Genomic DNA, 101,312 nt, shown 5'->3' with positions numbered 1-101,312 from the left:
TATGCTTTTTTTTTAATTTTTTATTTTTTTTTTTTTTTGGGTATCATTAAATATTTTATTTTTTGTTCTTTATAACGATTGTTTTTTTTATTTGTAGTTGTTAATAAGTGTAGAAAATCTAGCAGAAGTAACCATAATAAAAATCAATAAAAGCTAAAGACAAAAATCGATTCCAATTAGTTTTAAAGTTGATATCGTTCTAAGAACACTAGAAATTATCATACTATATACTAAATAATAAATATAAAAAATAAAAAAAAATTAATATATTAAAAATATAAATTTATTTGTATAATATTTGCATATCTAAAAAATTCTTTTAAATGATTTTTATTAATCAAATGAAAAATTACCATTTAAAAAATTATTATTTAATTCAATATTATTACAAATTAATTAGTATTACATAATATTGCTGGAAACATAGTTAATAACAAATTTAATAAAGAGAACAATTTAAATTATATAATTTCATAATTCAATTGAAATTAAAAGAAAAAAAAAGTGTTTAGCATTTCGCGCTTACGAAAATTTTTTAAAAAAAAAAATATTCAAAGTATAAAAAAATTTAGAGAAATTTTTTCGGATTTAATTCTTTTGTTATCAAAATACTTGATATTTAGAAAGAATTTAACAATTTTCTTTTTTGTGATAATGCCAACAAAGGGTATAAAATCATCAAAAATTCCCTCAGCAATTGGAAAAACAACCGATAATAAGAACCGTGAACAATTTCAACAAAAATCATCACAATTAGTTACTGATGATGACAATGAAATTACCCCAACAATTCATATGAATGGTGCAATTAAAAAACATGGTAAATCTCAGCGTACACAATGGAATGTTCAAGCAACTGAATATGCTAAAAAAACAAAAAATCATATTAGGCATGTTGTACAGGAATTAAAATTGGAACCGAATCCAGATAAACCAATGATACCATTATCCATTGGTAATATATTTTATTTATGTTCTATAATTATTATTATGTTATCAGTGATCAATTAGAAAGGATATTAATAAAATGTTTTATATATGAGACAAATAAATTAAAATTCTAATAATTAGAAAATTTTCATATAAACCAATAAGTTATTCGTGCTACTTCAACTTCAAAATTCGGACTTATTCAAGATGTTCATAATTTCGTTTAGAGTTCAAAATTTTTAAAATAATTTTAGAATGTTCTATTGCATTCTTAACTCGAATAAGGGAAAATTCAAGTTTTGTCATTTTTTACTAAATATATTTTTAACATAAATTTTTTACTATTTAAATTAAACTATGTATAACACGTTTGATAATACTCCTTATTGTACGCTCAGATGTAAAAATATTGACCAAATTAATTTTATAAATTTTCTCTTGATTATAAATTTTATATAATTTCTTATTGTTTAAGCATAAAACTCGAATATTTTCAAAGCCTTTTTTATGCACGACTCCTGTTTGTTTCTGTCATAGTTTTCTTTGAATTTTATATAAATAAATAACAGTCTTTTATATACTCTTATCTAGTTAACCACACTTATGTATACCATACAGCTTATGTATTTTACTACTACGTAACTCACAAAATATAATAAACTAATATAGAATATATTGATGTGTAATAAAATATTTAGTTTCTACATGTCAAAATTATTTATTAAAAAAATTCATAAAAATTTTAAATAAAATTATAAGGCGTTTTTAAATTTAAGAAAATTTTTAAGCCTAATCTTGCTTCTAAATTGTTATAGGAATTTTTAAATATTTATTGCATATAATTTCATTTACGTATAATTAAAAATTTTACATTCAGTATTTTTTATATATAAAAAATTGCAATTAGAGAGTAAAAAATTCTGAAAAAAATAATGCAGAAATTAATTAAAAGTAGTTTTTAGGATGTTAACAAAAAGATATAACATTTTTCATTTTGCTTGTATGTACAAATATTGTGTATTATTAAAATGCTTCTAACTTGGTATTTCGGAAACTGCTATAAAACACAAAATAATAAACAAATACAAGCTTATTTTAATTATAAATGCAATAGAAAATAAAAAATTAATATTAAAATTTCAGAAACATCCTAATAAATAAAAAAAAAATTAATTAAATGCAAAATTAATTAAAAAAGAATGCCAAGCAAAATAAAAAAAAATACAAAAAAATATAAAAATGAAGAAATGATAATCAGAAATCGAACCAGTTTTCTTGTTTTTCAAATAATCTAATATATTTTACTAAACATATTCATTATGTACACACACTTATTTCAATATACAAGTCTACATGCAAATATGTATGCAAATAACTATATCAATTGTATATATGTAATTAAATGTATATTATGAATTTTAATATACAAAATTTTATATAATACAGAAAACAGATAAATATTTAATTCTAATTTGAATATTTAATAAAATAAAAACAAAAAATAAAAAATAAAAACACAAGTTATTTCAAATGACGACGTTATAAACGGAATTAAAGCCCGAACCTGAAAACAAAAAAAAAAATGAAAAAATAAAAATGCGAATTTTTACTTGATATTTTTTTATTTTTAATATTTTTAAATTTTATTTTAAATTTATTCATAATCAAGAATTTTGATGGTCAAAAGCTCTAAAAAATTTTAATCTTTTTTTTTTCTTTCGTTATATAGGAAAAAAAGAAAGAAGTTAAGCAACTTTAATAAAAAAAAATTTCACATGCTAAAAACTAGATTAGCACTCACAAATTTGAAAATTCACTTATCACGAGCAATTTTTGAATAATTATGTTAATGACATTAAAATTTTTCGTTCTTAAACTATTTATAAAATTACTGTAATTTAAAATCGTGAAAAATAGAGAAAATTATTTTAAAATAGAAGAGCAAAACAAAAAATTCGTTAGGTATGCATTTTATTAAAGTGTGAAAAATTTCCTTTACCTAAAAGTATGCAATTGTAGAACTAGAATATTAATTACATATTATTCTTCAGCGTCTTCAAATTATAAATTTACTTTATATTAAGGGGAGTTTCCATAACTAAGGTCTTGATATAAAACACGTTCAGTAAATCCAAACTAGAAAATCTGCCAAAATAGCTTTTTCGAAAATGGAAGTTGTGCTTAAAGTTCTAAGGTATTTTTAAGTTTTTTCTTCATAACTACTGCAAAAATATTATAAATTACTAGAAGAGCCTAATAGAAAAATGTTGGATATTGAAGAATTACTAGAGTTTGCATTATATAAATCTGCAAAGTAAAATATTCAGTTTCTGCAGATTTGTAAAATATGTGTGAAAAAACTTTTAAAATTTAATTTAGAACTTTCTGTGCATGTCTGAATATTATCGAAAATCCTCTACTACAATTTCTTTCATCCCACAGTTCAATTAATTTTTCTGAATTAAAACATCATATATGTGTGTAGGCATTTGGAATGAAATTTAAATTTCTTTTATACAATCCTGATGATGCAAAATTTTACAAAATTCTAAAATATTTTTATTTTTATTTGAAAAACAACAATGATTGCTACCATACATTTTTTACTTGTGTTTTAAGAAAATATGCGACATATTTTTTTTATTATGTTGTTTTTTTGGATTTCAATTTTTAAGTTTGTAATGGACGAGTTTTAAAATGTCGTCATAGAAAAAAACTCACGCCTTTACATTAAGCCAATCAAAATCTTTTTACAACACCGATAAAAAATTTATTGAAATTCATAATGTAAATTTCTTTATTTATTAATTTTTGGATTTTATTCTGGAAAAAAAATAATGAAAATAACTGCTAATTTGCAAAAGGTCAATTGGTTTTGTTTTTTGTAATAGTATAAAATCATTTTACTATGCATTAGATATTAAAAAAAACAGTAATTAATGTAGAACTATTTGTCAGTATTTTAGTTTACTTTTAATTTTAAGAATATTAGCGCAATTTCATTTAATTTGTTTTTACCTCATTGCATACATATGTATATACTTATATTAGAAAACAAAACAAGGTCAATCATCGTATTGTAAATAATGCGAAAATTTACAAATGAAAACTATAAATTTGTTTTTTTTCTAAATCTCCTGTTTTATATTTGATAAAATGAGAAAGATATTTTCAATACTGTTGAAAAACTCTTACTTTTTAAATATATATACTATTTTATTTACATTATCGTTTAATATTTTTCAGGTGATCCTACTACATTTGGAAATCTTCAAGCATCTGATGAAACAATAAATGCTGTTAAAAAAGCTATGGAAAATTCTAAAGCTAATGGTTATGGACATTGTGCTGGTTTTGAAGAAGCTAGAGCTGCTGTTGCAAAATATTGTGAACATCAAGGAAAAGTAACAGCTGAAGATGTTATATTATGTTCTGGTTGTTCATCTTCATTAGATTTATGTATTACTGCATTAGCTGAAAAGGGACAAAATATTTTAATGCCTAGACCTGGTTTTTGTTTATACAAAACATTAGCTGAGGGTATTTCAGTTGAAGTTCGTTTGTATGATCTTTTACCAGAACATCAGTGGGAAGCTGATATTAATCAATTGGAAAGTTTAATTGATGATAAAACTGCTGCTATTATTGTTAATAATCCAAGTAATCCATGCGGGAGTGTGTTCAGTAAAAAAAATTTACAAGCTATAATTAAGGTTGCTGAAAGAAATTTCGTTCCGATTATTGCTGATGAAATTTATGAACATTTTGTATTTCCTGGATCAGAACACATTGCTGTAAGCACACTATCACAAAATGTACCGGTATTATCGTGTGGAGGTTTAACCAAAAGATTTTTAGTACCAGGATGGCGTTTAGGATGGATTGTCATACACGACAGACATGATATATTAAAAGATGCTACCCGTGGTTTAAAAAATTTAACTGGAAGAATTCTGGGACCAAATACATTAATACAAACAGCACTACCAGATATTTTAGAAAAAACTACTCAAAAATTTTTTGATGACACTATATCTGTTATTTATGTACGTTATAGTAATTTATTTTCATAACTTCCAAATATTAAAATTTTATACTTACCTAGTTATACTATATAGTAAAAATTCAATCAAGTATGTATTTAAAATATAATTACTTTTTTTTCCTTTTTTAGAAAAATGCATTTTTAGCTTTTGAGATGTTAAATAAGGTACCTGGTTTGAAACCGATAATGCCTGCTGGTGCCATGTATATGATGATAGGAATAGAAATTGATAAATTTCCAGAATTTCCAGATGATTTGGAATTCGTTCAACGTCTTGTAGGAGAACAAAGTGTATTTTGTTTACCAGGTGCTTGCTTCGATTATCCTAATTATATGAGAATAGTATTAACAGTACCTGGAGAAATGATCAAAGAAGCGGCAGATCGAATTGCTGAATTTTGTGAGAAGCACTATGAATCAGATAGCAATATTATTGAAAATAACTCCTTAGAATTAGCTAAGTGTTAATATACGTGTGTATTTCCTGTTGAAGCAAATTTTTACTTTTCAGTGTATGTTCTTTTTCTGCATTTTTTTCTGCTTCTTGATGTACTATTTCATTTTAATTAATATTTTTCAATGTTAAATTAGATTCTAAGTATGTTATGATTGTTAACCTGACTTATTAAAGTGTATAACGTTTTAATTTATAAGATAACATTCAAATAAAGATAGAAAATATTTTTTTTAAATTCGTATCTATTTACGTGCAATGATAATGATTTTGATTTTTAATATAAAAAGCTTTTCATTCAGATAAAATTCATTTTCGGCAATTTAAAATTATTATATTGTCACTAATGCGAAGAAAACAAATGAAACAAGATTATTAATTAATTTTGTATCCTATTGTATTTCATCTTCAAAAGTTTTTGTTGGAAATTACTACACAGTTATTATTTAAGTCTAAGAAATATTTGGTTAAAAAGGTCTCTCAATAAATGTATATTTGTACATAAAACTTATTGCAAAAAGTGACAATCGTTTTGGAAAACCTCTACACTTTTAAATTTACTTATTTAGCTTTAGTTGAATATAATTACCAAATTATGAAAGCTCACAATTTTTATCAATTTTTGAAAATTTTTTACGCTTTGAAATTTATTTACTTCAATTTTGGTTTAAAATTTACGCTTTCCAAATGAAAACGAGAATTTCTAATTTATTTATTTATTTATAATCATGCACTCCTTAAAATTTATACAATTTATACATATTGTTTATGATAAATAATTATGTAAAAAATCTGAAACAATTTTCTTTTATATAATTTTCTCGCTTTTAATTGAAGTAGACCTTAACTGAACTTATCCATATCTTATTTAAATAAATATTTAAGTACAAACAAAATAAAAACTGTATATTAAAAAGTCATATAACAGTTTAAAATATGGTTAAAAATTTTAAAGACTACACTTTATTTCTTTCGAAAAATATTGCTGATTGATCGTCTTTTTGGTGGTGTGTTCTGGAAATAAAAAAAAATAAAAGAAAAACATATTTTTAATACAAAAAATTAGTTTAGCTTTAATAAATGAATTATAGTTAGCTAAGTAAAAGATCTTTGGAGAAGAAGAAGTACCTTTGATAAAAGAAAAATAACTTATACCCCTAGTAACCCTCATAACGCTTTAGAATTAATACAGCTCATATTTTCATATAAAACATAAATACTGATTATAAACGTTTTCTGAGATTATGCTTACAGGTCTCAAATGCAGTTAAAAAAAAAGATTTACGATCTCGCAAATTCAATATTGATGTTTGTAATAACAACAGACACTAGTTTCATAATTACGTTATTTAAAAATATTGGCGTTTACACTACAATATTTAAAAGCAAAACCAAATCCTGAATATTCAACTAAGTACAATTTATTTTAAAAACTTCTCTTATTTACATTGAAAGTAAAAAAAAAATGTTTAAAAAAAAATTACACAGATCATACCGTAATATAATATATTATAACAGAAATAATGAATAAAAAAATTAAACAAAAATTGTATGTTCTTGTGTTCTTTAATGTTGTTAATTCATCCGTTTGTCTAAACCATAATTTTATAGCATCAAAAAATGTAAATGGTTCATTCGCAATTAAAATGCATTTTCCATTTTTAAAATAAAATGAACTTTTGCGTGATACATTTGTTGAATTTATCTGAGGAATTTTGCGGCTGACAATGTTACTGCTAGCGTATAATGTTCTATTACTTCCAGTCATTTGTGTAACATTGCTAACAGATGATGAATTTATATTTTCATCATCTTTTCGAAAAGCAGATAAACTCGAAACACCAGATTCATTTATTTCTTTACTAATTTCAGAAGATTTATTTATTTTTGAACCGACACCGATATCAGATAACTTTGGATTATCATAAAATTCAGTGATTTTTTGTTCAAATAAATCCATATTTATATTATTATCATCTTGATTATAATTTACTGATAATTTTTGATTTAAACGATCTAAGTTTTCAGATTCTACATTTTCAGTTAAATGATTTTTGATATCAGGATGTGCTTCAATAGAATCGTTGCTATTGTTGTTGTGTTTAGAATTATTTTTTAAATTCAATATAGGTTGCCTTAACCGTATTTCATTTAATGATTTTCTGCATTTGTTAAATATTTTTATTCTTTCAGATCTTGCTTTTGCTCTTATTTGTTCTCTAAGTGTACTGCTTGGCAATTTTGAACGTGCATAAACATTTCCACGATGATATATTGACACCCTTCGCTTCGATTTTATTGTTTTATTTAACATGTTCTTGTCTTCGTATTCTTCTTCATCATTTTCATCAATTTTATTTTTGCCAACTTTAGTTTCTAATAAGATATTACTTTTTCTATTTCTTATAGGATGCGTTTGCAAAAAAGGTGAATTTGAATCGGATGTTCCACTTTCAGAACTATAAATTTTTTTGCCCGAACGCCACTTTGAGAAATTCGATGACTTTGTTATGGCATCTCGAAACAAATCTGGTTTTTTCCCTTCATTTTTCTTTTCTTCGTGATCAATGTGGTTGGCATTAATATTTTTATCTTCTCCCGTGTTACAGCTGCCATTGAGCAGTTTAGTATTATTTTTACTTTCATTGATAATTTTATCAAGTTCTCGCCGATTGTCAAAATGAATTTTACTTTTTCGGGGGGTTGAAGAAAAATTTTTAGCCAATGAACGATGTTTTCTTGAAATTGATTGACGGTTTTGTGAAATTAAAAATGTAAAACTTTTCGAATTTTGTTGCTTTTTGTTTTATATTTTTTTATGAAAAAGTTTGTGGATTTAATGATTAAAATTATTTTGATGATTTATTGATGAGATTAATTTGCAAAATTTATATTGTATCGGATGAAATAACCAAAACAAAAAAAAATGAAAAGAAAAAAAGAGTGAGTAAATGTTTGTGTTTTATTAAAAAATAAATTATTAAATTGTATTTTTATCAAGTTTTACAGCTCTATATGTAATTTTGCCTTAAAATTAAATTATCTGTAAAATCTAATTAACTATGTTAATTGGGCAATGAATGTGTTTTGCAAATATTTAATTTTTATCATTACAATATTTAATCCTATTTAATAATAACTACTTTTATTTTATAAAACTATAGCACGTTGAATAAATACAATTTCTTACTATCTCTTTCAAACCCCATTTCCTTAGACTTTAATAACAAATTATAATTTATTCACAAACATCAAACAATCACCCTCATGAGAAAAATTAAAGAGCAATTCACATCTTTTTAAATTTAAAATGATTATTTATAAATAATTGTTGTAAATTTTGTTAAATTATATATGATGAAAAATTTTTTAATCCACAATATACATTTCTATACACATAATATCATTTGCTTAATAAATGTTTTTAATATTAGCAAAAAATTTTTTAATTTTATAATATCTAAACGAAGTAATTTTAAAAAATACTTATCATCGTATAACAGCACAAGTAATATAGACCTAATAAGGAGTTACTAAATATATTTATAAAATCATTCACAAAAACTCACCTCATCTTTAGCACTACTTCTAGACGAAAATAACTTGAATTTAGCTGGCGTTTTCTTCTGCTCATTTTCGTTGTATTCCTTAAGTATTGATGCATGTACTTCTGAATTACCGCCAAATGACAATCGTCCACCACTTTTACTTGGTGTTGGTGGCCCAGGTTTTTTATATGATGTTGTACCAGCTAATTTCTTACGATGTCCAGACATTAAAGAAGTTAAGCTATCATCCAGATTAATAGGCGGCAATCCATCCTAATTAAAAATTAAAATATTATGCAATATGAATAGAATACTAGCTCGCTTCAAAATCTTCGAAATTAAATATAATATACATACAAATTTCAATTTCAAAATTACCAATTTTTTTTCCATATGCTTATATTAAAGGAAATTAAATTGTTTTTCATATTAACTATTTGCTTTGTAGATTTTCGATATTTAAAAATAAAATTTTGTTACTAATCTGTTTGAACCGATAAAATTTAAATGTTTTTAATAAGTTTATAACAAGCTAAACAAAAAGTTACTAATGAATAGATGACTGAAAACATTTTTACAACAAATTTAAATTAACAGATAAACAAATAAGGACAATACAAATTATTCTACAAAATTAAATTTTCTTTTATAATAAATTGACTAATATAATAGAAAAATTCAAGAATTTTTTATTATAGTAATTTTTTATTTCCATTAATATTTTTAACATTCCTTGATTTTGTAAGTTTTGTAAAAATAGTATTGTTTTTAAAATTCAAAATAATATTGTAATCGAAAATTTTGTTACATATGTAATTGTAAAATACAGCTGATAGTAAAAAATTTAAAAAAAGTTTAAGACATCATATTTGTATTAAAATTCTGTTTTTCTTATCAAAAATTTTCTTAAATAATTTAAACTACAATTTCAGAATGAAATATTCTTAAATTTGTTTTCATGCATACTCGCTTGAATATATATAATTTATCTATATCAAAATAAAATTAATTTAAGCTTACTTTAACATCTTCCTCAGTTAATTGAGTATCTCCATACTGTGCTAAATAAGCACTTCTTAAATGTGGTGGAGCTAAAGAATTACGAAATTGTAACTCTTGCGTACTGAAAATAAAAATATTATGTAATTGTGAAATTTTTTAGCAATTAGATTCCAATAAATATTTTATATTTATATATATTTTGTAAATTCAAATATAGCTCCGGATGTACATTGAGCATATTGAAAACAATTTCAATAACAAAAGTCTAGTTTTACCTTATAGAATCTCGTCCTCCAAAGTCAATATCAGCTAAATATGTATTATTGAGAATTTCACCTTCTTCATCTTCAATTCGAAAATTTCCATCGAAAAGATTTTTAAGAGGTGGTGCTGTCAACGTTGAGCTGTGTGGTCTGTATGGTCTCAATAAATTTCTATTATTCGATTCATAATTTTTTAATTTAGATTCCATAAATTGATTATCTCTTTCAAGTTCACACACTCTTTCAGTTAATGTCATAACATTTTTCGATAATGATTTTATATGTTGATCATATTTTTGACACTAAAAGCAAAAATTTGATTAAGTTACGTTGTATAGCCGAAAAATAATACTACTATAGTAAAAGCAAAAGCATGAAAAAAGCAAGAAAATGAAAATATTTTTTATTGGTATTTAAGTTTGGTCACATTTTTTTGGGAAGATCATTAAATATTTAAAACTTTTAAAATTTGCTGTCAAATACTTAAAATATTTTTTGATATTTTATTGGCGATAAAGTTAACCCTGAAAATTTTATTTTAAAAACATAGAACTATCAAAATGGTAATTAAGACATATTAGCCAAATAAATTAAATCACTAAATCACTAAGTTAATGATTTAAATACAATAATTTTTGTTTTTTTAATGTCATTATTTTATACCTTTCATTATAATTAATATTACTATACCTTTCCTTGCAGCACTTGATTTTCAGCTTTACAATCAAAAATTTCAGCTTCATTTTTCTTCTTCAATTTTGTTACTTCTTCGTTATATAAACTTTTCTTCAATTTTTGAATAATTTTTTGTTAATCCGCAAAAATTTTAATGATAAATCATAGATTGATGGTTTACCGCGAATAGTAATGATATATAAAATGAGTTTTATAGATTAATAATGAAAGAAAATTAGAAAATTAGTTAAAAAATTTATGTGAAAACAAAAAGTTCTAATACTACAACAGAAAACAGAAAAAAAATGTTCAAACATTTTCCTAATAGACATATGTATAATAAAATTATTTACAATATTTACAATTCTTCTAAAATTCATATCTTAATATTATTCGTAATTCAAATCTTAATATTTCAATAATATTAATGGAATTTGATAAAGTCATTAACTCAAATCATAAATAACACATGAACACTGTGTCATAATCTCTTGTCAAAGATTGCATTTCAAATTTGTGTTGCAAGTTATCTTTTTAAAATATTGCAAAATTAATTTAAAATTATTAATTCTTGTTCATGGATTTATTTGTTCATAAATCTTTGGGCACTATGAAACCTTTTGAAAATATCATGTTAAAAAAACATAAATTAAAATAAATGATATTTTTCAATGTTTGATAAGTATGCAAATTCGAACTCATATAAATAAAATTAATATGATTAATTTTTTATTAATATTTATTTACAAAATAAATTCAATTTTAAATTATTAACAATTTTGTCAATTATAAATTATATGTATTTGAAATTACTATCATTTTAATTTTGAATTAGAAATTCATTTCAATTATTTTACATACATTCATTTAATATAAGTTTCTTACTATTTACAACATTTTAACAATTGCATTATTAAAATATTGTTGGTGAGTTTTTTTCAATATGAACTCTTAAGTCGTGTTTTCTCAACACATAACTAATTGTAATACCCAAAAATAAATAGGATAGAAATATTATTGTTGAATATTTGAAAAAGCTTTGTCGGAATTTGTTAATTGTTGATTTTCTGTTTTTAGTATTGTTCGTTTCATTGATATCCAGTTGTGCTTCGAATATTTCAGTGGTTGATTTTGCTAAATTGTATTGTTTTTTAGACTTATTCCCCTTTATTTTATAAAATAAGTTAAATTATAAATTAACTTTTATAAAGAAGATTATGTATTGGAAAATTCAAAAGGGCAAAAAAAAATTATATAATATGAGTAATTCAAAGTACACAAATATCAAACTCTTTTTAAAATTTTCACAGAAGTTAAGCTATTAAAATTTTTAGTAAATTCACTTTATCAGTATTACAAAAAAAAATTAAAACTTTTAACCTTTCGAGTAATTAATTAAAAAAAATAATAATAATAATATTAATATTTAGACTTTTGAAAACTGTTAGAGTAAAGAAAGATTTTTTAAACCTTTTTCTAGATCAGTTTATGCAAATATATTTAGAAATGTGCATAGTTCATACTTTTAAAATTATTTCTTTAACTTACCATTCTGTTTTTCATCTTTTCTAATTTTCCTTCCAATTCGATTCGATTCTCTTTAATCTTTTCTTCAGATTGCTTTTCCAAATGTCTCTTCTCTTCTAACCATTTCTTTTCATTTTCATCATTCAATTGTCGGCTTTTTAATAATTTTGCATGAAATATTTCTAAATCTTTTCTTAGTTTTTTCGTCTCAGCTTGTTCATTTTTTAATGTAAGCTCTAAAAGTTCGTATTTTTTATTGATATTTTCAGTTTCCCCATATTTATTTAATTTCAGAATTTCTATTTTTTCTTCATATTGTTTTAGTTTATACTTATTCTGCTCAAGTAACTCTTCCGTTTCATTTAATTTTTCTTTTAATCTTATTTCCTCTTTTTCGTGAATAGCAATCAATTCGTCTTTCTGTTTTTGTAATTCTTCAATTTGAGATGTATAATCTTTCTCTAGTTTTTTTTAAACATGAAAAAGAAAGAAAGTAAAATAAATCAGAATAAGTTTTAACATGCTTTTAAATAGAACATGTTTGTTAAATGAAATTGTAATTAAATAAGATTTATCATTGATAAAACAAGGAAAATAGGAAATAAACCATAATCCTGCCAACTCAAGTTGAACAAGGAAAATACTTCTTTAATCTTTTCAGTTTTTGTAATAATTCTACAAAAATTCTTTCAAAAATTTAAACATGAACAATTAATGTTAAAAATTTAGAGTTGATAGAGCTTACCTATATTTTTGGTTTCATTTTGAAAATAAGTCAATTCATCCTTGCATTTATGTAGCTCAGATTTTGTGTCCTCCAATGATGTGTTGGTAATATCAACTTGAATTGATATTTTTGATAACTTATCATTTAAAGTGCCGTTTTCTTCATAAGCAATTTCTAGTTTCTTCTGTAAATCAATTATTATTTCATTGGTTAAATCATTATTGAAATTCTTAATTTGCTCGTTTAAACCAATTATGTTGGTTTCTAATTCAATATTGCGTTTTTCCAAAATCTCTTTATCAGATTTTATTTTCTCATAAGCGTCTTTCAATTCTGACAAAGCGGATGTAGTATCGTTCAAACTAATACTTTTTGCATTCTCCGTTGCTTGTAAATTTGAAAATAACTTTTTCAAATCAGTTTCGGAATCTGTCTTCGCTTTCAAATTAGTTGTCAAAATTTCCTTTTCTTTGGCTAAAAGTTCATTTTCAGCTTTGAGCGTGTCTATATTTTTTTCTTGATCTAAAAGTTTTATTTGTAAAGATTTACAATCAGATTGCAGTTTCAGATAATCTTTTTGCAAGTTCTCTAAGTGCAATTTAATATCATCTTTATTTTTTTTCAATTGTTCAACTTCTTTCATTAATTTTGAAGTTCTTCCTTGTTCTTCTCCCAAACGGAAACTTTTTATTTCCAGATTTTTATTAATTTTTTCTAAATTTTCTTCATTTTTTTGTTGACTTTCAATTAATATTTGTTTTTCAGTAAGAATTGACTGCAGCTCCGCTGTTACTTTATTATATTTTTCGTTCATTTCATTTAATTCCTCTGTCAAATTCGACACATTGTTATTTAACTTATTTAGTAACTCCAATTTATCATTGAGTGCTATATTTTCTTTTTCTAAAAGGCAACAATGTTCTTTTAATTTTACAAGTTTTGCATTTAATTCTTCATTTTCTTTTGTTGATTTATCAATTAAGCTTTCTTTGGAATCAATTTCTCGTCTTAATTTTGAGTTCTCCAAATTTAAAGCACTACATTCTTCCGAGAGTTTATTTATCTCAATACTATTTTCTTCAAATTTTTTCATATAATTGTCGCAATTTAATTTCAATGTATTTAGTTCGTTTTGATATTTTTCATTCAATTCGCGGATGTATTCTTTGTTTTCACTAATTAACTGTTCCAAGGTTTCTTTCCCCAGTTCGTTTTTATTTTCTAATATTGCATTTGTTTCTTCTATAGCTTTTAACTTCGCTTTGAAATCCAAAATTTCTTCCGCATGCTCCGAACATATGGATTTTATCTGCTGTGTTAGTTCTTGAACCTGAAGAGACAATTTAAGGTTTGTGTTTTCTTTTGTTTCTAATTCAACATTTTGTTCGCATTTATTTTCTAATAATTCTCTTATTTCGTTTTGCAATTCTTCGATTTTAATCTTCAAAGATTCTCTTAATTCTTCCACTTCCAAAGCTTTTATTTTTAATTTTTGAACTAAGTCATCTCGCTCACACTTCAATTCCCAGTTTTCTGTCGTTATTTTAAAACACTCATTTTTAATTTCTTCTAATTCTTTGGCCTTTCCATCAAAGTGGTGTTGTAATGTTTCATATACTTCCTTACTTCTATCCAACTCTAACTTCATTGATTTATATTTTTCATCTAATATCAAATTATGATCAAAAATACTTTTTTTTTCTTTATTTGCTAAATCAATCTGATTCTGTAAATTATGAATTTTTTGTTGGAATTCTATATTTTCTGTGATCTTTTCAAGCAGCTCTTTCGATTTAAGTTCTTTTTCTGCAGTTATATTTTTGATGTTATGCAACAAATTTTCAGCATCAATTTGAAATTTTTCGATCTCATTGTTAAGAATGTTTGACTCTCTCTTAATTTGATTTATTTTTTCGCTTTTCTCGTCAAGTTCTTTTAACATTAATTCATTTTCTTCCTTGTAACTGGCACATTTTTTTACTAAGTCTGCATTTTCTCTAGCCATCGAATCGTTTTCACTTTTTAAATTGAAAATTTCAGTTTGAACTGTACACATTGACTGTTTCAAATCCAAAATTTCATTTAAAAACTGTTGCTTTTCGTTATTTTTTATAGAAACTTGATTGATTAAACTATTAATTTGCTGTAGTTGCTGGTTTTTAATGTCATCATATTCACGTGTTTTTTTTAAGTGATAGTTTTTCGAAACAAAATCCTTTTCGAATTCCACTCTTCCTTTTTTCAATTTTTCGATAATAATTGAAATTTGTTTTGAAAATTCTATGCTTCTTGAGCTTACTAACTGATTTGTTTCCGCAACTTGATTTTCTAATTCAATTTTTAATTTCTCGTATTGCTTTAAACGATCCTCCATGTTTTCAAAATTTTTTATCGAATTTTTTATATCTATATTCAACGTTTGTATTTCTTGTTCTAAACTTTCCTTTTTGTATAATAAACATTTATTGTTATTTAACAGCGTATTTATTGCTTTACGAAGCCTAACTAAGGCCAGATCAGAACTTAATCCAGACTCTAAAAAACTAACTATAATCTCAGGCTCAAGGAAATTTTCGACATTATTTTCAATATATTGAACTATTTCCCCTAATTCGTTCTCAAATTTTGTGTTAAGTTCTACTAATTCAAAATCCTTGGCGTCTAGTTTCAATTTGAGATCTTCAACTTCGTCTTCAGCATTCAATTTACAAATTGTTAGGGACTCAATTGTATTCGAAAATTCTAAATTTTCTTTTTCAGTTACTAGTAAACTTTTTTTCAATTTTTCTATTTCAAATTCATTGTTGCTAATTTTAGATTTTTGTTCATTTATTTGATTTAATAAATCCTTAATTTTAAAATTTTTTTTGTCACATTCTAGTTTAATTTCATCATGTTTAGATTGCAAAGAGGAAAGCTCATCAACTTTTTGCTTCAAAAGGGAATCTAGATCTTCTTTTCTAGATAAATGTTTTTGAATTTCTAAGCTTTGAATTTCACATCTTTCTTTAAAACTTTCATTTTCAATTTTTAAATCATCAATTTTTTTGAGATTTTCTTTCAAGCTTTGAGTTAATTCTATATTCCTGGAATTTAAAGAACGTTCCTTTTCTTCAATGGAATCTATTTTCTTTTGTAAAGTTTGATTTTTTATTACGAGTTCGTTTCTTTTTATTTCGATATTTTCTAGAGTCTCTTGATTTGTTGTAATTTTATTTTTCAGCACAATGATTTGGCTTTTTAGCATTGCAATATTATTTATACTTTCATCATATTTACCAGCAAGTTGCTCATTTTTCGTTGTCAAAGACGTAATTTGATTTTGAGTTTCCTGTAATTGTTTAGTTAATTTTTTTGCATTTTCAATCAAATTATCGTTATCTTTTTCAAACGCTTCCCTCATTTTGGTTGTTTCCAAACAATTTAACTCTAATTTTTCTAATTCATTTCTTAAGTTTGAAACAGTAGTTTCTAAATTTTTGGTGGTTAGAAGCAGATTATTATTGTGCTCTTTCAAAGATTTTATTTCAATATTTTTCTCGTTTACGGTTTCCAAAAGCTTTTCAACCTCTTTGGAACTTTCTGAAGTTATTTGTACAATTTTGTCATTTAAAATTTCGATTTGCAAGAAAAGGTCTTCTTTGCATTTGAAGAGCTTCAAATATTCATTATTTAAGTTTTCATACTCTGTTTGTTTATTCCTTGAATCATTCAAATTTTCTTGGAATTTTTTATGGTACTCATCAATTTGATTTCTTAGATTAAGAGACTCTGCAATTAATTTTTCATTTTCACATACTACACTTTCAAATTTTCCAGTCATTTTGTCCAATCTTCTTTCTTGATTTTGAAATTTTTCTTTTAAATTTTGTTTTTCCGAAATTAAATTTTTTTTTTCTGATTTCATATTTATGCACATCTTTATGAACTTTTCTATGCTGTTTTGATGAAAAGGCGCATCGAATTTTAACAGTTCGGTTTGCTCTGCTAACCCTATATTTGTTTTCAAAATTTCAATAATTTTTATCCATTTGTTTGTAAGGGTCTTACTTATTTCATTCACTGTTTCTGAATATTGATTTTCTGACTCAAAAATTTCTAGATATACTTTTGGAAGATTGAAGTAATTTTCACTTATGATTCGAATGATAATATTTCTATCTGACAATTCTTTTTTAATTTTCTTGATATAATTTTCCAACTTTGTTTTATAATTCATACTAGTTTGATTTATGACATTTTGGTCTATTAAACTTTCAGATGTTAATAGTTCTGAGATGCTTATTACTACTTTATCCAGTTCGACCATTTCTTCATTCAAATTTTTTAGCTGCAGCTCAAGTGCTGATTTTTCATCACAAAATTGTTTAGCTTTAAGATTTGTTTGTTTGTAATTTTCAACAAGTTTCTTGAAGTAGTTTTCGAATATCATAAAATTATGATTGATATTCCCACTACTTTCATCGGTTATCAAATTTTCTTGACAAATATCGAAAATATCGTAGTTTACTTTTATTAGTCCTGAAATGTGCCTCGATAAACTAGAATTGTCATTTTGCAATTTTTCGATTTCACTTTGTAAAAGCATATTTTCATTTTCCTTTTCGCGCAATTGAATATCAACTACAGTACGCCCTAAATTTTCACCACAACCCAAGCTATTGGATGAGTTTGAGTTATGTGAAGACGATAAATCAAGATAATCAAGAGAACTGCTTTGATCAAGAACGCATCTATTTTGTGACTGCAATTCATTTACAATATCTTCTAATTCATTTTTTGCATCACTTAATATTCTTAGTGTCTCATCCTTTTTCTAAATCAAATTTTAATAATTATGTTAATTGCTAGTATGATAAATTTTATCGAAATTTTATTAATTATTTCAAATAAATCAGGTATATACCAACCTCTATGTCCTCCAAAAGTTTTGTACGCTCGAATTCCATTTCAGAAATTTTCGAAAAATAAATACTCATTTCGTTTTGTGCATACTTAAGCTTCAAATAAAATTAAGTTTTCAATAAAAGAAAAAAAAAAGAGGTAAAAACCCTCACCTTTTCTTTTATTAGATCTTTTTCTTCACTCAAAGAATCCAAATTTTGTTTTAAATCAAATATTAGTTCTTCTTTATCGTAAAGTAGTTTTTGTAATCGGTTTTTTTCCTAAAAAATTTTCAAAAATATTTATCGGAAAGGCAAAATAAAAAAAGTTATAAGAATTTATTTGTTTTCATGTTTTAAAATCCGAAAAAACACTTAAATAAAAAAAGTCACCTGAATATTTACGCTATTTTTGCATGATGAACTATTACTTGAATTATCGTCAGAACTAAACCGTCCTCTCAAATCTTGTAATTCACTTAAATAATGTTTGCGTTCATTTTCTAAAAAAAAAGTTAAATTAAAAATGTGAATGAGAGACATGGACGTTTCGACTATTCACCTAATTTTTTAATTTTTTCTTCATATTGCTTGTTTTGAATCTCTAAGTAACCTCTCTCATATTTTTCCGTTTCTAAAGAAGCCTAAAAAATAAAAAAACAAATATTGAATCTGTTTTTTTTTTAAATATTTTTTGCGCATTCAAAAATTTTCTCACTTTTAATATATGAAGTTCCTTATTTTTTTCTTCTAGCATGTGAGTTTTAGGAGTTGGAGGTGAAATTTTGTAATTTTGCTGAGATTTGGCTGGGCTCTCCACAGGTATACTACATATATTTTGCAGCGAAGCTTCTGCTATTAGTTTCCTTAATAAAACTTTGTCAATTACATCTTTTTCGAGCAAGCCTTTAAAAAATATTGCGATAGCTTGTTGATGTGCTTCATGAAAATTTTGACAAATATTTTGAAAAAATTCAGTAGGGTATTTAACACAACAAAAATGTAAAAATACAGAATAAATATACATATAATCAGATGAACTTAATTGTTGATTATCATCCGTATGAAGCTCGATCGCTGGATAATGTTCTAAAACATACAAAAATATAAGTAGGTAGATACCTAGTTCTATAATTTGCAATTTAATGTATTTTAAAGTTAAAAGAAAAAATAAGACCCTAAACTTTTAAAAAGCTGTTTCTAAATGTTAACTACCTTTCAAAAATGCTGATAGATCAACTTGATTTGTAGACCAATTTGAAATTTGTTCCCGAAATTTTCCAAAAAATTCGTATATATTTGTCTGTTCAATGTTGTAATAGTTTCGACCAAGGAATCCGCAATGATTTATCTACATCAAACATACATAGATACATTAAAAAATTTTCACTATTCCAATTTTAAACCGAATGAACTTCACTTACCCATGTAAGTAACACACGCTTCCAGCTTGAACCATCTTTCTTATTAATTTTAAATAGGCATTTAACCTGAGTAGACATTTTTAAAATATATGTGTTATTTTTTAATATATATTTTTTTATTCATATAGAAAAATAATCTGAGTCTGCAAATTTTTAATACAAAAAACCCGCTTCAATTAACAACTAGTTTTATATTTCCAAACAAATTTAATTTTCAGTTTAATTACAAAATTTTTAAACTGACAACTGACAAACGGTTGGTTGCGCTATCTAGCGTAAATTATGTAAAGCAGATAGTTACAAATGGTAGCACTGAAATTGTAGCTGTCAGCAGTGCCAGCTGCCAATAAAATTATTTAAATTTATTTTGCTTGGTGTTTCCATCGCTCGAGAATTTAAAAATTTTATGTCTGGCAAATTTATTTTTCGACAAGAAATGGTTAAATTTACAATTTAACGCATAACTCAAAAAAACCTGGTATTGAATATTTTTATAAGGTTTTCTCAAAAACATTTGAATTTTGAAAATTGTATGTAGTGCACTCACCGTTGTTTTACAATTGTTTTTTTTATAAAACAATATTAAAGAACTTCTTTAAAAACGAAAATTTTTTTCGTGCAACTTAAAACCGCATATAAACGCAGTAAATATAAATAAATAAAACCGTACCTGGTTTGGAGTGAACGCGAACATTTGTATATTTTCCGCTAATGTCAAACCAAATTCATTTTCAACTACATAGTATTATTTCAAGCTTTACAGTACATGCGCTGTTTAAAATATAAAATCACGTACTCTATCTGGCGTATAAACGATGCATATATTTATAAAGTTCAGAGCGTTTTTATCTTCATACCGGGCCACATTTAAATTTGTCAAAAATAAATTCGTGTAAGCTTTTTACTTGAGAACGTTCTAAGCTAAAAATTCGTGTTCTTTTTTGCAATCAGAAAAAGCTTAAATCGAAAAACTCGAAAAAAAATTTCAGATTTTACTGAGCTCCTATACTATTTAACAATTGAGAATGAGCAATTAACAATGAAAAATTTGTTCATTTTTAAAGTTAGGGTTTTCATTTCACAAAATTCTAGCCTTTGATTAGAGCCTATTCTGACAACTCTGAATCGAGTTCTCTCTTACCCAGCATTTACACGTACAAGTTACTTGCAAGAAAGTTGCAATACATACAAAAATTTTACTAACACATTGAAATATTTCTACTTGCTTCTTTACTTGCAGTTCAACTTGCAAGAAAATTTTGCTGCCAGTAATTTGAGCAAGTAATTTGACATATTGAGAAATTCACAAAAAAAAATTTGTTGTTTTGATTTTTTTTTTTTTTAATTTAAAATTTTTGAATTTTGTTTTGAAAAAATTAAACTTAGCAAACTTATGGTTTCTAAAATTTAAAAACAATTATATATATTGCTAGTTGTTTTCTTCTCAAAGACATTTTCAAAAATTAACTTGCTAAACGCCTACGTCATAATAGCAAGTAATTTGACATTTCGAAAAACTAATTGACAATTAATATTATACAAACTTGCATGCAAGTAACTTGTATGTGTAAATGCTGGGTAAATGTTGGGTTAAAAGAACGAAAAGGAAAATGGCTTAAAATGTACCCCCACTCAACCCTATCAGTTTGAATGGAAATTGAAATATTTCATGACATTTAAGAGTTATTTCAAAGTGTCAAATTGACTTTTCCTTTCTTTTCCGGTAGCCGTAACAATAAAGTATACAAAGTACGTAAAAATTGAAAAAATCTTGAAATATTTGTATCATCTTAACTAAAAAAAATATTTTCAACTTTGCAAAATATTAAGCAAATCTTTTTGTTCCTATTACAAAGAATGATTTTGTTAAAAGATGATCCATTTACAAAAACAATGCAAAATTAAAGCAAAATATTAATAGGGTAAAATGTTTAAAATTTTTAGATGTTTATGCCGAAATCGCATCGTGCTGCTATATATGAATACCTTTTCAAAGAAGGAGTCATTGTTGCAAAAAAGGATTTCCATGCACCAAAACATCCAGATCTAGTAAATATTCCAAATCTACATGTTATTAAGACTCTGCAATCATTGCATTCTAGAGGTTTAGTCCAAGAACAATTCGCTTGGCGTCATTATTATTGGCATTTAACTAATGATGGCATTCAATATTTGAGAACGTATTTACATCTTCCACCAGAAATTGTACCAGCAACACTTAAAAGACCTCAAAGGTCCGAAACTTCTAGACCTAGACCAACAGCTGCCCCAAGATCAGATTCAACTAAAACAGGGGAAGATAGATCACAATATAGACGAGCTCCTGCTGGCGGAGATAAAAAAGGAGATGTGGGTGCTGGTACCGGTGACGTTGAATTCCGCGGGGGTTTCGGTAGAGGTGCCAGACCACAATAAGTTTTATATGTAAAAAAACTTCTAAAAATATATTTAAAGTGAAATTTAAAACTGCGATATTAGTTTCATTGTGATTAGATAAATTTAAATCATTCGAAAATTATGTTAAATTAAAATTTCAAATTTATTATTCAGTTATTTATGGTAAAGTGCCTACCCACTATTTTATTAACAATTTTCTTGTAGAACAACGCTGATTTTATTTTAAATTGACATTATGGGTTTTTTGATCTGCTTCGTTATCAGTGGATTATACTAATTTCATGCGACACAATTAGCAGATTATCTCAGATTTTTGTGCCCATAATATTCAACTATGTAATTGCCTTTCTTTTTAAAGTTCTAAATCTTACTTACAATTTTTACATATATACATGGGTATTTTGGTTTTAGAAAACAAGTAAAAAGCGGCTTTAATGACGTTTTGGGTAAAAAATTGCATTTTTAAAACTGCACTCAAGTGCACTTTTGCCAAAATTTTGGAAACAAAGGATAACATAGCAATAAGTACGTGGTTATATTAAATTAACAAGTCTAATTTTTTATTAAAAGATCAAATTTATTCATCTTCTCTAATGACAACTTTATTTTTAACAGGAACAAATGGAACCGTGCCTGGTTTAGAGTGAGCGCGAACATTTGCTTCTTTCCGTTTCTGCTTGTTTTTGATAGCTTGAAGGGTTTTTTGAGCGTTGTAAATATTTTTGGGTACATGTCTATGTCTTGCTATGCGCTTAATTTGTGGATGGGCTGCATATTTTTCTTTTATAGCGTTTTGATAATTAAAGTTGGCTACTTCTCTTGGTGCCTTGACTCCCAACTTTTCTGAAGCCCTTGCCTTCCATAAACGAATGTTCATTTCATCTGAGCCTGAATAAATGTATTTATTATCGAAGCTCCAACCAACGCAGACTACATGTTGCATTCTTTTTGTATAGTATACCTCTCGCGAATGAGATTTATGAACTTCATATATTCTAATAGTTCTGTCGTAACTTCCTGAGACAAACTCCCTACCTGTTGGTGAATAATCTATGTCAGTTACTGCGGAAACGTGATCATAATGAATTTTAATCGGATTTTTCAACTGTCTTGTATCAAATGTGTAGAGACTAAAAGAAAAAAGGAAATTTTACACATTTTCATTGCGAGATTGCTGAAGGTTATGTATACTTATAATCTTCATTTGCGACTGTAAAATTGAAGGCTTCCATTGGATTCCATGCTAATTTGTTTGACCTCATAGATAAAATTATTTTTCTTAATGGTTTTGATTGTCTTGTGTCATAAAAAATTATACTTCTATCACTAGCGCATGTTGCTAAAAGTGATTTTTCAACTTGGTTAAATGATATCGCATGTAATGTATCTACACCCCACTTCAATGTTTTTAAGGGATCATTTCTTGTTGCGTCCCAAATATAACAAACTTCGCCACAAGTGGCAAATAATTGATCTTCTCTATGATGCGAAATGCCTGTTATTATGGTTTTGCTTAAAATTGTATTTACTGGTTGCTCGTCCTCTCCAATATCAGGATTTTCAGAGTTCCAAAACTTTATTGTTTTATCATCTCCAACCGTTAAAAACTTCTCACCCGACGGTAGGTATGATATTCCTCTGATAAACCCTGCGTGAGCAACAAAGTTTCTTACACATTTCCTTGATGTTAAATCCCAAATTCGTAACTCTCCGTCATATCCACCGCTGTTTAAAATAGATAACCGTTTAGGATGCTTGCCGAAACAATAAATACCATCCCTGTGACCATCTAAATTTCCAACAAATGGTTTCGCAAACACTTTATCTAGCTTAGTAGCATTTAATGCTCTTACATATTCTCTTGCAGATTCGAGTGGATGAAGTGCTGGATCATAATTTCTCTTGACTAAATTAAAAATTTTAATTTCAACTCACTAAACATTTATAACAAAAATTACTTTTGTGTAAATCCAGCTTTGTTTCGCGTACATAGTCGTCGGGATTTCGGCTAATTACTTTAACTTTCATTGTAAATCAAAATATTAAATATTTATTACATAGATATACCTGACACATGTAAACTTGCGAACCATTAATATTTAAGAAAGACTGTTATTGAATATAATATAAAGCACTAACAAAGAGTATTGACTATTGAGCCCAGCTGACAGATATATTTTTGTTATGGCAAGGTATTGAGTTAAATATCAAGAGTTGAATTCAGGGCTGCCGTTTCACTTATTAGAAGAGGAACAAACTGTTACCTAACAGGAAACACTCATGCAACAAAAATATCAAAAATTTCTTTTGTTAAAATGCATTTAGAATTTTTCATAAAGCTTAAATAACAGTGTTCAATGAAATATATGTTATTTACAGTTTATTGGGTAAAAATTATATTTGTACGAAAATTCTAATCTGTCCTCAACATTGATAAATTTTTAGTACAAAGAAATTATTATTTTCCAAAATAATTTTACACAAGCTCTTTACTATGTTTTTAATCGCCCCATTATCTCCAATAAACTCTTTTGTATTAAGCATTGTTCTTGCAATCATTTCAATAAGGAAATTTCCTAGTTAAAAGCTCATATTTAAATTGGACGTTTACTTAGACATTTATTTAAAATTGGAGACATTTATTTAAAATGAGTTGGGTTGCAACAGGAAGCAAAAAGAAATTACCATTTTCGAATTAAAAAGTATCGAAACAACAAGATTTTACGCAGACAAAACAAGAACCAAATCTGATGAACTACATAACCGACGTAAAGCGTATTTCGATTTGGTGAAAGTGTTCCACTAGATTAGGAAAATGTCCTTGAAAACGTTATTTCAAATTTTAAGAAAGTTAGTATGTAATTAGTTAAAATACCTATCAAAATGCTAATTAGTCTCATAGTTCAGGTCCACTTTATGCGATTGGATTTCTTTCAAAAGTTCGTTAGATTCATTAATAAGTTTAGCTAAAAGTTTCAGCATTTTAAAATTGAGACCGTTGGACCGAAATCTCATTAAAAAGGTTTATAACTGGTAATAAATACTATTTCTCAGCCGTAGAGGAATTTGTTTTGACAAAAGAAATTTACCATACATAATTTTCCAAGGTCGCTTATCACATAAACAATATTTATTGTTAATCACGTTCTTACCGTTTAAATTTTGAAATTATAGGAATTCAATGACATTTTTCCAACCATATAGATACTACAAAATGTGTTAAATATTTGCACTTACTCTTTATATAGGTATTTTGCATTTTCTTCTAAATTTTGACACATACATTTTTTTGCCGATAGGGCTATTGAAAAAATTGTTTTAAGGGTTTTTTAATTCAGGAATAATTGGGTTTCAGAAATAATATACAAACGCTAACCACGCTTTCGACAAATTGGTATTCATATCGTGTCGCCTGCGTTAATCTTATGTTTTTTTTGTGTCGAATATCCGAAGTCGATCTATACAACTTTAATGAAATTCTAATAGACTAGTTGGTTTAGTTTTTGTGTTGAAAAATTACTATAATTACTAAATTAGATCACTTAAAAATTATAAATCTGGATCCCAAAAATTGGAATGTTGGTGGGTCTCGCAACCCACCTTTTCTTATTGGGGAGAAGGGTTCGAAATATCCAAGCCCAAAAATGGTAAGACATTTTATCAATTTGAAATATTTTTAATATACCTCACAAATTTTAAGTCGCACATTAAAAACTTTTACCCTGAAAATTATCCAAAAATGGACTTATCTGAGACAATGAAGGCTGCATTAAAAGGCGGACCTATGCAAAATCAAGTTGGGAACAATCCTGCGGGTGCATCACTAAGTGGAGCAGATTTGCAACCACCAAATATCCCTCAACAACCAGGTTATGTCACGGAAAAACTTTATATGCTTTTGCAACTTTACTTGCAAAATAAAGGTTGGAACCCAAGTGTTGAACTTCTGCAATGCTTCTCCGAATTAAAAGATAGTGCAATGCTACCAAGTGCAGCCTATTTACAGTACTTATAGTTTATTTAATTTTTAATTATTTTTTTTAACAACATTATTTTAGGGTGTTAGCCAATCGTTTGACACTTGATTCACAAGGGCGTTTAATTTTAAGAGAAAATGGAAAAATTGTATTACCTTTTGAACATTTTGCCAATGCAGTTATGTTGAAACATATGTCTGGACCACATGGTTTGCATTTGAGTGTGGAAGCAACAGTTAGAGCTGTTGTTGAATCGTACACAATAGGTAGAGAAAATTTTGGTATGGAAAAGGATTTCATTGTAGAGGTAGTCCAGTCTTGTCCAAGTCCAGCTTGTCGGTATTACAAAAATCATTTGGGGATACCTCCAATGACCTTTTTAGAGCAATACCCAAATATATCTCCAGAATTTCTACAACATTTACCACCACCGCCGTCAGTTCTTACAGGACAACCTCCGCAATCGATTCCGCCAATGAACTCTGGATCTGGGACCGAAATTGACTTAAGTAAAGGTCATAGTAGCTCAAATTCGAAAGTTCCTCAAATGCATTTACCACCCCCGGCTCCTTTGCCACCAACAAAATCATCACAAAGCAGTCATTCAAATTCTGTACAACAACAACAGCATCACCAATCTCAACATCAACAACAAGCTGTAGCAGCGGCCGCTAAAGCAGCGGCTGCTGCTGCAGCGGTGGCACAACAACAGCATCAAATTACGGCCGCAATTATTCAACAGCAAAATCGTGCAATGGCTCAACAGAGTTTAGAAAAGTTTGGAACATTAACTGCTATGGAACAGCAACGAGTATTACAACAATTTGACAAAAAACATTTTGAGACACAAAACGCAGTTGCTGTTGCCGCAGCGGCAAATGCGGTTGGGTTGGGTGTTCAAAGTCTTATACCGAATTCGGCTCACCAACCAAATCCTATGCATAATATCGGAAATACAGTTGGAAACAACAATAACTCAATAAGTAATTCTATTATTCCCAGCAATCACCAAACACCCCCAAGCCCATCACCGCATTTACCGCCGTCGCAATCACAATCATCCACGCCATCGCCAATGCATATTTCCCAAGGAGGACAACAGCAACAACAACAACAACAGCAACAACATCAACAGCAGCAACAACAACATCAACAGCAGCAACAACAACAGCAGCAGCAACAGATACAACAGCAACAACAATATAATCAACAACCAGATGTGCAATTACAGAAAAATGATGTTATTGAATCAAATAAAGATCTTTTAGCATTACATAATGGAGCTTGGACTTGTCGTGACGATAATCGCGAAGTAAGTGTTGTTGGTCAAGAAAAAATTGTGCGAGCATTTTCGGAATTGATGAAAAACATGGCGCGAATGAAAACTTTTATTCGACCATCAATGTGTAAGCCATATGGAAAACAAAGTGAAAGCCTACAAAAAAGTAAGAATCAATTTTAATTATAAGACAAAAGTTCAAAACTGAAATAGGTTTAAATATGAAAAGTTTCTAAAATTTATTTGAGTAGATATACATATATTCCTCTTAAAGGAGACTTTTGAAGCTTTCCATATTCAAATATTTCAGTATTAATATCTATAAATAAAATGTTTATTTAAATAAATATTTTTTTTACATTTTCAACAAAGCTTTACTGGATACAATTCAACTGGTACAAACCTTAAGGAATTGTTTGCCTGCTCCACATATACCAGTTAGTTCTTGGAAGAGTGAAGATCGCCAAAGTAGACCTGAAGAAAATTCTGTTGCAAATAATTAATATGCCGACATTAAGGTATTCCGTGCGTAATAATATATGTGTGTTTTTCTTACATAATATATGTGTTCGTTTACACATCCATATATTCATATGCTATGAGATTGGATTTAAGTAAATCAGTATTTTTGAGTAATTTTTTCATACAAAATATTCTTTAAAGACTTCAGCATAATATTTATTTAAAAATTCATATATAATGTATAATTAGCAATTATATCTACATAACTACTAGAATAGGATTTTTTTTAGAATCCCAAGTAAGTTCCTCCTTAAATTGAAAAAGTTTTAAGATTTTATGAAATTATGCTAAATATATTTAGACATAAAGGAAAATATCTGATTTTCGGGTAATTTGAAGCATTTTTAATAAACGTTTTCAATATACGTTTTCGAAAATTTAGCAAGATTTCATATAAAAAATGCTTAATTAGTATAAAATTGTTTTAACAATAAAATTTAAGTCTTAAAATTAAAAAACTTTTTTTAAAATTCACATAATCTTCTTGTGGGCAAGAATAGAAAGAGTAGTTTTTTGTTTTTTTTTTAGAATTCTTTATATTTCAGTATTGCAAAATTTCTAGGAAACGCTGCTTTTTTAAAAGTTTTTGAAAAAACAATTAGAAAATTAAATGATTGGAAATATTTTTGCTTAAAAATTCTTAAATATGAAGTTTTTTAAGAATCCTTAAAGATCAAGAACAGAAGTCAAAAACATAAAATTATTTCTTCTATTGGGAAAAATATTTCATTTGCCAATATGTAATTCTTGCCAGTTTGTTGAAAATTTTAACTCAAAAAAATTATTGACTCTGAAATAATTGTATCGGTTATATCGATTTTCAATATTATCTTGTGAATTGGAAAATATATGGAATTATAAGATGATTAATTTAAAGCTACTTTTTCTTTAAATTTCCGGATCACATCAATTTGATATTATTTCAATAATAAAATATCCTTTTAGAAAAAATTACGTTATTGACAAAAGTGAATTTAAAACATATTTAAAGTAATTCTTCACTAGCTCTTTCATTGAAGCTTGTTTTCCATTTTGAACAATTTTTAATAGTTTCGCATTTGGAGATTAAATATGAATTAAAATGATATAATATTAATGAATATGTACTCAAAAAAATGCAATTTATTTTATAAATCCACATTGAATCATAACTGAAATTTTAAATAATATAGTGCTTATTTTATAAGTTGAAAATGAAGGTTGTTTTTTATACTATTATCAATATAGAAAAAAATCAAAAATTTTATCAAAATAATTTGGTAATAATTATTTATAATACTTCCAAAATGTGCAATTATGTACATAAATATGTACATGTATTTATATACATTTTTAATTTTTTATTTAGTTTTCAACTTATTAATTAATAATTTTAGGAATTTGTTAAGAAAATTTATTAAAACTTAAGGCAAAAAACACCTTTTAAAAATTAAAAAAATAGGTATCTTAATGATGCAAGAAAAAAGAAAACCATTTCTATATGAAAATAATGGTTTTTGCAATTTAGTTTGATCTTAGAAGCTATCTTATCAACTTTTCGATTGATTAATCGAAAAATATTATGAAGTTTAGAAACTGTTTCACATTCTTTTTACAAAAAATTCACTTTTTATAACTGGTTTTTTGTTGAATCTTTTTTAGTTTTTCTTGTTGCTTCAATAGATATAAAATAAAAAGGGCATGTCGTAAAATTAATATGAAGAACATTGAGTATATTTGATTATGTATATTTTTGCAATATATTTCAGGTATAAATGAAGCTTTTAGTATTCAAAGATATTATTTTTACTTGAATGTTCTATGAAAATGTGAATTTGAAATGAAATAATTTATTCTATTAAAACATATGGGATCATCAAAGAAATTTAAAACTTAAATCTTAAAACTAAAACTATAATTTGTTTAATTTGAAATTGGTTTATTGTACACTTCGCAGTGTGTATTTTGATATTTAAAAAAAGTATGTAAAATTTGAAATTACATGCAAATTAACAAAATTTTAAGAATAACATTTTAGGACATGAGAAAGTGTTTTTTTTTTTTTTTAAATTACTCATAACACATTCAAATATAATGTGAACAATTTTATATTTTTAAATTAATACCGTATGATTAAAAAATTATTTAAAAATAAAAATTCTAGCTATATTATAAAATTTATATACTATTTTAATCTTATATAATATTTATATGAATATAGTTTTAAATGTGCCATTTTTCATGATAATTTGCACTATTGTTTTAAAAATTATAGTTTTTTTCAAAATTTTAAATATTTACTCTTAAAAAGTAATAAATTCTTTTTCATTATCTGGAAATTGATGGAATTTATAAACTTAAAAAAGAAAAAAATGAGTTTCATAGAAAAAATAAATTGGCAATAAATCTGTGATAAATTTCGGAAGAGTATTTTTGAAATCTAAATCAAAAAAATTAAATAATTATAAATTAAAACAAAATTTTCTGTTCGACAAGAAAAGGGTAAATTTATCTAAGTATTTAAATTAAATTAAGTGTAAAGAAAGGAAAGTGTCGAAGAGAAATGGTAATAATGTTAAACCTGTATATTTATACCTTAATGTAATAATTTTTAATTTATTTGTATTAGAGTGGATTCGTGGTTTTTATTATTTCTCATGCAAAAATATCACAGTTCTTATAATTGTTATAATTTATATATTATAATAAGTCTTTCTTACGCAACAGTAAGGTAAATTTAGGGTAAAAATTGGATCTAAGGTAATTCTATTTTATTTAATTTACGTAAATTTATATTTTTTGTGAAAAAATTCTTTGTATTATAAAAAATTTTTAAATTTAAATGAAAAAAAATTTGTATTTTATATGCTTTTGGCTGTATTAAATGTAATAAAAAAAGGGCAACTTATACAGAATTTTTAAATGTTTTCTGTGCTTTTCTTAGCCTACATTGGAAAAACATTGATGCATAATTTAAATTATAATATAATTATTGAAGTATTAAAAAACAAGAAAGACCTAAATATAAGAAATCTTTTTTGTTTTATTAAATCGCATTTTAACTGTTTTAAACAAGCTTTAATTAAAAAACAATGCTTTTGTTTAGAATACAGCAAATTAATTATATTTATAGAAATTTGAAAATTATTTAAATTGCATTTTAAAGTATTACTTTAAAATAAAATTTGTGTATATTAAGAAAACATTTCGAAATTAAAAAATAAGATTAAATTTAGGTATTTTGCAAGCGCACAGATTTGATTAATCGATGCTGGTTTGTTCTAAGACTTTTTTTTTATAAACTTAGACTATTTATTTTCTTTATAGTTTTTGGCAATCATATTATATACTCTTAATTATATGACAATAAAACATTTAAATTTGATTCCTATTTTTCATTTAAATCTTAAGCATAATTTTATATTAAGCTATAAAATTAAGTTATAAACAAATACTGAATCAAATTATATTGATTTAATAAAGTAAATGTGTATGCTAAATGACGATTTGTAGAATAATGATATTGTCATTCTATAATTATTATTTTATTGTTTGTAAGGTGTTAACCTATTTCTATATCCTGTTTTTATAAGATAAGAGTAAATTCTTTTGAAAAATCAAGAATAATCTTTATTCGTGGGAAAAATTATGTTTTAAAATAATATTTAAAATTTTAATATAAACAAATTGCACAATGACTCATTTATTCACCACAATTCTATTACGACCTTTAATAAATTATATACTATGTCTAAAGCAAAAACACAATATGCATACTGAAAAATAAATGTTAAAATATTTTTTGTCCTTAAATTTTCTAGTGTCCTTATTTTGATAATACATAATATAATTTAGGTAATGTTTTTAAACATTTTTTTATTATTGTGACTGCATTTAGTAAACTCATCTAATTGTTTTTAAATTAGTTATAAATTATTTTAGTAAACTTTTTAATACTCCCAAAATCATAAATAAAATATAAGGAAAAACTATTAAATATTGTATTTGTAAACCCACCAAAATTAAAAAAAAAAGTGAAAGAATCAATATCAAATAATTCATATGACATAAATAACATAAAGAGTATTATTGAAAATTAATTTAATTTATATTTTAAAATATTGATAATTAGAAATTTATTAAAAAAATGTAACAACCGCCTTTATAATTTTGTAAACTTTTATTTTTTGAAGAATTTAAAATTTTGTTCATCTCAATAAGAGAATCAAATCGTGATGATATGTAGAAAATCCAAACTATTTACAATTATTTTTTATTGTAAAAAACATCTTTTTTGTTTCTTATTCTATACATATGGTACGTTGAAAGAGTGTATCAAACATGGTTGTTAATTTTTTTTTATGATATAGTTTTTCTATTTTCAGTTGTTATTGTTAGTTTTAACAAAAAGTTTCATCGCTTTAAAAAGAATAAAGAAAACTATTAAAACATAAAATAATAATTTAATTGGACAAAATTTTATCAATTGTATTTAAATATAATTAAAAAAAGAAGTAATAATATGTGTACTTATATATATATTTATATACATACATATAAAATTATTAAAATGAAATATATTGTATTATTATCTCAGTTTAGAGTTAAAGCTTAAAAATGCACATTTTCAAGATATGCTATGCGAATAAATAATATAAAATTGATTATATAAATTAAATAAATGTAGATTTTCAATAAAATTAAATTAAAATATGTGAAAATCATTCACGGCAATTTTAGTAATAAAAATATACAATTGTAGACTTAAGACTGTTCTAGATTGAAAAAAAAGAAAGGAAATTTCTAAATTTAAGAAAAAGAGAGGAAAATCTGTTTTTCGTCGTTTAGTGTTTAGGCTGATTGTTGCACAGTGTATTCAACATTTTCTGATAATTTTCTTTTTTATTTTATATTTCAATTTTGAAGTTTTTCGGAAACTTTGAATACTTTCTTTGTTGAAATCTGAACGAAATAATCAACAGGTAATTTGATAACTTGAGATTATATAAATATAAACTTAAAGAAAATTTAGGAAATTGGTAATTTTCAAAGCAATTGCACTCTATTTTGAAAAATTTATTCAAAATATAATGTAATATAAAACGGAGAAAAGATTGTCATTCCATATTTATTTTTCAATTTTTATTTTATTCTTTCCCATTTTACAATTTCAACAGTCAAAATGTTTAGTTTTTTTAAAGTATATATATTTAATATTACTTAACAGGAATATACTCGTATGTATATGCCTGTTAAGTAATATTAAATATATATCATATTCTAAGTTTTCGAGCATTTAAAAAGATTCTTGACCTTAGTAGTAAGAATTGAATTTTGTGTTTACTTTTTTTTTTGTAAACTATATGAGTGCAACTTGAAAAATAATTAATTGTGATAATTTTCTTATCCATTCAAATTACATATTATAATTTCATTTTCAAAATATTCCGAGCTTGTTTCGGAATCTATTTGTTTTTTTTTTTTTAATTTAATGAATAAAATGTAATATTATTAGGCTAATTAAAAAAATCAATAATCAAAATTTAAAACATATCTTAAATGTTGGAACATTAGCAACACTATTTAATCAATAAGTTAAATTTTAAATAATAAAATTATAAAACAATTACGTATAATAAAAAATCTGCAGTATTATATTGTATAATAAGATCATCATTATTTGAAATGAATACATGATGTGAAAAAGAAACAAAATATTGATTACTCAAAACTTACATACAAATTTAATTATTTAAAATTAAATTCGAATTTTTTATTTTGAATTTATTTAATAAAAAAAAGCAAATATTAGCAGAAAAAAATTAAAACGCATAAATGTGGTAACTGCTGTTGCAGCAACTAATTTTTAAAAATTATTTTTATCGATTATTATTTCAAATTTTTTTTTATTTTAGAAATATAATTAATAATAACATTAAAAATAAAGAAAACATAAATACTCTGTTCCTTTTATTTAAAAGTAAATATATAATTAAGGTTTAAACAAAATTAAGTAGTGTATTTAAACATGAAAGTTTTTCAACGCTATAGTTATAAATTGAAAATTGAAAGAGGAATAAAAAATTATTAATTATTAATTATTATATAAACAATTTTTAAATGTAATTGCTTCAATAAATATCATAAAATAAAATATCTTAATACAGTAAAAATGTTTAGTTTTACTTTACTACTCAATTTTCTTTATTTCATTTTTCACATTAGTAAATATTTTTAAGATTCAATAAAAGAATGCAGATATATGCCAATAAAAAAATGTTATGGAGGAAGAATATTTCAATTAAATTTTGCAATTGACAACTTACGTTGAACTTTAGATTAATCCTCTATTCTAGATTAAGTATAGTTACAGATATAGGCAAGAGTTTTTACACAATATCCAAGCCTTCATATATTGGCATAGAGTGATTTTTATTTTTAAATACTTATTATACAAATACTTATAAGTACTTATACTTAAATACTTTTACGGTGGGATTAAAACATTTGGTTTTTTGTATGTCGTTATTGTATTTGAAAGAATATTATTTTCATTCAGTTACCATTAAAATGAATTTTTTGGTGACTTTTATACGGTATGCTTTTTTAGTAGAAACTGAACAACTTATTTCAAAAAAGTTCTTTTAAATTTGCAAATATTGTGTGTACTGTTTTAAACACCGATTATTTACGATTTTAGATTATTAGCTGAATTGTTTAATTAGTGTTAATATAATAATCTAAGTAATCGAATAGATACTTAGATTATTATTAGATAAGTACCACTTATATGCATGTCGATTTATTCAAATTGAAATAGGAAAAGAAGTATAATTTGTCGTTCTTTTTAAAATAAATTTTAGTTTAGTTAAGTTTGAGCTTCGGTATTCTTTTATACGCTTTTTTTATTAAACAGAAATGAGGAAAATACATAAAATATTTAAGTTAATAATTTTTATTTTCGGCTTTTCGCTTTTAAAGCTTTCGAGTGCAGATAAGGAAATTACTTTCAAAGACCTTATAAGTTTTGAATTTTATCAAAATGTTAATTTTGAGCCAAATGAAATTTGTTCACAACATTTAAATGCTGTTAAAGAAGGATTAAATAAAAGGGAAGAGTGGGCTTTACAACGTAAGATTGAAAAAATTCTTATTTACATTTCAACGGAAGTATTTATATGAATTTATTTTGTGAATTTATTTGAGATTTTTTGTTATGTAGTTACAAATATTTTAATAACATACGCGTATTATATGAGATTTTTTGTAAAGTAAATGTTGGAATTTCAATTTTATGTTCGAAGTGGTTTCATTTGCATATCACATACAAAAAACCATGTGTATTCTTTGTAAATATTATGAAATATTATTATAAAAATTTTTTTTTATTTTACAATTTTTGTTAATAAGTTTTCATTTTGGTGATATTTTAATTTTTGCAGTAATTGATTCATGGGGTAAAATACCTTCCGGTATTATGAAGGGTAATTTTATAAATTTTGGAAATTTCGATCAATGTTTGCAGGTTATTAGCGATGAAAAAATTGAAAATGATTATTTAAAAGGCAAATATTGCACTGCAGTTTTACCATTAAAAAATTTTATTCCTGTATCACAATCTCTTAATGAAATAAATTTATTAAGAGAAGTACCAGTTATGGTCTTAGGTATAAATAACAAATTAAAACAAAATGAATCAGCTTCTAAAAATATTTCCGAAATTGTTAATAACATAAAATTACAAATTGGAGTGTGTCTTCCAAAAGTATGTGAACCTGAATTTGTGGATGGAGTGATGAAAAAATTTTTGAAAGATACACTCGGTATCGATTTGAATGAAACTGAGGTAGTTCTTGACTCTGCGAATTGTGGAAAGCATCCTGATGATATTCAATATGAACAAATTGATTACATTGCCATGTAAGGACATAGTCCAAAATTATTTATTATGTACATAGAATATTTTTTTATGCATTGATATAACGAATATAAAATTGTTCTTGCTTCAGAACATTTTTCTCACTTATCGCTGCTATGATGATATTTAGCTCAATTTATGATCTAGTAATGCAACATTTAAATAGTAAGTATATTTTTTGATTTTTGTATTAAAAATTCACAAAATAAATACATATGTATATATTTTTCACATAGAGAAGGGACAAATTTTATTAACATCATTTTCAATTTTATCAAATGGAAAAAAATTATTTGCACCATCACTACCAAATTCGGATAATATTATCGGATGTTTGAATGGAATTCGTTGTTTATCAATGTTGTGGGTAATATTTGGTCATTCTTATGCATTTGGTGCTGCTTTACCTTTTATCAATATGTTTGATATTGTTGAGGTAGGTTTTTAAAGTACATATTTATTATATAGCATAAAGCAAATTTATTTAATTAGAATATGTTGATAATAAAACTTTTTGCCACAGTACGTAGAAATATTTCCTTCTAACCACATGTTGTTCTTCTCTTTTAATGCCATCTTAAATTTTATATAACCGCTGACACACGTTTTATATTGATCAAATAAGTTTGATTAAAGTGTAAAGGATGAAGACGAAATGTTCATTAAGAGTAATAACATAAACATAATCTGTAGTCTAGTTCAATTTTTTAAATGTGTTCTGCAATGCCCACGCTCCAAGTTTTTTGTTCTTCCAAATTTACGACTGTTTGCCTATGAATTTTCTAATTTTTTCACAAATTACTATTTTCCATACATTATGGTATTATATCATGATAATTCTAGATAGGATACTCCATCTTTTAATGGATTTCTGCGTCACACTATTAATTGTAAAGTATTCATTGGCGGTAAATATTGTTACCAATTAACCTACATACATATGTATATGCCCATCTTCTTACAGTTTTAAACTAAATTTAATTTAAACTATGTTTTTGTTATTAATTTTTGTTCGTTTGTAGTGGAAATCTTCAGTATTTGCTCAAGTAATTTTTAATGCTAATATCTGTGTTGATTCATTTTTCTTTTTGAGTGGATTCCTAGTAGCTTGGATGGGTTTCAAAGAGCTTCATAAAAGGTGTAGTACAATTGTGTATTTAAATATTTATAAATCTTACATTTATTTTTCAGTAAAGGAAAATTAAATATTCCTCTAATGTACTTTCATCGATATATTCGTTTAACACCTGTTATTGGAGCTACAATCCTGTTCTTGTTAAGCGTATTTAAATTTTTTGGTAATGGACCATATTGGCATTTAATTTCTACATATTCACACGATCATTGTACTAAATATTGGTGGACAACATTACTTTATATTTTTAATTATGTGAATCCTCATGAACCAGTATGCAAAAAAAAAACAAAATAGAACTTATTGGATTTTATCAATTAAATTGTATTTAACTTAATTATATTATATTTTTATGATATTGTAGTGTTTATTACATACATGGTATTTGGATGTAGATACGCAACTGTATTTGTTGTCACCATTGCTTTTAATTCCAACTTATAGATGGGGACGCAAATTTTTATACCCTGTAGGTGCAGTAGTATGTATATTGTCAATTGGATGTTGTTTTGCGACACACGTGATATATAATTTTCCAATGATTCGAGTTGAAGGCACTGGGTAAAACTGAGTTGATTATGGTTGAAATATTATATTAAATTTAGTTTTGAATTTTTAACAGAGAAAAAGACTTGTATACATCAAAAATTTATTATGCAACTCATACGAGAGCATCACCATGGGTAATAGGATTTGTTCTTGGATACTTCATGTTTACACATAAATCAAAGCGGTTCGTAATCCCTAAGGTATGTTGTGTACAATATAAATATAGTTGTACATTCTCATAAATGCACTTTTATTCATACTATTTAAAGTTATACATTTCTAGATTTTTAATTTTGCTGCATGGTTGATGTCAGTGTCTATAATTTTAGCAATTGTTTTTGGACCGTATTCACGGTATCAAAATGGTGATGTAGCGACAACACTAGAAGCAGCATTTTATGAATCGTTTAAACGTTTTAGTTGGGCTGTAGCTTTGTCATGGATTGTTTTTTCATGTCAGAAAGGATATGGTGGAATTATAAATTCATTTTTATCCTATTCTTTTTGGACAGTTCTTGGAAGATTAACATATTGTATGTACATATGTCATATGTTCGTTTTAATGCTTAATTTCGGACGATTAAAAACCAATATGTATTTCAAAGATTATGACTATGTATGTAAATAAATTTAAACTCAGTTTATAAAATTAAGTTAAGACTATTGATATATTCTACATTTAATTAAAATATTTTTTATTTTAGCAATTAACAATATGGGGCCATTTTGGTTTAACCGTGTTTGTTTCAATTATAGCTACTTTAGCATTTGAACTTCCAATTTTACAGATGGAAAAAGTTATATTTGGTACAAAGAGAAAAAATGCAGATAGCAAGAAATCAGAATCAAACACAGATTTATATGGTTTAAAAAAGAATAATGTAGAGTAAAGATGCATCTCATACTGTAACAGAACTAAATTTAAATTATTTTAGAGAAAAATGTTATGTCTTAAATTATACTAAATAGAAAAATGTTGTCTTAAGTTTAATTTTTAATTGTAATTTCTGCAATCCTTTTATTTCTTCTTTTGTAATATTGAAAAATAAAATTGTGAAATATAGTATAATTATATGTATGTATTTAAGAAATATTAAAGTCAGAGTCCTTAAATTTTACAAACACCGGTTTGTTGATAATTTTTCATTCAAAAAAGTAATAATAAGTTCTTAAGATACTGGGCTGGAATCAGAGTAATTTCAGAACAATGAAAAGATCTGTGAATCGTATGAGTATAGCCATTTAAAAGATGTACAAATAATTGTTGTTTGATCCTAAATTAGAAATTAAGATATTAAATTTAAATTTGTTTCATTCACTTTCATCTGAAATTGATTAACAATAAAAATATAATGTGTGTGTACATACATTGTTACAATTAGGTTTATTTTTTTATAATTTTATTGAAATTTTACTTTAGATAACATATTGTGAATGTAGCTCAGGGAAATTCGAATTTATTTATTATTGACCATTTAATGAATTAAACGTTATATATATAATTTTATATTCTAAAATTGTATAGAAATAATCTATATTACATGCATATTTATTATCGTAAACCAGATTAAATTGAATTTTGATTAATAACTTTAATTTATAGGGACTACTGAATACAATAAAATAATCAAAAATGATCAATTATTTTAATGTTTACATAAGATAACTTTATCTTAAATATTTATTGGATAATCTTCCAATAATTATTTAATGACTAAAAATAATTAAACTGGACTTGTATTGTTTTTTATTATCTAAAAGGTAATTATGATTAAGCTCTGTAATTACGTTTAATAATAACATTTTTGGATTTCACATCATAAAAAATGTCTCGTCATGAAAAAGTTGGAATATAGTAAAATATGACTATAACAATTTTCTGTGCGTCAGATATTTACATACATATAAAATTTTTGTCCCAAATAGCTGTAAATATGCAAGAAATAAGTGTGTGCTACAAAATATAATAATATCTGTGTATATTGAGTGTATCGTTATTTTAAAATGTTCAAGATCTTTTAATAAATTCTATCAAGTTAATTATTTTTTCTAGTAAATCATTTTTTACTAGAAATGACAAAAAGGTGTTCGAAAGTTTAGGAATCAATATACTTTAACTCAGAACCTTTTTTATTTTTAAATAGTATTAAGTTTATATGGACTTTTGCTATTAAATTGCAAAGGAATATGATGTATTTAAGCTACTTAAGAATTGTAGAACTTTTAAGTTAAAAATTGGCTGCATGTTAATTTTTGTCAGTTATTCTACCACCCATCTTCTATTCCACTAAAGTTATGCTGCTTCGTTTTAAATAATGATCTTATAATGGAGTATGTTACATAGGTATTTAACTGTTACATGTCAAACAACTGACCCAGCAAAATTTTCATGATTCCTTTAATGAATTAAACCGTTAGATTATACTATTGTCAGACATGGCCAAAAACATTGTTTAGGTCGATTCTTTCTTTGTATATATAAAAAGACAATCTTGGAATTCAGTGGTAATCTATTAATTGAAGTGCATCGAATTACTAAAAAATTCTTCACATGTGATAAAACTAAAGTGTCAGTGGTGTTATCGAAACTTCATTGCTAATGTAACTGCGTTTTTTATACCCATCATTAAATGATTATAAATAATAATTACAAATTTATTATCTATATTAAAGTACTCTTAAAACTATAATTCAATACTTAAAACTATAAAAACTTAATTCTTTATTTTCAATCAGTTTTACAGAAGTAAAGCAAAAATCAGTTTGTTATTAAATTAAATTAACTATTATAATTATTAAATGCTGTTAAAAACTTTTCCAATTTTTAGTAAATTTTTTTAATTAACTAAAATAATTAGATATCTCTATTTTATGATATAAACACATATTTACATATTTAGAAAAAATTTAAAATGTTTTCAGTGCAAAAAGTATCAAAATTTTGTGTATTAATTTTAATTTTTTTTGAGTTTTATGCACAAAATATATTATGTCAACAGTTACTTTTTCCGGGACAGAGCCTCGATTTAAGCTTACTTAGTTCTATTGAACAATATTTGATAAAATCGAAAAATTTAATTAGAAATCATAATAAACATGATTATAATAATGCTTTTATTGAAAATAATTTTAATAATATTGAAGAAAGTCTTGTGCTATTCTATAATAAAACATTATGTGATTTGCATTTAAAAGAAATTGAAAATCAAGTGAGGAATTCAATTGTGAATGGCCAAATTCCAGAATTTTGGATTTTGCAATGTAAGTAAATATGACGAAAAACTTTATTCAATACACCATAATAATTAAAAAAAATTCAAAACATTTTCTATGTTTTGTATTTTCTATTCATGTTAATCTCAAAAAATCTATAAATTTAGTAATTCACTTTAGCTACATTTTTCTATAGTATTCGATTCATGGGGTAAACTGCCAGCTGGATTATTATCTGGTCATATGCGTGAGCTAGGTCAATTTGATCAATGTCTTAAAATAGAACATATATTTAAAGAAAAGAATTTAGGAATGTTCAAAGGACAATACTGTACTGGCTCAATACCATTAGAGCTTATAAAAGAGGCTCTCAATATTGATTTAGAGATGGCATCAAAAACAGGATTACAAGTAGGATTTTGTCTTCCAAGTACTTGTGAACCACAAATTTTAAATGATTTATGGATATCAATTTTGAAATTAATAACTGGAAAACAGAATATCAATGGAACCCTTGTTAGTGAATGTGTAACAAATGAACATGTTAAGTTTACTGTAGCTGATTATGTAGCACTGTAAGTGAAGAAAAATAATAAAATAATAATGTAATAAAAAATTCAATTTTTGCTGTATAATAGTTTTCAACATAAATCAGTTAAACGTCATGTATTTCTTTTGCAGTGTTATTTTTACTTTTGTTGGCCTTCCTATGGTGTCTAGCACTATTTACGACTATTTTAGAAGAAAATATAAAAGTAAGTTTATAAAAATATGTATGTATTAATAATCTCAATATCAGCTATATTGTATTTCTACCAGAGTTGAGGAATTTGTTGCTTTAATGATAATTGTACTAATGTTTCAACATGTAGTAATGCCTCCTATAACGTTATGTAAGTAAGGTTTTTTATTATATAACAGAAGTTTGACTAGCACAAAATCACATGACTGTTTTTATATATTATGTATATTACAAAATCTTTGTCGTACTCTTAGATTAAAACCAATTCTCTATAGATCTTTGTATAGATGTTTAATTTGTCTCGTAGATGTTCTTATATTCACGTGATAAAATTCCAAACCTTAATTGTATCGTTTTTTGATCTTTTTAAACATAATAACATTTTTTAAATTTTTCAAACGCTGAAGTAATGCGATTAAATGCACCTCTTAGCTTTTTTAAAAAAAAAACAGAGCTACGTTAAGCGAGGAAAAAAACGTTAAGTGGGGAAACGGTAATAGGAGGTATATGTAAGTTGAAAATAATAAAGACTCGGCGACATTTGTAAGTTTATCTTGCGAACTGGAAATATTTAATATATTGGTGCTTTTTCAAAATTACAGTTCTCATTTTTGTTCAAAATAATGTATTAGAACAAAGAGTATTTTGATGTTTACAAGTTTTCTTTAATCGATTGTATTTGTCACTCAATTGCTATTTCTGAATGAATTTTACTTCCTATTCAACATAGTTGTGTTGAAAACGTATTTCTTAATCACTTTAATTAGCCTTATGATATTGTTAGTTATATCATAAAAGTTTTATGTTATATTGCTGAGAATAACATTGTTGCTGAGCTTTATTTGAAGCACTTACAAGATAATTATATATATTATGATAAAATATAACAAAATATATAGAACATTCTTGTAAAAATGTGATCAGTAAGTCCTTTAAGCATAAATTTTGTAATATAATTTATAATTTATAAATTTACGGCCTTTTAATAAAGTTTTTTTTTCCGACAGGAAAGCCAAACAGTCTTCTAATTTCGTTTTCGATAATTTCGAATGGTGAAAAACTTTTCAAAATCTCTACAACGAAATCTCCAAATACAATTGACTGTTTAAACGGTATAAGGTGTATCACTATTGTTTGGATTGTACTTGGACACTCTTATATGACATTTTTTAATTCAAATCTCGTCAATGGTTTGGATGCTCTAGATGTAAATTTTTCTTAGTTCTACATAATTTAAAATATTTTTAAGCAAAGATAGATATTTTTTTTTAATTTAATGTTATTTCAGTGGATGAAAAGCTTCTTCGCACTATTTATGGTGTTTGGAACTGTATCGGTTGACACATTCCTTTTTTTAAGTGGTCTTCTGCTTACTTGGACTGCTTTCAGAGAAATGGAAAAAAGGTTTTTCTTGTAAAACTTTGTTGTTTTGCGTTAAATTTACTGATTTAGTCAATTTGTTATTATAAAAGCTAGAAAATAAGAAAAAACTTTTTAATTTTTCGTGACAAATTTGAAAAATAAATAAACTGAACATATTAAAATTATATCAGTATCAGTACGAATAAGAAAAAACCAATATACATATGTACACATGTATATTTTGTTATTGATACTTTTTTATTCGAAAAAATTTAGCAAAGAGGATTTTTACTTAACTCTACTTCATTATATTTTACAGTAAGGGTAAATTAAATATCATAATTATGTACGTGCATCGCTATTTAAGATTGACGCCTGCCCTAGCTGCAGCTGTACTGTTTTGCGTAAGTTTCGTAAAATATATTGGAAATGGTCCATTTTGGCAACAAACTGTTAAGAAATCACTAATACAGTCATGTGAGAGAAATTGGTGGGTTACGTTGCTTTATATACAAAATTATAAATTAGAAGGAGGCATTTGCTTACCGCAGACATGGTATTTGGGTGTGGACACACAATTATATTTTTTATCACCATTGCTCTTGATACCATTATGGAAATGGGGTAGAAAAATGATTATTCCGTTGATATTTTTAGCTCTATTATCAATAGCGTGCATTTTCACAATTTTTATGAAATATGATTTTTCTACTATAAAATCTAAAACAGGGTAAAATAATAGTATACATGTTATTGGAAAAATTTTCTCTAAAAAATATTTTAAATTTCTACATTAAGCTGGATGAGTGATAACAGTTTTGAGCTCACATATGTTCCAACACATACAAGATATGCACCATGGTTAATTGGATTTTTAGTTGGATATTTTCTGTTTGAAAATAAAAATAAAAAATTCAAAATGTCGAAGGTATATTTTCTATAAGATAACCATATTTAATTATAGTTAGGAATAAATTAATGTATAGTAGATAGCACTTCAAACCTTATTTTATGCTTTAAGTTAAATTACTTTTAAATAATGATTGTTTTTTTAGATCATGGCTTCAATTGCGTGGATGTTGAGTATTGGTATTCTGTTGAGTATAGTCATCGCTCCATTTAATCGAGTAAGGGAAGGTGGAGGATACCCAACAAAAGTAGAAAGTGCTTCATATGCAGCTTTTAGTAGAACATCATGGACAATTGCGTTAAGTTATATTGTATTTGCGTGTCACAAAGGTTATGGGGGAATAATAAATGATTTCTTGTCATGGCCCTTCTGGCAACCTTTTTCACGAATAACTTACAGCATTTATATTGTTCATTTGGCATTTCAATATGTTATAGCAGGAAATACAAAACACGATCAATATTTTTCTAATTTTAGTGTGGTATGTAATAGAAGAGGGTTGGTAACTAAAATTTAAATAAAATTTAAATGAAATAATTTTTAGATTTACAAATTTTGGGGTGACTTTGGATTTACTCTAAGTATTGCACTTCTTCTGGCGCTTGGTTTTGAGTGTCCAATAATTGAAATTGAGAAAATTATATTTAAGCGGGAAAGTACTGTAGTTTTAAACGGAAAGAATAATATTGGTCACAATCAAAACTGTAACAATACAAGAGAAACTCCGTAAAAGAATTCCGTTTTAATAAATTTTCATATTTTTAATCAAATAAAATAAATGAGAACTGTTTATAATTTTTTTTTTGTTCATTATCAGATATTTAAATTATCAGATTAGTTAAAAATATTGCCACTGTTTTCCAAAATCAACTTCGATTAATAAATTTTTTTTTAATTCACAATTATTAGAAAAAAAAATGTTCATTACATACATATATATATATACACATGTATGTATTTGTTTTTAAATTTTTTATGAAGACAGGGGAAAAAATGTTGATTAATACTATGTTAGAGATCGCACCAAATTAACATTGTGCAATCTCTTTCCTTGAGATTTCAAATTTTTAAATTTGCCGTAAATTAATTTAAATAAATCGTCAATAAAATTTTTTCAGTAAATATGTAAGTATTTACATATTTACTTAAATGTAAAAGAACTTATATAAAAGTATGGATAAAGTCACAAAAAAGTTTTCGAAATAAGTGAAAAGCTTTAAAGAAGTTTTTGTCAAATTTATTGGGCGGCTTTTAAGTGCTGTGGCTTGTTTTGCCTATTGTGACGAAATAAAACGACTACAAAAGATTACCAGAAAAAAAGTAATTAATTATATTAAATTATCAAAATGAAAAATAATCTTCAAATTCGATAATTAATCTATCAATAATTTCCATATCCGACTTTATAAAAGTCAGTTGAAATTGATAAGTTTCAGTTAGTTTAAACATTACAATTAACTCTTACAATATATGTTCACATTGTGGTTTGTCGAATAATTTTGGAATAAATTGGAAAATGTTGATGAATTACAAAATGTTTTCTATTCAATTTATTTTTTTATTATTTTTACAAATTGTGTTGTCTCAAAAAATATTTTTTCCATTGCATAATTCCGAATTTAATTTCTTTAATTTAATAAATGCTAATAAATCATTATTAAGAGAAAATAAAATTAAAACAAATTATGAAATTCTAAGTAATGAAATCGCTAGCAATAAAAATTTAAAGGGTTCCCCTTACAATGACACATCATGTGATGATCATTTAGATGTTGTTTTAACTCAAATTTTCGAGTTAATAATGGAAAAGAAAATACCAGAGCCATGGTTGTTAAAACGTAAGTTTGTATTGTAAAAATTAGCATATATTATAAGTAGTTTAAAAAATATAAATATGTGCTTGTCGCATTTTAAGAAACTTGTGAGGTGAATTGCAATTCGTTTTAAATTTGAAATAACTATAGTAAAACTAAATCAAAAAGTTATAAAATCTTTAAAATCAAATTAAATAAAACCAAATAATAAATATAGCTAAAACATGAACAACATTTTTCATGAATATTAAATTTGTTTTATAAAAAAAGGACTGTGAATTTAAAAAATTAATTAAAAATATAAGTGGTCGCGCAATATAAAACTGGAACCAAATTTCTAATGGTACAATTTATTGTTGAACTTGTAATTAAAGAATTGGAGTGCAGAATATCAATGTGGACAAATTATATTTCAAACAACTTCATTCATAAAACTTACATATGTATGTACATATTCGCAATATTCTTTTGTCAAGTAAAGCGTGCCAGCTGTTAAAACGCTATTTTTTTTAAAACAAAAAACTAGTTAAATTCTTATTGAATTCGCATTCCATTTAGACAGTAATTTTAATACATGTATTGCTAGTTTCTTATCTTTAAAATATAAAGAAGCTTTGATGTATTATATAATTAAAGTTAGTATCGAAAAGCCTACTCAAATTTATATACTTTGTGTTAAAAACACACTTAAGTATTATACAAAACATGTGTGTAATTTTGAAGTGGGTAATAAAATAATTATTTTCATTGTCCGATTAAAAATCTAACGTTTGATATTATAACTGAAGACGCCAAATGATAAAAGCGGAAAATAAAAACGCGTTATTACAATAAAAACTTTTTAATAAAATAAAGTTGTTTACAAATGAAAAAATTTAAAATATTTAAATTTGCTGGTTTAAATAAAAATCAATACAATTAGGCATTCAATATTTCAAATATTATGATTTTTTAATAATTATTTGTTATCAGTTTTAGATTCATGGGGTAAATTACCAGCCGGTATAATGTCTGGTCATTTGCGTGAAATCGGACATTTTGATCAATGCTTAGAATATGAACATAATTTTAATAGTACAAGTCTTCAAAATTTAAGAGGTCAATATTGCACGGGAGTTATACCGTTGGATGTTATAACAAATTCTTTAAATCTTAGCATTGAAATTCCACCGGGACCATTTCCAACCATGATGGGATTCCAATTAGGAATTTGTGTCCCAGACACCTGTACACCACAAAAAATTAATGAAGTATGGATAAGGCTTTTAAGGTTGATCGGAGGAGAAATTCTGTCGAATGAAACTTTAATTCACAGTTGCGAAATTAATAATAAATCTATTGAATTCAATGCTGCTGATTATATAGGATTGTATAAACTAAGCAAAATTTTGCTTTTAATCTCATTTTAATTAAGATATTCGTTTTTTTAGTATCATTTTTGGTCTCGTCGCATTTTTTACGTTAGCAAGTACTCTATACGATTATTTGATCATAAAGCAAGGAGGTATATAACAATTTATGTACATACATACAAACATATATACTCTTCATTTATTTTGAAGAATAATAATTATATAATACTTAAATTATGTCTGTATATATTCTACCCTAGGTAGAGGAAATGATCTACTGATTGCGTTTTCAGTAATTACCAATGGAGAAAAGTTATTTAAAATTTCGACAAAAAAGTCTCCCAATGTAATCGAATGTTTGAACGGTTTAAGGTGTATATCAATTGTTTGGATTGTTCTTGGCCATTCCTATGCGACCTTTTCCACTATAAGCATTCTAAATGGGCAATATGCTATTGAGGTATTAAATTTTTCATATTAGTTTTGATAAAATTGATTTTTAAATATTCTAAGCTTCTTTAATTGGCTCATTTTATAATTTTAGTGGTTTAAAACATTTTTTTCGGTTTTCATACAATTTGGTACAGTATCCGTTGATACATTTTTATTTTTGAGTGGTTTACTAGTTATTTGGAGTGCTTTTCGTGAAATGGAGAAAAAGTAAGTATGATACGAATTACAGTTCTAAGAAGAGAAAGAATTGCGTAGCTTTAATCAAATATCATAAAATTTTATAAAATTTTTAAATCGAACTTTCACTCTAAAAAAATTAATTACTAGCTGTTACAGTTGAATTAAAAGCTTCGAAAGGAAAAATATAATATGAACATCATAGAGTTATATGAACAATAATCTGTACAATTAAATTTTCAGTGGAGGACGATTGAATGTAATCATGATGTACATTCATCGTTATTTACGATTGACACCAGCACTTGCAGCTGCTGTACTATTTTCTGTAAGTTTTGTTAAATATATTGGCGACGGTCCTTTTTGGCAACAAAACATAGCTGGTCCAATAGTTAGTGCATGCGAGGATAAGTGGTGGGCTACATTAATATATGTGCAAAATTATGTTATGGATGGTCCTATAGGTCAAACAATTTGTATACCGCAATCCTGGTATTTGGCAGTAGACACACAATTATTTTTACTGTCGCCATTAGTTTTATTGCCATTGTGGAAGTGGGGTAGAAAAATGATTTTACCAATAATCATTTTGGCGTTATTATCAAATGCCTGTGTTTTCACTATTTTCATGAAATGGGATTTTTCTACAATAAAAAGTTCTGCTCTCCTGTAAGTTTGCAAAAATTTAGATTTATTAAAATTTTTGATGTGTTATTTCAAAATTAAATGCACTAACGTCTTCGTGTATGTTTATTATATTTAAAGTTTCACAATGGAAAGAATGAAAATGACGTATGTTCCCACTCATGCGAGATACGCTCCTTGGCTAATAGGAATTTTGATTGGATATTTTTTGTTCGAAACAAAAAACAAAAAAACTAAGCTTCCAAAAGTAAGCCTGTAAAAATATCTGCCTAGCATTTACTCATATTTTATTTATCGTAAGTTCCTTCACCTCATCTAATAATTATATAATTTCAAATAATTCGAAATTTACTTACAAACAATTGTACAAATATGTATTTTAGGTTGTTGTATTCTGTGGTTGGTTCGTCAGCATAGCTATAATATTAGCTGTAATAATTGGCCCATACAATCGCGTACGCGAAGGTGGTGGTAATCCAACAAAAATTGAAAGTTCTTTTTACGAAGCATTCTCAAGAACATCTTGGTCCATCGCATTGGCTTGGATCGTATTTGCATGTCATAAAGGATATGGTGGAATGATAAATTCTTTTTTATCTTGGACAATTTGGGAACCATTTTCTCGGTTAACTTATTCAATTTATATTGTACATTTTCCAATACAATATCTGGTGAACGCGAATACAAAACATGATAAATATTTCTCAAATTTTGATGTGGTAAATATGTGCATGATTTTAATAAAATTTGTGTTAATGATACACGGTTCGTCCTATATAAACTAAATTTTATGATAACGCATGAATCATATACATGTTGTTTTATATATTTTCAGATGTATAAATTTTGGGGAGATTTTGGTTTCACATTATGCATAGCGACTTTATTGACTTTAAGTTTTGAATCACCTATCATTGGAATTGAAAAAGTGTTATTCAAAAGAGGGAGTGAAGTCAAAGACAAGAAATACAATACCAAAGAAGATCCCAATACTAAAATTAGTGAAGATGCTCTTAATAGTGATACAAAATATGAGAAAGTTTAAAAAATTTTAAAAGGTTCTCTTGATAAGATAACTACTCCACTGTAATTTTCCATATTATGTGTACATTTACTCGTATTATAATACTTTTGTAAAGTGTAAAACATTTTTTGTCATTAAAATTTAGAATGCTATGAAATTCCGATTTTCTGGAATTTTTAATTTTCATATAAAAACTACGATTTTTTTATTTCAAAATGATAAGCACCATGACAATCAGAATTAATTTGGAAGTTTTAAGAATTTAATTATTATGGGCTTAAACAATATTAGATATTGGTATTACAATATACAACTTTTAAATTCGGAAGAAAGGGATTCGTTACTTAAATCAAAGAAATTTTCATAAATCTAAATAATTTAATAAATCATTTTCATGCAATAAGTGTGAAAGTGAGGTGCTGAATAAATAATAATAATATAAACGTTAAAAAAATTCTGCGCGTATATCAAACCTATTTAACAAAATGTTAGGTATATAAGTTTTAGAAAGAGTTTGGCTTAGCATTAGTTCAGGTTTTAATTACCTATCATTGAAATTGAAAGCAATTTTATTAAAGAGGTTCAGCAGAGAAGTTAACAAGGATTTTAATACCAAAAAAGATCGTATTAATAAAAGCGGGAAGATTCTCGCAATACTTACATATGTATGTCAGCTACTGGAAAATGTAGAATTTAAAAAATTCTGTTAAGCATTTATATTGCTTGTTAAAATTTTTAAAATTGGTGCTATTTCCATTATATTGAAATAATAAATTCAACTAATTCAACTAATAAAAACTTTAGAAAAGATTATTTTATTTTGCTCTTGTTAAAACTAATAGAAAACTGAAAAAATTGAAAGTCATTTGAAAAATTTTGGACTTATGGAAAGTGTTATGTTAAAGTTATTTTGATTGCGTAGATTGTCCGAACAGTTTGATACTTTTAAATACTAAATAATAGTAACCTGAAATTTTTATATGTAATTGCTCTATTTCGATGACTGTGCGAATAGATGAAACGAGTAATATAAAGTAGTTGAGCTCTTGAATTGCCAATATTAAAAATTGATTAGCTAAATTGGCAAAGGTAGTATTTATTACTTTAACCGGCAATCATAATTTCATAATTCATACACCTTTTAATATCTTCAAAATATAAATACACCTTTTTGTATTTTTTGTATAATTAAGTAGCCAGTCTTACAATTATAACAATTAAATCAGTTAATTTTTATTCTTGATAAAAATGATAAGAATGGTCTAACCTAAAGTCTTTTAATCTAATCTTTAAAATATTATAATAAAAAAAACTAAATAAATTACACAAAAGTTAATTTACAATGCCAAAAATAAAAAGTCCAATCGAAAAATACAGAAAAAAAAATATTTTTCCAGTTTTAATTTAAAACTTGAAGGAAATAATTCAATATTATTGTTATACAATGAATAAATTAATTTTATTTTTTACTGTTAATTTAATTTTAAATAAAAGAATATTAGCAGAATTTAATAGCAATAATAATTTAAAGTTACATTTAAATAATCAAATTTTTAATGAATCGCTAGGATTTAAATTTTACGATATTTCAACTAAAAACATAAATATAAATAAATTAAATTCAACTAATAGTAAAAATGATGAATTGTGTGAAAGCGAACTGACTGCAATCAGAAACGGAATATTAACCGGACAGTTATGGGCTTATAAAGGTAATAAAGTAGATAAGGTAATAAAGAACATTTAAGAAACTGAATTTTGAATTTGAAACTTAATTAAGTAATATAAACTTAAATAAACTTTAATTACTTAAACAATCGAGTTGCTTCTCGGTAAAATCTGGCTTTTAAATGTGGCATATTATATCGTTTGTGCTATATATGATCGCATGTCTTTAAGACTTAAGCATAAAATATATTTATATATGTATGTATGTATGTATAAAATGTTATTTTTACACTAAACAATTGAAAAATATGACATTCATTTTTATATACAGTTATTGATTCATGGGGTAAAATACCGACCGGAATTCTAGTTGGACATTTAACTGATGTAGGAAATTTTGAAGAATGCATAGGAATTTCAGAAATGATAAACCAAGAAACTGAACAATTGTTGGAGGGAAAGTATTGTTTTGCTGAGCTTTCATTAGCAGATTTAATAGGAGGTTGGAAACCGATAGTGGTCCCGAAATTTGAGCCCAGAATAGGTTGGGGCGAAGAACTAAATGCAATCAAAAGTAATTTTTTTTTAAATTATATTAAAAATGTTTTTTAACACATACTTTAAATGAAAAAATGTTTATACTTTTAGATTTGAAAATTGCTGTTTGTGTACCAAAATCTTGCAGAACAACTTTAGCAGACGATGCTCTAAGAAATCTGTTACAACAGGTGGGAATAACATTAGATAAAGAAAAGCCAATAATTCAATCATCAACATGTAAAACCAAATTAGTTCCTTCCTATAGAACTGTAGATATTGTAGCTATGTAAGTATGAAAGTATTTAAAGGGTATACTAACATTATAAGTAAATAATTAATTATTATGAGTATTTGTATATACTCATAATAAGATACTTATTTGACATTAAGAAATAGAGTTTTCAATGTAGATTTTTCTCGTATTCGATTCCTAAGTATATTATACACATTATATAAGCAGGACGGTATTAAATTTCGTTACATACCAAACTTAACTTCTTTACTTGATTTAATTTTGAAGTCTTCCTTCACTTGTTTTAGTTTTTTTTTTCTTTTTAATTATTCGTGAATCACATACTACTGGAACCTGTTATAAAATAATTTATTAAATTTTAAAAAAAGTCTATTAAAAAAAAATTAAACTTGCAAAAGAGTTTGGAATTTTCGGGCCTTATTATTTTACTACAAACACAATATAATCGTTGGCGATATTGTATTGCTTTTCTTTTAATTTTAAATAATATCAAAATTAGATGTCTGATAATAATAATTTTTAAAAAACAATTATAATACCTATGATGTCAATCACATTTAACGCTACAGTACTGATAAGCGAATATGAGTAATACTAATACCGAAACATAATAAGAGATCAACTTTAATTAACATAATTTTTGTTTATATCTCAATATAATTAAATTGTAGTAAGTATGATTAAAACCATCTTTAAATTCGTTTTCCTAATGACAAATTTAAAAATATGTGTGATTCTTACTATAAAATACGTGGAGTTGTATCTCTTTGGGTTTATTAACTGACAGAATATCAAGTGGTACATTCGGTTTATAACTTGAAATCTGGGGGAGCCCATTAGATTTTAAAGATGACATATATTATATTACTAAATATGCTATGATAGAAACCCCAAATGTACTTTTAATCTCTATACTAAACTAAATAAATGTACAACTAAATAAATGTTAGCGTATAACTAAATTTTAAAAAAAAATTCAAAAAAATATTTATACATTCTTTTTTTTTTAGTTCATTTTTCTCTTTTATTGGGTTTTTGATGTTAATAAGTTCAGCTTATGATTATACAACTTCATCTTATGGAAGTAAATCAAACCTAACATTATATATAATAGTCCATATAAATTTTTTAACACGCCTTTCTGAATATTTTAGAAAAACCAATAAAAATCTTAACAGCTTTTTCAATTGTTACAAATGGTAGGAAATTGTTCCAGATTCAAGATACTTCAAAACGTAACCCAAATGTTATCGAATGTTTAAATGGCATACGAAGTTTATCTATAATTTGGGTGGTATTTGGTCATCAATATTTCGTTTCAAACTTTGTAACAAGTATAAATGCGATTTATATCTTAGAGGTAAATTTAAAATAATCTATTAAATTCTGGTAAAGTTCACAAAAACTTCAAAAGTACTGAAAACACTACTTCATAACTTTTCCAATTTAATTGACAGTGGGCTCGATCACCCTTTGCTTTATTAATGTTGAATGGTGTTCTTTCAGTAGATTCATTCTTTCTTTTAAGTGGCTGTTTAGTATCCTGGATTGGTTTAAAAACATTAAATAAAACGTAAGAATTTATTTTGGTATAGTGAACTTGATTGAACAATAAAAATAAATGTTATTTTATAAATATATGTACATAAATGATTAGTGTTGTATTTATGTTAACAAAATGTTTTATTGAGTGTTAAAAGTAAAACTTTGTGTTGAGTTCACCGATTGAGTCCATTTAAGTTAATTTGCATATGTATGTATATAAAATTGTTGCTTGAAAATCTATAATTGTTGGCAATGTACTGATAAAATTGTGCAATTTGCAGAAACGGAAAATTAAATGTTTTTAAAATGTATTTGCACCGTTATTTGAGATTAACTCCACTACTAGCAGCAATGGTGTTGTTTACAGCCAGTTTACAAAGATATCTCGGAAATGGTCCCTTTTGGAATTTCGATCAGGTGGAACAATATTGTCAGGAAAATTGGTGGTCAACGTTACTCTATGTCGCTAATTATGTACATGGCGACAAATTAGTAAAAAAAACTATCTTTTAAAGAATTATTCATTTTAATTTCATTTATTTATGCATTTCTAGTGTTTTGGTCATTCATGGTATTTATGTGTAGATACACAACTTTATATTTTATCTCCTTTAATTTTATGGCCCCTGTGGAAATGGGGTAAAATAGCATTTTTACCTATAATTATTTGCATACAGGCATCAATGGGTTATGTTTTTGCAGAGTGGATGAGTAGGGATTACCATTATTTGTTCTTGGAATTGTAAGTCAAAAAAACATTAAAAATTAAATCAAGTCTTTAAAATATGAATACATAATATTATATAATTGCAAATTACATATGTAATAACAAATTTTTAATTATATTAATTTAATTTTAAATTTATATCATATTTGAATTATTTTTGAATTAAAGTAAAATATTTACACATAAAAATACTTAAAATTGATACATACTTATTTATACTGGTAAATCTATATTTTTTTCTGATTTTAGCAACGACAACGATTTAACAAAGCAAAAATATATTTATTACGCAACACATGCAAGAGTTTCGGCGTATTTAGTTGGTGTATTACTAGGCTATTATTTATATCAATATCGAAATAAAAAGATGAAACTATCGAAATTTAAAATCATGACTGGATGGTTATGTTGTTTATCACTTTTTGCAGTAATTTTATTTGGACCCTATCACAGATCAAGCAAGCAGCCAGAATCTGGCATGACAACAATTGAAGGAGCTATTTACGAACCATTTAGTCGTTTTGCATGGGCTATCGCATTGTCATGGGTTATTTTTGCTTGCCATCACGGCTTCGGAGGTTTTATAAATAAAATTTTGACTTTTGGTATATGGCAACCTATTGCTCGTTTATCTTATGGAATTTATCTGAGTCACTTGACAGTACAAATGGTTTGGTACGGAAATTATAAAGTAGAGCAGAATTTTTCGGATATGGAAACTGTAAAGTATAATTTGAATTTTGTTTTCAGCTTAACTGAATTCGTTTTTCCTTTTTCTCTATTTTGATAGATATTTATGTTTTGGGCTTGTTTTGGAATAACATTATGTATTACTGTTATAATAGTTTTAGCTTTCGAATCACCAATCATAATAATTGAAAATTGGGTGTTTGGAAATGGAAATTTGGAAAGAAAGAATGTTATATTGGAACCTACTACATCGAAAAATATTAATGATCCGAAAGAAAGTAAAATTGAAACAGAAAGTGAAGTTTCTCATTTATAGTTTGGAATATTTTTGGAAAATTTGAAATTGGGTTTTGCAAATTATCAAAGACCTAAATGTGAAACAATTCATCAATTTACATCAATTTTTCCTGTATTCATGTAATAGAATTTATTATTTATTTTTGTGATAAAAAAACAAACATCTTTGTTACCTAAATCTACAATTAATTTTTTTTGTAGTGAACGGGTTTCTAGACTATTTTAAATATTGCCAATTCTAATAAAATTAATAAAATAAACACGATTCAAATTGAAATTATAACCTTGTTTGAATATTTTATGAATGAACTTTTACATATAATGTAAATAATTAAATTCAATTAACATTATTGCTTTATGAAAAAATTTTTAAACGATAGAGCTGAAATACTTGAATAAATTTTTCAATTCAACAAACTTATATTTTGCTCTTCTCAATATTTTTATGTAAATAGGTACCTCTATCTGCCTGTTACTATAACAATATCGAACATTTAAAATGTTATTTCTCTCTTTAAATTTTTATTTTGAATACAAAAAAATATTGATGAACTGATCTGAGCTGATCTGAATATGTTTACTGAAAGATTTCTCATTAAAAAATACGTAGTGAAATAAACTTCCTTCAAAAATTATTATGTAATATTGTAATGCATTAGTAAATTTAAGTTTGTGTTTGTGATTAATTTAAGATCTTATAGATTTTTGATTTCGATTTGCTACAATGTTTAATTGAGCTGACCCTTATTCATTTTCCGTCCATAATTTCATCTCCAATATTATTTTTATAGATTCTGTGGCAATGATTTTCAATTTTTTTCAGTTTGCTGACTAATGCTTGCATTTCTTCAGTGTTACAAACAAGTTGTATTATTTGTCTACGATCCCCAGTTTGCTCATTCGATTCATATAATGTTAACTGGTAGTCCACATTACTACAACTTTCATTTGAATGTTTAATATCGCATGCCAGTTTCCATTCTGATTCACCCGAATAATGTAATAAAGTGCTACCAGTTTTTAAATTTCTTGCAACTAATTTTGTATAATTGATTTCACATACTTTTATTATTTCATCAATAATTACGTTGTTTATTTCGTGTGAATTAAGCAGTGTTTTAATTTTATTTTTGTCTAGCCCATGTCTTATTATTAAAAACAGTAATGTAACAATCGCATATTCGCTTTGCTTTGCACAATCCGGTTTCACAGCATAAATTTCTGGGTTAAATGGAACTCGAACATCAGCTAACAACAACATTTTTACTGCATTTGAAATTATTTTTTTGCTTAGTTCAATATTAAGTTGTGCGCCCATATTTTTCAAGCCTTCGATGACAATACTTGATAAAACAAGTTCTGTTCCTGAATTCAGTTTCGCATTTGCAGTGATATCCATATTTTCAAACTAAAAATAATATGTTCAAGTTAGATATGAATAATAATAACAAATTATGCTATTGAATGAATGTATTAGAGAAAATTGTAATAAATTAAATTGTAACAAAGTTTCTAATAAAAACAATTTATTATAAATATCCACACCCAAAATGTTGTCGCTTAAATATAATCAAAATCAGCTGGAAGAGTGTAGCATTTTATTTCTGCAAATTATTTCGTATTCGTAAAACAATGCGAATCTAGCGACAATTTTTATAACTAATCTCATTTATAACTATTAAAAGTAAGTTAAATAGTGCCACTACAATAAAATTTTTATTTGTGGCATATATTTGTGGTATTTTATTAACTTAAAATTTATATTTTACGGTATACATGCATGCGTATGCACTTTTACACAAGAGAATAAATTATATTGCATTTCAAATTTCCAGTTAATCCAGCTGATTTTAGTATAGACCAATAAACTTTATCCACCAAAAATTGTAGGGTGAATTCGCTTACTATTTCCAAATATTCAAAATATTCTAAAAAAAAAATAAATAAAGAGGAATTTATTAAAAGAGTAAATAAACTTATTTTGTTAGTTTGGGCATGTATTTATTTATCCTTGTATAAAATTCAAGTTTTCTCACCATTGCTGTGATTAGTTTTTTTTAATAACAAAGCTTTTTCAATTTATTTTAAATGTTTGAAATATGTGATAGTTTCAATATTTAATCTCACCTTTTAAGTAACTTTTACATTTTATGAGGTTATATATGTATATAAAAGAGCACATAAATCTAAATTTTCATCAGTTTCTGTTTAAATTCCTATGACTTTCAAACAGAAATAAATAAATTTTGATTAAATTTAAATTTCTATGAATTTGATGTTCTAAATTGATTAACTCGATTTTCTCATTTTTTGAAAAGAGAAGTATAATTTTCGTATTTCGTGTCAATTCCGGAGTTAAGCAAGTATATTCTTACTTTTGTTGTACAATCACACTGTACAAAGTTTGATTCGCTTTATTGAAATTTTAATTTCAATAAAGCGAATCAAACTGAAATCTGAAAAAATTTGGTATTGCATAACATTGCATTCTCCAATATTTATTAATGGAAGAGAAACTTTATTATATTTGAAATAAAACAATGTGTTGTTGGGTTTTTAGCCTTTAGGAAAGTCTCTTATATTTAAGCGAAATATAAACAAAAGAAAAATTTGTTTGGGACTTTTTTCTTAATTGTATAATTAAAATAATTAGTTAATGGTATTTTACGTTATAAGAACGAATTCTTAAACTTATATAAAAGTTGAACTTGTACTTAAATAAAAAGTGAAACATAAAATTTTTATAAAAGATTTGGCTGTTGCAAAAGTTCAAGATTTATGTTGAAAAATCTTTTGCAGATTTTTTATTCGGCTTGGCACTATTGTACATTCTTACATATGAATTTTAGTGCTGCTATCTGTTGAAATTGGTTTTATGCTTTATGGTCGACCAATAAAAGTACGCCATTTTAATCACGTGGTACACTTCGTTTTTACATCGTTTAAAATCGTTTCAATTATTTTACTTAGCCGAAGATGCCGACATTTGCAGTTTGCAGGAAAATTTAGCATTTTCCTTTTTAAATCTAAAAACATACATAAGTGAAAGAGAGTGTGTAAGGTACGGACGTGAAATGAATATACTGCGCTCGCTTCACCGACAACGACGACGGTATTGAAAAAAAAAACAACATAAAATGAAAAATCAAATTTTTTCCTTCTTCAACATACAAAAATAGTACGCCATTTTGGTAAAATCGGAGTCTAAATTTCGTATCTTGTCGGACGTGAAATTTTATTTCTCTTAATTCTGGCTAAATTTTATACATTTTAATTAAAATAGCTAATTGATATTAGTGCATTTTGGTGTAAATAATTATTTAAAAAATTTAAAATAATAAAAATTAATATTTTTAAATGGTTTTTCGGCTTTTAAAAATTTTTCAAAATTCATTCACATAAAAAAAAATGAGAAATTTTCGATTTCAATATTCATAGGAAAAAAAGAAAAAAACAACAAAAAAGAAAAAACTGAAAAAAACTTCAATAAAAATTCAAGTAAATTTTAAATCATTCAATAGAGGCGCTGGCTTCTACGTAAAAATTTCTATTTCTCTGTTTGAATATGAGTTTGTGTATAAAATACAATTTTTTTTTGAGATATGAAGGAATCAAAATTATGTTGTATTTATTGAACATAGTGTTCGCATAAGAGAGATAAATATATATGCTTAGTTTTCAAATAGAATAATGGAAAGAAATAAAAATTTTTGAAGTTATGAAAATTTTTGGAATAAAAAATTAATTTTATGAAATGTCTGTATGAATATTTTGAAAAATTTAAAAAAAAATAAAGTTTTTTTTAAGAAAAAAGTGTTTTAGAAAAGATAAAAAACAAAAATTTAAGAAAAATTGTATAAAAATCGGCGCCGTACTTGCTAATTATTTTTGTAGGTCCCTTTGTGGCAGCAGCAAAGTGCAGAGAGTACTCAATTTTATAGTCAGTAGTAGTAATCAGCAGTTGACGAACAAGGAGAAGCTGATTCTATCCTTTATTTCTTTTCTTTCCTATAAATTTCAATATATTTGTGCTTTTCATTTGTGGCTTTTTACCTTTCATACATATATTTTATATATGTATAATATAAGTATAAAAATGGCTTATTTCTTTCAAAATATTTGATTTGGTTTTTTTTTATAATTTACTTCTGCATTTTTTTTTGTCAAATGGTAAAAACTTGATAAATATTTTGATTTTTTTAGATACTTTGAGAAAATTTAATGCATTTTACTTCGATTTTGCAAAAAAAAATTAATTATTTTAAAATTTTATGGCGCGTTCTGTTTTATTATTTTCGTTTTTTATTATTATTTTTTACCAATCTTAAAATTGAGCCAGAATAGTTTTAAAATCATTTTTTTTTGTATTTAAAAAAATATTTTTAAACGATAATAGAGAAACAATTCAAGGCCACACAAAGAAAATTTTTCATATATAATGTTCTCAAAAGTCTAGCCCAATAAATCCCAAAAAATAAAAAAGCTAATAAGCATGAAATTTATATTTCTCTTTTCTAGCTTTACTAATTTATAATAATTTAAAAATAAAAAGTTCGAAACATAAATTTTTAAAATTGAGTTTATAAACGAAAAACCAAGAAATATTAATGATTTTTAATTTTTTAAATAATTTCTGCATAAGATTTAAAGTAATCGACTAACATTTCAGTTTTCAGATAAAATAAATAATTTTTAGTAAACGTTTATGGAATACATACATGTTTTTTTGTACTATGCAAGTGTATAATGTAATTTATTGTGAATTTAAGAGAAACTATGAAACTATTATCTTAAAGATAGAACAAAAATATAAAAACTCCAATTTTTATTAAGATAAATATGTGAATCTGAATTATTAAATAAGGTTTTAGAGAATATTTTCAATTAAATATCAGACAAAAAAAAAAAAATTAACAAATACTTAAATGAAAACTTAAAAAAAAAATTAAATGATATCTATGTACATTTTAATTAAAAAATTAATAAATAAGGTGTTCCATTGTTGAAATTGAAACGAAGAAAAAGTCTAGATGAGATGAAAAAGACTTATATTGCAAGAACTATCTGAATATACTTTTTTTTGATATTTTTCAAACTAAATATGCTACTAGTAAAGAATTCCTATAAGAGAATATTAAGTAATCAACGTAATAAGAAGAAATGCGCTAGAAAATTTAAACTTAAGGAACATGTACAAAAGTTTTCAAAACTTTTTTCGAATATTTCAAAGAAAAAGAATTATATGATTATTGAATTTTTCGAAAAGTATCGCAAAGCAACAACAATAACATTGGAAAACAACACAAGTGCATTTCATAAAATTAAAAAATTCATCTATGGTGATTTTTTCACAATTATTGATATATTGAATAAAATTTCCTTATCAACAGTAGCATTAAGTGCAGGATACAATTATTTTAACAAAGACAACTGTGACGACGATCATATTATTGCCAATAAGAGTAAGAAAGTTGAAAGTATAAGTGCATTATTAATAAAACTAAGATCATTACCTTCGGTATCGAGTTTTAAAATATTTTCATATATGTTATGAAGTTCGTAAAATAAATACGATCATTACTCTATAATTACGATTTCTATTTTCAAAACAATCACCTACATCACCACTTTAACTTAGAAATAATATAAGGCATAAAATTACCTACAACAATTTTGACTGTTGCTTTAACCAAATAAATAAACTAAAAATGATCGGAAGTTATAAAACTACCTAATCATAATTAAAATAATATATAAAAACTAATCTAATATTGAAAACATTTTTATTTGTAAATTAAAAAAATTTTATTAAAGACTTTTATAATAAAATTTACATTTTTTGTTTTAATTGGGCATAATAAGTTATTTGAAATTCAGCCACTTATTTTTGATTTGATTCTTTGAAAAATGCTTGCAAATTTATTTTCTAATTTAGTTAATATATAATTACTAATTTTAGATTGTAATCTATACATTTTATAATATTTTAATATATAAAACCGTACTTACACAAATTTTAATATAAATTCCCATTAATAAATTTAAGGATCATCAGAATAAATACACCGAAAAGTTATCACTGTATATGGGACGGAAAGATATACTAAAACAAGGCGAAAAAGAAACAAAAAGTGGTGCCAATTTAGTTATTTTTTTATTTTAAAAGCATTCAGTTTTGATTGAAATATTGTGTTAAACATTTTTATATTCAACTGTAAGAAGGATAATGTGCTACTTTATAATGAAAAGAAATAAAAAGTCAAAATTTTTGAAAATTGAAACGATAAATTTTCAATTTGAAAAAAAGCTAATAAATGCTTCATAATTAATATAATAAACGCGAAAAGTAATTTTAGGTATAGAAAATGTTACAAAAATTAAACCATCTGATTAATAATGATAATTTATGGAGAAATAATATATTACAACATTCAGCAATTCGATCAACAGAAACAGTAATTACAGTAGCAAAGTCATTTAAGATAACAACAACATCAATATTTTCAACAACAGAAGAAACAATAAAAATAAAAACAGGAAAAAAATACCGAAATAAAATTAATTTTGCATTAAAAAATAATAGTATTCAAACAAAAGTGATGTTAAGTTATTGTCAACATAATAAACAAAATAAATTAAGAAAGAAACAAAAATTCAGAAAAAAAGACTCATTCAAACTGTATTTTTAATTATAAATTAAATATTAATTTTTAAATATATCTTACACATTTTTTTGCTGTTTATTTGAAAATATGAAAAATATAAAAATTTAAAAAAAAACAAGATTTTGTTTTTAAATTTGAAGTTTTGGAAACTTGGTGTGTATACTTTAATAACATTAAACTACTACATAAATGTATGATGTATATATAGAGATTTTTACCTATTCAAATTATAAAAAAAGAAAAACATTTAAAATAATATTAAAATAAAGATTTCAGTTCAAAGAGTCAATAATAAAAAAAATATAACAAATTATATATTAAATTTAATAAAAAATAGGACAGAAACAAAACCTAATATAAAAAAAAACAATATAAAATTATCAAAGAAAAAAACAATATAAAGAAAACAAAATAAAACGAAAACTTTTTTTATATAACTTGAGTAATATAAAACATTAAAAATTCGTATTAAAAACACATTAACCACTATGGCGGATCATCTAGATGAGCCGCCTCAAAAGAGGGTCAAAATGGAAAGTTTTCGACAAACATCTGACCAAGGTATATATATGTTTTTTTTTAATTTGTACAATATTTTTAAATTTTGAATTTGTATGCACATTATAATCTATGAAATTGTATCCTTTTAAGGAAAAATTTTCCATATTGTTTTCTCTTATAGGCAGGTGATGAATGCTATTTTTCATATCAATTTATTATTTCACTTAATATTTTTTTTTAAAATAAAATAAACAAGATTGTTGTAGGTACTTAATACTTACTTTATCTATCATCCATTCAAATAGTTTCCTAATAAAAAAAAAAAAACTGTTACATATCCGTATCTTAATCCCTAACCTACATACGTATGTACCCAACTCCCTCTCTAGCTGAAAAATAAGAAAAAATGATCTATTACATAACTAATAGTACAGGTATACTTTTCAATTACAATAATACAAAGAAACTTGTGCAGTCAAGGCCAATGGCCATTTCGGTAATCTTAACAAAAATATACCCATATTCTGTTAGTTGCATGGCTTGATGTAATGGATTGTTATTTAAAAATCTTGCAATTTTCTGAACAAAACCGATTCCATAATTCGAAATTTTATATTGAAAAACAAAATCCTTTTCAATAATATTCCATTATCCTAAGTGATGCGAATAACAGAATATGGGTGATAGAAGAATCTAGGTAGGTACCAAAATTTTTTACGTAGGTATATTAGATTCTTTTATCTGAAAATTTTGCACTTTGTTGTGCCGGATTAAGACTTGGATTTCCTAAATAAAAAAGTAGCAGTAAAAAAAGTTAATTTTTAAGAATTATTGATTAGGTCAGTTAGGGATTCTTAAATTTTAAGGGTTTGAATTTTGTATACGAAATCAATTGTTATTTTTATTTTATTGTTTTATATGATTTGAAAATGTACATTGTTCATTTACAGATGCTCTTTCCAATTATGACATATTTGGTTTGGAAGATAATCTTCCAGATGAATTAGTATCTACTGGAAATTCAGGTGGTTGGGTTGATCAACTTACTGGCAATAAGCCACCTGCACAAGGACCTGGGCCAGGACAAATGAATGGCGAGGATCCTACAGGTGGTGTAGGAGTAGGACCGCAAGTAACAGCTGGCGGCCCTGGTGGTTTACCAAGCAATGTAGCGTTAAGAATGCAGCAGCAACAATTTTTAATGCAACAGGTAAGTCTTTTTTTACGTAAGGCTTAAAAACTGTATGGGTCTTAATGTAATTTATATAATATAATGTTATGTCGTTATAAAGAAAAGTGCAGCATTCTACATCTGATGAAAATTACCGAAATTGTTTTCGGAGGTTGCACTAAATTTAGTGATGTCAGAAAAGTTGTAAGTGTTATGAATTCTTAAAATTTTCAGAAAATATCACAAACGTCTTTTGAGTAAATTGAATTTACCCGCTTCATTGGTACTAGGTCTTGAGAAGTTTTTGTAACAAAGAATTCTTTTTGGATTTTTTTTGTTGACAATTATTTACAAGTAATCCAATGTTACAAAACAAAAACCATTTGGTTTGATTGACTTTCAGAATTGATGATTAATTTATTATTTGTACTAATTGATTATTAGATTGTGGATTTTTATGAAAGCAAGTATATTTCTATTAAAGTACACACAACATTAATTTACTTTAATTTTCTTTATTAAATGCTTGCATTTATATTTCTTCTACGTACAATGATAAATATGATCAATATAACAAATTTCAGAAATTAATTTCCTTCATATGTAATCTTACGACGATTTGGATATATGTATTTTCAATATATTTTTAATTTATAATATTTTCCTAAATTTGAATTTTTGTGTTTATTTAACAGGGAAATAAGAATTTAGTTGGAAATGCGTTGAGTATGGGTCCTTTAGGTAGTAAAAGCCCAAATTTACAGTCACCTTCCGGTTTACAAGGTAATATGTCAAATATGGTTGGTGGAATGATTAATTCAATGTCAATGTCAATTGCAAACAATGGTACTCAAAACATGAATATGCAAGGTAAGCTATTTATTTTTATAAATTGCTTTAAAAATATGTTTTAGTTCTTCAACGTTTATTTTCCAAATGGTTTTCATACTTTTGTATATTACTAAAAATTTGATAAAAACTAGTAAGATGTTTCTGTCTCTTTAGGACAGTAATTATATTTTACATCTTTTCAAAGCAGCACGGAGATTTGTGACTAGCTCGTACGTTTATATGAAAATTGACATTCTACAAATTTTCGCAGATTTTTTCCCAAAAGGAAAATTTAAGTTGACCAAAATTTAATATAGTTTTTGAAATGTACACGTAGATTGATTTTTTTTAAGAATACATAAGTATGCAAAAAAGACAAATAAGTGTATATTTCAGATTATGGTTCAGCTTATTTCCGATGAAATGTTTGTCGGATAATTTGTTTTTATCTAGTTGAAATATTCAACAAAAAGTTAATAATTTAGTAGTAAATAAAAGTAGATAAGATACCTAGCTACCTTTATTTAGAGTCAAACAGGATGTCAATGTTTCTTTATTGTCGCATGACAATTTTTTTTTACTAAATTATGTATGTGTTTTTAAATTTAATTTTTCGTTTTATATTTCTTATATTTGTGATGTAGGCATGAATAGTATTGCTTCACAAGGAGGAATTGGAAACGTAATTTTAACGAATAGTAATCTTGGTCCAATGGGTATGCAAGGCACTGGTGGTATGGTAACGTCTAACCTAAAACAACAATTGAGCGGAGGTGGCAATACTTTATTAGGCCCAGGTGTTCAAGGTAATTTAATTGGTGGTGGTGGTCCTCAAGGCAACGCGATGCATCATGGTGGAGGCTTAGGAGGATCACATCCAGGAGTTCAATCAATACAGAATGGTCCTATAATGAATGTATCTGTTGGTAACCGTATGATGTCGCAGCAACATGCAATTATGCGTGGTCCAAATCCACATTTAATGCCAGGAGGCGGTGCCGGTGGTGCAAATGTTGTTGGAGGTCCTGTCGGTAATGCAGGACCCCGTATGCAAAATCCAAATATACCAAATATTGGCAATTTTTCGAACACAACAAAAATTTTAAGCAACCAATTTACCCAATCTCAGACAGGTAATGTAAATTTAGGACAAATAACTATGGGAGGAGCGGGTGGTCCAAATGGACCTTATGGCAGTGCCTATGCAGGAGGTAATCCAAATCAACAGCAACAGAGTAATGTGAATGTGGTAAATCAATCGGTAGCAGCCGCACTTGGTGGACCACAACAACAGAACATGATAACAATTGCTCAGCAACGGACTGTACCTCCAAATATGTTGATGCAACAACAAGCAGCCGCAGCAGCGGCGGTTGCAGCACAACAGCAACAACAACAACAATTGCAACAACAACAGCAGGGAAATCGACCTGGGGGCCCCATTGGTTCAAGTATTGCGCCAGGAGGAATCGTTGGGAATGATGGACAAAATGTTATTGGTGGTAATCCCGGGAATAATCCTAGCGGATTGGTAGGTCAACAAGGAGGCTTAAATGCACCACAGCAATCTATAGCGCCAACTGGGGTCCAACAGCAAAGGCCACCTTCATTATTAAGTCAACAGCAAGCGCAACAACAACAAAATACACAGCAGCAACAGCAGCAACAACAGCAGCAGCAGCAGCAACAAAATCAAATACAACAACAGGCTGGTGGTCCAGCAGGGCAATCTGGACAACCCGGTCAACCAAATCCAATACAACAACAAGCAGCTTCGGATAAAAAGAAACAAATTCAGCAACAGTTAATGCTTTTACTTCACGCACACAAATGTACACGACGAGAGAACGAAAATCCAAATAATCCGCCAGATTGTAAAATACCGCATTGTAAGACAATGAAAGATGTTCTAGCTCATATGGCTACATGCAAAGCTAATAAAGATTGTTCAGTGGCACATTGTATATCATCACGACAAATTTTGGTTCATTGGAAATCATGTCAACGCCCTGATTGCGGGATTTGTTTACCTTTTCGGCAAGGAGATAAGCTACGCCAACCAGGTACATCAGGAATGCAACAGCAACTACAGCAACAGCAACAGCAACAACAACAGCAGCAACAACAACAACAACAGCAACAACAGCAACAACAACAACAGCAACAACAACATCAACAACAGCAACAGCAACCGCAACAACAAAATCAACAAAACGTTCCAATAACTACAAATGTACAACAAAACCAAACTGGTGCTGGTTCCGTTCAACAAGCTAATCAATTATCAGGACAAATCATGGGCTTAAATCAGCAGCAAACGCAGCAACCAAACTCGTCAACGTCCACAGCGACTCAGATAAATCAACAGAAATTGAATCAAAGTGATTTTGAAAAGCAATTGGTTCAACAACAACAACAGCAGCAGCAAAAGCAGAGCAACCGATTTGAACAAATGCAAGGTAAAATATAACAAAAAGTAATTAGTAATTTTATTTTAATTTTTTTTTCATTCAATACTACATAGGATCTATGTCAGGCTCAGTAACTAACGCAAATCTCATGTCTACCAATCAAGGGCAACCTCAAATGACAACAGGCCTGGTCGGTAACACTAATGTTCGTATGCCAAATGCAACTGCAGGTGGTGTTCAAGTTTTACTACCAAATAGACAAGGGCAACCGAATCAACTTGCTGGAAACATTTTAATGTCACCAGATTTGCCTACTGGAACCCCTCAACAACAACAACTGCTAGGACAGAATATTTTAAGTGGACATGTTGTTTCATTAGGAAGTCAACAGCAAGGAAATTTGTCAGCAATGCAACAACAACAGCAGCAACAGCAGCAGCAGCAGCAGCAAGCACAATTAAATTCAAATAATCAAAGTAGTGTTGGAGTACCTGGTGGTCCTGCAAATAATTCTGCTGTGCAAGCCGGGCCAGGAGGACAAAACATTCCAATGTTTAATAATTCTAATACAACGTCAAGTGGTCCGTCATCGGTAGGTGACGGTACCACTAAACCTATTACAGGAGTACAATTGCAGCAACAAATGAATAAGCTAGCTTCAAATCCTGGTGCACCTCCACAGTTGCCCCCAGGTATGCCTTCTGTTTCAACAATGCCATCCGGTGTTACAAAAGATTGGCACAGTTCAGTTACAGCTGATTTACGTAATCATTTAGTACACAAATTAGTTCAAGCCATATTTCCAACATCAGATCCCAATACGATGATGGATAAAAGAATGCATAATCTCGTTTCATATGCTGAAAAAGTTGAAAAAGACATGTATGAAATGGCAAATTGCAGATCAGAATACTATCATCTTCTGGCTGAAAAAATTTATAAAATTCAAAAGGAGCTGGAAGAAAAACGTCAAAAAAGGAAAGAACAACAACTGTTATTGCAACAACAGCAACAACAACAACAACAACAGCAGCAGCAAAATTTGCAACCGGGTGGACCAGGAGGAACACAAGGATTGCCTCCTGGATGTAATCCAAACGCAACCATTGGCCAAATTCGACCTAATAGTGCTAATTTGATTCCCGGAGGAATGGTTAGTCCTTTAGGGAATGTAAATGTAAATACTATGCAGGGTGTTATGCGAGTTCCTGGTCCAAATCCTGGTGGATTAGTTAGCCAAACACAAGCCCAAGTTGCAGCTGCAATGAGGTCGCATTCACCGGGAAGTTTGCCTGTCCAAAATATGGCTGCAATGCAAGCGCGTATGCAATTTAATCCGAATCAGCAAAATAATAATGCCAACAGCGCTAATAATTCTGCAATGTTAGTGGCACAATCAGGACCTAGTCCTAACGGTTTAGGTGCAAATATGCAAAATCCGGTTTTATCGCCATTTCAAAATCAAGGACCACTTTTAGGTAATGCGGGACCGAACAACGCTGGAAATATGTCAGCCACAGGAAGTCCATTCATTAATGCGAATTCAGGCCCGGTAAATGCAAATACAAACGGTCCCAATGTACATACAGCAGCCAATATTAATCAATTTAATGAAATTATGTTAAAATCGTCAAGACAACAGCAACAGCAGCAACAGCAACAACAACAGCAGCAGCAGCAATCGCAACAACAAACTAGTCAGCTATCCGCCCAAACTTTACAGAATCTACCACAAGCTCCATCACCATTTAGTAATCAACAATCGTCTGCCGGCCAGATTACACAAAATTCAACCCCTAATACAAATGCGTTTGTACGTAATAGCAATAGTAATTCAAATATGCCACCAACACCGACGTCAGTTTTAGATCAATTAAATAGTGTATCCAATTCGAATTCAGTTGGTGGTAACAGTTCAGTCGTTGGTATGACAGCGGCAACCGTTATGGCTGGAAATAATCAACAGCAACAGCAACAAAATAGTATGGTACCAGTTCCAAGTCCTTCACCGTCATTGTCTTCAAATGGACCAGTACAAGTTGGTACGCCGAGCGGTCCTCCAAGTGTTCCATCAATGATACAGTCACTAACTAGCACTGCAGCGGGTATGGCAACAGAACATCCCACTCCAACACCACCTTTAATGACATCACCCGTACAAAATAATTCCACAACAGTCACGCCATCTGTTACGCCTACACTGCAAAATAGTATAGGAAAAGGGGGTAATAGTAACAGCAGTAGTACTGGTGGTAACTCAATGCCTCTTCCACCGAGCAGGCCAGCTTCTGCGTCAACGAATTTATCGTCTCAAATGGCAGCTTTGGAAGCGGCTACTCGTGATAATGATGATACACCGCCATCACCGCCTGATAATCAAAGTGGTGGCGTATCACAAAAAGGCAAATTAGATTCAATAAAGAATGAAGATGATATTAAAAAGGAAATGGATGATGACAACGATATGGATTCATCTGGTGCTGGAGCTGGTAAGAATGCAAATAATGATGATAGTGAAATTAAACAGGAAATAAAATCAGAACCTATGGATGGTGATAATAGCAATAGTACTGTAGTAAAAAGTGAAGATGTTAAAATAGATGTTAAAATTAAGGATGAGCCAATGTCACCCAATTCAACAGCAGAAAAAATTAAAGCACCTGTATCTGAACCAACGACAACAAGTACAACCGAAAAACAAAAGAAATGCGGTAATTACGAAAATACTGGATATAAATCATTCCATGTTTTAAAGCTTTTTTTTTTAATTTACAGTTTTTGACCCAGAGGAATTAAGACAAGCATTGATGCCTACTCTAGAAAAATTAATCAGGCAAGATCCAGAATCTATGCCATTTAGAACACCAGTTAATCCACAAGCTCTAGGTATTCCGGATTATTTTGACATTGTGAAAAGGCCAATGGATTTAGGCACCATTAAAGACAATTTAATTAGTGGAAAATATGCTGATCCATGGGAATATGTAGATGATGTTTGGCTGATGTTTGACAATGCTTGGTTGTATAACAGAAAAACTTCAAGAGTATATCGATATTGTACCAAAGTAAGTGAAATTTCAAACAGATGAAAAATTCTAATTTTCAATAATGAATTAACGTACAAAATATAAATATACATAAATTACTCATTATTTTTTAGCTTTCCGAAATTTTTGAACAAGAAATTGATCCAGTTATGCAAAGTCTAGGATATTGTTGTGGTCGTAAATATACATTTAATCCCCAGGTTTTGTGCTGTTATGGAAAACAATTATGTACAATTTCTCGTGATGCTAAATATTACAGTTATCAAAACAGGTAGGAAATTTTGATATGTATTTTTCTTTTAATTTTACAATTGTTTCCTTTTGTTAAAATTTGGAAACAGTTTTCTTTTGTATTCAAAATAATAAAATATGAAAATTTTATAAAGACATTGTTTACCTAAATTGTGTACTATTCATTTTACCTTTGTAAAACAATAATTTTTACTAAAATTTAAAATTCATTTTAAATAATAAATTTCCGTTAATATTATTTGATAAATAAATTTAACATTTTCATAGGCATAATGTAAATATTGTCAATCATTATCCTTAACCATGATTCAGTTATCATTAACTTTTTTCAAATTACCATCTTTCCTATTTTTTAATTTCATGATAGAAAAACTTACATCAAGCAGTCTTGTTAAAAAAGTTAAAAAAATCATGATTAATATTTGACTAACAGTAGAAATTAATTTTTTATTTTTTTTATAGAATATTTAAAATGATATTCAATTTATTTTATTAATTTTTTTTTCATTTTTGAACATTTATTGATTACAATAATATGTATAGTATGTATCTTGTTGATAACAACAATGTAACAACAAGCATTTGTATTTTTAAAAGTTTTCGCAAGTTTTGCTCTCGTGTGGGGGAACATTGATTTTGTAGTCTTTATGCTTAATATTTTAAAACTAATTTTAAATCGTGAATTAGAATATTTTTGAGGTACATATAAATAAGTTGAAAGAGGGTATGACACTTTATAAATTTCCTCATCATATTATCAAAAAAAAGTTAATAAATAAACATACAGGGATTAATTTCAATTTTTAACATGTTCATAAAAAAAAAAATAAAATCTTAAAAGTACTCTGAATTTTATAATTCTATATTAATGCGGGTGGATATGTAAATATTTATGATTTTTGGTTTTTTTTTCATTTTTGTAACTTTTATTTATTTTGTAGAATTGTACACAAACTATATAATAATTGTTACAAAAAAAAATAAAAATATAATATGCACTAATATTAATTTTTTGTTTTTTTTTTTTCATTTACTTGTTTCATTTCGCAATTCATTAATAATAAAATGTCAATATACATATAAATATAAAATATAATAAAAAAACAATGCTTGTATCCTGCACATTATATTACATTCACTATCTCGCTTGGATTTATATAAAAAAATATGTTTACACAATAATCAAACTGATTTCATTTTACAACAACCAATATATAAAAATAAATACAAAGTCTAAAGGCATATGGTGTTGTTTCCGATAGATATACATTCTGCCAAAAATGTTTCAATGATATACCCGGTGATACAGTAACATTAGGGGATGATCCAATGCAATCACAAACGTAAGTATTTTCATATTTGTTTTATCTTAGCAAGTAGATATTTTTTCGTTATAAAAATCATAATATATTAATAAAGAATCTTACAAAATCGATTGATAATTTTTTCAATATAAGTACTTTTAAAAAGAAGAAAAACTTTATTACTCGTAATTCTAAAGAGAATATTTTTTTTGATTGTATAGAACAAAATCAGTTTTCATAAAGTGCGTATGGTCTGCATTAAATACGTACGTAATTAAGGAAAAAGAAAATTTTCCTTCTTTTTAAAAAGTGTTAGTTGATTATAAAGTATTATCAAAATAATTTTGCTTTTATTATAAAAACGTTAATTGATTTATTATTTGATTTTTCATATTTTGAAAATTTAGTCAAATTAAAAAAGATCAATTTAAAGAAATGAAAAATGATCATCTTGAATTAGAACCATTTGTTGATTGCCAAGAATGTGGTAGAAAACAACATCAGATTTGTGTGCTTTATTTGGAAAGTATTTGGTCTGGTGGTTTTACATGTACCAATTGCATGAAGATGAAAGGCATTAAACGTAAAGAAAATAAATTTTCTGCGAAACGTTTACCAACAACAAAACTAGGTATATACATAGAAACGCGTGTTAATAATTTCTTGAAAAAGAAAGAAGCTGGTGCTGGAGAGGTACATATACGTGTTGTATCAAGTTCTGATAAAATAGTGGAAGTCAAACCTGGAATGAGGCGACGTTTTGTTGAAAACAATGAATTATGTGGAGAATTTCCATATAGAGCAAAAGCATTGTTTGCTTTTGAAGAAGTTGATGGTATTGATGTATGTTTCTTTGGTATGCATGTGCAAGAATATGGCTCCGAATGTCCAGCGCCGAATACACGTAGAGTGTATATAGCTTATCTAGACTCAGTACATTTCTTTAGACCGAGACAATATCGTACAGCTGTTTATCATGAAATATTATTAGGCTATATGGATTATGTCAAACAGTTAGGCTTTACAATGGCGCACATTTGGGCCTGTCCACCATCTGAAGGTGATGATTATATATTTCACTGTCATCCTCCAGATCAAAAGATTCCAAAACCAAAACGCCTTCAGGAATGGTATAAGAAAATGCTTGATAAAGGAATGATAGAGCGTACAATACAAGATTACAAGGACATATTAAAACAGGCTATGGAGGACAAATTGAATTCGGCCGCTGAATTGCCATATTTTGAAGGGGACTTTTGGCCTAATGTCTTAGAAGAAAGTATTAAAGAATTAGATCAGGAGGAAGAAGAAAAACGGAAACAGGCTGAAGCAGCGGAAGCTGCAGCAAACGCTGCTGTAAGTGTATGATAATTTTCTATTTACTCTAAATAAACCTTTGGGTCATTGTCTTAGACAAATTTTAAATAAATTTTTCTGATAAACAGATGTTCTCAGTTAACGAAGACAATGAAGCGAGTGGTGATGGTAAGAAAAAAGGATCACAAAAGAAAGCTAAAAAATCTAATAAATCAAAAGCCAATCAAAGAAAGAATAATAAAAAAGCGAGTGAACAGCAAAATGGAAATGATTTAAGTGCTAAAATTTTTGCAACGATGGAAAAACATAAAGAAGTGTTCTTCGTAATTCGTTTGCACTCAATACAATCAGCAGCTAGTTTAGCGGTATATAAAAAAAAAAGACATAATGTCGAATATTTTTAATAAATCTGCTTTTTGTTTTTAAATTATAGCCAATTCAAGACCCCGATCCATTAATGAACTGTGATTTAATGGATGGTCGTGACGCATTTTTAACAATGGCCCGTGATAAGCATTTCGAATTTTCATCTTTACGACGAGCTCAATTTAGTACTTTAAATATGCTTTATGAGCTACACAATCAAGGACAAGATAAGTTTGTTTACACTTGTAATAATTGTAAAACTCCCGTGGAGACTCGTTACCACTGTACTGTCTGTGATGTAAGTTTATTAGGACAAGATTTGTACCATTTCAAATATTATATATTAAATCTTAATCTCTTTTTGTTCTATTGTAGGATTTTGATTTATGTATGAATTGTAAAGAAAAAGTTGGACATCCGCATAAAATGGAAAGGCTCGGTCTTGATTTGGACGATGGAACTTCGCCTGGAAATGATGCAAGTAAACAAGCAAATCCACAAGAAGCCCGCAAGCAGTCTATTCAACGTTGTATCCAATCTTTGGTGCACGCATGTCAATGTCGAGATGCTAATTGCCGTTTACCATCTTGTCAAAAGATGAAACGCGTTGTACAACATACGAAAAATTGCAAAAGAAAAACGAATGGAGGTTGTCCTATTTGCAAGCAGCTTATTGCCTTATGTTGTTATCATGCTAAGCATTGTCAAGAAGCTAAATGTATGGTTCCGTTTTGTCCCAATATTAAACATAAACTCAAACAACAACAGCTACAGCAAAGGTAAATTTTGTTGGTCCGTTCGTCTTTTCGGTTTACTTAATTAATTTAAAAACATTTCAGGCTGCAGCAAGCTCAATTATTGCGGCGTCGTATGGCTGTTATGAACACCAGAACTATAGCTCCAACTAATCAGACTGTTTTGCCTCCAGGCGGCGTGCCTACTATGCAAGGAACTCCAGTTGTGGGAGCACCTGGGTCAGGTGGAATGAGTCCACAAACAGTATCTTCACCTGTTAACCCAATGAGTGGCATGACTAGTCCGCATCATCCTAGTATGGGAATGAAGCCAGGAATGCAAACTCCATCTCCCAATGTGTTGCAAGTAGTGAAACAAGTAATTTATTATTTATTTTAATTTTATAAAAGAATATTAAATAAAAATGTGTGATTTAGGTTCAAGAAGAGGCTGCACGACAACAAGTTCCTTCAAACGGCGGTTTTGGAAAAGTTGTCCCAACTGGTCCACAAATGGCGCCACCAAATATGCAAAGGCAGTTCAGTGTTGGAGTTGTTCCAAATCAACCAGTGCAACAGCAGATGGGTGTTCAAATGGGACCATCTGGTCCAACAGCTACTGGAAATAATCTTTTACCTATGGAACAATGGGGTAATCGATATCCGAATAATGCAAATCAACCAGGTTTGAGACCACCCACGCAGCAAATGATGCAACAGAGTGGAATGCAGAATCAGGTGAATTTTGTGTATAATTTTCGTATAATCCTAAAAACTAAATATATATTTTTCGCAGAACATGATGCAAATGGTTAATCCGGGTAATTCAGGTCAAATGAATCAATTAGCAATGAGACCGCAGGGAGGTCAACCCGTTCAGCAAGGAATGGGCGGAGGTGGCGGTGGTCAACAGCCTAATTTAGCTTTGAATACACAACAATTGACCCAAATAATGCAAAAAATTAAGAATAACCCGTCAAATGAGGGGCACAATCAAATATTACAAATGCTAAAATCTAACCCTCAAATTATGGCTGCTATAATAAAATCACGTCAACAAAGCCAAAATCAGGCTGGAAATGCTGGTGCTAGCGGGAGTGGTGCAGGTGTTCCGCAAGGTAATCCTCAGACATCACAAGGTCCTGGTGGTCCGATGGGAGGTAATTCAGGAGGAATGGGACCACAACAAGGAACGCATTTACAACAAATGATGACTCAACAGCAGCCACAGCATCCAAATCAAGTCGTTATGAATCCCAATCAAGTTCCCCACAATCGAATGCCCATGCAAAATCCTGGTATGATGCAAGGTGCAGGTGGAATGCAGCAAGGACCGGTAAGTACTTAACATTAGTTTAAGCATTTAAAAATTAATTTGATTTTATATTTTATTAAGCCTGTGCAAAATGCTGCTTGGTATAAACAACAACAAATGCTTAGGCAAATGCAAATAACACAAAATTATCCGGCTCCGCCATATCCACAAAGACCGCGAGCCCCACAAATGGGTCAGATGGGTCCTGGAGGAGGTCCAGGTGGCCCTGGTGGAATGGGTCCTGGTCAATTTCAAGGAGGTGTGAATACTGGTGGCGGAAGTTTTAATCCGGCAGATCAATATGCAATGCAACAAGGGCTTAAACCATCACAAGCAATTGGTGTACCAGGTGGTGTAGGTGTAGGTGTCGGTGGTGGAGGAATGGGAGGACCTGGTGGACAGTTAATGTCTCCTGGTGGTGTCCCGTTAGGTGCCGCTGGCTTAGGTGGTGGTGTTGGGGTTGGAGTTGGTTCTGTTGTTAATCCTCTTCAATCCGGTCAACAGAATGTTATGGGACCACCTCATACAATGCAGCAACAATTAATGCAATCGCCACCACCTATACGTAGTCCACAACCAACACCATCGCCCAGGTCAGCACCATCTCCCCGCGCACAACCATCAGCATCACCAAGAGCACAACCATCACCTCATCATTTACCGTCGCATTCACCAGCTCCACAAAATGTTGGTAATCCTAATGACATGCATAACCACATGCATCCACATCAATCTCCACTTGGGCCTGGGGGTCCTGGTGGTGGAGGAGGCGGTGTACCAAACGATGGTGGACCTGGTGGTGTTGGTGGTCCAACTGGTGACGCTGCATTGACTGCACAAGATCAACTAACAAAATTTGTGGAACAACTTTAGTATAACTAGTTATTATATAATTAAAAAAGAGTGTATAAAAAATTATTAAAGAAATTAAAGAAAAATAAATCATTATTTTTAAAGATGTAATTGAAAGAGATGAGTTGTTACTTACGCAACTTTGAGATATAATAATCAAACGTAAATAAATAAAGTCAAATCGTGACAAATATAAAACAAAATCGTTTATTTAAGCTTTAAATTTAAGAAATTATTGTTCGATTATTATAAAAAGTATATTTACATATTTATATAAACATATATGTACACAAATATAAACACATATATGTACGGACATGTATATATACATATGTTAATATATACCAAATGTATGAAATATATTTATATATTTGAAGCACGATAAATTAAAGTACATACATGTATTAAAAACAACGCCTATGTAAAAATAAACAAAAAATTTAAAATTAAAACTTAGAAATATTTTAGGTAATTTTTCTATTAATTTGTAGAGTTTTTAGTCTTGTAAATATTAAAAAAAAAAACATAAATTTAATTAATATGACAAATACTTTGTTTTAAATTCGTAGAGATAGGGTTAAAAAAATAAACAAAAAAAAACCAAAATAATTTTCATTATTACAAAAATTTAAAATTTATTCATAGAAAGCAGTTATTGGAACGTAGCGTTAGAAATATTTAACAAATATTAGTAGTTAAGTAATGATTTATGAAATAAAATATTTTAAAATTATAATTAAAAATATATATCAATATATATATATATGTATATATGTTTATATATATATAAATTGAAAATGATTTAAATATGTAAATTTAGTATATGTATAAATTAAAAACAAGCAAAAAGAGTATTTTTAAAATTTATAGGTTATTACTATTGTTTTTATTTTTTCTAAATAACTACACGTATAACACATATTATATAATATATACGTATATATTTTATATATATTTTGCAATCAAGAAAGAATACTTTTTTTTATTTTTGATTTTCTTAATTAATTTTTTAGTTCATTATTTAATAAATTATGTACGGGAAATCGTTGACGTAAAACATCTTTTTCGTAGCTTTTCTAAAATTAATCTTAAAAATCGCAAAATAATAATAATAACATTAGGAAATAATATTAAAAAATTTTAATTTTAATAAAATTACATCTATAAAGAAAACGTATAAAATATTTAGAAAATCGTCATTTTAAACAAGAAATAAATTATATCATTATAATAAAATGGTTAAACATAATTTGCTTAGAAATTTAAATAGTAAAAATGAATCAATATTTTAGGATTAACAAAAATTAAAAGAAATTTATAGTATGACAAAATAACAAATATACTGTGACACTAAATGGAGTAGTTTAATATTCTATTCTGTTTTTAATTTTCTAGTAAAAAAATACTTCAATTAATTCAAAATCGCTATCTGATAAGTTTGTAAATGATTATGATGGAAACAATAAAAGTGATAATTGAAAAGTTTTTTCCAAGTCGATATTTTTTTTCCAAACTTAATCAACTTCCTTTTCAAAACTCAAAGTGTATATGCAACCTAAAAAAACAGAAATTCGTTAATGTTAAAAAATATTTTTTCCTTTTTATTTTAATCTTTCCTAGATAATGTAATCAACAATATAATTCGAATAATTTTTCTTTATATTCGTAATATCATATAACTTCATAAAATTAAATATTGAAAAATCGGATAATATGATTTGTTACGTTTTTAATAAAAATTGTTAAGAATTTTTTTTTATTACAGGATCGTTAATTAAATATATTTAAATATATTTATATCAATTTGCTGCAATATCTTAAAAAAGAAAATACTTAAGTTTTTTCTTTCCATTTTCGATTTTTTAATAAATATGTGTACATATATATAAATTATGATTTACATTTTATTTCATACAAATTTTTTTGAATTTCTCTATATTTTCAATATTTAAAATTAAAATAAGAAATAGCCTCTCAAAAATAAAAAAAAAAATATAGTTATGTATATGCAGTCCTTTTCAATAATATTAAAATTGCTTTGTAAGCACGAAACTTTGAAAATAAAAAGAAATAAATTTTCCAAAAAAAAAGCAAATAGTATAAAGCTATTAATCTTTTGCTACAAATAATCCAAATCACATCCATTTCCTTAATTATTATTATTATTATTACTATTTTAATCTTTAATCCGTTATATTGTTTATGATGCTTTAAAATGTAAAAAAAAAAACAATGATTTCAAATAATACAACTATACGTACACAGAAAATACATTAATTATGAAGAAAAATTTATAAAAAATATTGTGTTTAAATGGGCTGTTAGTTTGATTTTTTAATGCAGATATACATATTTCCTTATTGATAATAACTGGAATTTTTATTAATTAATAAAAATTACATCAAATGTGTTATTCATTAATATTTTTTAAGTAATTTAAATATTAATTTTTTTTTTGTTTATACATAAATATATTTTAGTTTGATTATGAAAAGTTAAAAAAAATGTTAGTATCATATTAGTGTACCTACTAATATTAGTATGTAAATTTATTTAAAAATTTTATAGTAAAAATCCAAGCAAACATTCAAAAATATATAATATAAAATTATAGTAAAACTTTTAATATTAATTTTTCTTTTTTGTTTTTATTTTAAATTTTAAGTAATTGTTTTTAATTCACTTTATAACGAAATTTTCCTTTACTCTCAATTTAAGAGTTATTCTCACCCTTATAAAAAGAAAAAAAAATCACGATATTTTCACTTTTATACTAAATTATTAGGGATTATAATATAAATAATTAGAACTTTTAAATAATTTATAATAAGTTTTTGTATCGAGTGATATTTGTGTATGATGAAAGATTTTATTGAATAGAAATAAAATAGTGGATGTTGATGACGCTAATTTAATGGATAATTGATATGAGTAATATAGGGTTGTAAGGACACGATTTAAATAATAAATTTTAGTGATCTTAATTCGCGTGAAACACAATATATATATATATATATATATATATATATATATATATATATATATATATATATATTATAATAGCATTATGTAAATATAATAATTAATCCGAAGTTGCTTAAAAAACAAATAAATAAATACTTATATATATATATATATACATTTATACAAACGTACAATGATAAATAATAATTATTACTATGCATACTTTAATAAAACTGTTGTTGCTGACAAATGATAATATTGCCCTATAAAAAAAAGATGATCATAGTAATATTTATTATTAATTAATGTATTTGTAATTTTAATTTTAATAATAATATTATATTAATACATAGTATATTTTTTAGATATGCATGTATGTATATATAATCAAAGTTGCCTAATGTTTGTTAAATAGATTTTTTAACAAAGGATAACTATAAATTCAAAAACAAAAAAATATAGAATTTTCAAGTGTACATTATATATGCGTGTATAATGTGTATAAATATATATATATGTAAACATATTATATCTGTAATCTAATTCCTTTTGGATATAGATAGTATCAAGTTAGATACAGTATTCTAAGTGAGGAATTCAAGAAAGCTGAATATTTATGACTATGGATATAATAATGAAGACAAAATTTATATAAATACATATATAAATTTATATAAATTTATAAATACATTATATAAATTTATATAAATAAATATATAGATATATATATATGCACATATATGTGTGTATACGTATTACGTATAAAATTATAATAAACTATGATAAAATGAAAAGTAATTAGCAAGTTTTGAAATTTATGTAATTTACAAATACATATTAGTTTTATAATTTTTTTATTTCTTTTTTTTAATTTATTTAATTTTTTTTTAATAATTAAGACATTATCAAGCCAATAAAATACGATTTCATTCTTTTCAAATATACTATTAATTTATATAAAATAATAATAAAAATTTAATAAAATACAAAAAAATACAATATTCATTCTTTTTTTTTTCAATACACAATTACATAAAATATGTCAAAGATAAGAATTGTATCTATAAATAATAATCTAGCGTATATATTTTTTCATTTGTTATCATATTTTAAAAAAGAAAAGAAAATTATTGTAATTAAAAAAAAATTCATTCATATAACCTTTATACATGAAATTAATATAAAATTAATGATAATTTAGTTTTAAGGAAATTAAAATAGAATAAAACAATTAAAAACTAAATATAATTTAATTTAGATAATATATACATAAATGTAACAAAAGCGTTAGAAGAGGAATAAAAATATTCGAAAAAAAATTAATCGGAATTTGTTTTAATTTCGAAAAAATAAAAAAAAGTATACATAAAAAAAAAAAAAAATTCAACAAAACAAATTTTTAGAAATTACAAAATATAATTTTTATTTTTTCTATCTAAAATATTAAAATGATAAACAGTAATATAAATATTAAGTAAAAAAAGCTAAAGAATGTAATTGATTCTAATTATTATTTTCGAATGTGTAATTTGCATAATTCTTACATTGTATGCGTATAAATTTTATGTATATATTTATGTGTATGTACACATATATATATATATAGATATATTAAAATTTTTATGTAATTTTTAATTAATTTTAACTCTCGTTTACAATTTCAAAACAAAGATAAGGAGAAAAAAAATAACTTTATGATGAAACGAAGTAAATAAAAATTAAATAAGAAATAAAAAAAACACAAAAAGTTATTAATAATTTAAAAAATAATGAAACACACATACACGATAGAATTATTATAGGAAATACATAATTAAAAAATTAAAAAAAAAAATATTGTAAAAAAACTAAAAATTGCAAAAAAAAAAACCCAAAAAAAAAAAATTAATAAAAACACAATAGTATAAATATTGTATTAACATTAGTTATTTTGGACATAAAACAAAACAAAAAAAAAATTGAAAAAGGAAAATATTATTGTTTAAATTTAAAAGAAAAAAAAGATAGTTTTAATTTACAATCAACTTAATCTTATGATAAATTCTAAATGAAAACTTAAAGGTAATAGACAAAAACATCGGTAAAGATACCAAAAATTAGGACATTAATTTTTGTTATTTTGTTCATCTAATACAACAATGAATTCTTCTCGTTTTATATTTTTCGAGGTTTATGTTTAAAATATATTTTAGATCTAGCTTATTAATAATAATATTTTATTTTCAGAGTTTATTTTTGGCTAATGTATTTATTTTGATTGACTTGGCTTAGTTTTGAAATGCATTACGTATAATTATAATGGAAACTACCTAATAATTTTCATTTAGAAGTCTTTAATGACAATCATAAATCACTCCCCATAAGAATATTTTCGTTCTAGAAGGAGGGCTCACGTAATACTGAAAGTCTACTGAATTGAATTAAGTAATTTTTAAAAAATAGTCAGTGATTGAAATATTGTTTCCTTAAAATTCTTATAATCATTGTTAAAAAAGTTTTTCTTAATGATAGTTTTTTTTTTGAAATTAAAAAAAAAAAACAAATATTCTAATTATTCAAAATGTTTTTCCAAAGCAACTGCAAATTATGAAATTTATTTTTGGTTCTTCTTTCCCACTGCTGAAACTTTCAAAATTGAATTTTTTGCTGAAATTAATTTAATTTTCAATTTTCACTCAAATTGTTTTGTTTTTGGATCAAATTGATCAGATTGTGATCAGAAACTAATAAATGAAAACTGTATAATCTAATTAATTATTAAAGAATAACCAAGGATGATTTGGCGAAGTTTAAAGTATGTACGGAGAAAATAGAAGTAAGTTTGTACATATATAGAATTGTGCCAAATTACAAGGAAATAAAAAATTGAGCATTAATTAAGGTACGTATTGTATACAATTTTTAGTGTTTTACAGGAAAGCAATCAATAAGTAAAAAAATGAGGAGCTGTCTATTTTTGTTACAATGTATGTATAATGTCAGAAATTTGTTTTAAAACCTTGCACCTAATGAACCTTGTATATAAAAAATAAATAAGAGGCCCCAAGGCTGCATGCTGCAAAGATTCTTATGGTATCCTGTTTCTCATGGTAAAGTTGTTTAAATTAGGTTTACGGTAGTCGATTATTTTAGTTTTTTGTTTTTTACCTTATTGATCTTCAAATACATGTATAAATAATGTACAAATATATTTCCTAAATTTAAAATACAAATTTCACCAGCATAACCTTGCAGAGTTGCATTTATAGGTATTGAAACTTTTCCAAAAGTTATCTCAATGGGTATTGAACTTTATGCTTCCTCCTGTGGTACTGCTATTTTAAATACAACATATAAATTTAGAGCGATCATTGACATTACGAGTAATGTTTAGGTCTTGATATATGTGGTATTTTGTGTTTTGCCTACCTACAAAAATTGTTATAATGGAAAACCAAATTTCTATTTGCAATATATTGTTAATAAACTGTTTTCAACGTTAACGGGTTTAAAAAAACGTTTCTTTAAAAACTGTTGGAAAATTATTTTAAATTATGGTGTTGTTGATAATGCAATATGCTTCCGTATTTCTAACTTAGAACAACTTACACAACAAAGAGAAACGGCTGCAAAAACTACAAATTTGACGTTAGCATAAAAAAGTTTTTTCAGTTGTACCATATGTCCTTTAAAATTTCAAAAATGAAACCACAAAATTGAATATTTTATTATTTCCAATTCACTGAAATAAAAATTTAAAATATTAAAGTAATAACAAAAGAAATCAAGCAACAGTAAAATCAAACAGCAGCAAAATCAAAAGTGAGTTAGTGCGCATATTTCTTAAAAATCATGCAGTTATATGTAATTATAAAACAAATTGTAAAATTAGTACTGCATTTATTTTTTTTATTGTTACACATAGGGCACATTTAGTACTAAGTTAGAACTGAATTATCAAAACCGTAGTAATTTAATCTACTTTTGACACACAGATGTCGCTGTCAAAAGTAGATTTTTTTTTGTTGAGCTTTAGGAAGGTACATATTTCGTTTTCAATTTTTTCATGTTTTTTAATATTCCTATAGTTTGCGTATTTAATAAAGTTTCGGTTCCCTTCCGCTCTCTAAAACATCAACGTTTTTACATTTAGTTCAATAACGTTTTTGTTTCACGTATGATATTATATTAGCGCTAACGGATACTAGAACCACAAGTAAATAAATACAAATAATGAAGCCAAATTTAAAAAAGTCCACTTTTGATAGTTTTGAGAAAAAATGAAAAAACTGTAACACTATTTGAATAAATTCTGTTCCGTAAGATCTTAAACAAAAAGAAGAAAATTTTTGTTAGAAAGAGAGGAAATAAAAGTGTAGATTATATAAATAAACTCACTATGTATTTTTGAGTACTCGTATTTTTTGCGTATATGTATTAGAAGAATATAACTTGCAAATTGTTGACTTTAAATTTTTTTCGTAACAGACAATTTTACAAAATTGTAACTATTTTATTAAATGAAACTGATGAAAAATATATTTAACTGCACCATCTGCAGTAGGTCTTCGGGTTAATGCCTCTTTTATATTAATTAATAGTTGACAAAACTGAACTTTATTAATTTGGGCCCGTTTCGGCATTGCAAAACAATTCAAAAGTCCTGAATGGACAATCGCTTCAAGGGTGCGTATATAAGAAATTTAAAATCTTATGTAAAAAATCGAAATAAAAAAATTTATTTTAATCTACTGGTTGTAAGTTTAGTTCCCGTAAACTTTCTGAACATGACGATGGCGCTAAGATTATAAAAAAGATAATTTTATATTTGATAATGACTTTTGTGTTATAAAGTATGTGTGTAAGAATTTATGAAACTAAAAAAAAAAAATTTTGATTTTAAGACAAATGAATTTCAGCTTGAAATTAGCTGAAATTTGGCGTTATTTAAAATTGAGGTATGTTAAAACATTACCATTATATAAAAAAATGTTTAATTGAAAAATATATATAGCCTTAGCGATTAGGAGTAGAGACAAATATTAAAAAAAAATTATTGCGCAATATGTATAGTATAACAAATTCATACGATACTATAATTTTTCCCATTTTTTAAGGTATCTTCATGGTTATATGCAGGAGAATTTGCAATAATTATTTTTTTAGAATTTTAAAGAATATTTGTAAATAATCATTGTCATATTGCTTCTTGTCAGACCGTTTGACGCCAACTTGTGCAGTGAAATCACATAAAGTCTAAAACATTATTAGATTTTGCGTCCGTTTAACAAAAAACTCAATAATTATCTGTTATAAAAATCAATATTTTCTTATATAACATTTTATTAAAACAATCCTAACATGTAAAAACTCACCTTTATATGCTTGATTATATGTGTTGTAATTTGAGTCCCATAGTCCCACATTATATTTTTGAAATATAAAATTAAGTGTTTACTTTTTGATAATAGAAAAAGAATTAGAAACCCGCAACTTTTGCTATATAATTTGTTGCACTTGCATATTTCGGATTCTTCTTAAAGATATACATATATACATTATAAAATTTGGCAGGTATATTTTTGAAATGAAAAAAAATAATAAATTAATAAAAACTCACAAAATTTTCGAAAATGAAGAAGGTAACATCAAAATTTTGTAATTTGTATAAAAAGAACAATTCTTACCCGTAAATAATAGACAATGTATCTTCTTTCAGGTTTCGGCAAAATCTTTTAGTGTAAAATAAAACCTAATTTTAGCAACATTTTAGTGTAACATTTCTTGATATACTTAAAATATTAAATGTCTTTTGAACATAGGTTTTAATTTTTATTAGGAAAAGCAAAAAAAAAGGAAAAGATATTGTTGTAACCTGATAAATTTTGTACATGAGCATGTTCTATGTATGTACGAGTCCATTTTCCAAAATGTTTTATCATAACCATTATTATTTGATTGAAGATGCACTACTTTAAAAAATTAGATATTTTTAAGAGTTTGTGGGGCTACAACTTATTAATAAAGTATTTTAAATATTTTTATATATTTGGAAAGAGTTTTCATGAGTTGAGACAAATCAAAATGCAATTAAACTATTAACATACACGAATTTTTATTATAGAATATGAATTGATTAGTAGTTTAGTTATTTCCGAAATTATTTTATGATATCAAGAATCTCACAAAAAATTCAAAATTCGATATGTATATGCCATAAATTTCTGAACATGTGCATAATATACCGCTCACAGTAAGTGACGAAAAAAACATGCAAACTCCCACTGAGTAATGTAGTGCCAATGTCCTGGTCAACATTCAATTTTTTCAAATACAATAAAAGTGTATGTTTTTTGTCTACAAAGAATGGAAATATTAAACTAAATTTATACTAGACATGTTGAGAATTTTCTATAACCATGCGACATAATATACGTAAATGTATTTGTGTGTGTTTTTAGTTAAGAAAAATACAAGATTTCTGATTGCGTTAACAAGTGCGTTAAATTTTCTTTGATATTATTTTTATAAAAAATATTTCAAATTTCTGGGAATTAATTGAAGTGTTGCAAATTTTTATAATTAACCGATTTTTTTGTTCTTATAAAATGATTAGTTTTGTAGTCCTCTTATATCTATGTCCTTATAGAACGAAAATTTTTAAAATCAAGTCTTTATAGATTAAGAGTGAATAGGAGTAGAAAATGCATGAAATTTTTCTCATTGTTTCAACTTTTATATGGACAATACATGCAAGTGATTGACGTGCATGAAAAACGGACTTTTGGCATACTTTATTTATCAGGTGAAATTGGAATATTTAGGAACATATAAGTTAGTAAATGGTACAAAAAACTTTATTGTTATTAATGGGAAACCTTGTCAAGTGTGTAAAATCATCTTTGGCGCCACTATTTATGCATTTTGAAAAATTTTACTTATATGACCAGTAAAATTAAGCCATTTCAATGTCCAGAAGAAGAACTCTGTGTACTTTCTAGTTCTCTTAGTCAAAGGTAAAGAGAAACTCCAATGGCTAAAATAAATTAAAAGTTGTGACAAATACATTTGATATGTTAAGGGTGTTAGTATGTGTATATAGTGCGCGTATAGAGTCCATATTCGTAGAAGAAAATAAAAAAAAATGAATTTATTTTTCTATTTAATTTTCTATTGAATCAAAACATCGTAATTGCAGAAACCATATAAAATATTTATTATGAGTTTCTACCTCTTTGTAAACGGCCACCCATTAATAAAATTGAGATGAGAAAATTTTCAAATTTGATTTGTTTGTTTTGTGTTTAAATTAAAAATCTTTTTATATCTGTTTGAGCTTGTATTCTGACTTAGAGTACTTTAGGATTGATCATTACATTTGAAATTCATTTACGATGAAAAAAAAAATTAAGTCAGGCAGTAAAAAGTTTAGAGACGGGATCACCTAGCTAGGCAAAAATCATTAAAAATTCTTTTTAATTTATTTGAAATATTAAGGAAAGAAGAAAATAATCATATACAACCACACATATATGTATAATATACAGAAATAAAAGAAGAAAATTTTTGTAATTGTAAAAACTAGGAGAAATTTATAACAATTAATATTGGTTATAATTGATGAACATGAAGGTTGTAAGGTGAAAAACTCATTTTTTTTTATAAAATAAGATTCTATTGTATATTTTAGTGTTCACATTGGTGGAATTGCTTGAATTTTTGATGAGTTTAATTAATCACCAGTTTATTTAAGAGATTTATTATTTTTTTTACATTTTTTTTAAATATAACAATTATTACTTTTATAAAAAAGTGTGTAAGAGAAATTTAAAATGCTTTATAATAATTTTTGGACTTGAATTCGAGAAAATTTCAATTTTCAAAATAAATATTTTGTTTTTTCTCATATTACCATTAGCGTTTTCAGTATAATTAGTAATGAAAAACAAGGTAAGAATTTTATTTTAGAGCTTTATTAGAAGTTTAAGTGTCTTATTTGATTTTATAAGTTACGTACATGATATTTTGTTAAAGGGGTATTATATTATGTTATAATTTTTATTTTATAAAAAGGAAACTATTCAATTTCGAATCAATGAAATTCGAATATGCTGCTTTCGATCTCGAATTATGGAAAAGCAGCTGAATTTTGCTTAAGAACAGTGCTTTAATTGTATGACAAGTAAATACGTACAGTAATAATTCGGTTGCCGGTAAGAAAAGCGCTGTTATTGATCAGAGAAGGTAGTCGAAAAATTAAATAAAATGCGAAAATTGCTAGCACGCCAAAAATTTTTAATATCAAAGTGTGCGTATTAAATATTCGAAAACGATCTAGGAACGGTTTCGTTAAATTTTATACTATCATTATGTGATCAAGTTGGAAAATCAAACAGCATGGTATTTGCAATTGAATGTCGTTTTATTTTTTGTACAATAATAAATTTATATCATCTATAAAAAATAATTGAAGAAATCGACAAATATTCTTACAGGATTGCCCATTTATAGTAATTATTTGTTAATGTTCACACATTTTTTAAATACAAAAAATCTTTAAGTTAATCAAAAGTAAGTATGTTAAAAAATTGTATATTCCTGTCAGTCTAAACCTACATACATGCATTGTACATAAATAAAATAAATGAAGAGGCCACGGTTACGATTATTTGAAGATCATAAATTGCATTTTACAAATAATTTAATAAATGATTATTTCATAAATATTTGTTTTTTCAATTGTTAAGGTACTTTATTATAACAAAATCTCTTGAATATCAAAACAAACTTCTATAACAATACTATATAGCTGTATAATGGCCAAGATATACACAGTCAATCCGTGTTTAATGGGAACTGTTTATATAATGGTCATTTTGTAATGGTGAACTTTTGTATTGATTAATTCTAGGTTTTTCTCTTCTGTTTTTAGGTTTTTTCATATTTGATTTCAAAATTTGTAAACTTGGTGTAGCAATAAAAATTTTTTTTTTTTTTGTAAAATATCAACAAAAAATCTCAAGAAAATAAGAAAGAAAAAATTAATAATAGAAATAAAGTTTTTTATTGAGATTTTAAAGAAGGTCATTTTAAAAAACATTTTCTTTTCAAAAATATTATTGAGAAATTCTACGTTCGATTTTCATTTTAATATTGGAAAAAAAAGAAAAAATTAAATTTTAAGTCAATTTGGACAAAAAAATATAAGATGTTATTGCAAGAATAAGGTCTTATATGCTTTTCTTTTCATTTTTTGTTTTTTGGATAAAAAAAAAACAAATTGAATAAAAATTTAAACTGCCAATATTTTGTATGCCTTTTTTTTAATTTGACATGATGTTGAAATTTCAGATACTATGTACTTATATGCAGCTTTGGCTGATGTCTTGCAATAACATAATATTCCGCAACATAAGATTAAGAGACTTGGCTCGTTTTTTAAGGATAAACGATTAAGGACACTGCAATATGCATTAGACTTTTGTGCACTATAAAATCGTACACGAGGACCGAAGATTAGTTTCTGACTTAAAAAATATATTTAATGGGGAAATTTTTTGGAAATGCAAGATCTAAATTAGAGATATTATACTCTATATTGGGCAGATACCGGACTTCCACGGAAACGTAATTACTTTTTTGCTAATACTAGTTTTAATTACTTTTTAATGCTAATTACTAGTTGAGATATCAAATTTTAAAGAATCATTATGTACATCGATTATGTGGGTGGGTGGGGGGGGGGGGGGGGGTATCGTTATCAATCGTGTTCATTAAAGAAACTATATAGATATAAAAACTTCTTATGAACAAATCGACAACATACTTTATTGGTATTTTTCAAACCTAGAGCAATACATTTTCCCTTTGTGTGTAATGTGGTATAGCATGAAAAATGAAATAGTTCACATAAAAACTACTTGTATTACAAGCTACCGGAATTTCAGGTTTTGTTTGCAAGGTAACTTATGAGTCCATTTGAATCTAAAATTATAACACTAATTTCTTATTATAAAATTTTATTACGTCAATAACTTTCAAAAAATTAAAAGAAACAAAAACAAATAAATAATAAAAATAGCTATAAAATTTTATAAAATAAAGTACACACATTCATAATACATATTGTGTACATACATAATCGATTGACTTGATGATCCTTATTGAATCCTTTATTTGGAATGAATGCTTAGAATATATAAAGAGAAGAGTAACTGAACAAAAAACACATAAGACATAAATAAAACAAATAAAAGCAACTTTCAATTTTTTACTAATTTTTTTTGAAAAATATTTTAAAAAATTTATAAAATTGCTTATTTTGTGCAATTCGATTATTTCGAATAGAAAAGTATAAGTCTTAAATATTATTATGCATTATAATTTGAAATTAACTTTTATAAGTTGGTTTTTAACATACTTGTAACAAGCTTATGTTGATGTCAATGACATCTACATGTTGTCGATGGTAATTAATTTTTGTGTTAGATTTGTTTTTAGACTCGTGATTTATCAATAAATTCAACTCTTAGACTATACAATTGCTATATACTAGAATCTAAGTAATTTTTTTTTTTGTTTTTTTCCTTCTTCACTCCTTGGAGGAGTATAGGGCTAGTGCATGATATCTATCATGCCCTAGTTTCTATAGTCATAAAGAGTCAGCTAGATAGGTGACTAGTCTACCGTAGTTTTTATTTATATTAAATATTTCAGTTTATTAATATTTTACTGTTTATTTTTCTTAGTCTTTAGTATCGAATATTATGAATATTTGAAAATTACTTGTATAATATTTATTAGTACGAGTATTAACTTATATAATATTGAATATAATTTTTATAAGTGACCTGACGGGGGTTTGAACCCGAGACCCTTCGGTTAAAGGGCCGGTGCCATAACCACTGCACCAATGGTCAGATAGGGTTTACACAAAAATTAATTGAATTACGTTCATTCAAATTTTAAATATAAAAAATTTATGAAAAATTCTCATTTAGCTATTTGTATTACAATTTCATTTTAAATGTCTAATCGGTCCACATTAGTGTAATTAGAACTTAAAAGCGATGATTTTAATTCGAACAGAAATATTCCAAAATTTACGGAAATTGAAAAAGTTATGAATTCATATATAAGAAGCTCGAGTTGTGGTAGATTTACTTTTGAATGCATGGGGAGTGGAGCCATTTTGGTAATTTAAAATTTTGTAATATTTTTTGTATCCTATAATTTTTGGAACGTTTTCATTTTTTACAATTTTTGAAATATCTTAAATTTTTTTTATTTTTATATTTTATTTTCAAAAAAGGACATTAATTCAATTTTCTTCAAAAATATAAAGAAACTGCAGAGTTTATTTTAAAACCTGCATAATAAATATACGCTATATTATATACATACACCTAGTTGGATGCACTATACACGAGTATACGTATTTATGTGCATGATATTGTATTTTTACAAATACTTTTGTAGAAAATGCAAGTTTAATATTTTTTAATATTTTTCATTTTTGTATCGAGTATATATATATGTATGTGAATATAATGTGAAATTCTTAATAAATCAAATTGGACACCCGCTGGGCGTTCGGTTTGTTTTTATGCCTTTAGAGCCTTCTCCGACATCGCCTTTTTTTTTGTTTCTTCCTATGTCCTTTTAAAAATAATGCCATTTTACAAAAAAATCTTTTTTTTTAGTGTATATAAAATGTCTTTTACTGTCAGGATTTTTAAGAACAATACAATCATATAAATATTATGTTAAAGTGTCCTTTTTTGGCAAACAAATAACAAAAAAAAAGAAACACAGAAATAACAAAAATAAAATGAAAAATTAAAAAGGCAACAATTGTTAGTATAAGGACATTATTTTAAACTTTTACATGAGAGCAAATGATTAGGAGTTTCAATTCAAAAAAAAAAATTACCAATATGTTATTATCATGTGGTAAGTGGTAAGATTATATTTGTTATAAAAGATTATCCTTAAAAATATTTTTAAGGCGATGTATTAAAAGAAATTGGCGATAAAAAATGTGTTAAATTTTTAGTTTGTGTTTCAGGTTTGATTTGATATTTGTTTTTTATATTCTTATGGTATTTTAATAATTTTATTGGGTAATGTACCATTATGTAAGAAAGTAAACAGTTTAAAATGTTATCAGAAACTTTCACGTTATTAAAATAATGATAATTTCTTAAACAAAGATAAACTTAATAGAGTTGGCTGTAGTAAAGTACGTTTTTTTTAATTACGGTACATTTTTGGAACTTTCGTTGAGAACCAGCTGATATTCTTCCACCATACGGAAATAGATTGTTATTTTCACATTACATTTTTTTAAATCAGAGAATTTTTGCTGATATTTTGTTTATTTGTTCATTTTGCAGGTGTTTTTGACTCATATGGACTTTGCATATGAAAGTAAAGTATATCATAGATTCCTTTCCATCATATTATATCAATTTTGTGAACAATGAGCCTATTTGTAAAATATTAGTGTGACTGTGTATACTCGTAAAGAATGCAGTATAACTTTTTGCTAATCATGGAAATTTTGTTAAAATATTTTTAAAGAGGTTTAACTTCTATTTATAAATTAAGTTTTTCAATAAGTAAATGTAATTATTTTGTGAAAATGAAAAAAAAAAAATTTATATGCTCATAGAATATTTTACATGCAATTCAGGCCAAAATTTTCAATTCACAATAAACAAATTAGATTTTATACCTAATAAAATACTTTATTGCAAATAATTTGCAAATGTTGGTAAATTTATCCGTTTACCAACATTTACTGATTTATCTATATGATTTTACTAATTTTAATGCCTTTAAAATTCTTAAAAATTTGTAATTTTTTGCGGAAAGTTTTCTTTTTTTCTTTGCAAATTGTTTAACTATAAAAATAAATTCATATTTAAATGAAGTTATCGAAAAATTAGAAGGTATTCAAGGAAATTTTTAATTTCATATTTTTATGATTTCTCGGTAAAAATATCAAAAAAAAAATTTTTTTTATTTACACATATTTGAATATTGGAATTTTGCATATTTCTAATTATGTGTTTACCTCGTTTACTGTTATATGATTATTAGATTTAGTTAAAAAAGGACATTGGAATTTCATTAAAAAGATTCTTAAATGTTGTACGTATATACGGTATATTATGAAGATAATGAAACCCACAGTCAGGCATATTCAGAACTCGCCCTAAATTTTATTAATTTTACAATGTGCTGGGTTTTTTTTTATGTTTGAATTTTAGGTTTTTTTTTATAAATATTTATGGAATTTTACTTTTGCAACGCTGTTATTGTTATGGTACTACATAGCTACTGTAGATATTTTTGTTTCTCTCATTTTATTTTTGTTTCCATAATGTGCTTCTATATAATAAAAGAGTGTAATAATAATCATGTTTGCAAAAAAAAAAAGGAAAAAAAAATGTAAATATTAAGGAAAACAAATATCCTGGAGTGTTTTCTTTTATTTGTTTTTGTTATCTTTGTTCTTTGACACAAAATTCTACGTACAAATAGATTTACGGGCTAATACAATTCAGCATTTTTGTACTCATTGCGAATTGTGACAAATATTCTAAATTGAAAATTCATACACTGAAATTGCATATAAGCTAATAATTAAGATTTAAACCGATTGATTTAATTAGCAAAAGGTAGTTTATCTTAACCTTATATTTTTGAAATAAAATGTATTCGATGTGATCAACACATTACCGAACGTATTCTATATATTTCCGAAATTATGTGTACGTGCATTTACTAGTGTGCACTAAGTATGACTAATTGTTTTCAAAGACGTATAAGTTTTAAATTTAAAATGGGATCTGTTCCAGGGTACAATTTCACTATAAATTATCAAACTTCCTTCTATTCCTAAAAAAATTAAAGCATAAAATTTTAAAAATATTAAAAAATTAGTCACTTAAATCGCGTCACTGTATTTTTCATTCAAATTTCACTTAATTTTTCAATTTGGAAAACTTAAGCATTGTCGCGCATCCTTTAGACTTTCAGGAGAATATTTATATATAGTCTCTTTTATATTATAGTTAAACAGCCCTTCATTAATTAAGGTCAAATATCTAAGAACAACAGACTAACAGACAATTTCATTGAAAATGTCATATTTTAACATGTGCAATCTTCTTAAAAAGTTTCTGTTATCCCAGAATTGAAAAAAAAAAATTAAAATGATAATTTTGAAAATTTTCAATTTTTTTGGAAAGACAATAAACTCATTATACTTACACATGACATATTTATTAGCAATGTGCATATTCTTGTATTTACATTATGTTAAACGTGCATAGTACCTAAATTTATGTTGTATATGTGAGAGAATAAGTGTTGCAATTGCTACTGGTTTCTGTAACTTTTTGTTGGTTTTTTTTTTTTGTTAAATTTTGATTTTTAAAATTAAGTGTCTTAAGAGAGACTGAAAATAGATTATTATTGGAAAATAAATTATTCAGTTTTTTTTTCAATGAAAGACACCACATCCTCAAAGGATACTGAAAATATGAAATTCCTTGTAAATCATAAATTAAATTGCTTTTTTTTATTAATTTATTATTTATCATAAAAATAGAGTTTAAAAGTCGTGTTAATAACCAAGAAAAATTGGTAAATATTGTTGTAATCATCTGAATCTAATTGATTTTTCATGAAGATTTAATCCTATATTTTGAACGGATTTATTTTTATTATATCAAGTTTATGACAGAAAAGGATTTTATAGTTAGCAAAGAATAAAACATATACAAACAAACACGAGAACAAAAATTATGAACAGTAAAAGATTGATGTAGGTATACGAATAGATGTTGATTTAATATGCAGTTATATGCGTCTGTTGTATAATGGAGAATGTTGTTGGAATGATTCGTCTGCGAGGTTGTAATTCATGCTGTCAAAAATAAGGTTTTTGCTAATCTCGCATCAAAATTTGTTACTAACTTTTTAAAATTTATTCTAAATTTTTCACGTCGCATCTGGTTATTACAGAAACTCTGAAGTTCCAGCATAACTACAACCCTCTATATATTTAAATTTAAATTAGTGCATCATAACAAGTAAACCGTAACTGGAACGTAAAGTTTGGTTCAAATCAAGTATAATAAGAACAATTCCTTGTTTATAAAAGAAGTTATTGGAAGTCCGAAATCTGTCGATTTTGTTAATACTAAATTGGCGAAGACGCGTTAAGACATCAGCATTTAAATTTGCTTTGTAAGTAAATTTGTGTGTGGTTTTTATTTCTCAATATTTTCATAAAGCAATTCAAATATTACTCTATTTCTTCTTTTCCTTGCACTTCTCTTCATAGAACGCTACATTAATTGTTTTTTGTACCAATTTTATGATTATATAGTTCGCTGAATACTTCGTTAACCTGTAGGGACTGTTGTTGGTTATTTTGTTTCAAATATTCCGTGATTTCAAAAATGCAGTATAATAATGGTATTAAGACACAATAAAGCAATTACTATCCACAAACTAAATTGTATAATTTATATAAGAAAATTCAATTAAACTCAATTTTTCATAAAATTACAAGTTGCCTAATATACCCGTGTGTGGTATAACTATAACATAGTGGTGGTTGATCTTTTATTCAGAAGTTGATTTTTCAATAAAAAAATCTCGAAGTTTTGTGTTTAAATCTAAGTCAAATTGAAATTTTATTTTTTATCTTATATTATACTTATATTATCTATATTTAGTTCTTAATAAGTTGACCGGAGTTTTTTTATAAGAAAAAATACCGACATATTCGAGTGTACGTTTTTGAAACCTTTGTGGTAAAAATATCCTAATTTCTTAGAAATAATAAATTCAATCATCTTTGATGATATTTACTGCTATATATAACAGAAAGAACTATAACCGTTCCAAAATAAGGATCACCAAAAGGATATTTTGAAATTAGCGAAATGGCTGAGTTTTCTTTATGACTAAAAATTTATTTATTTTTTTATATAAAATTTATTTAACCAATTATAGCAAATAGCTATCTTTATTTTATAAAACGTTATTTTTTTTAGTATGACAGTTTTCAATGTTTTATTTGCTAGTGAAACGTTTTAAGGATGTAAAAATGATTTAGACAACAAATACACTCTTCTACTAACAATTTTAGATTCAAGGACAATATCATTTATTTCTGAATATCGTTTGAACACTTCATTTAACGATTACTTTATCGCATAGATCACGAGGAAGAAAAATGTACAAAGAATATATCGCTGTTTTCGTATACTTTACTACTAATGTCATGGATATTGATTTGGTATCGCCGTTGTCCTCTGAAGCGTTCATAATATTTTCATAATACAAACAAATAAATTATATTTTTTTAATTAGAAAATTAATTAAAATTTAATTTTCGAAATAATATAAAGTAAATTTTAATTTCAACAAACAGAAAATTCGAATTTTTTTTATATTTTGCAAAATACAAGCATATGTATGCTTATGTCTGGTTAATGGCTTACAAAAATAAATTTTTGGGACAAAGAAATTTTTCAAAATATTAAAGATATGAAAGAAATTTTTCACACTCTTTAATCTTTGTATTTATTATAAGTTATGTACAAGAAAAGATTTTTTTTTCATTGAAATATAAGACATGTAGTCGGATTATAAACCACAGGAGTGCCAAATAAGTTCTTAAAAATTGAAAATAGCAAAAATATTTAAAAATAGAAAAAAATAAAGAAAAAAAAATTTTAGTGTATTTTAAAAAAAAAAAAAAACAGTTGAAAAAATTAACCATTAGTCTTACTCCTCTGGCCACTTCTAAACGTGTGTCTCTGTGTTTGGCTCGAAATATTTTAAAATAAAAAGCGCATAATTAGAAAGCACAAAGAATTTAAAATTCGAAATATTCAGTTGAAACTAATGTTAGGACAGGCAGTATGGTGATCATATCCCGCATATATTACAGTTGGGTCCATAGCAGTATAACTTCTCTTAATAAATCAATACATCTTGTTAATAAATCAATAATCTTCGCAATACCTAATGAGAGAATAACAGCATTTTTCATGTTTACATATTTGATTTTATATTTTATTCGTTTCATATTAATGAAGAGCCACAGAGATCATCATTCTTAAACATTATTATTATTATTACGATTCTCTTTACTAATTTAATATTGTTATAATTTTCTGAACGGAATTACTATATTTATGTGCAACGATTATGGATCAGTTGGTATAATCCAGTTTTTGTAACAAAAAAATAAAAAAAAAAACAAATTAAACAACAATAAGTACAAAAACCATATCATTAAAAGGTGGGATGAGAATGAAAGAAAAAGTGAAGGAACGAAGCAGAAAACAAAAAATTATAATAACAATTTAAAAGAAAATTACCCATTTAAGGTTTGGTAAATTATCGCTCTCTTTTGCACAAAATTTTCTTTTTATTGCCTTATATATAGATTCATCGCATATATGGAGAAAAGAAAATTTTTATTTTGGCTATTAATAAATTTTAATCAGTCCGAAATTGACCTTTTAAGTATAAATATTATACTCGTAACAGATACAGAATCTATGTTACTGCATCTAAATTGAAAAAAGGTTTTCAAAATAATAAAAATGCAGGGGTTTTAGCTTTTTACCTTGTGTGTCAGTTCATAATTATTAATGCAAACTTAATTTATTTTTTGTAGATATTAGTAGTCCTACTAATCGCCCGAAAATATGCAATATTGGAAAAAACTACATAAAGTTTTATTGAAATATTCAGTATAAATCCTCTAATTGACTTCGGTTTAAAGTTGTGATTAACCGTGTGCCACTTTTCATATCTTCCTCATATTTAAAGATGTAAAAGTTCTGTAAACAGCAAATGAAAGGAAATATAAAACTTATTAAAGTAAAAATGTCATACGGCATGTTTCAATAAAAAATCTTTGCTTTTACATATAAATGCACACTTGAAACGTTTGTTTTAACTTCTAATGGGTTACTAAAGACACACAAACAATTTAAATTCTTATAATACTTGAAAAGTTCTGTCGTTTGCAAACACTAGATTTTGGTGTCTTAAAAATCGAGTAGAAATAAAAATTGTGAAGAAAATTAAATTTTATATGTGTCTTCTACCAAACTCACTTCATATATTACATATAGTGTATTAGCCTGTTAATTAAGAAGCTTTGATTTTACAGTGGCATAATCTATATTTAAGTATTGGTTTTAGTTATCAAATAATTTTGACAGCAATTTTTCTCTACAAGTATTATTTTATTCGTTATTGACAATTTAGATTACGGTAAAATAAAGTCGTACTTTTTTTTAAGTTGTGTTCAAATATGCACTATTGATGATTTGCAATGTGCAGCAAAAATATACCTACATTGTGAATATATTCATATTTTAGTATTAAATCTTTGCAATAAATAATCAACAACAACAACAATATCATTTGCGATATGAAATGTTGCCTAAAGGGTGCAATTCGAATATACAATATAATTGTTATTATTATTGTAGTTTGTTGATAGTTGAAAAGTTGTTACAGTTGCTTGTTACTTGCATACTTTTTTTGTTTTTACTTTTGTTTTTTGTCAAAACTTACTTACCTACAATTTTTTCAAAATAATTATGCATGTAGAAGTATATAGATGTGAATATGTTTGATGGTTTAATATGTAGGTAAAAATAAAAAAAAATATATTTTGAGCCACTTTGTCTGTTGCTACAGTTTTAATGTTTATAAACAATATTGATGGAAATCATGACTTCTGGTTAAATATAAGGTTAGAAGATTTTTTAATAATGTAGACTTACAAAAAAGCAGCCTTTTTTTGACTGCAAATATTTTTTTCTTTTTATTAATAATACCTGTAAATAAATAAAATAAATTGAATTTGCAACTTGGTGTATGTATGTAGATAAATACAATGTAATAAGAAATGTATAAGCTTTTATATGTATATAGAATGTACCCATGGCGGTAGAAACAAATAATTTAGAGAGAAAGAGAAAAGAGAAAATGAAATTAAAAATGGTAGTTTAGATTTTTGCTTTTTTGTACAGTTTGTATTTGTTTCCGAACTTTTTTCCTCCTTTATACTTAAAAAGTGTGCTAAAGATTATAAAACCTTTAATTATTTACTCTACAATATTATTATTACCTGTGTACTTAAGGTGAAAAACTGTTATTTTTTTATATATTTATTTGTTTCAAAAAAAAATTTTTTTTCGTTCAAACTGTGTGTATTTGCTTTTGTGATAATTATAATTATAAAAAAATGCCCACATAATGAAAAAGCAGGAAAAAAAGGAGGAGGATATTTTGTTGGGTGTTAAGTTTGGGTGGTTAGCAGGTTGAAACTAACTAAATAGTTGTACTTATATTCTGGTTAAATAAAAAAGTGTAGATTTAGTTTAATAAAATATAAAAAACAAGGAATGGAAGAGTTGATAATTATTCAATTTATGAGGATTATGAATAAACAAAAATCTATATAGGTATTATGTTTTTCCATATTATGCATTCTAAATACATATATATCTATGTACATATGTATGTATATTAATATAGTTAAGCTTTTATGTCAACATTGCCATTAAGACTAATTCGATTAAAAAATAATGGTGAAATATTAGTTTTGATTATTAGTTTATCAATCATTTATTTTTCGCAGGTTGTATTCATATAGGAAAGTTTTAGGGAAAGTAAAGTAACTCTCACTATTGGTTCAAAAAGAAAGAAATGTAGTTGATGTTTTCCGAAATGTTGATATTAGTTTTCCTATTAAAACTATATGCTTCTATTAAAATATGTTTTTGTAACAAATATGGTTAAAGTTTCGTTATTTTTCTCAGTCACTGCTGTGTTTTACAGAAAAATTCTTCGCGCGAATCAACTCTTCGGGATTTTTGGGGCTACAAATTATAATAAGAATTGAAATATGGAAGCAGCACGAGATGGATAAGACTAATCCTTTTAGGATTTTAGGTGCTCTTAAAAAGAAAGCGTACCCATACAGGGTACTATGAAATCTGCTTGGATCGATTTCCTAGCAATGAAGATTAGATGGCGGAACGCACTCAGTTTTGGGTTTTGCGAGTAAACTAATTACGTATCTCTGAAGATTGATTTAGGTCTTTTAGGGGTTTTTGACAATATATCTCGATGACTGCAATGACATGATTAGGATAATATTCTGCGGATCAAGTATTAAAATTATTATGAAAATATGGCTGAATATGGAAGCGGTTTTTATTCACTAAAATTTTTAACTAAAAACCAGTCTAAATATTGCAAGATATGTATGTGTAAGTATTGTAATAAATTACTATATCTATCTAAACTGCTAATTCTACTGCGTTGTCCAGATAAATCTGAGAAATAATAATTTATTAAAATATTGTAAATTCTTCTAATTTTTTCTCTTTACATATGTGTAAACCTACCTATGAACACATAATAAACAAGTACCTGATATACACATGTATCTATGATATGTTGTAAATATGATTTAGTTATATATAATAAAATATTTTCTCACTCTCAAATTTAATAGGAGTTTTTATTTAAGGGGATAAATCACAATCGCACTAAACCAAAGAGATTTTTTCATTTTTTGTTTTTTATATTTTATGATTTTTTTATTGTTAATATTTGGGTGATGTTGTGTTTACGCCCACTTAAATACAGTTATTTCATTGGATCGCACATGCCTTTAATTTTATGATTTTATTGTGCTATAATGTGATTATGATTATTCTGGGAGCAAGATGCTCTTCTCTATTTTGTATATAGATGTTTACATTATGTTACATTTTATGTTATGTTATCAATTGTTCTGGAATCAATGGAATGCTAGCATTTTTTTTTCGTTTCATAAACTTTTACAAATCAAGATTTTTTTATTTCTGATTACAAAACAAAAAAAAAGGCTCGTGCTAGCAATTTTAAACGTTGACATAGAAAATGACAATGAAAATTTTTTATTATTTTAGGCACGTTTAAAGACAAATTGCGAACGTATACATAAGGTTTACCATAAGTTCATATATGAATTGGGATGTGCAACCCAACCTGACATAATTTCAATATTGAAAATATTTAGTAAAAATATGTTGACTCGTTTTTATATGGTTTAGGTATGATGAGCACATATATATTTTGTAAGTTAAATGGAGAGTAGCAACTAAAGTTTATGGCTATACCATTCAACTAACGTCGAAACTACCTTTGCTCAAGTCGGTGGTGTTTCGACGGGAATTATATCAGAATGGTATAACTATAATATAGTACAAATATTAGAAGAATTATAATTTTAGCTCTAGTACAATTTTCGATATTGAAAAATATTAAATATTGGAACATGTTCCCAAGAAGTTTTCTCATTCTTATCTTAAAATTTTCGACTATATTTCTAAAAGATTTTTTTTAATAATTTTTATGCTCTTAAAATGCACATACGTATATGTAATAAGTACGTATATAATTTCGATTTTTATAATTGTGGTTGTAATACAAAAATTTTTTTTTCCTTTTTTTTATTTTTTTTTTAAAGAAACGCACAATCAAAAATTTATGATTACAAAGTAGTAAAAATAACATAAAGTAATACAAAAGAAATGAGAGCTCCAATAACAATTTCTTAAATCATTTTTTTATGAATGTGTTGGTAGATTATTAAAAAGGACTACAACGTTATTGTACCATAAATCGCTAAGTAGAAAGTGTACAAAACAATTTTTTTATATTTTAGAATTTTTAATTTACACGTTGATTTACACATATATAGCACAGTTTCAAGAAAGAGACACACTTACGCACTCATACAAGCAAAAATATAAAATTTTTCTAGATTTCAATATAAGTATAAGTATAAAATGTTTGCAATATAATGAATATACATATTGAAAAGTTAAATGTAAATACACAAAAATATAAAAAAAATATAATGACTGTTTTTGCATTAGAGTAAGTAAGATAGAAAATAATTATGATTTTAAAAAGAGCGAAATATTTGATTAACATGTGTTAGTAAATTTAGGCGGGTTTTAATAACAGTAATTAAAATGTGTATTAAAAGATAAAAAGAGAAAAAAAAAATCGGAGATGAAATAATTAATAGTGTGTGATGAGAATAATGTAAGATGCATAGATAGAAGATATAGAATATCCTTTCATATTATTATTATTTAAATCATAATACCTACTTATACATTTAATCTTCCAATTATGTATGTATGTATAGATCTTTATAATATCATAAATAAGTTATATAACATTATGTGTAAGTATAGGTATGTATCTGATGAAAATTATGTATTTATTTATGTACTGTTAGAAAAATATTAAGATTTTTGAATAAAATTGAGTAACGAATGGATAACCTTCCTATTTTGCTTAACAAAGTTGAAATGTTATGTGACCGATTGCCAATTTGCAATGGTAATTGTCCATAATATGGAATAAATCATTATATCCCATGATATGGGATAAAATTTTAATTTTAGAGGAAAATAGTTTATTATTGTACCTATATCTTCTGCTGTATATGAACTAGTTAATACTATACTACTATAATATAAAAATGTACCTACAAGTATGCAAATATTGTACATATTAATGTATATTTAGGATGTGAACAGTTATTTTAATTTTATAGTTACACGATACTGAATGTAAAAGATACCAGGCTTATTACTGCGTTTCTAAAAATCTTGCTTAACTTTATAAAATTAATAACATTTACATATTTGATTTCGGATCAAAGAAAAATATTTCTGGAACCAACAACTTTTACGAAATGTTTTCTGTCTCACTTAGTTTAAAAAAAACAAAATACATAATTTTTATTTACATTTGAAATAAAGCAAAAGTCAACATGCTGAATTAAAATAATATTTTGTTCTACTACTTACATATATAATAATTGTATACA

General features: G+C 26.1%; 9 protein-coding genes across 20 annotated transcripts; 6 read left to right on the top strand and 3 right to left on the bottom strand.

Moving 5' to 3' along the window:
- The first annotated feature begins 417 nt into the window (after window positions 1–417).
- LOC129605338 (tyrosine aminotransferase) lies at window positions 418–5,667 on the top strand. Its single transcript, XM_055515030.1, has 3 exons — window positions 418–955; window positions 4,177–4,976; window positions 5,105–5,667. Exons 1-3 carry the CDS (start codon window positions 655–657, stop codon window positions 5,441–5,443), a joined length of 1,440 nt encoding a protein of 479 aa, XP_055371005.1. The 5' UTR covers window positions 418–654; the 3' UTR covers window positions 5,444–5,667.
- A 640-nt stretch (window positions 5,668–6,307) lies between these two features.
- LOC129605466 (uncharacterized) lies at window positions 6,308–19,636 on the bottom strand. Its single transcript, XM_055515249.1, has 14 exons — window positions 19,479–19,636; window positions 19,270–19,405; window positions 18,773–19,143; window positions 18,617–18,698; window positions 18,448–18,557; window positions 18,229–18,336; window positions 18,082–18,171; window positions 13,190–17,987; window positions 12,466–12,905; window positions 10,933–11,028; window positions 10,255–10,544; window positions 9,998–10,100; window positions 8,999–9,250; window positions 6,308–6,443 (listed from the first exon to the last, which is right to left on the bottom strand). Exons 1-14 carry the CDS (start codon window positions 19,554–19,556, stop codon window positions 6,393–6,395), a joined length of 7,005 nt encoding a protein of 2,334 aa, XP_055371224.1. The 5' UTR covers window positions 19,557–19,636; the 3' UTR covers window positions 6,308–6,392.
- Window positions 19,637–21,129: 1,493 nt separating this feature from the next.
- LOC129605404 (40S ribosomal protein S10b) lies at window positions 21,130–21,947 on the top strand. Its single transcript, XM_055515149.1, has 2 exons — window positions 21,130–21,227; window positions 21,423–21,947. Exon 2 carries the CDS (start codon window positions 21,423–21,425, stop codon window positions 21,891–21,893), a length of 471 nt encoding a protein of 156 aa, XP_055371124.1. The 5' UTR covers window positions 21,130–21,227; the 3' UTR covers window positions 21,894–21,947.
- A 484-nt stretch (window positions 21,948–22,431) lies between these two features.
- Window positions 22,432–24,033, bottom strand: LOC129605500 (DDB1- and CUL4-associated factor 13). The gene is made up of 3 exons (XM_055515288.1): window positions 23,834–24,033; window positions 23,067–23,781; window positions 22,432–23,005 (listed from the first exon to the last, which is right to left on the bottom strand). The coding sequence occupies exons 1-3, from the start codon at window positions 23,901–23,903 to the stop codon at window positions 22,453–22,455; spliced, it is 1,338 nt and encodes a 445-aa protein (XP_055371263.1). The 5' UTR covers window positions 23,904–24,033; the 3' UTR covers window positions 22,432–22,452.
- A 1,235-nt stretch (window positions 24,034–25,268) lies between these two features.
- On the top strand, window positions 25,269–27,893 carry LOC129605628 (putative mediator of RNA polymerase II transcription subunit 12). The gene is made up of 4 exons (XM_055515511.1): window positions 25,269–25,522; window positions 25,576–25,880; window positions 25,934–27,297; window positions 27,504–27,893. The coding sequence occupies exons 1-4, from the start codon at window positions 25,520–25,522 to the stop codon at window positions 27,632–27,634; spliced, it is 1,803 nt and encodes a 600-aa protein (XP_055371486.1). The 5' UTR covers window positions 25,269–25,519; the 3' UTR covers window positions 27,635–27,893.
- A 6,624-nt stretch (window positions 27,894–34,517) lies between these two features.
- Window positions 34,518–44,241, top strand: LOC129605191 (uncharacterized). The gene is made up of 19 exons (XM_055514789.1): window positions 34,518–34,764; window positions 35,075–35,552; window positions 35,642–35,715; window positions 35,787–35,986; window positions 36,573–36,688; window positions 36,742–36,958; window positions 37,050–37,246; window positions 37,308–37,434; window positions 37,518–37,850; window positions 37,939–38,115; window positions 40,234–40,495; window positions 40,644–41,022; window positions 41,129–41,202; window positions 42,197–42,396; window positions 42,478–42,593; window positions 42,871–43,281; window positions 43,350–43,479; window positions 43,607–43,942; window positions 44,006–44,241. Exons 1-19 carry the CDS (start codon window positions 34,551–34,553, stop codon window positions 44,189–44,191), a joined length of 4,227 nt encoding a protein of 1,408 aa, XP_055370764.1. The 5' UTR covers window positions 34,518–34,550; the 3' UTR covers window positions 44,192–44,241.
- A 936-nt stretch (window positions 44,242–45,177) lies between these two features.
- Window positions 45,178–54,762, top strand: LOC129605190 (uncharacterized). The gene is made up of 19 exons (XM_055514788.1): window positions 45,178–45,299; window positions 46,248–46,644; window positions 46,706–46,779; window positions 46,888–47,087; window positions 47,172–47,287; window positions 47,501–47,926; window positions 48,023–48,149; window positions 48,286–48,621; window positions 48,738–48,941; window positions 50,452–50,638; window positions 50,926–51,168; window positions 51,243–51,420; window positions 52,398–52,471; window positions 52,542–52,747; window positions 52,845–52,960; window positions 53,214–53,424; window positions 53,487–53,674; window positions 53,909–54,380; window positions 54,450–54,762. Exons 1-19 carry the CDS (start codon window positions 45,263–45,265, stop codon window positions 54,663–54,665), a joined length of 4,008 nt encoding a protein of 1,335 aa, XP_055370763.1. The 5' UTR covers window positions 45,178–45,262; the 3' UTR covers window positions 54,666–54,762.
- Window positions 54,763–54,911: 149 nt separating this feature from the next.
- Window positions 54,912–56,281, bottom strand: LOC129605629 (uncharacterized). The gene is made up of 2 exons (XM_055515512.1): window positions 56,190–56,281; window positions 54,912–56,054 (listed from the first exon to the last, which is right to left on the bottom strand). The coding sequence occupies exon 2, from the start codon at window positions 56,043–56,045 to the stop codon at window positions 55,395–55,397; it is 651 nt and encodes a 216-aa protein (XP_055371487.1). The 5' UTR covers window positions 56,046–56,054; window positions 56,190–56,281; the 3' UTR covers window positions 54,912–55,394.
- A 1,416-nt stretch (window positions 56,282–57,697) lies between these two features.
- Window positions 57,698–80,049, top strand: LOC129605577 (histone lysine acetyltransferase CREBBP). Of its 12 annotated transcripts, XM_055515426.1 has the most exons (18): window positions 57,703–57,954; window positions 59,316–60,108; window positions 60,693–61,872; window positions 62,763–63,022; window positions 63,679–63,853; window positions 64,459–66,273; window positions 66,339–68,936; window positions 69,001–69,290; window positions 69,386–69,543; window positions 70,757–70,867; window positions 71,236–72,190; window positions 72,274–72,510; window positions 72,579–72,809; window positions 72,887–73,290; window positions 73,351–73,624; window positions 73,684–73,983; window positions 74,042–74,581; window positions 74,642–80,049. In XM_055515426.1, exons 3-18 carry the CDS (start codon window positions 61,800–61,802, stop codon window positions 75,431–75,433), a joined length of 9,213 nt encoding a protein of 3,070 aa, XP_055371401.1. In that variant the 5' UTR covers window positions 57,703–57,954; window positions 59,316–60,108; window positions 60,693–61,799; the 3' UTR covers window positions 75,434–80,049. The 12 variants fall into 12 exon arrangements, with proteins under 12 accessions (XP_055371402.1, XP_055371401.1, XP_055371405.1 ...); XM_055515427.1 differs by having other exon boundaries at window positions 57,698–57,824; window positions 59,316–61,872; XM_055515430.1 differs by lacking the exon at window positions 59,316–60,108.
- Window positions 80,050–101,312: the final 21,263 nt, after the last annotated feature.

The sequence above is a fragment of the Condylostylus longicornis genome, unplaced genomic scaffold (assembly GCF_029603195.1).
Source record: "Condylostylus longicornis isolate FDR11 unplaced genomic scaffold, ASM2960319v2 ptg000013l, whole genome shotgun sequence".
NCBI classification, from domain to species: Eukaryota; Metazoa; Arthropoda; class Insecta; order Diptera; family Dolichopodidae; genus Condylostylus; species Condylostylus longicornis.
Note: the sequence above shows the minus strand (reverse complement) of the source record. Positions and strands in the feature narration are given on the sequence as shown.

Bases quoted from the DNA above. Each gene is read 5' to 3' on its own strand.
- LOC129605190 (XM_055514788.1), top strand. From the start codon at position 45,263: ATGGAAAAGAAAATACCAGAGCCATGGTTGTTAAAAC. The intron at 52,472-52,541 runs GTAAATCAAACC...TGAATATTTTAG, and splicing joins TACAACTTCATCTTATGGAA to AAAAACCAATAAAAATCTTA. The intron at 53,675-53,908 runs GTAAGTCAAAAA...TTCTGATTTTAG, and splicing joins CATTATTTGTTCTTGGAATT to CAACGACAACGATTTAACAA.
- LOC129605577 (XM_055515427.1), top strand. From the start codon at position 61,800: ATGGCGGATCATCTAGATGAGCCGCCTCAAAAGAGGGTCAAAATGGAA. The intron at 63,854-64,458 runs GTAAGCTATTTA...TTTGTGATGTAG, and splicing joins TCAAAACATGAATATGCAAG to GCATGAATAGTATTGCTTCA. The intron at 72,511-72,578 runs GTATATAAAAAA...TTTAAATTATAG, and splicing joins AATCAGCAGCTAGTTTAGCG to CCAATTCAAGACCCCGATCC.
- LOC129605629 (XM_055515512.1), bottom strand. From the start codon at position 56,045: ATGGATATCACTGCAAATGCGAAACTGAATTCAGGAACAGAACTTGTT.
- LOC129605628 (XM_055515511.1), top strand. The intron at 25,881-25,933 runs GTACTTATAGTT...ACATTATTTTAG, and splicing joins CCAAGTGCAGCCTATTTACA to GGTGTTAGCCAATCGTTTGA. The intron at 27,298-27,503 runs GTAAGAATCAAT...TTTTCAACAAAG, and splicing joins AAGTGAAAGCCTACAAAAAA to CTTTACTGGATACAATTCAA.
- LOC129605191 (XM_055514789.1), top strand. From the start codon at position 34,551: ATGAGGAAAATACATAAAATATTTAAGTTAATAATTTTTATTTTCGGC. The intron at 42,594-42,870 runs GTTTTTCTTGTA...TATATTTTACAG, and splicing joins TTCAGAGAAATGGAAAAAAG to TAAGGGTAAATTAAATATCA. The intron at 43,282-43,349 runs GTAAAATAATAG...TTCTACATTAAG, and splicing joins ACTATAAAATCTAAAACAGG to CTGGATGAGTGATAACAGTT.
- LOC129605338 (XM_055515030.1), top strand. From the start codon at position 655: ATGCCAACAAAGGGTATAAAATCATCAAAAATTCCCTCAGCAATTGGA. The intron at 956-4,176 runs GTAATATATTTT...AATATTTTTCAG, and splicing joins AATGATACCATTATCCATTG to GTGATCCTACTACATTTGGA. The intron at 4,977-5,104 runs GTACGTTATAGT...TTCCTTTTTTAG, and splicing joins ACACTATATCTGTTATTTAT to AAAAATGCATTTTTAGCTTT.
- LOC129605466 (XM_055515249.1), bottom strand. From the start codon at position 19,556: ATGTCTACTCAGGTTAAATGCCTATTTAAAATTAATAAGAAAGATGGT. The intron at 18,172-18,228 runs GTGAGGGTTTTT...TTTTATTTGAAG, and splicing joins AAGATCTAATAAAAGAAAAG to CTTAAGTATGCACAAAACGA. The intron at 17,988-18,081 runs GTTGGTATATAC...AATTTGATTTAG, and splicing joins AACTTTTGGAGGACATAGAG to AAAAAGGATGAGACACTAAG.
- LOC129605404 (XM_055515149.1), top strand. From the start codon at position 21,423: ATGTTTATGCCGAAATCGCATCGTGCTGCTATATATGAATACCTTTTC.
- LOC129605500 (XM_055515288.1), bottom strand. From the start codon at position 23,903: ATGAAAGTTAAAGTAATTAGCCGAAATCCCGACGACTATGTACGCGAA. The intron at 23,782-23,833 runs GTAATTTTTGTT...TTTTTAATTTAG, and splicing joins AAAGCTGGATTTACACAAAA to TCAAGAGAAATTATGATCCA. The intron at 23,006-23,066 runs GTATACATAACC...TTTTTCTTTTAG, and splicing joins GTCGCAAATGAAGATTATAA to TCTCTACACATTTGATACAA.